The following is a 142,029-nucleotide window of genomic DNA, read 5'->3' as shown; positions in this document are numbered from 1 at the left end:
ACCCAGGAAAGTCCGCTCGGCATCATGGTAGCATCTAGAATCTGGTGGCAGAACTTACCAGTTTTGAAGCAGCCTCCTTGCAGAGCTCAAGCCATGTGTTGTCTCCAAGTCCCTCTCTTTCTTATTTATTTGAAAGAGAGAATGTGACACACACACAGAGACAGAGACCAGAGCCTTGCTCAACTTTGGTTGGTGGTGGTGCTGGAGATGTAACCTGGGACCTCAGAACCCGAACTGCCCCTGCGGCTACAAACAGACTATGACCCACATAGTCAACGACTGCCACCTCTCCAGATTCAAAGGAGGTCTTGAAACTTTACATCAGGCTCAACCTGACGCTGTTGACTGGCTACGGAAGAAGGGCAAACGCTAGAAGAAGAAGAAGATCCTCAGATTTGGAAGTTATCTGGGCTTTGTTTGTTTTTGCATAAGCATTATGCTGTCTCCCCAGTCCAAATATTTTATTGATTTATTCTAGTGAAACAAAGACAAAGGGAGGGAGAGAGACCAGAGTCATGCTCTGCTCTGGCTTATAGTGGTGCTGGGAATTGAATCTGGGATTTTGGAACCTCAGCCATGAGACTATGCTGTCTCCCTCACCTGAATAGATTTTATTTATTTATTTTAATTTTTTAATATGTATTTATTTCCTTTTCTTGCCCTTGTTGTTTTATTGTTGTAGTTATTGTCATTGATGTCATCATTTGATAGGACAGCGAGAAATGGAGAGAGGAGGGGAAGACAGAGAGGGGGAGAGAAAGATAGACACCTGCAGACCTGCTTCACTTGTGAAGCGACTCCCCTGCAGGTGGGGAGCTGGGGTTCAAACTAGAATCCTTATGCCAGTCCTTGCGCTTCATGCCATGTGCACTTAACCAGCTGTGCTACCGCTCGACTCCCTCATTCACTCTTTTATTTATTTATTTTCATTTATGTTGCCCTTGTTTTTTTTATTGTTGTTGTAGTTATTGTTGTTGTTGTTATTGATGTCATCAGGACAGAGAGAAATGGAGAGAGGAGGAGAAGACAGAGAGGGGGAGAGAAAGATAGACACCTGCAGGTCTGCTTCACCACTTGTGAAGCGACTCCCCTGCAGGTGGGGAGCCGAGGGCTCAAACCAGGATCCTTAAGCCAGTCCTAGCATTTCACATCACCTGCGCTTAATCCACTGCGCTACCACCCAACTCCTTCATTTTTTCAAAAAAATAAATTTTAAGATTTTTTTTAAGTTAATGAGAAAGATGAGGAGAGAAAGAACTAGTCATTACTGTAGCACATGTGTGCCAGAGATTGAAGTCAGGACCTCACACTTAAGAGTCCAGTACTTTATCTGCTGGGCCACCTCCCAGAAGAGCCCAAACTGCTAAATCATTAGGTGTTAACACCACCCCCAGGATACTCCAGGCCTCCTAGTAGATTTCCCCCTTCTTGTTTTCCACCTCCTAGTGTTCCATCCCTCCCCAAGAAGCTTCAGGGGCTCCAGGAGACTTCCTGGCATATGCAAGTCCCTGGCTGTGTTTTTGAGCCAGTGAAGTGAGTGCTTTTCCTAGCTGAATCCTGGGGTCCTCCCACAACCCCATATAAATAAAATCTATCGCAGGGGGTGGGGGGAGTAGGTGGTGGCAACACATGGTGAGGTGCACGTTATACACTGTGAGCACAAGGACCCAGGGTCAAGCCCCTGGTCCCCACCTGCAGGGCAACAAAAGGGAAAATAAATAAATAAATATTAAAAAGAAACTAGATCCTAATTATTTTTTTTAACTTTTTTTTTACTTTTATTTATTCCTTTTTGTTACACTTGTTTTATTGTTGTTGTTATTGATGTCATTGTTGTTGGATAGGACAGAGAGAAATGGAGAGAGGAGGGGAAGACAGAGGGGGAGAGAAAGACAGACACCTGCAGACCTGCTTCACCGCCTGTGAAGTGACTCCCCTGCAGGTGAGAAGCCAGGGGCTTGAACTGGGATCCTTATGCCGGTCCTTGTGCTTAACCCATTGTGCTACCACCGCCAAACTCCCTAGATCCTAATTCTTTTTCTCTTTTGCCTCCAGGGTTATTGCTGGGGCTCGGTGCCTGCACCATGAATCTACTGATCCTGGAGGCTGTTTATTTCCCTTTTTGTTGCCCTGGTTGTTTTATCATTGTTGTAGTTATTATTATTGTTTTTATTGCTGTAGTTGTTGTTGGATAAGACAGAAATGAAGAGAGGAGGGGAAGACAGAGAGGGGGAGAAAAAGACACCTGCAGACCTGCTTCACCACCTGTGAAGCGACTCCCCTGCAGGTGGGGAGCCGGGGGCTCAAAGCAGGGAGATCCTAATTCTTTACTAAAAAAAACCCGAAGGGCCAGGTGGTGGCACACCCATTTAAGCACACATATTACAGTGCTCAAGGACCTGGGTTCAAGCCCCCCTGGTCCTCACCTACAGGGGGAATGCCACATGAGTGGTGAAGCAGGGCTGCAGCTGTCTCTGTTAAAGTCTTGGGAAAAAAACTTAAGCAAGCAAGCAAGCAAACAAAAAGCCTCACAAATACAGGGAAACATCTACTGGATGGAAAAAATGAATGAATGAATGAATGAATGAATGAATGGGATGAATGCATGAGTCCAAGATAATACAATTTCCCCCTTTGGCTGCTGTCTGCTCCAGCTGGCACCAATTCTCACACCCCTCCCTTCATGCCCCCCATTTCTCTCTGTCTCTCTCTCTCACACAAACACACACCTATTTCTCATCCAAGCTGGGGACTGAATCCATGAGCCCTTTTCCCTATGTCCTGTCCCAAAGGCTGATGGGACCTTTTTGACAAAAGCTCTTGGGGGGTTTAGAAGCACAGCTGTGCTTTTCATTTATTTTTAAATTTTTTGCCTCCAGGGTTATCACTGGGGCTTGATGCCTGCACTACAAATCCACTGTTCCTGGAGGCCATCGCCTTCCCCACCCCCATTTTGTTGCCCTGTATTGCTGCTGCTGTTGGATAGGACAGAGAGAAATGGAGAGAGGAGGGGAAGACAGAGGGGGAGAGAAAGATAGACACCTGCAGACCTGCTTCACCGCCTGTGAAGTGACCCCCTGCAGGTGGGGAGCCAGGGCTTGAACCGGGATCTTTATGCAGGTCCTTGCGCTTTGTGCCACGTGCACTTAACCTGCTGCCCTAACACCCAGCCCCCTGCTTTTCATTTATTATAAAAATCTGGCTGGTAAGGTTGGGGAGGCAGCATGTGGTTCTGCAAAAAGACTGTCCAGCCTGTGGCTCTGATGTCCCAGGTTCAATCCCTAGCAACCCCATCAGCCAGAGCTGAGCAGAGCTCTGGTGGGAAAAAAGTAACAGTAAAAATAAAACATCTGGGGAGTCAGGCGGTGGCGCAGTGGGTTAAGTGCAGGTGGCGCAAAGCACAAGGACCAGCATAAGGATCCTTGTTCGAGCCCCCAGCTCCCCACCTGCAGGGGAGTCGCTTCACAAGCAGTGAAGCAGGTCTGCAGGTGTCTGTCTTTCTCTCCCCCTCTCTGTCTTCCCCTCCTCTCTCCATTTCTCTCTGTCCTATCCAACAACAACATCAATAACAACAATAATAACTACAACAATAAAACAAGGGCAACAAAAGGGAATAAATATTTTTAAATATATATTTATAAATAAATAAAATAAAATAAATAATCTGGCCGGAGGATAGTTAGCATAATGTTTATGCAAACAGACTCTCATGCCTGAGGCTCCAAAGTCCCAGGTTCAAGCCCCTGCACCACCACCAGAGCTAAACAATGCTTTGTTAAATAAATACAAATAAATAAATAAAATAAAACATCTAGTTAGTCTGATGCAGGCACTGCTGGCTTTTTTTTTTTTTTTTTTTTGCTAGAACTTGAATTTGGACCATGTGGCCACCATACAGCCAAGCAGCAGGGTCCTCTCCTCTCTTCTCTCTAACCCAAGCACCTCTGGGAACACCAAAACTATGCCGGAAGGCGAGAGCACTTTGCAAAATCTGTTACCACTGTGTCTTGTCCTTTTGTTTCTGAAGCTTGATTTCCTGCTCAGATTCTTCTTCATCCCCCCATCCCCCCCAGTCTCTCATTTCCTCTGTCTGCCTGCGACCTCTCAGGAAATATTGGAGAGAGCTCTGTCCCTGGAATGGAAAAAGGAGCTATTGGTTTCTTTATTTTGAATAAACCCAGAAACATTTTTTTTACTATTGATTTATTTTATTAGAGACTTATTTATGATTGGATAGAGATGGATGGAAATCCAATGGGAAGGGGAAGATGGACATAGAGATACCTGCAGCACTGCTTTACCTCTGCAGGTAGGGTTGAGGTGGGCTGCGGAGGGGGACTTGAACCAAGGTCCTTCCTTGCACAGTGGTAATGTGTGTGCTTTACTGGGTGCAGCACCACCTGCCACTAATTATTCTACTTCATGGAAGAGAGAGAGAAGGGGTAGAGGAGAAGCGCACGGGGTTAAGTGCACATAGTAGGAAGCGCAAGGACCAGTGCGAGGAGAGGACCGGGTTCAAGGCCCCGGCTCCCCACCTGCATGGGAGTTGCCTCACAGGTGGTGAAGCAGGTTGGCAGATGTTTATCTTTCTCTCTCCCTTTCTGTATCTCCATTCCCCTCTCAATTTCTGTTTGTCCTGTTCAATAAGAAAAAAAAATGGGGTGGGGGTGGGCAGTAGTGCAGAGGGTTAAGCGCACATGATGGGAAGCACAAGAACTGAATTAAGGATCCTGGTTCCAGCGCCCCACCTACAGATGTCTTGTCTTTCTCTCCTCTTCTCTTTCCCTCCTTTCTTGATTTCTATCTGTCCTATCCAACAACAATAACAATAATAAGGGCAAAAAAATGGGAAAAATATCCTCCAGGAGCAGTAAATTCATAGTAAAGGCATGTAGCCCCAGTGATAACCCTGGAGGCAAGGGGGGGGGGGGAATGGCCACCAGGAGCAGTGGATTCTTATTGCCAGCACCAAAAGAAAAAAAAATTAAATGGGAGAGAGAGAGGGAGGTCCAAGAGGTGGCACAGTGGATAAAGCATTAGACTCTCAACCATGAGGTCCTGAGTTCAATCCCTAGTAGCACAGATACCAGAGTGATGTCTGGTTCTTTCTTTCTCTCTCTCTCTTCCTATCTTTCTCATAAATAAATTTTAAAAAATCTTTAAAAAATTATTAGACTAGAGCAATGCTTGGTTCTGGTTTATGGTAGTGCTGGGGATTGAACCTGGACCTCAGAGCCTCAGGCAGGAAAACCTTTAGCAGAACAATTATGCTGTCTCCCCAGTTCCCACCACAACTTATTTGTTTGTTTGTTTTTATTATCCTTATTTATTGGATAGAGACAGTCAAGAGGGTATGGGGAGCTAGAAAGGGAGAGAGGGGGAGTCAGGCGGTAGCGCAGCAGGTTAAGCGCACGTGGCGCAAATTGCAAGGACCGGCATAAGGATCCCAGTTCAAGCCCCCGGTTCCCCACCTCTAGGGGAGTCACTTCACAGGCGGTGAAGCAGGTCTGCAGGTGTCTATCTTTCTCTCCCCCTCTCTGTCTTCCCCTCCTCTCTCCATTTCTCTCTGTCCTATCCAACAGCAGCAGCAATACAGGGCAACAAAATGGGGGTGGGGGAGGCAATGGCCTCCAGGAGCAGTGGATTTGTAGTGCAGGCATCAAGCCCCAGTGATAACCCTGGAAGCAAAAAATTTAAAAATAAATGAAAAGCACAGCTGTGCCTCTAAACCCCCCAAGAGCTTTTGTCAAAAAGGTCCCATCAAGGAGTAAGATCTTGGAAAAAAAAAAAAAAAAAGGTCCCATCAGCCTTTGGGACAGGACATAGGGAAAAGGGCTCATGGATTCAGTCCCCAGCTTGGATGAGAAGTAGGTGTGTGTGTGTGTGTGTGTGTGTGTGTGTGTGTGTGTGTGTGTCAGAGACAGAGAGACAAAGAGAAATGGGAGGGCATGAAAGGAGGGGTGTGAGGGTTGGTGCCAGCTGGAGCAGACAGCAGCCAAAGGGGGAAATTGTATTATCTTGGACTCATTCATTCATCTCATTCATTCATTCATTCATTCAGTATTTGTGAGGGTTTTTGTTTGTTTGCTTATTTAAGTTTTTTTTTCTTTTTTGCCTCCAGGGTTATTGCTGGGGCTCGGTGCCTGCATTATGAATCCACTGCTCCTGGAGAAATTGAGAGGGAGAGAAACAGAGAGACACATGTAGCACTGCTTCACCAGTTCGTGAAGCTTTCCTTCTGCAGTTGGGGACCAGGGGCTTGAACCCAGGAACCCAGGTCCTTTTGCGTGATGATATGTGCACTTAAACAGGTGCGCCACCCCCTGGCCCCTGTTTTGTTTAGTTGTATTTTAAGATTTTATTTATGGATTTGGGCAGGCAACATAATGGCTCTGCAAATGACTTTCATGCCTGAGGCTCTGAGGTCCCAGGTTCAATCCCCAGGCCCATCATAAACTAAAACTAAGCTGTGCTCTGGTAAAAGAGAGCAAGTATTTGTTTGTTTGTTGTTGTTTTTAAATGAGATAGGTACAGAGAGAAAGACACAGAAATACCAGAGACCTGATCATCTCTGGCTGATGGTGATGCTGGAAATTGAACCTGGGATCTTGGAGTCGTAGGCATGAAAGTTCTTTGCAGACCCATTATGCTGTCCAAGCTCCCCAGCTCAAGATTTTATGTATGTATTATTGAGAAAGATGGGAGGAGAAAGAGAGGGAAAGAGACAGGGAGAGAGAGAGAACACGAACCAGACATCACGCTGGTACATGCGCTGCCAGGGATTGAACTCAGGACTTGGACTTGGGAGTCCAACACTTTATTCACTGTGCCACCTCCTGAACCATGGTTTGTGAGTTTGTTTTTTTTCCTGAGTTTCCTGAAGGCTGGGACTGAGCTTTGTTATTTATTATTAATACTATTATTATTATTATTTTAATAAATTTCCTATTATTTATTTATTTACTATTGGACAGAGACAGAGTGAAACTGAAAGGAAGAGGGAGATAGAGAGGGAAAGAGACAGAGATACCTGCAGCCCTGCTTCACCACTCATGAAGCTTTCCCTCTGCAGGTGAGGACCGGGGGGGGGGGGGGGGGCTTGAACCCAGGTCCTTGTGCACTGTAATATGTGTGCTTAAATGGGTGTGCCACCACCTGGCCCTCCCAGGGGGTATTTTTTCTTTTCTTTCTTTATTTGATAGGAAAGAGAGAAATTGAGAGGGGCAGGGTTAGATAGCATAACGGTTATGCAAACAGACTCTGGCCTGAGGCTTCAAAGTCGCAGATTCAACCCCCTGCACCACCAACAGCCAAAGTGAGAAAGAGAGTAATTGAGAGGGGAGGGGGAGATAGAGAGGGAGAGAGACAGAGACACCTGCAGCCCTGCTTCACCACTCCTGAAGCCCCTGCTTTCCACCTACAGGGGGGAAGCTTTGGGAGTGGTGAAGCAGGGCTATAGGTCTCTCTCTCTGTCTCTCTCTATCTCCCTTTCCATGGTGATTTATCTCTGCTTCTACCCAACAACAATAAATAAGCAAATTGCCTAGTGGCCATCCCAGGCTCATTTGTTTGATATATTTTAGTGGTGCAGGGAGGACTCTGGCCACAGACTTGAGGGAAGCAGCCTGGTCAGTGCAGAGTGACCAAAGCAGGGGATCAAGGGACACCAGGCCACCTAGAACTTTCCCAGACAAGAAGACACTGGCCCTGAAGGCCCAGGTGAGGAGGGGCCTAGAGCACAGCCCACAGCAGGTGAGACCTCTGTCTGGGGGTTGGGGGTGGGGGTGTCACAGGAGGCCCTGTGTGCCACCTCATCTGGCAGGACCTGCTGGCTGGGATGCCTGTCATTCCTGCCTGCTGGAGTGGGGTGGTAAAGTCTTTCCTCGGGGAGCCAGGCTAAGGAGCCTACAAAGAAAAAAAAGAGAGAGAGAGAGAGAGAGAGAGAGAGGCACCTTTAGTACTTGACTCATAGGGAATCAGGCTTTGTAGTATAAAAAATAATAATTTTTTTTTTTTAATCAAGGAGACAGAGCCATTGTCAAGAAGCTTCCTGTCCGTCCTGGGGCACCTATGCTCAGGTTTCTCCAGCCAGCCTTGACCCTGGGCCAAGTTGGCACAGAAGTCCTAGATACCCTTGCAGGGGCCGACCTGCAGAACCAGCTGGTCTTTTGTGTGTCTCCCTGTCAGCCCCAGCCTCTGGCTCTGTCCACACCCACCACCCCCACCCCCAGCCTGTTGCCCTCCCTGGCTTCTTTCATATGGGCTCAGCCTCAGCTTGGAGCAGAGAGTCACTCTCTGCAGGCCCATTCTTGCCAAACTTGAAGGCCCTTGACCCTTCCTGGCAGCTGGGAATACACACACACCTTTCTTCTCTGGGAAGCACCTGGAGCTGGGGATTCAAGAACCAGTCCTGCTGGGGCCCCAGAGACTTTGTCCCAGAAACTGTGTGAGGGTCTGCCCACGCATACTCAGAAGTTTCAGTTTCTTTCCTTCTTTCTCTTTCTTTTTTAATATTTGTATTTATTCATTTTAAATTTTTAAAAATATTTTTAAAATATTTTTTATTTATTTATGAGAAAGATAGGAGGAGAGAGAAAGAACCAGACATCACTCTGGCACATGTGCTGCCTGGGATTGAACTCGGGACCTCATGCTTGAGAGTCCAAAGCTTTATCACTGCTCCACCTCCTGAACCACTCGTTTAAATTTTTTAGTAGTATTTATTTATTTACTGGGTAGAGACAGCCAGAAATCAAGAAGGAAGGGGGTGACAGAGAGGGAGAGAGTCAGAGAGACACTTGCAACACTGCTTCACCACACATGAAGCTTTCCCCATGCAGGTAGGGGCCGGGGGCTCGAACCTGGGTCCTTGTGTATTGTAATGTATGTGCTTAACCAGGTGTACCACTGCTTGAACCCCTCTTTTTAATTTTTTTTTAATCTATTTGATGGAAACAGTGGGAGGGAAGGGGGAGATAGAGATGAAGAGAGACAAACACCTGAAAACCTGTTACATCAACCGTGAAACTTCCCCTCTACAGGCCCGGGACCAGGGGCTTGAACTTGCGTCCTTGTGTACTGTAATGTGTGCACTTAACCAGGTGCACATGACAGAGCAGCATACTATCCAGGTGAGCTATTTCGCCAGGCCCTTTTAGGGAAGGGATGGGGGAGACAGAGAGGGTTGGAGTATCGCCTGCCAGCTGTCCTGGTGCCTTAGGTCATTTGGGCGTGAATTTTAGGAGTGTCCTTGTAATTACATAAAATGAAAGATCTCTCAAATTACAAGCCACAGAGCATCATGAGGACTAATTGTCTGAGGGCCTGTCTCAGGGGGTGGTAAAGGGGTCTGCCAGTAGGCTGGGTGGGCCCAGGGGTCAGCTAGTGATGGGAGAGGGTGACTTTCTCATATGATGGCAGCACAGTGGATTAGGGGTTGGACTCTCAGGCACAAGGTCCTGAGTTTGATCCCTGGAATCATCAATGTGCCAGAGTAAATCTCTGCTTCTCTGTATGTTTCTCTCTCTCTCATGCTCGCAAATAAATCTTTTTCTTTTTTTTATATTTATTCCCTTTTTGTTGCCCCTGTTGTTTTATTGTTGTAGTTATTATTTGTTGTCTATCTTCGTTGTTGGATAGGACAGAGAGAAATGGAGAGAGGAAGGGAAGACAGAGAGGGGAGAGAAAGACACCTGCAGACCTGCTTCACCACCTGTAAAGCGATGCCCCTGCAGGTGGGGAGCTGGGGCTCGAACCGGGATCCTTTGCGCCACATGCACTTAACCCGCTGCACTACCGCCCGACTCCCCTTGTCTTTTTTCTTTTAACCAGAACACTGCTCAACTTTGGTTTATATTGGGGTTTGGGAGATTGAACATGGAACTTCAGCGCCTCAGGCATGAGAGTCTCTTTGCATAACCATTATGCTATCTACCCCTGCCCCTCATACATAAATATTTAAGAATAAGAGGAAGTTTCCAAATTAAAAAAAAAAAAAAAGAGGAAGAGACCTTGGAGGTGGCACAGTGAATAAGGTATTGGGGATTCCCAAGCTCCATCTTTGACATTAATATGTGCCAGTTGAATCTCTTTCTTTCTCTTTTTAAATTATTATTAGTATTACTAATTTATTATTATTATTTTTTACCAGAGCCCTGCTCAGCTCTGGCTTATTGTGGTGCGGGGGATTGAATCTGAGACTTTGGAGCCTCAGGGAAGAGAGTCTCTTTGCACAACCATTATGCTGTCTACCCTGTGAGTTGCTTTTTCAAAAAAATTTCTTAAATTTCATTATATTTATTTATTTATTGGATAGAAACATCCAGAAATTGAGAGGAGAGGAAAATAGAGAGGGAGAGAGACAGAGAGACACCTGCATCACTGCTTCACCATTCACAAAGCTTTCCCCATGCAGGTGGGGACTAAGGGCTCGAACCTGGGTCCTTGTGCATTGTAACATGTGCACTCAACCAGGTATGCCACCACTGGGACCCCTGTGAGGGTTAAAAATGGGTACATGTGGGAGCTGGGTGGTAGCGCAGTGGGTTAAACACACATTGCGCAAAGCCCAAGGACTGGCATAAGGATCCCGGTTCGAGCCCCTGGCTCCCCACCTGCAGCGGGGGTCGCTTCACAAGCGGTGAAGCAGGTCTGCAGGTGTCTATCTTTCTCTTCCCCTCTCTGTCTTCCCCTGCTCTCTCGATTTCTCTCTGTCCTATCCAAAACAATGATAACAACGATAAACAACAAGGGCAACAAAAGGGAAAAAATAGCCTCCAGGAGCAGTGGATTTGTGGCGCAGGCACCAAGTCCCAGTAATAACCCTGGAGGCCAAAAACAACAACAAAAAAAGATGGGTACCAATATAATCAAGAAATTATTAGCATAGTTCAGAGACCAGCCCAGATTGTAGTCAGGCACCAGAACAAATGGTTAAAAATGTACCAGACCTAGATTAGGAATGATGCTAACTTTCTGCTTCTGTAAACCCTGCTGCTTTCAGTAAGGTAGGACATTTGTTTCTGGGAAAACAAGATGTTTTTGTACCAAGATGTGGTGCAAGCCTAAAAGCCCCCCAGTCATTAGATTTCAGGTAAATGAGCCAAGTCCTGGAACCTGTGCAAAATATTGTATGTAGCCAATGCTGGCATATGCTGCGAACAGTATAAAAAGATGCTTGTGACTGTGCTTAGGCATTCAGTCCTTGGGTAGCTCCTGCGTGAGTCTTTCCTGGGCTTGACCCTCAGCTGAGTAGGCTTAAATAAAATTCATACTCAACTACCTTACTTGGTGTGGAGTATTGTGATTTCTGTGCGGAGAATTCTATCCCATTACACTTTCGCTTTATCTTTATTTATCTATTGGATACAGCCAGCCAGAAATCGAGAGGGAAGGGGAAGATAGGGAGAGAGACAGAGAGACACCTGCAGCCCTGCCTTACCACTCTCAAAGCTCCCCGCCCACCTACCCCCCGACAGGTGGGGACCAGAGGCGGCTCAAACCTGGGTCCTTGCGCACTGTAACATGTGTGCTCAACCAGGTGTGCCACCACCTGGACCTTCTAGGTCTCTCTCTCTTCTTCCTACTCTTCCTTCCTTCCTTCCTTTCTTTCTCTTTCTCTCTCTCTCTCTGTCTCTCCTCTCTCTCTCTTTGTTTCTTTCTTTTCTCTTTACCAGAGCACAAAACAGCTCTGGTTTATAGTGGTGCAGGGAACTGAACCTGGGGCTTTAGAGCCTCAGGCATGAGAGTCTTTTGCATAACCATTATGCTATGTACCCCCCACTTAATCTCATAATTAAAGGGAAGGGAGTTGGGCAGTAGCACAGTGGAATAAGTGCTGTGGCATGAAGCACAAGGACCAGCTTAAGGATCCCGGTTTGAGCCCCCAGCTCCCCACCTGCAGGGGAGTCGCTTAACAGGCAGTAAAGCAGGTCAGCAAGTGTCTTATCTTTCTCTCCCCCTCTCTGTCTTCCCCTCCTCTCTCCATTTCTTTCTGTCCTGTCAAACAATGATGACATCAGTAACAACAACAATAATAACTACAACAATAAAAGGGGGAGGAAACAAAAGGGAAAATAAAGAAATAAATTTAAAGGAAAAGAAAGAGAAAAAAGCTGCTTCCAATCCACATTCCACCCTAGACAACAGGGACAACTATCCTGGGAAAGTGGGGAGTTAAGGTCCCCTGGAGACTTAATCTGGTAGGAGGCCCAGGCCTCCTGGTGGAGGAGAGGCTAAGGGCTTTGATTGGTCTGGTAAGAAAAAAGACAGTGAGTGGTCCAGGAGGTGGGGCAGTGGATTCTCAAGCATGAGGTCCCAAGTTCGATCCCCGGCAGCACATGTCCCGGGAGTGATGTCTGGTTCTTTCTCTTTCTCCTCCTATCTTTCTCATTAATAAATAAATAAATAATTTTAAAAAAAGAAGAAGAAGAAAAAAGACAGTGGGTAAAAGTAATTGGGTGACTTTGGACCTGGGAATAAGCATTAATGATTCTGTTAAAGACTTTAATCTGGGGGCCCAAGGGTGGAGAAAAAAACCTGTGCTTCCAGTCCTGGCTCCCCACCTGCAGGGAGTCAGCTTTGTTATCTCCATCTCCTCTCTCAATTTCTCTCTTTTCCATCCAGTAAAATGGCTGCCAGGAGCAGTGGGTTTGTAGTGGATTTGTAGTGCAGGAGTCAGGTGGTAGCACAGCGGGTTAAGCGCAGGTGTCGCAAAGCACAAGGACGGGCGTAAGGATCCTGGTTCGAGTCACCAGCCCCCCACCTGCAGGGGAGTCGCTTCACAGGAAGTGAAGCAGGTCTGCAGGTGTCTGTCTTTCTCTCTCTGTCTTCCCCTCCTCTCTCCATTTCTCTCTGTCCTATCCTACAACGACATCAACAACAATAACAATAACTACAAAAATTAAAAAAAGGGCAACAAAAGGGAATAAATAAATATTTAAAAAAGAAAGAAAGAAAAAGGAGAGAAAGAAAGAAATGGCAAGGAAGGAAAATAAAAAGAAAGAAAAAGTAAGACAGAGAGAAGGAGAAAATAATTTGTTTTTTCTTAGTAACTTCTCACCTTGGCACTGCCCCCTCCTTCCGGGTAACTGGATATTACAGTCATTTTTGTGGTTTAGAGTTTGCAGGTAAGGGGTGGAACCAGAGCTCAGACCTGCCTAATTCCATTGCCTCTTTGATCCCCCTTCTTTTAATTTTATTATTTATTTATTATTTTGTATCATATTTATTTTTTATTGTATTGGATAGAGACAGAAGGAGATTGAGTTTTCTTTTTTTTTCCTTTTTTTTTTTTTTTACTAGAGCACTGCTTAGCTCTGGCTTGATCGCACTCTGTCATTTCACGAACATCTCATAAAAACTGCAGCAAAGGTGGGCGCGAGGAATAACATCATTGCAAGACTGGCCAGCTCCTCATGGGGCGTGAGCGCTTCCACACTACGATCATCATCTCTGGCATTATGCTATTCCACAGCAGAATACTGTGCCCCAGTATAGTTCCGTAGCCCCCATGTCCACTTGGTCGATTCCAAATTATATTCCTCCATGAGGATAATTTCTGGAACCATCTGTTCCACCCCAGTTCCATGGCTGCCAGTTCTTAGCAACATCGCCCCGCCAGATATTCGTCGGGATGCGGCATCATCTAAGTTCATTTCCCACGTCTACGCTCGACCGGACCTGCCAATATACGCAGATATCTTCGCCCACCTTGTTCAACGCTGGACGTCTCGTCACCCAATCTGGTCCCCTACGCCTACACTGAACTTCTCTGTTCCAGTCTCTTGGAAACAGAGTTGGCAGTCAGCTGAGGTAAAGAACAAACACCTCATCACAGACCCCTGCAAGCGTCAACCCGGCTTTGACCTAGCACGTTATGATTGGGCCCTCCTCAATCGCTATCAAACAGGCCATGGCCGGTGCGCCGCTATGTTCCATCGCTGGGGAGCCAGAGACGACCCGAACTGCCCCTGCGGCTACAGACAGACTATGACCCACATAGTCAACGACTGCCACCTCTCCAGATTCAAAGGAGGTCTCGAAACTTTACATCAGGCTCAACCTGACGCTGCTGACTAGCTACGGAAGAAGGGCAAACGCTAGAAGAAGAAGAAGTGCAGGGGATTGAACCTGGGACTTTAGAGCCTCAGGCATGAAAGTCTCTTTGCATAACCATTATGCTATCTACCCCTGCCCCAGAAAGAGATTGAGAAGGGAGGAAGAGATAGACAGAGAGAGAGAGGGAGACAGAGAGACACCTATAGCCTGGCTTCACCACTCATGAAGCTTTCTTCCTGCAGATGGGGACCAGGGGCTGGAACCTGGGTCCTTGCATGCTGTAATGTGTGTGCTTAACCAGGTGTGTCACTACCTGCCCTCTCCATCCTCCACTTTTTTTTTTTGCCATCAGGGTTCTCTCTGGGGCTTGGTCACCACACAAAGATTTTACCACTTTTTTTTTTCTTTTTTCTTTTTCCCAGAGCACTGCTCAGCTCTGATTTATAGTGGTGCTGGGGTCTCTTTGCAGAATCATTATATCATTATTCTGTTCCCCCATTTCCTTCTTTCTTTTTTAAAGATTTTTAAAATATTTATTCCCTTTTGTTGCCCTTGTTTTATTGTTGTAGTTATTATTGTTGTTGTTATTGATGTCGTCGTTCTTGGATAGGTCAGAGAGAAATGGAGAGGGGAGGGGAAGACAGAGGGGGAGAGAAAGATAGACACTGGGGGCTTGAACCTGGATCTTTGTACACTGTAATGTGTGCACTTAACCACGTGTTGCAAATGGTTTCAACAGGTAGAGCACTGGATTTCTTTCTTTCTTTTTTTTTTTTTGAGTAGAGTTTTTTTTTAAATTTATTGAGGAATTAATGTTTTACATTCAACAGTAAATACAATAGTTTGTACATGTATAACATTTCCCAGTTTTGAGTAGTTTTATTTATTTTTAAAATGTTTTTATTTATTCCCTTTTGTTGCCCTTGTTGTTTTATTGCTATAGTTATTGATGTTGTTGTTGTTGGATAGGACAGAGAGAAATGGAGAGAGGAGGGGAAGACAGAGAGGGGGAGAGAAAGACAGACACCTGCAGACCTGCTTCACTGCCTGTGAAGCGACTCCCCTGCAGGTGGGGAGCTGGGAGCTTGAACCGGGATCCTTACGCCGGTCCTTGGCTTTGTACTGCCTGCACTTAATCCTCTGCGCTACCGCCCGACTCCTGAGTTTTATTTTTTTAAAGATTTTTTCCACTTTTTAAAAAAATATTTATTTATTTGATAGAGACAGCTAGAACTTGAGAAGAAGGGGGAGACAGATGGAGAAGGAGACAGAAAGACACCTGCAGCACTGCTTCACCACTTGTGAAACTTTCCCCCTGCAGGTGGGGACCAGGGGCTCAAACCTGCACTCAATCAGGTGTACCACCACCCAGCCCCAAGCACTGGATTTTCATGCCTGAGGTTCCTGGTTCCATCCCTGGCAACATGTGCTGTGGTGGTTCTGGCTCTTCTCTCTCCCCCTCATATGTAATAAAACAAATGAAAGGCAGGTGATAGTATAATGGTCATGCAAAATGACTTTCATGACTAAGGCTTCCAGTCCCAGGTTCAATCCCCAGAACCACCATAAACCAGAGCTGAGCAGGGTTCTGGTTAAAATAATGGTAATACAGAGTGGGGCAGTAGTCTCCACACTGTTCTCCATAGTGACCACACTAATTTCCATTCCCACCACAGAACACACACAAGACCTCCCTTTTATCTTCTTCTTGTGGCTTATCTTTGTTGATAATGGCCATTCCTGACAGCTGTCAGATAAGAGCTCTGTGGTTTCCCAATGGTTCCCTGTCTCCCTGGTGACAGTGGGGGGTGGGGCTGCACCTGTGGGCCATCTGTCTGCATTGCCAAAATCTCCATTCAGTCTCTCTGCATCCCCCCCCCCCGTTTTTTATTTTTCAGTTTGATTTATTTATGAAAGCAAGAAAACTAGAGAATCATTCCTGAACATATGATCTCTGCATCAAATACATGGTTTTAAAAAAAATTTTATTTATAAAATGGAAACACCAACAAGACCATAGGATAAGAGGGGTACAGTTCCCACCACCAGAACTCCATATCCCATCCCATCCTGATAGCTTTCCTATTCTTTTTTTTTTTTTTAAGATTTTATTTATTTATTAATGAGAAACATAGAAGAGAGAAAGAACCAGGCATCACCCTGGTACATGTGCTGCCAGGGATTGAACTCAGGACCTCATGCTTGAGAGTCAGATGCTTTATCCACTGCACCATCTCCAGGACCACTGCTTTCCTATTCTTTATCCCTCCAGGAGTATGGACCCAGGGTCATTATGGGGTGCAGAAGGTGGAAGGAAGGTCTGGCTTCTGTAACTGCTACCCTACTGAACGTGGGCGTTGGCAGGTCGATCCATACTCCCAGCCTGTCTCTCTCTTTTCCTAGTGGGGCAGGGCTCTGGGGAAGCAGGGCTCTAGGACTCATTGGTGGGGTCATCACCCCAGGGAAGTCTGATTGGCATCATGGTACCATCCGGAACCTCGTGACTGAGTAATGATGCTGAAGGGTTGACATAAATTCATGTTTTCTAAGTCTAATGCTTGAGCCATTGTGCCACATGAAGTCCCAAGGGCCAGGCAGTGGTGAACCCGGTAGAGCACACACATTACCAAACACAAGGACCTGGGTTCAAGTCCCTGGTCCTCACTTGCAGGGGAAAACTTCACAAGCAGTGAAACAGTGCTGCAAGTCTCTCTCTCTCTCCCTCTCTCTCTCTCTCCTTTTCTACCTCTGCCTTCTCTCTCCTCTCAGTTTCTCTCTGTACTATCAAATACTAACTAATAATAAAAAAAAATTAAAATGAGAATATATACAGACCGGGGAGACAGCATAATGGTGATGCAAAGAGCCTTCTGTGTCTGAGGTTCTGAGGTCTGAGTTTCAATCCCCAGCACCACCATCAAACAGAGATGAACAGTGCTGTGGTAAATAAAAATAAAAGAGGGGCCGGGTGGTGGCTCACCTGATTGAGTGCACGTGTTACAATAAAAATAAAAGATTAGTCGTCTGGAAGGTGGCGCACCAGGTTAAGTGGTGCACATAGTACAAAGCGCAAGGATCCCGGTTCATTGAGCCCCTGGCTTCCCACCTGCAGAGGTGTCACTTCACAAGCAGTGAAGCAGGTCTGTAGGCGTCTGTCTGTCTCTCCCCCTCTCTGTCTTCCCTTCCTTTCTCAATTTCTCTCTGTCCTACCCAACAAACAACAGCAGCAACAATAGCAATGAAAAAAGATGGCCAGGAGCAGTGAATTCACAGTGCAGGCACCAAGCCCCAGCGATAACTCTGGAGGATAATAAGAATAAGAATAATAAACGACCAGGATGTGGCACAGTGGTTAAAAACATTGAATTCTCAGCCATAGTCCTGAGTTCAGTTCCTGACACTGCAAATGCCAAAGTCATCTAGTTCTAGGTCTCCTCCTTCTCTTCCTTTCTTCTGAGTTCAATCCCTGGCATCACGTGTACAAGAGTAAGGCTCTGGTTCTCTCTGTCTGAAATAAATTAATTAAAAAACATACATGCAAAAAAAAAAAAGTGTGGTCCAGGAGGTGGCACAGTGGATAAAGCATTAGACTCTCAAGCATGAGGTCCTGAGTTCAATCCCCAGCAGTACATGTACCAGAGTGATATCTGTTTCCTTCTCTCTCTCTCTCTCCATTTCTCTCTCTCTCATTTTTCTCATTAATACATAACTAAATTTTTTTCTTTCTTTTTTTTTAATATTTATTTTATTTATTTATTCCCTTTTGTTGCCCTTGTTGTTTTATTGTTGTAGTTATTATTGTTGTTGTCGTTGTTGGATAGGACAGAGAGAAATGGAGAGAGGAGGGGAAGACAGAGAGGAGGAGAGAAAGATAGACACCTGCAGACCTGCTTCACCGCCTGTGAAGGGACTCCCCTGCAGGTGGGGAGCTGGGGTTCGAACTGGGATCCTTATGCCGGTCCTTGTGCTTTGCGCGACCTGTGCTTAACCCGCTGCGCTACAGCCCGACTCCCCATAACTAAAATTTTAAAAAACTTTAAAAAAGAGAAAGAAAAGTCCAGTGAAACAACTTTCCTTTTTTCTTTTTGTAAAATATTTCCTTATTTATTTATGTATCTCCCCTTTTGTTTTCTTTGTTTTTTATTGTTGTAGTTATTGTTGTTGTTATTGCTGTCATTGTTGTTGGATAGGACAGAGAGAAATGGTGTCTCTCTGTCTCCCTCCCTATTACCCCTTCCCTCTTGATTTTTGGATGTCCTTATCCAATAAATAAAGATGATTTAAAAAAATCATTAAGATATTTTTAAAAAATAAGTAAGTCAATATATAAAATATATGAGACACTGAATTGAATCCCTAGAGAATACAGATTTTTTATGAATTATTTTTATTATTTTTATTTATTTATTGGATAGGGCCAGAGAAATTCAGAGGGAAGGGGGAGACAGAGAAGTTGAGAGACAGAGAGATACCTGCACACCGCTTCACCACTTTTGAAGCCTTTCTCCTGCAGATGGCGACCGGAAACTTGAACCAGGTCCTTGTACAATGTAACATGTGTGCTCAACCAGGTGTGTGATGTGATTTTATTTTACTTCATTTTATTTTTGGTGCTAAGGCCTTGGGGTCTCTTACATGTGGAATGCCACTACCGTTGGGCAAAAAAGGATAGACTTCCCCTCTTTCATTTTAATTTTATTTTTAAATTCTATTTATTTATTTATTTGATAGAGACAGAGAGAAATGGAGAGAGGAGGGGAAGACAGAGAGGGAGAGAGAAAGACAGACACCTGCAGACTTGCTTCAGGGCCTGTGAAGCGACTCCCCTGCAGGTGGGGAGGTGGGGCTCAAACTGGAATCCTTACACTTGTCCTTGTGCTTTGTACCATGTGCGCTTAACCTGCTGCACTACCACCGGACTCCCCCAACCATAAAATACACACACACACACACACACACACACACATATATATATATTTATTTATTTATTATCTTTTGTTGCCCTTGTTATATTATTGTAGTTATTATTGTTGTCATCGTTGTTGGGTAGGAAAGAGAGAAATGGGGAGAGAAGGGGTAGAAAGAGAGGGGGGAGAGAAAGACAGACACCTGCAGACCTGCTTCACCGTCTGTGAAGCGACTCCCCTGCAGGTGGGGAGCTGGAGGCTCAAACAGGGATCCTTACTTGCTCGGGTCCTTGCGCTTTGCGCCACCTGAGCTTAACCCGCTGGGCTACCTCCTGACTCCCAGAATATTTTTTAAAAAATGATTTCACCAGCAGGAGTGAAATCGCACCCGTGCAATGTCTCAGTGTGAAATCCTGAAGAAAAAAAATAAATAAAAAGCAGCTCAGGACATAGCACAGGGGGTAAAGTGTTGGACTCTCTCTTTTTCATTTTTAAATATATTTTTAAAGATTTTATTTATTTATGAGAAAGATAGAGAGAATGAACCAGACATCACTCTGGCACATGTGCTGCCGGGGATCGAACTCGTGACCTCATGCTTGAGAGTCCAAAGCTTTACCACTGCGCCACCTCCCGGACCAGTATTTTAAAATATTTTTATTTATATATTAGATAGAGACAGAAATTCAGAGGGAATGAGGAGGAAGAGAGGGAAAGAGACAGAGAGGCACCTGCAGGCCTGCTTAACCACTCATGAAGCCTACCCCTGGCTAGTGAGGATCAGGGGCTTGATAGCCACTGCTTGGCCCTAAGAGTTGAACTCTCAAGCATGAGGCCTTTTCCAGTTGAGCACCTGGCTCCCCACCCGCAGGGGGAAAGCTTTGCAAGTGGTGAAGTAGGTCTTTGTCTGTCTTTCTCGCGCCCTCTCTGTCTTTCCCTCATCTCTCAATTTCTCTCTGTCTTGTCCAACAAAAAACAACAGTGGAAACAAAGATGGCCTCCAGGAGCAATGGATTCATAGTGCAAGCACTACACCCCAGCGATAACCCTGAAGGCAAAATAATAATAAGAAGAACAATAGCAAAAGAAGTGATGGGGGAGTCGGGCGGTGGTGCAGTGGATTAAGTGCAGATGGCGCAAAGCGCAAGGACTGGAGTAAGGATCCGGATTCGAGGCCATGGCTCCCCACCTTCATGGGCGGTGAAGCAGGTCTGCAGGTGTCTGTCTTTCTCTCCCCCTCTCTGTCTTCCCCTCCTCTCTCCATTTCTCTCTGTCTTATCCAATAACAACATCCATAACCACAACAATGTTAAACAACAAGGGCAACAAAAAAGGGAAAATAAATTAATAAATATTAAAAAATAAAAGAAGTGATCCAGAAGGTGGCACAGTGGATAAAGCAGTGGGTTCTCAAGCATTAAGGCTTGAGTTCAATCCCCAGCTCCACATGTACCAGAGTGGTATCTGGATCTCTCTCTCTCTCTCATCTTTCTCATGAATAAGTAAATAAAATCTTTAAAAAAAATTGAAAAAATAAGGCCTTGGGGAGTTGGGCGATAGCGCAGCGGGTTAAGCGCACGTGGTGCAAAGCACAAGGACCAGCGTAAGGATCCCGGTTTGAGCCCATGGCTTCCCACCTGCAGGGGAGTTGCTTCATAAGCGGTGAAGCAGGTCTGCAGGTGTCTGTCTTTCTCTCCCCCTCTGTCTTCCCCTCCTCTCTCCATTTCTTTCTGTCCTATCCAACAACAACAAACAGCAATGACAACAACAATAATCACAACATCAATAAACAACAAGGGAAAAATAGCCTCCAGGAGCAGTGGATTCGTAGTGCAGTTACTGAGCCCCAGCAATAACCCTGGAGGCAAAAAAAAAAAAAAAAAAAAAGAAAGAAAGAAAGAGAAATGGCCGACTTCCAGAGCAGGAGGGATATATGTCCAAAAAAAGCCATAGTCTGAGGCCTGGCAGATTAGAGAGAAGAAAAGCACATTCTTTTTCCTGGCAAGAGTTTGCTAATTTCCAGGGAACAATGGCCCATTGTGGTGAGTGAGTGCATTGGCTTCCCTTGGGGCCTGGCTGCCCAGAGAGGCCACCTCTGCTGGATGCTAAGAGACAGAGGAGAGAGGAAGAGGAGAAGGGGAAGGGTCAGCTGAGCAAAAGCCTGGGAAGATGTTCTAGAATCTGAGAGCATTGGTCAGAGCCAAATGCACACTGGGTGCTATGAGCTAGGGGTTGGGCTGCAGACAGGGCTGGGTGGGGCTTGGAAGCTGGGGTGAGCATGGCTCTCACTGAACTGCTTCATTTTTTTCTAGAGTTTTTTTTTTTTTTTTTTTTTTTTTGCCTTTAAGGTTATTGCTGGGGCTCACTGTCTGCAATGCAAATCCACTGTTCCTGGAGGTCATTCCCCTCCCCCCCCCTTTTTTTTTTTGTTGTTGTTGGATAAGACAGAGAGAAATTGAGAGAGGAGGAGAGATAACATAGATACCTGCAGACCTGCTTCACTGCTTGTGAAGTGACCCTCCTTGCAGGTGGGGAGCTGGGCGCTTGAACCTGGAACCTTGAGCCAGTGTGCTTTGCATTATGTGCGTTTAACCCAGAGCACCACCACCTGGCCACCTTATTCCCAGATTTTATTTATTTATCAGTGAGAAAAATAGGAGGAGAGGAAGAGTCAGACATCACTCTGGTACATGTGCTGCCAGGAATTGAACTCGGGACCTCATGCTTGAGAGTCCAATGCTATAGTAACTGTGCCACCTCCCAGGCAACCCAGATGCCAATTCTTTACAGCACTGTGCTGTCGCTGAGATGGTGGGTTCAAAATGAAAAGTTGTTTTGCAACAAAGGAGGTTAGTACAGTGGATAAAACCTTGGGCTTTCAGGCATGAGGTTCTGAGTTTGATCCCTGGCATCACATGTTGCCAGAGTGATACTCTGGTTCTCTCTCATTAGTAAATAATTTGTTTATGGGAGTCGGGTGGGTAGCACAGCGGGTTAAGCGCACATGGCACCAAGTGCAAGCACCAGCGTAAGGATCCCGGTTTGAATCACCGGCTCCCCACCTGCAGTGGAGTCGCTTCACAGGCAGTGAAGCAGGTCTGCAGGTGTCTGTCTTTCTCTCCCCCTCTCCGTCTTCCCCTCCTCTCTCCATTTCTCTCTGTCCTATCCAACAGTGATGACATCAATAACAACAACAATAACTACAATAATAAAACAACAAGGGCAATTATCTCCATCAAGACCCCAACCATATTGTTTAGGAGAAGAGAACAAATGCTACAAATGTTTATCTGGAATCAGAAAAGACCTAGAATTGCCAAAACAATCTTGAGAAAAAAGAACAGAACCAGAGGCATCACACTCCCAGATCTCAAATTGTATTATAGGGCCATCGTCATCAAAACTGCTTGGTACCGAAACATGAATAGACACACTGACCAGTAGTGTGAATTGAGAGCCCAGAAGTGAGCCCCCCACACCTATGGACATCTAATCTTTGACAAAGGTGCCCAGACTATTAAATGGGGAAAGCAGAGTCTCTTCAACAAATGGTGTTGAAAAAATGAGTTGAAACATGCAGAAGAATGAAACTGAACCACTATATTTCACCAAATACAAAAGTAAATTCCAAGTGGATCAAGGACTTGGATGTTATACCACAAACTATTAGATACTTAGAGGAAAATATTGGCAAAACTCTTCCACATAAATTTTAAAGACATCTTCAATGAAACGAATCCAATTACAAAGAAGACTAAGACAAGCATAAACCTATAGGACTACATAAAATTAAAAAGCTTCTGCACAGCTAAAGAAACTACTACCCAAACCAAGAGATCCCTCACAGAATGGGAGAAGATTTTTACATGCCACACATCAGACAAGAGGCTAATAACCAGAATATATAAAGAACGTGCAAATCTCAACAACAAGACAACAAATAACCCCATCCAAATATGGGGAGAAGACATGGACAGAATATTCACCACAGAAGAGATCCAAAAGGCTGAGAAACACATGGAAAAATGCTCCAAGTCTCTGATTGTCAGAGAAATGCAAATCAAGACAACAATGAGATACCACTTCACTCCTGTGAGAATGTCATACATCAGAAAAGGTAACAGCAGCAAATGCTGGAGAGGCTGTAGGGTCAAAGGAACCCTCCTACACTGCTGGTGGGAATGTAAATTGTGTCCAACCTCTGTGGAGAACAGTCTGGAGAACTCTCAGAAGGCTAGAAATGGACCTACCCTATGATCCTGTAATTCCTCTCCTGGGGATATATCCTAAGGAACCCAAAACATCCATCCAAAAAGATCTGTGTACACGTATGTTCTTGGAAGCACAAGTGTAATAGCCAAAACCTGGAAGCAACCCAGATGTTTAACAACACATGAGTGGCTGAGCAAGTTGTGGTATATATACACAATGGAATACTACTCAGCTGTAAAAAATGGTGACTTCACCGTTTTCAGCCGATCTTGGATGGACCTTGAAAAATTCATGTTAAGTGAAATAAGTCAGAAACAGAAGGATGAATATGGGATGATCTCACTCTCAGGCAGAAGTTGAAAAACAAGATCAGAAAAGAAAACAGAAGTAGAACCTGAACTGGAATTGGTGTATTGCACCAAAGTAAAAGACTCTGGGGTGGGTGGGTGGGTGGAGAGAATACAGGTCCAAGAAGGATGACAGAGGACCTAGTGGGGGTTGTATTGTTATGTGGAAAACTGGGAAATGTTATGCATGTACAAACTATTGTATTTACTGTTGAATGTAAAGCATTAATTCACCAATAAAGAAGTTAAAAAAAAAACAAGGGCAACAAAAGGGAATAAATAAGTAAATATAATAATTTGTTTATAATTTTATTTATTTATCTTAATTTTTTCTTCCACCCTGCTCAGCTCTGGCTGATGGTGGTGCTGGGAAATGAACCTGGGAACTCAAGAGCCTCAGGCATGAAAGTAAATTTGCATAACCATTATGCTGTCTCCCCAGCTCTTAACTTTCTTTCTTATTATTGTTTTTAAGTGATTCTTTTAAAAATATTTATTCCCTTTGGTCGCCCTTGTTTTACTGTTGTAGTTATTATTGTCGTTATTGATGTCATCGTTGTTGGACAGGAAAGAGAGAAATGGAGAGAGGAGGGGAAGACAGAGCGGGGGAGAGAAAGACAGACACCTGCATACCTGCTTCACCGCCTGTGAAGCGACTCTCCTGCAAGTGGGGAGTCGGAGGCTCTAACGGGGATCCTTACAATGGTCCTTGAGCTTTGCACCACGTGCACTTAACCTGCTGCACTACCACCCGACTCCCTATAATTACTTTTTAAGTAGTGTGTTGTGGCCTGGGAGGAGCCACAGTGGGCAAAGCGCTTTGTTGGACTCCCAAGCATGAGGTCTGGAGTTCAAGCCTTGGCATAGTGTATGCTGGCTTTCAGTCTCTTAGTGTGTAATAAATAAATGAACTATGTTGATGGTGTGTCTGGTTGAGTGCACATTACCACATACAAGGACCCAGGTTGAAGCCCCTAATCCCCACCTGTAGGGTGAAAGGTTCAGGAGTGGTGAAGCAGGGCTGCAGGTGTTTCTATCCCTCTCCCTCTCCTTTCAATTTCTTTCTGTCTTATCAAGTAAAAAATTAAAAAGGGCATGTGGTGCAAAGTGCAAGCCCCCAGCTCCCCACCTGCAGGGGAGTCCCTTCACAGATGGTGAAGCAGGTCTGCAGGTGTCTATCTTTCTCTCCCCCTCTGTCTTCCCCTCCTCTCTCCATTTCTCTCTGTCCTATCCAACAACGTCAACATCAGTAGCAACGACATTAATAACTATAACAATAAAACAACAAGGGCAACAAAAGAGAATAAATAAATATAAAAAAAATTGAGCATATGTTACAATGCCTAAGGACGCAGGTCCAAGCCCCTGGTCCCCACCTGCTGGGGGAAAGTTTTGTGAGTGGGGAAGCCGTGTTCTTGCTTGTGTCTCTCCCTCTCTATCTCCCCCACCACTCCTGATTTCTCAATGTCTCTATGCAACAAAATAAAGATAATAAAAAAACCACACCTGGGAGTCAGGCGGTAGTGCAGCCGGTTAAGCGCAGGTTAAGGACCGGTGTAAGGATCCTGATTTGAGCCCCTGCTCCCCACCTGCAGGGGAGTCGCTTCACAAGCTGTGAAGCAGGTCTGCAGGTGTCTATCTTTCTCTCCACCTCTCTGTCTTCCCCTCCTCTCTCCATTTCTCTCTGTCCAATCCAATAACGACATCGATAATAACTACAACAATAAAACAACAAGGACAACAAAAGGGGATAAATAAATATAAAAAATTTTTTAAAAAACCACACCTATCTGGTTAAATGCTCACATTACAATGCACAAAAATGCAGGTTCAAGCCCCTGGTCCCCACTTGCAGAGGGAAGCTTCACAAGTGGTGAAGTAGAGCTACAGGTGTCTATCTTTCTCCCTATTTTCCCCTTCCCTCTCTCTGTCTGCCTCTATCTAACAATAACTAAAAAACCCACACCTGGTCACACTAAAACAAACACACAAAATAAATTTATTTATTAAATGGGAGAGCATCACTCTGGGTCAAACTTGGAGCCTCAGGCTTTGGGGTCCAGTGATTTACCCAGGGTGGCATCTCCATAATTGTTCAATTTTTCTTTTATTATTAATTTTTTTGTCTTGAGGGTTATTGTTGGAGCTCGGCGCCTGCACTACAAATCCACTGCTCCTGGAGGCCATTTCCCCCATTTTGTTACCCTTGTTGTTATTGTTGCCATTGCAGAGAGAAATGGAGAGAGGAGGGGAAGACAGAGAGGGGAGAGAAAGATAGACACCTGCAGACTTGCTTCACTGCTTGTGAGGTGACCTCTTTGCAGGTGGGGAGTCGAGGGCTTGAACCGGGATCTTTATGCTGGTCCTTGTGTTTTGTACCACGTGAGCTTAATCCGCTGAGCTACTACCTGGCCCCCAATAAATCTTTAAAAAAATATTTATTTATTTATTTATTCCCGTTTGTTGGCCTTGTTTTATTGTTGTAGTTATTGTTGTTGTTATTGATGTCATCATTGTTGGATAGGACAAAGAGAAATGGAGAGAGGAGGGAAAGACAGAGGGGGGAGAGTATTTGCTGATCTGCTTCACTGCCTATGAAGCAACTCCCCTGCAGATGGGGAGCTGGGGGCTTGAACCGGGATCCTTACACTGGTCCTTGTGCTTTGCTTTTACCACATGTGCTTAACCCTCTGTGCCACCGCCCAAGTCCCTTTCTTTTTTTCATGCGGCTACAGACAGACTATGACCCACATAGTCAACGACTGCCACCTCTCCAGATTCAAAGGAGGTCTCGAAACTTTACATCAGGCTCAACCTGACGCTGTTGACTGGCTACGGAAGAAGGGCAAACGCTAGAAGAAGAAGAATGAGTTCTTTTTATTTAATATTTATTTAATTTATTCTCTTTTGTTGCCCTTGTTGCCTTTCTTTTTCTTTAAAGAGAGATTGGCCTGGGTGGTGGCACACCTGGTTGAGTGCACATGTTACAATGCGTAAGGACCCTAGTTTGAGCTCCTGGTCCACACCCGCAAGGGGAAATCTTTACAAGCAGCTCTCTTTCTCCACCGTGCCACCTCCTTAGCCACTCCTCCCTCTTTATCTCCCCCTTCCTTCTCCATTTCTCTCTGTCCTATCAAATAAAATAATCAATCTTGGTAGTTGGGTGGTAGTGCAGCGGGTTAAGCACATGTTGGGCAAAGTGCAAGGACCGCCATACAGATCCTGGTTTGGCCCGGCTCCCCACCTGCAGGGGAGTCGCTTCACAGGCAGTGAAGCAGGTCTGCAGGTGTCTATCTTTCTCTTCCCCTTCTTTGCCTTCCCCTCCTCTCTCCATTTCTCTCTGTCCTATCCAACAACAAAGACAGCAGTAGCAACAACAATAATAAAGAAACAACAATAAGAAATCAACAAGAGCAACAAAAGGGAAAATAAATAAATATAAAAAAATAAAAATAAATAAATCTTAGCTTGAGATCCACCCCAGGTTCAATCCTCAGCACCACCATAAACCAATGCTGAGCAGTGTTATGGTTTAAAAATAAAAAAATTCTTGACTGCAGACAGACAGATGTCCCAGCACTGTGCCACCATCCCTGGCGCAGAACTGCCCCCCCTGGAGCAGAGACATACACTCTCCCGGACAAGCTATCTTTCCACCCACTTGCTTCTCTCCAGTGATGAAGGGAGGCACCTGGGCGGGGTGGCTGCCCGATGGAGCAGGTGCATGTGAGCACCAGCCTCCCCAGCCCCCCGCCCTCCCACCCCTGCTTTGTCCCCCTTCGCTCCTGATTGCTTTATTACTGTTTTCAGTCAGCTGTAATTCCGACATTTTCTCCAATCTTGATCTTTTCATTGATAGCAGGTTTCCACACAAAGATTTGTATGCAGAATGATTACGTCCTCTCTCCCAGCCACCCTCCAGCAATTAGCTCGATAAGGAAGTAACCCCCCTCCCTCCCACAGCCTTTTATTATGTTCCAAAGTGTTTTGTGATTTTTTTTTTCCTTTCCCCTTCCCCTACTCGTTTTGCTGGGTGGGGTGGCAGGCTGTTTACACAGCCAGTAACAATCCTCATTCAGAGTTGCAAAACACGAAGCCATTTTCGACTCCCCGACAGATGGCAGCTAAATGAAGTTTAATGAAAGAATGAATGCTTTCAATTGGAGTGCTGTCAGAAAAAGGAAAAAGAATAAAGAGGGAGGGAGGGAAAGAAAGAGGAGAGAAAGAAAGGGAGCTTGGACAGGACAGGGAGATTTTCCAATGGGTAGTCAAACAGCAGCTGATTTCTTCTGCCCAAAGTAAGACCAAGGTAATGTCCATCCCCTGGTCATGCAGGTGGGGGTCTGGGGGGGGGCACAGTAAGGAGGTGGGGGGGCCCGCTGGTGCCACTCACATCCCTGTGGCCACAAAGAGCCCTGGGCAGCAGACAGGAGGTTGAAAGGATACAGCTAACCTCGTGTTCAAAGCTTTAGACTTGGGGGGGTAGAAAGTCACTCTTTTTAAAAATATATTTTAAAAATATTTATTATCTTTTGTTGCCCTTATTGTTTTATTGTTGTAGTTATTACTGTTGCCATCATTGTTGGGTAGGACAGAGAGAAATGGAGAGAGGAGGGGAAGACAGAAAGGGGGAGAGAAAGACATCTGCATACCTGCTTCACTGCCTGTGAAGCGACTCCCCCGCAGGTGGGGAGCTCAAACTGGGATCCTTACTTGGGTCCTTGCGCTTTGCACCACCTGCACTTAACCCGCTGCGCTAATGCCCAAGTCCCTAAAAATATTTTTTTATTAATTTTATTATTGGATAGAGACAGAGAAATTAAGAGAGGAGATGGAGAGATAGAGACAGAGAGATATGGGAACAGGGTGGAGTGCACATGTGATCAAGCCCAAGGACACAGGTTCAAGCCCCTGGTCCCCACTTGCAAGGGGAAAGCTTCAGGAGTGGTGAAGCAGGGCTGCAGGTCTGTCTCCCTCTCTATCTCTCCCTCCCCTCTAGATTTCACTGTCTTTATCCAATAAGTAAACAAATAAATAAAAAATTAAAAAACAAACAAAAAGTGTTTCTTTTTTTAAAGAAACAGAGAGACACCTGCAGCCCTGCTTCACCACTCGTGGAGCTTTCCCCCTGCAGGTGGGGACCAGGGACTTTAAAAACAAAATAAAACAGGTCCTGGTCAGCTCTGGCTTCAAACTCAGGACCTCAGGCTTGAGAGTCCAAAGCTGTATCTACTTTGCCACCTCCTGGACCACTTTTTTAAAAATAAATTTACTTATTGTGGTCCAGGAGGTAGTGCAGTAGATAATGCACTAGATTCTCAAGCATGATGTCCTGGTTTCAAGTCTGGCAGCATATGGTTCAGAGTGATGTCTGGTTCTCCTCCTATCTTTCTCATTAATAAATAAATATCTTTTTTAAAAAAGATTTTATTTACTTACGAGAAAGATAGGAAGAGAAAGAACCAGACATCACTCTGGCACATGTGCTGCCGGGGATCAAACTTGGGACCTCATGCTTGAGAGTCCAAAGCTTGTGCCACCTCCTCGACCACAGTAAATAAAATCTTTAAAAATATCTTAGTTGATTTTATTTATTGAATATACACAAATTGAGAGGGAAAGGGAAAGTGGAGGGAGGGAGGGAGAGAGTGAAAGAGAGAGACAGTACTGCTTCACCACTTGTGAAGCTTCCCCCCTGCATTTAGGGACTGGGGGCTCAAACCTGGGTCCTTGAGTTCAACCAGGTGCACCACCAACTGGTCCCTTGGAACATTTAAATTTCTTTCCTTTTTAAAATTTTATTTATTTATTTACTGAATAAGAGATATATATAGATACAGAGATGGAGAGACCAGAGCCCTGTTCAGCTCTGGCTGATGGCGGTGCTGGGGATTGATTCTGGGACCTCAGCGCCTCAGACTTAACCATTGTGCTATGTTACCCATCCCCGAAGGCTCATTCAGTGCAGTGGGGCCAGGCTCGAACAGGTCACACACATGGCAAAGCATTGCACTGTCCAGGTGAGCTATTCTGCCAGCCCCTTGAAAGGTTTTTGGATTCAAAACTACAGACAGGAAGTGGTGGCATCAGCAGAGGACCCATTTTGTGGGGGGGGGGGTCCAGCCTTCTTTCCACAAAGGGGCCTAGTTACCCCACAGGCAGAAGGCTCTCATGGTTTTGGTGATCCCTCGGTGGTCCTGGCCCCCCAACACCTCAGCCAGGCCATCCATTTGACCTCCTGGTGTTGTCAGCCTCCTCATGGCTGCCAGAAGCCTTTCGGGAGTCAGGCAGTAGTGCAGCGGGTTAAGCGCAGTTGGCGCAAAGTGCAAGGACCGGCATAAGGATCCCAGTTCGAGGCCCCAGCTCCCCACCTGCAGGGGAGTCGCTTCACAGGTGGTGAAGCAAGTCTGCAGGTGTCTATCTTTCTCTCCTCCTCTCTGTCCTATCCCACAAAGACGACATCAATAACAACAATAATAACTACAACAATAAAACAAGGGCAACAAAAGGAAGTAAGTAAATATTAAAATTTTTTTTTTCATTTATTTATTTGATAGAGACAGCCAGAAGTCAAGAGGGAGGTAAAGAAGGAAAGAGACAGCGACACCTGCAGCCCTGCTCTACCACTCGTAAAACTTTCCCCCTGTAGGTGGGGGCTGGGGGCTTGAACCTGGGCCCTTGTGCACAGTAATGTAAGCGCTCAAGCAGGTGTGTCACCGCCTGGCCCTGCCAGAAGCTTTCTCACGCAGAGCAGAGCTGCTGAGTCTCTGCCTAGTCCAGCCTCCAGGCTTGTGTGCTGGGGCTCTCTTCCTTCTAGGGCAGCATCTCTCTGGCACACAGGGCATGAGGCCTGGAAGGCTGGAGGTCTCTGATGGGGCTGGGAGTGGAGCTTGATAAATCAGGCTGAACGTGATGCTCAGGATGCTGCCAGGAACGAATGGGTTCCACTGAATTTGGGAGACTCAAATGAGCAGCAGTGTAGTGGATAAAGCGTTGGATTTTCAAGCGTGAGGTCTGGTGTTCAATCCCTCGGCCTCACACGTGCTCCCTTTCCCATGAACAGACAACTTTAAAAAAAAAATTATTTATTTGTTCCCTTTTGTTACCCTTGTTGCTTTATTGCTGTAGTTATTACTGTTGCCGTCATTGTTGGATAGGACAGAGAGAAATGGAGAGAGGAGCGGAAGACAGAGAGGGGGAGAAAAAGACAGACACCTGCAGATCTGCTTCACTGCTTGTGAAGCGACTCTCCTGCAGGGAGCTGGGGGCTCAAACCAGGATCCTTAAGCCAGTCTTTGCATTTTGCACCACCTGTACTTAACCCGCTACACTACCGCCTGACTTCCACAGCTGTTCTTTTAATTAATTAATAATTAATTAATACATCCAGGGTTATCGCTGGGGCTCGGTATTAGCACTACAAATTCACTGCTCCTGTGGCCTTTTTTTTTTTTTTTTTTCCCAGTTAGGACAGAGAGAAATTGATTGAGAGAGGAGGGGGAGATAAAGAGGGAGAGGGTTGGAGGTTATGCAAAGAGACTCTCATGCCTGAGGCTCCAAGGTTCAGTCCCCATGCACCACCATAAGCCAGAGCTGAGCAGTGCTCTGGTCTCTAATAAAATAAAATGTTAAAAGAGAGGGAGAGAAAGGCACCTGGCAGACCTGCTTCACAAGTTGTGAACTGAAATTGGGGATGGGGGAGAGGGAAAAAGAGAGACACCTGGAGACCCTGGTCCCCACACGGGGGGGGGGGGGGGGGGGGCTTCACGAGTGGTGAAATAGGGCTGCAGGTGTCTCTCTCCTCTTGATTTCTGCTGTCTGTATCCAATAAAGATAATGTAAAAAATTTAAAAAAGGGAGTCGATTGGTAGCTTAGCGGGTTAAGCACGTGGCTTGAAGTACAAGGAATAGCTAAGGATCCCTGTTAAAGATCCCGGTTTGAGCTCTGGCTCCTCACCGTCACAAGCAGTGAAGCAGGTCTGCAGGTGTCTGCCTTTCTCTGCCCCTCCTCTCCATTTCTCTCTGTCCTATCCAATAATGACAACATCAACAACAACAACTACAACAACAATAAAAACAACAAGGGCAACAACAACAACAAAAAAGAATATATACTTACTGGGCCGGCAAAGCAGCCCACTTGGGTAGTGAGTTGTTTTGTCCTATGTGTGAACCAGGTTCAAGTCCGGCTCACACTGCATTGTGGGAAGCTTCTGTGTTGTGGTCTCCTCCACCTCCTCTCTCTCTCTTTCTGCCTCACTGTTTTTTTTTTTGTTTTTTTTTTAAAGTGGGAGTCAGGCGGTAACTCAGCACACATGGCGCAAAACGCAAGGACCGGCGCAAGGACCAGCGTGAGGATCCCGGTTCCAGCCCCCAGCTCCCCACCTACCTGCAGGGGAGTTGCCTCACAGGCAGTGAAGCAGGTCTGCAGATGTCTCTCTCTCTCCTCTTCTCTGTTTTCCCCTCCTCTCTTCTGTCCTATCTAACAACAACATCAACTACAACAATAACTACAACAACAATAAAAAAAAAAAAAGGGCAAAAAAAAGGGGAAAAAAAAGTGTGTGGTGGTCCGGGAGGTGGTGCAGTAGATAAAGAACTGGAGTCTCAAGCATAAGGTCCTAAGTTCAATCCGCAGCAGCACATGTGCCAGAGTAATATCTGGTTCTTTCTCTCCTCCTCTCTTTCTCGTGAATAAATAAAATATTTAAAATATATATTAAAAAGGGTGGGGCTGGGAGGTGGCACACTTGGTTAAGTGCACGTATCACCACGGGCAAGGACCCAGGTTCGAGCCCTTGCTCTCATCTGTAGGGGGTACACTCTGTGATCGGTGAAGCAGGTCAGTTGGTTTCTCTTCCTTTACCCCTCTCTATCTCTCTCTCTCCCCTCTCAATTTCTCTCTGTCCTGTCAAATAAAGATAGAAATAAACAGGGTTACTACAACAATAAAACAACAAGGGCAACAAAAGAATAAATAATAAATAAATATTTAGAAAAAAAAGAAAGCAACAGGGTTGAGGGGGAGGAGAAGGAAGAGGGGGAGGAAGAGGAGAAAGAAGGGGAGAAGGAAGAAGGGGAGGAAGACGAAGAGGGGGAGGAGGAGAAGTAGTAGGAGAGTAAGAGAAAGAGGAAGAAGGAATAAAACAAAGAAAAATGTTGTCCCTTCAGCTTTGGAAGGTCCACACTTGCTCACCAACCTCGATGTTTCTTTGCTTATTATTATTTATTTTCCCTTTTGTTGCCCTCGTTTTATTGTTGTTGTTGATGTTGTCGTTGTTAGACAGGACAGAGAGAAATGGAGAGAGGAAGGCAAGACAGAGGAGGAGAGAAAGACAGACACCTGCAGACCTGCTTCACCTCCTGTGAAGCGACTCCCCTGCAGGTGGGGAGCCGGGGCTCGAACCAGGATTCTTACGCCGGTCCCTGTGCTTTGCGCGACATGCACTTAACCCACTGCATTATCGCCCCACTCCCCATTTTTTTTTTTATTTTAAAACTTTTTTTTTTGCCTCCAGTATTATTGCTGGGACTTGATGCCTGCACTACAAATCCACTGCTCCTACAGGCCATTTTCCCCATCTTGTTGCTGCCCTTGTTGTTGTTATTGTTGTTATAGCTGTTGTTGTTGGATAGGACAGAGAAATGGAGAGAGGAGGCGAAGATAGAGAGGGAGAGAGAAAGAAAGACACCTGCAGACCTGCTTCACGGCTTGTGAAGTGACCCCACTGCAGGTAAGGAGCTGTGGGCTCAAACCGGGATCCTTACACTGGTCCTTGCGCTTTGCTCTGTGCACGCTTAGCCCTCTGCGCCACTACCCAGCCCCTTAGTATTATTACTCCACCAGAGTTTGGGACCAGCAAGATAGCTCACCCAGACAGTGAGCTGCTCTGCCATTGCTCACCCCAAGTTCAAGCCTGGTCCGCTTTACACTGAAGAAAGCTCAGTCCTGGGGTGGCTTTCTCCCAGGGGGTCTCCTGGCCTCTTTCTTTGAACCCACGCAGCTGAGTAACAAGTGCAATGTATCCCCAGGTCCCAGGAAAGGGAAGTCTCTGCCAGGTGGGGGCTGGGCAGGACAAATGCCCCAGCAGGGTCAGAGCAAAAGAGGCGACACTTTCTTAGTTTGGTTTTTTTTTTTCTCTTTTTTCTTTTACTTATTCAAAAAAGGCCATGACGGCAGGAATATAGTGTAAAAATCATTGGAAAAACTAAAAGGCATCGATACATATCCGAATATACACTTTGTACATAAATTACAGTTCCTGGGGTCTTGCTGAGTGAGGTCCGTCAGCGGGGGCAGGGTGGGCGAGGCTAGTAGTTCAGGGGTCCGGGCAGCTGCACGTTCAGGCCAGTGTAGTCCACCATGTACATGGGCCACTGCTGGGGGGACAGGGGACAGAGGGCACAGTTAGGATGTGCCTGCTGGAGGGTGCATAGCCTATTCTTTAATTATTCTTATTATTATTCCAGGGTTATTGCTGGGGCTCGGTGCCTGCACTACAAATCCACTGCTTCTGTGGCCTTTTTTTCTTTTCATTTTTTTGGATAGGACAGAGAGAAATTGAGAGAGTAGGGGAAGACAGAGGGAGAGAGAGAGGGAGAGAGAAAGACACCTGCAGACCTGCTTCACTGCTTGTGAAGTGACCCCCCTGAAGGTGGGGAGTTGAGGGCTTGAACCAGGATCCTTGCACTTAACCTGGTGTGCCACTGCCTGGCCCTCCTTGATTTTTCTTTTTGAGGCGGAGGGAGAGGGAGAGGGAGAGGGAGGGAGGGAGGGAGGGAGAGAGGGAGAGAGAGAGAGAACAGCACCAAAGCTTCCTTCAATGCTATGGGGCCAGGCCCAAACCTGGGTCCTGTACACGGCAGACCAGTGTACAATCCAGGTGAGCTACTTTGTAGGCCCATGACCACACAGTGCACCGATGGTCAGACCCTTCTGGAACTTTCTGACCTGTTTTCCACCTGTGTCTCCAGGGCTAATCTTGTGTCCCAGATACACGAGGCTGCATAAACTGAAGAGTCTGCCTTGCTGCTCTGTGACAGGGAGGGGCCAAGCACCGAGGTGAGGAGACAGGGGGTCCTGGACTTCTAGGCTCCCCAGGAAGGCGTCCAAAGCAACAGGGTCAAGGGATAAAGAACTCCCAGGGGTGACCCACAGTGGGTCTAATGAATAAAGCATTAGACTCTTAACACATGAGGTCCTGAGTTCCATCCCCAGCATCACATGCCAGACTGATGCTCTAGTTCTCTTCTCTCTCTCCCTTTTTAAATTTTTATATTTATATATTTACTGGATAGAGATAGCCAGAAATTGAGAGGGAGGGGAAAGCTAGAGAGGGAAAGAGACAGAGAGACACCTACAACCCTGCTTCACCACTTACAAAGCTTTCCCCCTGTAGGTGGGGACCAGGGACTCGAATCTGGGGCCTTGCACATTGTAACAAGTGTGCTCAACCAGATGCACCACCACCGGGTCCCTGGTTCTCTTTACTTTCTATCTCTCTCTCTAATTTTCTATCTCATACATGAATGAACTCCTAAAAAAAAATTAAGTTCATTGCTTTATTTATCCAGTTTTCTATCCTATCCTATCCTATCCTATCCTATCCTATCCTATCCTATCCTATCCTATCCTACCCTACCCTACCCTACCCTACCCTACCCTACCCTACCCTACCCTACCCTACCCTACCCATTGAAATAGACAAGAACACTGCTCAATTCTAGCTGGTGGTGATGATGCTGGGGATTGAACTTGGGACCCCTGAGCCTCAGGCATGAAAGTCTTTTGCAGAATCATTATGCTATTTCCCCAGCCCTACTTATTCATTTTTTTCTTTTCTGTTCTTTTTACTCGATATAGCAGAGAGAACTGGGGGGGTGGTGAGAAAGAGAGATAAGAGAGATACCTGTAGCACTGCCTTACCTCTCATGAAGCTTCTTCCCTACAGGTGGGGACCAGAGACTTATAACTGGGTCCTTGCACATGGTAACATGCACAGTCAAACCAAGTGTGCTACCACCTGGCCCCAGTACATGAATTCTTAAAAAAATAAATCATTATAAAGATAGTCTAAGGGCTGGGAGATAGTTCACCCAGAGCACTTATGTTGCCATCTGTAAGGACCAGGCTTCCAGCTCTCAGTCATCATATGGGGGTATCCTGCATGGCACAGGAAGGCCCCATGAATGCTGGGGCAATGTGACACTGTTTTTCCTCTCTCTTTCTCTCTCTCTCTCTCTGTCTCTATTTGAAATGAGAAGAAAAAGAAAGACCAGCAGTGAAGCAGGTCTGCAGGCATTTCTATCTCTCTTCCCTCTCAATTTCTCTCTGTCCTATCAAATAAACAAATAAATATAAGAAAGAAAGGAAAGAAGGAAGGAAGGGAAATAAACCCCAGGAGCTGGGAGTTAAGCTGGTCGAGCTTTACCATGCATGAGGATCCGGGTTTGAGCCCCGGGCCACCACATAGGTGCACCTGCATGGGGGAAGCTTCATAATCAGTGCAGCGGTGCTGTGGGGTTCTCCCCTCTCTCCATCTTTGTCTCTCCCTTTCTATCTTAAAGAGAAAAAGAAAAGGAATATAGAGCAGTCTAAAACCACTCATATATGAGGTTCCATCCCTGCAAAAGAAAAATAAGTCACAAAGTCATTTTCTTCCTGTTTAGAGTTTCAGGATTTCAAAAAAAAAAAAACACCATTTTAGGGGGGGAAACCCACCCATCTAGCTTTCTTTCTATCCTTTTCCCCTCCCTTCCTTCTTACTTTTCTTTCTTTCTTCCCTCCACTAGGTTTATTTATTGTCTACACAAAGAATCCATTGCTTCTGGCATTTGTTTCTCCTCTCCCTCTCCTTTTCCCTCTCTCTCTTCTTTCCTCTCCTTTGATAGGACAGAGAGAAATTGAGAGAGGGAGATAACAGAGAAACACCTGTAAACCTGCTTCTCCACTTGTGAAGCTTCCCTTCTGCAGGTGGGGACCAAGAACTTGAGCCTGGGTGCTTACACACAGTAACCGTGTGCTCAGCCGGGGGCCACCATTTGGCCCCCGAGGAAAAATTTTTACAAAGAGTTGTTGAGTCATTCATGAGAGAGAGGAGGAGAAAGAGAACCAGAGCATCAGCCTGGCACACGTGATGCTGGGGATGGAGCTCAGGACCTCATGCTAGAGAGTCCAACGCTTTATTCATTGCACCCGCTCCGGGCTGTTCATTAGTGTGTCTGATCCAGGTTCCAGCCCAGCCTGGCCCCCACCACACTGAAGGAAGCTTTCCTGAGCTCCCCCATCTGCTGAGCACCTCAGGGAGGCCCAGAGCTACAAGCCTCTGATCCCCGCTTTCCGCCCACACACTATGGGGGGGGGAGCTCACACCAGGAGAGAGGAGCCACTTGGAGCTCTGGAAGTGGAGTGACTCCCCCCGCCCTTGGGGATAATGAGGGAGTGGGAGGCTGGGTCCCAGTGGGTGTGACTTTACCACGAGGGAGAGCTGGTTGGTGGAGGCCACAGACTCTGGGTTGGAGGATGAGGATGAGGAAGATGAGGACGAGGAGGACACAGAGTTCCCTTCCGACACCCGCTTCCTCTTGCGCTTGGGGACGCTGCTGTCTTTGGCTGGAGGGAGGAGTGCATGCTGTGACCCAGGGGCTCTGTGCCCCAACACTGTACTCAGTCCCCATCCCCAAGATTCCCAGAGACCCCAGGACCTTAAGCCACAGGTGTCATGTGATACTTCAATGGGAACAAGATTCTGAAGAGCTGCTTAGGGTGTGTGCGTGTGTGCGTGTGTGCGAGTGTGTGCGCATGTGTGTGGCGCGTGTTCCTAGGGGGCTGGGAGGTTGCTCAGTGGTTAGAACACATGACTAACTGTGCATGGCAGCACCATGGACAGCAACCAGGGAGCCTCATGGATGGTGGAGCAGGGCTGTGGGGTCTCTCCTCTCCTAGCACCATGGACAACATCAAGTGAAAGAACTCCATGGGTGGTGGAGTAAGGTTATGTTGTGTTTCCTATTTCTTTCTTTCTTGCTAAGGAGATAGAAGGAAAAATTTGGACTAGGAGGAGCTGGGTGGTGGCTCATTCAGTAGAGCACATACATTACCATGTGCGAAGACTTTACAAGCAGCGGAACAGAGCTGCAGGTGTCTAGCTCCCTCTGTTTCTCCCCCTTTTCAATTAAAAATAAAAATAAAATAGCCATCAAAAATGATGGAGCGGGGGCCAGGCATCTGTGCAGCAGGTTAAGCACACATGGAGCAAAGCACAGGGACTGGTGTAAAGATCCTGGTTCCAGGCCCCGGCTCCCCACCTGCAGGGGGGTTGCTTCACAGGCGGTGAAGCAGGTCTGCAGGTGTCTCTCTTTTTCTCCTCCCCCCCCCCCCCCCCCGTCTTCCCCTTCTCTCTCGATTTCTCTCTGTCCTATCCAATGACAACAATAATAATAACAATAAACAACAAAGGCAACAAAAGGGGAAAAACAGCCTCCAGGAGCAGTGGATTTTTAGTGCAGGCACCGAGTCCCAGCAATAACCCTGGAGGTAAAAAAAATGATGGAGCCAGGCCAGCACTGGGGTCCCAGCAATCACCTTGGTCGTAAAACAAACAAGCAGTGCCCCCAAGCCAAAAAAACAAGCAAAACTGGGTCAGGGAGGCCACTCAGCCATCTCGTGTATGGCTCTTGACCGGCTGCTGCTCTAAAAACAGAACAAGACCAGATAGGTGTCAACATGGTGAGACCACTGGACATAAAGACATGAGGTCTCCAGGTCCATCCAGGCATCACAGAAGCAGAGTGCTGCTCCAGCTTTCACTCTCACTCTCATAGCCACAAACATAAATGAATCTTTTGCCAGCAGGGTTATCACTGGGGCTTGGTGCCAGCACTATGAATCCACTGTTCCTGGCAGCCATTTTTTCCCATTTTATTGGGTAGGACAGAGAGAAATTGAGAGAGGAGTGGGAGATAAGAGAGGGAGAGAGAGAAAAACAGACACCTGCAGGGGGCTGGGAGGCAGCGCAGTGGCCTAAGCACAAGGATCAGTGTAAGGTTGGAGCCCCTGGCTCCCCACAAGTGGGGGTCACTTCACAAGGGGTGAGGCAGGACTGCAGGTGTCTTTCTCTCCCCCCTCTTCCTTTTCTCCCTGTCTATCCAACAACAACAGCAATAACAACAACAATAATAACAAACAACAAGGGCAACAAAAGGGAAAAAAATAGCCCCCCAGGATAGTGGATTAGTAGTGCAGGCACTGAGCCCCAGCGATAACCCTGGAGGCAAAAACAAACAAACAAACAAAAAAAACATGCAGACCTGTTTCACTGTTTGTGAAGTGTACCCTCTGCAGGTGAGGAGGCTGATCTTGAACCCAGATCTTTGTATGGATCCTTGCATTTAGTACTGTTTGTGCTTAGCCTGGTGCACCACCATCCCCCACCCATGTAAATGAATCTTCAAAAAAAAGGGGGGGCAAAGGTAGGTTGTAGCATAATGATTTTACAAAAAGATTCGTGGCTGAGGCTCCAAAGATCCAGATTCAATCCCCTGCACCACTATCAGCCAGATCTGAGCAGGACTCTGGTTAAAAAAAAAAAAAAGTGGTTCGGGAGGTGGTGCAGTGGATAAAGCACTGGACCCTCAAGTGTGAGGTCCTGAGTTCAGTCCCCAGCAGCACATGTACCAGAGTGATGTCTGGTTATTTCTCTCACTCTCCTCCTCTTTATCATGAAGAAATAAATAAAATATTTTTTAAAAAATTAAAAATATTGTGGCCGAGTGGATAAAGTGTTGGAGTCTTAAATATAAGTCTTGAGTTTGAGTCCCAGCATCACATGTACCAGAGTGGTACTCTGGTTCTCTTTCTCTCTCCTCTCACTTGTTAATTAACAAATCTGCCTTTTTAACTTTTCTTTAATTTAATTAATTTATTTATTTTTCACCTCCAGGGTTATTGCTTGGGCTCAGTGCTTGAACTACAAATCCACTGGTCCTGGAGGCTATTTTTTCCCTTTTGTTGCCCTTGTTGTTTATCACTGTTGTAGTTATTGTGGTGAAGACAAGGTGACAACAATAATATAAGAAAGAGCGAGAGCAAGAGAGAGAGAGACACTACAGCACCACTCTAGCATCCATGGAGCTTCCTTTTGATGCCATGACTTTGCTCTGTGTGGTGCTGGGGATTGAGCCTGGGACTTTGGAGCCTCAGACCTGAGAGACTCTTTGCATCACCATTATGCTATCTACCCCCATCCATAATCTTAACAAAAAAATTGTAGATTTACTTTGATTTAGTAATGAAAGATAGAGAAGCAGAGCAACACTGGCACACTTGCTGCCAGGGATCGAACTCAAGACCTCACATTGAGAACCCAAGGTTTTATCCACTACACCACCCTTAGAGGGCCACTGGGGTTCCTGTGCCACCCGGCCCAGAGCTGTCTGCCCACAGACTTCCCCCACCCCACAGAGCAGAAAGGGGAGGGGTCCTGTTCAGCCTCCAACTCACCTGGCACCTTGGAGTCACTGCAGATTTCTGCAAAAGGCCTGCGAGAGAGAGAAGACAGACACCTGCAGACCTACTCCACTGCTTGTGAAGCAACGCCCCCTGCAGGGGGGAGCCGGGGGATCAAACGGGGATCCTTAAGCTGGTCCTTGCACTTTGCGCCATGTGTGCTTAACCTGCTGTGCTACTGCCCGGCCCCTATTTTTATTTATTTTTATTTTTGAATAGAGACAGAGAAATTGAGAGGGGAAGAGGATACAGGGAGAGAGGAACAAAGACACCTGCATCCCTGCTTTACCGCTTCTGAAGGTGGGGGGCAGGGTCTTGAACCCAGGTCCTCCCACACTATAATCTGTATGCTCAGCCAGGTGCTTCACCTCCTGGCCCTTGGTCCTGTATGTAATTTATATGATGCGTGTGTGTGTGTGTGTGTGTGTGTGTGTGTGTGTGTGTGTGATTTCACTGGTCCAGAGCTGCTTTTTCATTCAGAGAGTGACAGAGAGAAACAGAGACAGAGATAAGGAGATAAGAGATAGAGAGACTCTCATGAGGTTCTAGGGTTTGAAGGTGGGCCCACAGCACAGCTAGGCAGGCGCCCTCCCCTGTGAGGTATCGCCCTGCCCACAACTCCGCCCCTTCCAGATGGGAGCGCTAGGCTCCCGCCCCCTCCACGGGCCGCGCCCACAGCCAGGACTCACTGGAGCTGGTTGATAATGACCATGCGCACGTGCTCCCGGGCCTTAAGGATCTTCTCCAGCCGGTGGATGTCATAGGTGTTGGGATTCCGGAAGGGGATGTCATCGGGTAGGCCTGTCACCTCCACGGCGTTGGGGCTATCCCGGATCAGCTTGTAGGGAACCAGCACGGGGCGGTTCAGGCCCAGGGCCTCACCTGGGGGGTGGGGGGCAGGTGACCCAGCAGAGCCATTCAGGACCCGGGCTTGGGGGGGGGAAGGGGTGTATTCTGTATTCTCCCTTTCTCTCTCTCCCCCTTCCCAGAGTTCTTCTCAGATCTGACTTCTGCTGGTGCTGGGGATTGAACCTGGGACCTTGCATCCTCAAATATGTAAATCTTTTTTGCATGTCAGTTCCCCAGCCCTCTTTTCATTTATGTATTTTTTTCTCACATGTGAAGTCAGGTTTATGTCTTATTACTTTTTAAAAATTATTTATTTATTTATTATTGGATAGCGATAGAGAGAAATTGAGAGAGGAGTGATCTGGGAGTGGCACAGTGAATAAAAGCACTGGACTCTCGACCATGAGAAATTGAGAGGGGAGGAGGTGATAGAGAGGGAGAGAGACGGAGACACCTGCAGGCCTGCTTCACCACTGCTTTCCCCCTGCAGGTGGGGGACAAGAGGCTTGAACCCAGGTCCTTGCGCACTTTAATGTGAGCGCTTAACCAAGTGTGCCACTGCATGACCCAATTTTTTTTTCTTTGCCTCTAGGATTATTGCTGGGTCTCAGTGCTGGCACTACAAACCCACTGCTCCTGGTGGTCTTCCCCCCCCATTTTATTGGATAGGACAGAGAGAAATTGAGAGGGGGAGGGAGATAGAAAGAGAAGCAGACACCAGCAGACTTGCTTCATTGCTTATGAAGTGACCCCCCCCCCCCCACCCCGCAGTTGAGCAGCTGGGGGCTCAAACTGGGATCCTTGCCCAGGTCCTTGTGCTTCATAAGTGCGCTTAACTTGGTGAGTCATTGCCCAGCCCCTGCCTTTTAAATTTTTGAAAATACTTTTTTATTTTTATTTATTTGATAGACACAGGCAGAAATTGACAGGGGAGGGGGAGGTAAAGACAGACACCTGCAGACCTGCTTCACTGCTCATGAAGCTTCTCCCTGACCAGTGGGGACCAGGGCTGGAACCCCGGGTCCCTGTGCATGGTAACTAACGTGTGTGCTCTACCAAGTGCATCCCCACCGGCCCATATTCTTCCTGTCCTGTCTTGGGTGCTGCACAGTGGGCCTGCAGCTCATCTGCTCCACCATGCCTAGATCCCTCCTCACCCCAAGCTCCTCGCTGGCATGTGAGCCCCCTGATCCCACAGTCTGGGAGTAAATGGGCAGACAGGCACCCAAGGACCAGAATTTGGCTGTCATCGTGTGATTACGGCCAAGGGGTCTGTCTAGCTCCTCAGACATGGACAAGCAGCACAGGGAGACGGCCACCAGAGTCTCAGGCAGGGTCTCTGTGATCCCCCCCTTCACCGCCTGCCCCCGGGCACTGACCGTATTTCTCGTTGAAGAGCTCCTTAACCTGCTCCCGCAGAATCACCTTCTCCCCCAGCCTGTTGGCATCGTCTTCGTCTGTAAGAAGCAGGACGGGCAGGTGAGGATGGCAGGGACGTGAACCCTCAACTGCTGGCATGGTGTTCTCAGGTCCTGTCATTTCTGGCCTCAGTTGTCTAATTCATCTGTCCATCTACCCATCCAATCATCTCTCTCTTTTTTAAAAAATGAATTTTTTTTTGACTCCATGGTTATTGCTGAGGCTCGGTGCCTACACTATGAATCCACTGCTCCTGGATGCCATTTTTTCCCATTTTGTTGCTGCCCTTGTTGTTATTGCTGTTGTTGGATAGGACAGAGAAATGGAGAGAGTAGAGGAAGACAGAGAGGGGGAGAGAAAGATAGACACCTGCAGACCTGCTTCACTGCCTGTGAAGTGACTCCCCTGCAGGTGGGGAGCTGGGGGCTCGAACCGGAATCTTTACGCCAGTCCTTACGCTTCGTGCCACATGCGCTTAACCCGCTGCACTACCGCCCAACTCCCTATTATTTATTTTTTTATTAGTGAGAAAGATAGGAGGAGAGAGGGAGAAAGAAACAGTCTGGCACATGTGCTGCCAGGGATTGAACTCAGGTCCTCATGCTTGAGAGTCCAGTGCTTCATCCATCAATCTCCCCATCTATCCATATCCATCCATCCATCCACTAACTCCCATCTACCTGCTGTGTGTCCATCCCACCAGCTTGCATTCATCTACCCTTGCATTGGTCCTCATCTATTTAAAAAAATCCTAAAACTTTTAATTTTATTTTTAATATTTTATTTATTTATTCATGAGAAAGATAGGTGGAGAGAGAAAGAACCAGACATCACTCTGGTACATGTCCTGCTGGGGATTGAACTCGGAACCTCATGCTTGAGAGTCCAGTGCTTTTTTTTTTTTTTGATATTTATTTCCTTTTTGTTGCCCTTTTTTAATTGTTGTTGTAGTTATTGTTGTTGATGTCGTCATTGTTGGATAGGACAGAGAGAAATTGAGAGAGGTGGGGAAGACACAGGGGGGAGAGAAAGAGAGATACCTGCAGACCTGCTTCACTGTCTGTGAAGCGGCTCCCTTGCAGGTGGGGAGCCAGGGGCTCGAACCAGGATCCTTACGTCGCCGGTTCTTGCGCTTTGTACCATATGCGCTTAACCCGCTGTGCTACTGCCCGACTCCCAAGAGTCCAGTACTTTATCCTCTGCGCCACCTCCCAGACCACATATTTTATTTTATGTATTTACATATGGCCACCCAGAGCGCAACGGGTGACAGGTTGTATGCCCACCCCATGGTGGTATGTCCCCACCTCTCCAATCTGCCCTGCCAAGCTAAATGCAGACAGACAGATGGTGTGGGAAGGAGTCTGGAGCCTTCAGAGAATGTGGGTCCTTACTTGGTCTGAGGCTGAGCCCTTGAGAGCAGGGGAGCTTGGGGGTCCCTGGAAGGCAGGTCAGGGCTGGGATGGAGGGGGTGGAGGTGGAAGCAGACAGCCAACATAAAGTCATGGCCTGGTGTCTGGGAGGGGTTCAAGGGGGAATTGAAAACAAGCAACATCGGAGCTGGGGTATCAGGGACAGAGCCTGGCCACTTCTGCTGCTCTGCACCCCAAGTCTGAAGACCTGTCCTGTGATGTGTATGGGGGGCTGCCTGAGCTCCCCTGAAGCTGGCTCTCTGAAAACACTCAGACTGTTCTGTTTGGCAGCATCCAGAAGGGCTCAGTGGGAAAGAGAGAGAGAGGGAGAGAGAGAAAGAAAAAGAAAGGATAAAGGATGCCCCTCCCCTGCACAGAGCTTCCTCCAATGCTGTGTGCCAAACCTGGGCTGTGAGGTGAATCATCTTGCTAACTGGACCGGAAGGACTTAACTATTTTGTAAAAGATTTATTTATTGGACAGAGATAGCCATAAATCAAGATGGAAGGGGAGATAAAGAGGGAAGGAGACAGAAAGAGACCTGCAGACCAGCTTCACCACTCTGGAAGCTTCCTCCCTGCAGGTGGGTACTGGGAGCTTGAACCTGTGTCCTGGCATATTCTAACATGTGTGCTCAACCAGGTGCATCACCACCTGGCCCCCAGACATGGGCTTATTTTTTATTCTCCCAGACTCCTGCTCAGCTTTGGCTGATGGCAGTGCAGGGAAATGAACCTGGGATTTAGGAGCCTCATGCATCACCATTACACTGTCTCCTTGTCCCCCCCCCCCTTTTGCCTCCAGAGTTATTGCTGGGGCCTGGTGCCTGCATTAAGAATTCACTGCTGCTGGAGGCCCCTGCAGGTGGGGAAACTGGGGGCTCAAACCGGGATCCTTGAGCTGATACTTGCGCCTCGTACTGTGTGACTATGGGAACTTAACCTGATATGTTACTGCACAACCCGTCTTTTTTTTTTTTTTTTTTTTTTAACCAGAGCACTGCTCAGCTTTGCCTTATGGTGGTGCAGCTGACTGAACCAGGGACTTCAGAGTTCCAGGCATGACAGTTATGCAAAGTAAAAGTAACCATTATGCTATCTACTCCTGCTCCTTTTTTTTTTTTAAATAAGATTTATCATTGTCAGCACGAGAGAAAAGCAGAGCATAAATCTGGTGCATGTGATGCTGGGGATTGAATCTTACTGCACAACTGAGAGTCCAGCACTATCCACTGAAGCATCTCTTGTCTGGCTGCTCTTTGAAGACTTCCTTTTTCAGTTTTTTTTTTATTTATATTCCTTCTTGTTATCCTTGTTGTACTGGGTTCCTTACGCCAGTTCTTGCGCTTTGCGGTACCTGCGCTTAACCCTCTGCACTACTGCTCGACTCCCTTTTTCAATTTTTTATTGCCTCTAAGGTTCAATCCCCCACACCACCATAAGCCAGAGCTGAGTAGTGCTCTGGTTAAAAAAATAATAAATAAAATTTTTATTGCCACCAATGTTAAGACTGGGGTTCAGTGCTTGCACAATGAATCCACTGCTCCTGGAGGCCGTTTTATTCTTTTTTTTTTCCTTTTCTTTTTACTTGACAGGACAAAGAGAAATTGAGAAGGGAGGGGGACACAGAATGGGAAAGAGGAGAGGAGAGACACCCACAGCCCTGCTTCACTGCTTGTGAAGCTCCCCATTATAGGTGGCAAGTGGGAACTTGAACTCAGGTCCTTGCGCCTGGGGACGCTTGTGCTCAACCAGGTGCGCCATTGCCCAGGCCCTGCATGCATACTGTTGGCGCCTCCACCCCCCTGCTCAGTCTGCTTGTTATTCTCTCCGCTTGCCTCTGGTCTGTTCTCAGGGAGCTGGAGGATTAACTGAACTCTGCCCAAGGGAAACAAAGCCGCTGAGCTTATTAAACCACCACCCTGCTCAGCACCTGATCTTAACCCAGCTTGGCTCATGTTACAGTGTTTGCCTGTTCCCCAGACAAAGTGGAAAAGCCCAACAGTATTGGCCTTTCCCCAATGAGGGGGGCTGTGGCTTGTGCTGCTTTGCCATGTGGGCAACCCAGGTTCAAGCCTGGCCCCCACTGCATTGAAGGAAGCTGTGGTCTCTCTCTCTCCCTCTCCCTCTCTTGGTTTGAAAAATTATCCCGGAGTGAGGATGCCTTGGTGATGACAAAAAAAAAAAAAAAAAGGCCTTGGATTCTCAAGTATGAGGTCCTCCTGGGTTCCATCCCCAGCATCGCATGTACCAGAGTGATGTCTGGTTCTCTTTCCCTCTCTCATCAACAAATTACAATAGGCTGGGGAGACAGCATAATGGTTATGCAAACGACTTTCCTGCCTGAGGTGTTCCAGGTTCAACCACCATCATCTCCATTAGCCAGAGATGAGCAGGGCTCTGGTGTAAAAATAAATAAAGAAGGGGGCTTGGGAATTGGGCAATAGTGCCGCTGGTTAAGTGCAGGTGGCGCGAAGCGCAAGGACCAGCATAAGGATCCCAGTTCGAGCCTCTGGCTCCCCACCTGCAGGGGAGTTGATTCACAGGTGGTGAAGCAGGTCTGCAGGTGTCTGTCTTTCTCTCCCCGTCTTCTCCTCTCTCCATTTCTCTCTGTCCTAGCCAACAACAATGGTATCAATAACAACAACAATAATAACTACAACAATATAACAAGGGCAACAAAAGGGAATGAATATAAAAGAGAAAGAGAAGGAGGCTGGGCAGTAGCGCATCAGGTTAAGCGCACAAAGTACTAAGTGCAAGGACCTGTGTAAGGATTTGGGTTCGAGGCCCTGGTTCCCCACCTGTGGAGGGGAACACCTCACAAATGATGAAGCGGTGTGCAGGTGTCTCTCTTTCCCTCTCCTCTCAATTTCTTTCAGTCTTCCCCAATAAGTTGGAAAAAATGGCCACCAGGAGCAGTAGATTCATAGTGCAGGCACCGAGCCCCAGTGATAGCCTGCCGTTTGGGTGCCAGATGCCAGGCTAGCTTTGCGGGCGGGAGAGAGATGACCAGGGACTCATGGCTGAGCTGGGAATGCAGTTCAGTCTTTATTGATGAGCAGGAATGCAGTGCAATCAATCTAATCTCTCTTCATTAGAAAATTCTGTCCTTTATATCTCCTGAGGCGGAAGTGTCAGATCGGAAGAAGAAGAAATACATAGGGGTGGGGAGAAGGAAAAAGCACGTGTATCAAGCTTGCATCTAACCAGTGGGGATTAAACCAATGCCCTGTAGGCAGGGTGGGTCTCAGGTAAAGCAGTGATTATGTAAATAGACCACAGCATTAAGCATTGCACCAGAAGGGGTCTTAGAAGCAGACCAACAATAGCCCTGGAGGGAAAAACTATGACCTAGACATCCTCCTCACCTACTTCCAATTTCATTTTCCTCAGTCACTCTAAGTGTAACCCTCTCAGATAAAGTAAGGACTACAAAAGCTGGATAAGGCTAGAGACTGGCACACTTAAATGATGGCTCTTTTTTTTTTTTTTTTGAAGTATTTATTTTTTAAATATTTATTTATTCCCTTTTGTTGCCTTTGCTTTATTGTTGGTTATTATTATTGTTGTTATTGATGTCGTCATTGTTGGATAGGACAGAGAGAAATGGAGAGAGGAGGGCAAGACAGAGAGGGGGACAGAAACATAGACACCTGCAGACCTGCTTCACCACCTGTAAGGTGACTCCCCTGCAGGTGGGGAGCCAGGGGCTCGAACTGGGATCCTTACGCCGGTCCTTGCGCTTCACAATGATGGCTCTTTTGGTCATTACCAGGTCAACCCATCTTCTGGGGTCCTAGTCAGGGAATCCTGGGATTCCCACACAGATATGATGGACCTAGACCCCTAACAGATCCCTCTCTCCACTGTCGCTGGTCATCTCCATCAGGAACAGCATCATGGACCCTCTTGTGGGTCCCTAAAGGACCTTGCCCTCAATGTGGAACAATAATGATAGAAACTGCCCCACTCTCCGAAGGGAGGCTGGGTCAACATATTCTGCCACTAAAGGAAGAGGGGTCCTGAATGAGTGCAGCCTAGAATGTTCCTAGCTATGATCACAGAATGCAAACTCAGACCTACAGCGATTACTCAGACCTAATGCAGAGATTACACAGGGTCCTGTGTTGAATGTGACTAGACATGGGCCCGAGATCAGATCAATAGGTATACAGTTAATAATATTTATATGCCTTTCCCATATTTTGGAACTACTCTCATCCCTGATCCAGCTTTCTAGTTCTATTTCCAATTATGACACCGTCTCCCCAGACAATACCTTAGGCCCACCTGCATGTTAGCTGTCGGGCTCAAGCAAAAATTAATAAAGTCATGGGCCCCTTAGAATATACCTATAATACTGTCCTATCCAACAACGACTGACGACATCACAACAAGTGCAACAAAAGTGAATAAGTAAATAAATATTTAAAAAAAAAACTCTTAAAAAAAAGACTATACCTATAATAGACCTACTAGCTTTTTCCTAAATGGAGACCCCAAATCTCATCTGCTATATTCTTACCTTTAGGTTCCTGATTATTAAACAGTTTGTTCTGCTTTCTATTTTAATGCCTTTCAGCCACCAAGTTGTAGATGCTACCATGATGCCAACCTGACTTCCCTGAGCAGAGGACCTCACCAATGTGCCCTGGAGCCTCACCTCCCCAGTGCTCTGCCCCACTAGGGAAAGATAGAAAAGGCTAGGGGTGTGAAGCAACCTGCCAACACCCATGTCCAGCGGAGAGGAAATTACAGAAGCCAGACCTTCCTTCCACCTTCTGCACCCCATAATGACCCTGGGTCCATACTCCCAGAGCGATAAAGGAAAACTTCCAATGGAGGGGGTGGGATACGGAGCTCTGGTGGTGGAAATAGTGTGGAATTGTACTCCTCTTATCCTACAGTCTTGCTGGTCATTATTAAATCAATAAAAAAGAAAGGGGGTGGGGTGGTAGCACAGTGGGTTAATCGCAAGTGGCATGAAGCACAAGGATCGGCGTAAGGATCCCGGTTCGAGCCCCCGGCTCCCCACCTGCAGGGGAGTCGCTTCACAGGCAGTGAAGCAGGTCTGCAGGTGTCTGTCTTTCTCTCCCCCTCTCTGTCTTCTCTCTCCATTTCTCTCTGTCCTAGCCAACAATTGCGTCAGTAACAACAACAATAACTACAACAATAATAAAAAAGGGAAAAAGGGAAAATAAATATAGAAAAGATATAATGCGGATTCGACTTCCGGAGGCGGAGCTACGAGCAGCAGATCGCTTTCTCTCCTCTCCTCTCCTCTCCCGGATCAACTAGGAATACCAAAGGAGACCACCCGGACCGAAACAAGACAGGACTAGAATGACCACAGAAACCCAGTAAATCACCCGTGAGTACAAACACGCGTGGCTGGTGACAGAGAGGAGAGAGGGGCCTAAGGAGAGATTAAGTGACTGCTAACAGTTCGACAGTCTGTCAGTGGAGACACCACCTCCAGTCTGCTCCACCAACAAGGGGACAGCTGAAGGGAGGAAAGGACTCCCCAGAGACTCACCAAGTACAACTCTGAGTCTCCATTGCTACTACCCTCAGAATCTGGAGCAGCAACAGGGAGGGACACCAGGGCACAGAGATCTAACCGGGAAACTCAGGAGAAGACCTATACCTCGGTGGCATAGCTGAAGGGCTGTGAAAGTCTCTTTGCATAACCACTGGATTATCTCTGCCACACCCTGCTTTATCTCTTAGTCAGGAGTCATTGATTAAGCCAAGAAGCCTATTGATAGTTTAAAAGCCCTCAGGCTACCATAGCCTACAGGGGAAAAAAAAAAGGCTTTTACACCACTGAACTCCAACTCAGGGATTGAAAAAACTGTTAACTTATATAAAATGGTTAAAACAACAAGAAAAAATAATGGAGACTCGAACCAGGACAAGAGTCCAGCTAAAAGTCCTCCAGAGGGCGAAGCACAAAACAACGAGTTCAACATCCAAACATTAGCTAAGGAAATAATAACAGGAGTGAGTAAAGAATTTGAAAAAATTGTAATCAGAACTGCAGGAACAACAAATGAGAATATGGAAGAAAATTCTAATTATCTCATGGTTATTAGAGAGCTGAAAGCTGAAATCGCTGAGCTAAGAAGGCAACTAGCTGAACAAGCTAAAACAGTATCAGAGCAGGGCAACAAAATAGATGAACTCCAGAAAGCAGTAGAGGGCAGAGAGAATAGAATCAATGAGGCTGAAGACAGAATTAGCAAGATTGAGGATGAATTAGAGACAACTAAAGAAGAAGTAAGAGATCTCAAAAAGAGATTAAGAGATGCTGAAAACAACAACAGAGTCCTATGGGATGACTTCAAAAGAAACAATATACACATTATTGGCTTACCAGAGGAAGAAAGAGAAGGGGAGGAAGAAAGCGTTCTCCAGGCCATAATAGCTGAAAATTTCTCTAGTCTAGACAACACCAAAGACATAAAGATTCAAGAAGCCCAGAGGGTCCCAAACAGAATTAACCCAGACCTAAAGACACCAAGACATGTCATACTTAGATTGGAAAGGAATAAGGATAAAGAAAGGATCCTCAAGGCTGCAAGAGAAAAACAAAGAGTCACCTACAAAGGAAAACCCATAAGATTAGCAGCAGACTTCTCCATACAAACACTACAGGCCAGAAGAGAATGGCAAGATATCTATCGAGTGCTCAATGAGAAAGGCTTTCAGCCAAGAATACTATATCCTGCTAGATTGTCATTCAGACTAGATGGAAGCATCAAAACCTTCTCAGACAAGCAACAGTTGAAGGAAGCAACCATCACCAAGCCTGCCTTGAAAGAAGTTCTGAAAGGTTTCCTATAAACAACCAGACCACCACAAATAGAACATATATCAAAACACTCTAAAACTCTACAAGAATGGCGTTAAAATATCTTCAATCTTTGATATCAATAAATGTGAATGGCCTGAATTCACCTAGTAAAAGACACAGAGTAGGAAGATGGATCAGAAAACACAACCCAACAATATGTTGTCTACAGGAAACTCACCTAACGCAACAAGACAAACACAGACTTAAAGTGAAAGGATGGAAAACTATCATACAAGCCAATGGCCCACAAAAAAGGGCAGGAACAGCTATTCTCATATCTGACATGATAGACTTTAAAATACATAAGATTAAAAAAGATAGGAATGGACACTACTTAATGCTCAGAGGATCAGTCAATCAAGAGGACTTAACAATTATTAATATCTATGCACCCAATGAGAAGCCATCTAAATACATCAAACTTCTACTGAAAGAGCTACAGCAATATATTAACAGTAACACAATCATAGTAGGGGACTTCAACACCCCACTATCTCAACTTGACAGATCATCCAGAAAGAAAATCAGTAAAGACATAAGGGAGCTAAATGAAGAGATAGATAAACTAGAACTATTGGACATTTTCAGAGTCATTCATCCCAAGAAACTGGAATACACATTTTACTCAAATCCACATGGATCATTCTCAAGGATAGACCATATGTTAGGCCACAAAGACAGCATCAGCCAATTCAAGAGCACTGAAATCATCCCAAGCATCTTCTCAGACCACAGTGGAATTAAACTAACACTTAACAATCAACAAAAGATTAGTAACAGTGCCAAAATGTGGAAGCTAAACAGTACACTTCTTAACAACTTCTGGGTCAAAGAGGAAATCAAGGAAGAAATCAAAATGTTTCGAGAGTTCAATGAAAATGAAGACACAAGCTATCAAAATATTTGGGACACAGCTAAAGCAGTCCTAAGAGGGAAGTTCATAGCTATACAAGCACACATTAGGAAACAAGAAAAGACACAAATAAACAGCCTGATTGCACATCTTAAAGACCTAGAAGAAGAACAACAAAGGAACCCTAAAGCAACCAGAAGGACAGAAATTACTAAAGTTAGGGCAGAAATAAATAACATTGAGAATAGGAAAACCATACAAAAGATCAATGAAAGTAAATGTTGGTTCTTTGAAAGAGTAAACAAAATCGACAAACCTTTAGCCAGACTCACAAAACAAAAAAGGGAGAAGACCCAAATAAATCGGATAGTAAATGAAAGAGGAGATATCACAACAGACACTGCAGAAATTCAACATATCATGCGAGGCTTCTATGAACAACTATATGCCACCAAGTTAGAGAACCTGGAAGAAATGAATGATTTCCTAGATACCTACCAACTTCCAAAACTAAGTAAAGAGGAAGTGGACAACATGAACAGGCCCATCACAGCTAATGAAATTGAAACAGTTATCAAAAATCTTCCCAAAAATAAAAGTCCTGGACCAGATGGTTTTACAAATGAATTCTACAAAACTTTCAAAGAAGAACTAATACCTCTACTTTTAAAAGTCTTCCAGAAGATTGAAGACACTGGAATACTCCCTGCCAGCTTCTATGAAGCCAACATCACCCTGATACCAAAAGCAGACAGGGACACAACCAAAAAAGAAAACTACAGACCAATATCTCTGATGAACATAGATGCGAAAATATTGAACAAAATTCTAGCCAACCGGATACAGCAGTATATCAAAAAGATTGTTCATCATGACCAAGTGGGGTTTATCCCAGGCATGCAAGGTTGGTTTAATATACGTAAATCAATCAATGTGATCCACCACATCAACAAAAGCAAGACCAAAAACCACATGGTCATATCAATAGATGCAGAGAAAGCCTTTGACAAAATACAACATCCCTTTATGATCAAAACACTACAAAAAATAGGAATAGATGGAAAATTCCTGAAGATAGTGGAGTCTATATATAGCAAACCTACAGCCAACATCATACTCAATGGTGAAAAACTGGAAGCATTTCCCCTCAGATCAGGTACTAGACAGGGCTGCCCACTATCACCATTACTATTCAACATAGTGTTGGAAGTTCTTGCCATAGCAATCAGGCAGGAGCAAGGAATTAAAGGAATACAGATTGGAAGAGAAGAAGTCAAACTCTCCTTATTTGCAGATGACATGATAGTATACATGGAAAAACCTAAGGAATCTAGCAAGAAGCTTTTGGAAATCATCAGGCAATACAGTAATGTGTCAGGCTATAAAATTAACATTCAAAAGTCAGTGGCATTCCTCTATGCAAACACTAAGTTAGAAGAAATTGAAATCCAGAAATCAGTTCCTTTTTCTATAGCAACAAAAACAATAAAATATCTAGGAATAAACCTAACCAAAGAAGTGAAAGACTTGTATACTGAAAATTATGAGTCACTACTCAAAGAAATTGAAAAAGACACAAAGAAGTGGAAAGATATTCCATGCTCATGGGTTGGAAGAATTAACATCATCAAAATGAATATATTACCCAGAGCCATCTACAAATTTAATGCTATCCCCATCAAGATACCAAGCACATTTTTTAGGAGAATAGATCAAATGCTACAAATGTTTATCTGGAACCAGAAAAGACCTAGAATTGCCAAAACAATCTTGAGAAAAAAGAACAGAACCGGAGGCATCACACTGCCAGATCTCAAACTGTATTATAGGGCCATTGTCATCAAAACTGCTTGGTACTGGAACATGAACAGACACACTGACCAGTGGAATAGAATTGAGAGCCCAGAAATGAGGCCCCACACCTATGGACATCTAATCTTTGACAAAGGGGCCCAGACTATTACATGGGGAAAGCAGAGTCTCTTCAACAAATGGTGTTGGAAACAATGGGTTGAAACATGCAGAAGAATGAAGCTGAATCACTGTATTTCACCAAATACAAAAGTAAATTCCAAGTGGATCAAGGACTTGGATGTTAGACCAGAAACTATCAGATACTTAGAGGAAAATATTGGAAGAACTTTTTTCTGCATAAATTTTAAAGACATTTTCAATGAAACGAATCCAATTACAAGGAAGACTAAGGCAAGTATAAACCTATGGGACTACATCAAGTTAAAAAGCTTCTTCACAGCAAAAGAAACCACTACCCAAATCAAGAGACCCCTCACAGAATGGGAGAAGATCTTTACATGCCATACATCAGATAAGAGTTTAATAACCAACATATATAAGGAGCTTACCAGACTCAACAACAAGACAACAAATAACCCCATCCAAAAATGGGGGGAGGAATTGGACAGAATATTCACCACAGAAGACATCCAAAAGGCCGAGAAACACATGAAAAAATGCTCCAAGTCTCTGATTGTCAGAGAAATGCAAATCAAGACAACAATGAGATATCACTTCACTCCTGTGAGAATGTCACACATCAGAAAAGGTAACAGCAGCAAATGCTGGAGAGGATGTGGGGTCAAAGGAACCCTCCTGCACTGCTGGTGGGAATGTCAATTGGTCCAACCTCTGTGGAGAACAGTCTGGAGAACTCTCAGAAGGCTAGAAATGGACCTACCCTATGACCCTGCAATTCCCCTCCTGGGGATATATCCTAAGGAACCCAACACATCCATCCAAAAAGATCTGTGTACACATATGTTCTTGGCAGCACAATTTGTAATAGCCAAAACCTGGAAGCAACCCAGGTGTCCAACAACAGATGAGTGGCTGACCAAGTTGTGGTATATATACACAATGGAATACTACTCAGCTGTAAAAAATGGTGACTTCACCGTTTTCAGCCGATCTTGGATGGACCTTGAAAAAATCATGTTGAGTGAAATAAGTCAGAAACAGAAGGATGAATATGGGATGATCTTACTCTCAGGCCGAAGTTGAAAAACAAGATTAGAAAAAAAAAAACACAAGTCGAACCTGAAATGGAATTGGAGTATTACACCAAAGCAAAAGACTCTGGGGTGGGTGGGTGGGTGGGGAGAATACAGGTCCATGAAAAATGATGAATTAAATAGTGGGGGTTGTAAAAAAAAAAAAAAAAAAAAAAAAAGATATAATGCAAAAGAATAAAAAATATTATAATCAAGCACAACAACAACTACAGACTGTAATAAATAGTGAATCAGCTGAGCAGCCTAGAGAGAGAGCTCACTGGGTAGGACATGTTCCTTCTGACATAAATGTAGCCCAGATGTAGTTCAAAACCTGGGCACCACCCTACGGGACTAGAGGAAGCTCTGGTGTGGTGGTGGCCTCTCTCCCTCTGGGAATGAAAGAGCCATCTGCGAGCAGCATCCTGTTAGGGGTGACCTTCTGTCCTGAGATATCCACCCTCCCCACCCTCCTCCCTGCCCAGATGACTTGGCCAAAAAGGCAGGACCCCCCCCCCCCCCCGCCCCCAGGTAAGACTCTAGGTCTTGAGCCGAGTCATTTGCGGTGACCTCACCTGTCAGGTTTTAAATGCCAACACCACGTTCAGGAGGCCTGAAATCACACCTCCAGCCTGGGCTGTCCCCTCCCGCCACCACCACCCCCTGGCTCCCCACTTGTGTTCCTGGGGCCCTGACCCATGACATCACACATCACACACAACAGCTCCAGCTCCTGCCCAGAACCACCTTGCACACCTGCTCAGTCACCAGGAATCCAGTCCTTGTGCTTTGCGCCATGTGAGCTTAACCCGCTATGCTACCGCCCTGTTTTTTTCCTTTTTGTTGCCCTTGTTTTACTGTTGTGGTTATTACTGATGTAGTTATTGTTGGAATGGACAGAGAGAAATGGAGAGAGGAGGGGAAGACAGAGAGGGGGAGAGAAAGAGACACCTGCAGACTCGCTTCACTGCCTGTGAAGTGACTCCCCTGCAGGTGGGGAGCCTGGGATCCTTAGGCCAGTCCTTGCACTTTGTACCACCTGCGCTTAACCCATTGTGCTACTGCCCGACCTCTGTTCCAGATTTTTTTTTTATTACCAGAGAACTGTTCAGCTCTGGCTTATGGTGGTGTGGGGGCTTGAACCTCAGACTTTGGAGCCTCAGGCATGAGAGTCTGTTTGCATAACCATTATGCTATCTACCTCCGCCCTCTAGAATATTCTTTTTTAAAAAATTTAATATTTATTTATTCCCTTTTGTTGCCCTTGTTGTTTTATTGTTGTAGTTATTATTGTTGTTGATGTCATTGCTGTTGGATAGGACAGAAAGAAATGGAGAGAGGAGGGGAAGACAAAAGGGGGAGAAAAAGAGACACCTGCAGAGAGAGAGAGACAGAGAGAGATCGCACACGTCAGTGCAGGCGATTCTCTGCTCAGCCAGCTCCCTAGTGGATAAGAAATCATTTATTGGGAGTCGGGCTGTAGCGCAGCGGGTTAAGCGCAGGTGGCGCAAAGCACAAGGACCGGCATAAGGATCCCGGTTCGAACCCCGGCTCCCCACCTGCAGGGGAGTCGCTTCACAGGTGATGAAGCAGGTCTGCAGGTGTCTATCTTTCTCTCCTCCTCTCTGTCTTCCCCATCTCTCTCCATTTCTCTCTGTCCTATCCAACAACAACAATAATAACTACAACAATAAAACAAGGGCAACAAAAGGGAATAAATAAAAAAAAATAAAATAAAAATTAAAAAAAATCATTTATTAAAACAGAGTGAGGGACTGGGCAGTGGGGCACCCAGTAGAGCAAACATACATAACCATGTGCAAGGACCCAGGTTCAAGCCCCGCTCCCCACCTGCAGGAGGGAAGCTTCACATGGGGTGGAGCAGGTCTGCGGGTCTGTCTTTTTCTCTCCCTCTCTATCTCCATCTCCACTCTCAATTCCTCATTGTCCTATTAAATAAAATATAAAGAAAAAAAAAAGGTCATCAGGAGTGGTGGATTCAGAGTGCTGGCACTGAGCCTAGCAATAACCCTGGCAGCAATAAAAATAATAATAAAGGGTCATAATAATGGTTATATAAAGAGATTCTCATGTCTGAGGCTACAAAAGTCCCAGCTGATCAGTGCTCTAATAAAAATAAAAAGTGACCTGGTAGGGGGCTCAGTGGTTAGAGCACTGGACTCAAGCATGAGGTTATGGGTTTGATCCCTGGCATCACATGTGCCAAAGTGATGCTCTGGTTCTCTCTCTCATAAATAAAAATAAAACCAAAAAAACTAGGGTCTGGGTTTTTTGCACTAGCTTAAGCGCACATAGTATTAAGTGCAAGGACATGTGCGAGGATCCAAGTTTGAGCCCCTGCTCCCCACCTTCAGGGAAGCATGTCTTCAGGTTTCTATCTTTCTCCCTCTCTCTCTCCTCCTCCTCTCAATTTCCTTCTGTCCTGTCCAATAAAATGGAAAAAATGGCTGCCAGGAGCAGTGGGTTTGTAGTGGCAGCACCAACTCCCAGTGATAACCCCAGAGTGAGGAAAAAAAAAGCCCTGATGCTTATAGATAGCTAGTAGCTTGTTTCCCTGAGCCCCCAGGCCTTGAACTCCTCCCACCCACATCTGGGCACCTCAGTGGACATGGGGCCTTCTTTTTTTAAAAATGTATTTATTTCCTTTTGTTGCCTTTGTTTTATTGCTGTAGTTATTGATGTTATTATTGTTGGATAGGACAGAGAGAAATGGAGAGAGAAGGGGAAGACAGAGAGGGAGAGAGAAAGACAGGCACCTGCAGACCTATTTCACCACCTGTGAAGTGACGCCCCTGCAGGTGGGGGAGCCAGGGGCTCGAACTGGGAACCTTATGCCAGTCCTTGCGCTTTGCGCTGCCTGCGCTTCTTCTTCTAGCGTTTGCCGCTGCCTGCGCTTAACCCTCTGCACTACCGCCCGACTCCCAGGGGCCTTCTTTTTAAGAAGTTGGGGAGAAGGAACCCCTGCACACATCTTTATACACAGAAGGCAGTGATCAGTGACTCCCCCCATTCCTGTCTCAAAGGGGGGGGTCGGGACCTTTAGTTCTGTGCTTGGAGGGGGGTCACTGACCCCCCCCCTGTGGTGAAACTCATTTCAGCTCAAATAAAGGCCTGTGCTCATCCTGCCAGGCTGGGTGGTACCAGGCCAAGAATTCCGGAATGTCACAGAAGAGTCTGAAGGTCCCAGCCCCCTTCTGTGGCTTGCTCTCTCCCCCCACCTGCTGGGGAACCTTGGGGTCCTCTCCTCCACATGTAGGGGCGGGCAGGAGTGGGGACAGAGGAGTCAGGACCAGGCAGCTACTCCCTGCCCAGCCTGGAGGGGATAATGGAGGCACCGGGCCAAGTCTGCCCAAGGAGACGCCCAGCCCCGCCCAGAGATGCCCAGCCCTCCTGGGCAGGCAGAAATCATTACTGAGGCCTAATTAACAGAGAAAAAGCAGAGATAATGAAGTGGGGAAACATGTGGCTGGAAAGAGGTATCTTTAGAAGCGTGAGAAAGACAGGTTTTATTCTGAGCTCTGGGGCAGGGAGAGTGAGAAAGGGGGAGGAGGGCAGGAGAAGGGGGCTGGGACTTGAGGATGGAGGGGGCCTTGGGTTCACAGGAGGGAGGGGGACAGGGAAGGGGGTTCTGCTTCCTGGGATGGGGAGGAAGCAGAGACTTGGAGGTGAAATCACAATGAATTTATCCAGGGTCACAGAACTTCTTCTTTTTAAATTTTTGTAATTATCTTTATTTATTTTTTAAAATACTGTATTTATTAATGAGAAAGATAGGAAAGAGAGAAAGAACTAGACATCATTCTGACCTCATGCTGGAGAGTCCAATGCTTTATCCACTGTGCCACCGCCCGGAACACAATTATCTTTTTTTCCTTTAAAATATGTATTTATTCCCTTTTGTTGCCTTGTTTTATTGTTGTAGTTATTATTGTTGCTGTTATTGATGTCATCATTGTTGGGTAGGACAGAGAGAAATGGAGAGAGGAGGGGAAGACAGAGAGGGGGAGAGAAAGATAGACACCTACAGACCTGCTTTACTGCCTGTGAAGTGACTCCCCTGCAGGTGGGGAGCCAGGGGCTCGAACTGGGATCCTTACACTGGTCCTTGTACTTGGCGCCACCTGCGCTTAACCCGCTGCACTACTGCCCAACTCCCCACAATTATCTTTATTTATTGGATAGAGACAGTCAGAAATCAACAGGGAAGTGGGTGATAGAGGGAGAGAGACACCTGTAGCCCTGCTTCCCCACTCACAAAGCTTTCCCCCTGCAGGTGGGGACCAGACGCTCGAACCTAGGCCCTTGTGCATTGTAACATGTGTTCTTCACTAGGTGCGCCACCACCTGGCCCCATTTATTATTATTATTATTTAAAAAATTTTTTTGCCTCCAGGGTTATTGCTGGGGCTCGGTGCCTGCACCACCAATCCACTGATCCTGGAGGCTATTTTTTCTCCTTTTGTTGCCCTTGTTGTTTTTATTGTTGTTGTGGTTATTATTATTATTGGTGTCGTTGTTGGAGAGGACAGAGAGAAATGGAGAGAGCAGGGGAAGACACAGCGGGGGAGAGAAAGATAAGACACCTGCAGACCTGCTTCACCACTTGTGAAGTGAGCCCCCTGCAGATGGGGAGCCGGGGGCTTGAACTGGGATCCTTACGCCGGTCCTTGCGCTTTGCGCCAGGTGTGCTTAACGCATTGCACTATCGCCCAACCCCCATTATTATTTAAAAAGTTAAAATTATCTTTATTTATTGGATAGAGACATCCAGAAATAGAGAGGGAGAGAGACAGATAGACACCTGCAGCGCTGCTTCACCACTTGCAAAGCTTTCCCTCTGCCTATTTTTTTTTTTTTAACCAGAGCCCTGCTCAGCTCCGGCTGATGGTACTGGGGACTGACTCTGGAATTTAGTCTCACACATGAGTTTTACTTTTTTGTTTTGTTTTAGCAGAACCACTATACTATCTCGCTGGCCTCATCTTTTCTTTTATCCTTTTAAAATTGGAAGTGGATTTTAGTAAGTACTTTATTTCCTTGATCCTGTTGAGTTTGCCCTCAAAGACAGCTCTCTCCTCCCGGATTTGCAAATGGCTGGCTGACTCAGCTCTTCTGGCCAATCCTACCTGCCAGCACCTTCCCCTCAAGGTGACACCCACACCCAGACCCTTTCAGCCAGTGCCAGGACCACACCCAAGGCCCCCACACGCAGGCACCACCACAACCCTTCTGGAACCATCCAGCTGCCTTCCCCCTTCCCTCCTCATGCCCGCACACCCTCCATCCTCCCCATTCCACTGCTCCACTTTTGGTCTGGGCTCCTCCCCTGTGGGTGGCAGCACGGTCACCATGGCAACCAGCAGCCCCTGTGCCCAGAGCCTTTCATCTCCTGGAAGAAGCCTCCCACAGCCATGGTGTGTGTGTGTGTGTGTGTGTGTGTGTGTGTGTGTGTGTATGTGTGTGTGTGATGAAGTTCCAGCTTCTAGGTCAACCCCCTTCCACACACCCACATGCCCTGGGCACAGTGGCACTGCAGTGGCCTCACTGTGCCCTGCTGGAGAACGGGCACGGCCTGGTGGACCACACCAGCTTGGACTCAGTCATCTGCCACTCCTTCTTCTGGGGGCAGATGGAAGGCCCCAGGAAGGCACTGGGGACTCAGGGAATCTGGCCCCTGTCCCACTTCCTGGGCACCAAGCTTAGAGCAGACAGGTCTCAAACCCATCTCCCTCCAGAGTATAAGCCTTTTTGTTTCTTGGTCATCTCTGGGACTTCACTGCTATAGACAAACTTGCTTAGAGAAAGAGAGGTTAAGAGAGACAACATCAGTGAAGCATCCTTCAATGTGCTGGGGGCCAGGCTCGAACCCGGGACACACACAAGCAAAGCAGCACACTGTCTGGGTGAGCTATTTTGCCAGCCCTAAAAAAACAAATGCCCTTGGGGGTTGGGGGGTAGCACAGCGGATTGAGCGCACATGGTGCAAAGCACAAGGACTGGCGTAAGGATCCCAGTTTGAGCCCTGGCTCCCTACCTGCAGGGGAGTCGTTCACAGGCGGTGAAGCAGGTCTGCAGGTGTCTGTCTTTCTCTCCTCCTCTCTGTCTTCCCCTCCTCTCTCCATTTCTCTCTGTCCTATACAACAATGCCGACATCAATAGTAGCAATAATAACTACAACAACAGTAAAAAGGGCAACAAAAGGGAAAATAAATATTTATTCTATCTTTCTTTTCTGTTTTGCTTGTCACAGGGGTGTCACCACTCCAAAATGATTCATTCAGGTAGAAAGAAGGACAGAGATACAGGGAGAGATACCACAGCATCCGGGTTTTCCCTCACTGCTGTGGCGTTCCCATGTGGTGCCAGAGGCTTGAACCTGGGTCACACATTTGGCAGAGCAGGTGCCCTCTTCATCTGGGATCCTGGAGTCCACAGTTCTGTGCCCCCCACCCCCAACTGCCTTCACTCTCTGTCCCTGACAATGGACAGTGTTTGACTGGTCGTGCACACGACCTGGGTTTGAGCATGATCCCTGGTGCACTGGGGGAAGAGCTTCAGGGCTGTGATGTCTTTCCCTTTCTGTTTTTTTTTCTATTATTATTATTATTATTATTATTATTATTATATTAGATTTGGCTCAGAGCAGCCAGGCAGGTGGCTCACAGGTTAAATCGCTGGATTTTCAGGCAAGAGGTCCTGAGTTCAAGTCCTGGCATCACAACTGCCAGAGTGATGCTCTTATTCTCTACTTCCCCCTCTCTTCCTTCCTTCTCTCATCAATCAAGAAATCATTAGAAAAAAAACCCAAAACCCCATAAGAGGTCAGGTGGTGGTGTACCTAGTTGAGCGCACACAATATCATGCACAAGGACCTGGGTTCAAGACCCTGGTCCCCACCTGCATGGGGAAGCTTCACATGTGGTGAAACAGTGTTGCAGGTGTGTGTGTGTCTTTCTCTCTCCCCCTCTACCTCCCTCTTCCCTGCCAATCTTTGTCTCAATCCAATAAATAAGTAAATAGATAATACTGAATACCGAAAGATAAACATAGACATCAGTACAATAAAAGCCAGCCCCTGCCTTCCTATGGGAAGGGTCCCTATGCCTCCCCATGCCACCCACCCTCTCCTGGGTCCCCGTCCCTGTGGGGTCTGTCCCTCTCCTCTCCTCTCCTGAGCCCACCACCACCACCACTGGACCCCAGCCCTCCTGGAAGCTGCTAGCCACAGCCCACAGTGAGATCACCCTGGCAGTTCCTTGAGTGGCCTTGAGGACATTACGCCCCCTCAACTGTCCCAACTTTCCTCCAGAGAATGGCCCAGCCCCCTATCTCCAGTGTCTCTCTGCCTGCACCTGCCACTCTGAGCCTGTCCTGGGACAAAGCCCGTAGCCCGCTGGCCTTGTGTGCACAATATGCCCGTGGCCCCAGGGTCTTTGCACAGGCTGCCTCCTTGCCTGTTGGCCCCTTTACCCAGATTTCTCGCCTCTGGAATACAACATCCTCCCTCTGTCTGGGATACAACATCCTCCCTCTGTGTCAGCAGCCAGCATGGGGCAGCAGAGAGCCACGCAGCCTGCAGAAGAGAGCCAGCAAGTCACTGGGAGACAGCACAGTGTTTCTGCAAATGACTTTCCTGCCTGAGGCTCCAGGGTGCAAGGTTTAATCCCAGGCACTCTGACTGGAAAAAAAATTAAGATAATATGAATTAATAAAATTTTTTAAAAAGATTTAAAAAAATCAAAGAAACAGTTGGACAGAAGGAAGAAGACAGAACTATTAGTGGAGGTAGAGGAGGGTGGGAGGCAAGGGAACAGCAAGCCCTGGGTTCAAATACCCTCACAGTATGCCCATGCTACGTGACCTTGCACAAGGTCCTTAACCTCTCTGAGCCTGAGTTTCAGAAAGAAAGAAAGAAGGAGAGGGAGAGAGAGAGAGGGAGAGAGAGAGAGAGAACATGAACCAGAACATCACTCTGGCATATGTGATCCTAGAAGTCCAAACATCTAGCCACTGCACCACCTCTTGGGTCCCTGTTTTTTCTTTCTTTAATATTTGTTGCCCTTGTTTTATTGTTGTAGTTATTATTGTTGTCATGGTTGTTGGATAGGACAGAGAGAAATGGAGAGAGGAGGAGAAGACAGGGGGAGAGAAAGACAGACACCTGCAGACCTGCTTTACTGCTTGTGAAGCGACATCCCTGCAGGTGGGGAGCTGGGGGCTTAAGCCTGTCCTTACGTTTGCACCACATGCACTTAATCTGCTGTGCTACCGCCCGACTCCCTCTTTCTTTCTTTAAAGATTTTATTTATTCATGAGAAATGACAGGAGAGAGAAAGAACCAGACACCATTCTGGTTACATGTGCTGCCGGGAATTGAACTGAGGACCTCATGCTTGAGAATCCAAAGTCACTGTGCCATCTCCTGAGCCACCCTGGTTTTCTTTTTTTAATAATATTATTATTTTTTTGTCAGAGCACTGCTCAACTCTGGTGTATGGTGGCAGAGAGATTTGAACCCGGGACCTTGGAGCCTCAGACATGAAAGTCTCTTTGCATAATCATTATGCTGTCTACCCCTGCCCTATTTTATTATTTATTCAATAGAGAGCCAGAAATTGAGAGAGAAAAGGTAGGTAGAGGGACAGAGACAAAGAGACACCTGCATCCCTACTTTATCACTTGCAAAGCTATCCCCTGTAGGTGGGGAAAGGAGGCTCGAACCTGTACTTGAACTGTAACATGTGTGCTCAACCGGTACACCACCACCTAGCTCCTATTTATTTTATTTTCCCCAGAGCCCTGCTCAGCTCTGGCTGATGGTGTGCTGGGGATTGAACCTGGTCCCTCAGAGTCTCAGGTAGGAAAGTCTTTTTCACAGAACCATTATGCTGTCTTCCATATGCAAGGACTAGGCTTTGCCAGCTGAATTATTTCCCCCTGACCTGATTTACTATTATGAAAGAAAAAGAACTGAGTATTAATTGCAAATAAAAAAAATTAAATTAAAAAAATGTAGGGAGTTGGGCAGTAGCACAGCTGCTTAAGCACATATGGCACAAAGCGCAATGACCCGCAGAAGGATCCTGGTTTGAGCCCCCGGCTCCCCCACATGCAGGGGAGTCACTTCACAAGTGGTGAAGTAGGTCTGCAGGTGTCTATCTCTCCTCCTCTCTCCATTTCTCTCTGTCCTATCCAACAACAAAGATAGACAACAATAATAATTACAACAATAAAGCAAGAAGGGCAAAAAAAGGGGATAAAAAAATAAATTTTAAAAAATGTAAAGGATGGGTACTCAATAAATCTTGGTGGAAATAAATACAAGTCATCTGAGGCTATAACAAATAAAGGAGAGAGAGAGAGAGAGAGAGAGAGGGAGAGGGAGAGGGAGAGGGAGAGGGAGAGGGAGAGGGAGAGGGAGAGGGAGAGGGAGAGGGAGAGGCACTGAGACTCCATAGCACTGCTCGGTTTTGGCATATGAAGGTGCTGGGGATTGAACCTGAGGCCTGTGTCCTGTGCTTTGCTGTTTCCCTAGCCCAAGCCCATGCTGCAGATGAGAGAGGAAGCTTAGAGACAGACAGCAAATGAGCCCAGAGTCACAGGGCTCCAACAAGGGGAGCTGGGATTTGAACTTGGGTCTGACTGTGTCCCAGACCCATGACTGTCTGCCACCAGGGCTCCTGTCAACGTACATTATCCTCCTCACTGCCCACCCAGAGACCCCAGGACCCGTGTGCCAGGCTGCTCAGATGCCCATGTCTGGGGGAGATGCAGTACACATGGCCTCTGACCTGCCCTTTGGGGCCCCAAGGGCCTGGACACCGTGCCAGCTAGTGAGACAAGTGGCAGGAGGAAGCAGGTTCTGGAGCCAATGCTTGGAAAGACTCTGGCATGTCTCCCTGGGAGCAGGCTGTGCTGCCTCCTCCAGGCAGTCTGCCATCCACCCTCAGGGCTCTCTTAGGCTCTATGACTGGGGAACAAGGGACAGTGGCTCTGGTGACAAGAATTCCTCCACCACGTTTGTGTGGGGGGTCAAACAGTATCTCAAAGTCCCCCACGTTTCAGTTTCCCCATGTGTAAAGCAAGGACCACACAAATGGCCTTCCCACAGTGAGAATCCCAGTCATTCAGGGCTCAGAAGGACCAGACACACAGCCCACAAGAGACCTGGGTTGGGGAGAGCAGGGCCTGGGGTCTGGAACCCATGCCTCACCAAACCCTGTCCCCCAGTACTGGTGACAGCTGCCCACCCCCCAGCCCCAGCCAGCACATCTTACCAGGCTTTGGGATGAGTCCTTGGAAAGGCCTGGAAGAAAAACAGAAACATCCAGGGGTCAGGGAGGGGCCTAGGAGGTGGTGTTTGGGGGTGCTCTCAGGATGTACCCCCTCAGAACCGGCATATATGTAGAAACACAGACACACACACAATGTCACTGTTCTGAGTAGATTTTTCTTTTTATTATTATTATTTTTAAAATCATCTTTATTTATTTATTGGATAGAGACAGCCAGAAATTGAGAGGAGGGGAGATGGAGAGGGAGACAGACACCTGCAGACACCTTCACCATTCGCAAAACTTTCCCCTGCAGGTGGGGACCAGGGGCTTGAACCCGGGTCCTTGTGCACTGTAACATGTGTGCTCAACCAGGTGCACCACCACCCGGCCCCCGAGTAGATTTTTCAGTCAGCTAGAGTGAAAGTGAGCTGGGGAGACAGCATAATGGTTCTGCAAAAGTCTTTCATGCCTGAGGCTCTGAGGTCCCAGGTTCAATACCCAGCACCACCATTAGCCAGAGCTGAGCTGGGCTCTGGTCTCTCTCTATTTCTCCCATTATAAATAAATAAAATAGGGGCCCGGTGGTGATGCACTCAGTGAAATGCACATAGTACTAAGCTCAAGGACCCGCGCAAGGATACTGGTTTGAGGCCCCGGCTCCCCACCTGCAGGGCGGTTGCTTCACAAGCGGTGAAGCACGTCTGTAGGCACCTCTTTCTCTCTCCCTCTCTATCTCTCCCTCCTCTCTCAATTTCTCTGTCTTATCCAATACAAATGAAAACGGCTGTCAGGAGTAGTGGATTTACAGTGCTTGAACCGAGCCCCAGCAGTAACCCTAGAGGCAAAATCAATAATCAATAATAATAATAAGTAAATAAAACACTGAGACTATAGTATCAGCGCTTCTTCTTCTAATGCCATGGCTCCTCCCACATGGTGCCTGGGCTAACACAGGACAAGGCAGGTGTGCCACCCAGTGAGTTCTTTCTGCTTCTGGGTTTCCAGATTCTGCTCAGTAAGAGGCCCCACCCTCCGGCTGGCCTGAAGCCCCAAGGCCCTGCCCCTGACCTGGTAACAGTGAACTTGATCTTGTCTGCCACTGCCAGGATGCGCTCGAGGTTCTGGGAGCCGAAGGTGCAGGGCTTGCGGAAAGGGATCCCGGGGGGAAGCCCCTCAATGAGGACTGAGCCGGGGTTGCTCTTGATGCGCTTGTAAGGTACTTGCACCGGGTACTTGATGCCCAGGGCCTCCCCTGTGGGTGACAGGGACAGTGCTCAGGGGTGGGAACACAGGGTGCGGGAGTCAGTGGGGGTTGGGGGAACACGAGGCTTCTGCACAGAGAAGAGGGGCCAGTGCTCAGCACCATGGCCCAAACAACACAATGCCCACCTGCAGGAGGGCACCCCCAGGGCACAGCTGAGCACCACCCTGTTCAGCCTCACCCTGGCCCAGGAGTGAACTGATGTGAAGGGATATGTAAATTAATTTTTTTAAAAAATACTTCCTTCTTATTTTATTTTTAAAAGACTTTGATTATTACCATTTATTTATTGAATAGAGACAGAAACTGAGAGAGATGGGGGAGATAGAGAGGAAGAGACACATAAAGACCAGCTTCACTGCTTGTGAAGCTTCCCTCTTGAAGGTGGGGACTGGGGGCGGTCCTTACACAATCAGGGGGACCACCGCCCTCACCCTTTTTTGAAATTTGAAAACAATTAATTTTGATAGGAGGGAAATTGAGAGAGAAAAGAAAAACAGATCCACAGCCCTGCTCCACCATCCATGGGTCTCCCTGGGTTCTGTCCATGGTGCTGAGAGAGGAGAGACCCCACAGCCCTGCTCCACCATCCATAGGGCTCCCTGGGTGCTGTCCATGGTGCTGAGAGAGGAGAGACCCCACAGCCCTGGCCCATCATCCATGGGGCTTCCTAGGTGCTGTCCATGGTGCTGAGAGGAGAGACCCCCCCACATCCCTGCCCCACCACCCATGGGGCTCTCTGGGTGCTGTCCACGGTGCTGAGAGAGGAGAGACCCCCCCATAGCCCTGTCATGAGGCTCAGTCTCAGGGGTTATGAATGGAAGAAACACACTCCAGTGTGTGAGCTATCTCCCTGCTCCTTGTCCAGTGCCCCTCTCTCACTTCTCCTTTTGATTAACACACTCTCCTCTGTGTCTCCCTTCCTCCCTCCTCCTAATTATATATATAGTTATATGTACATCATATATATAAATATATATATAGTTATATATACGTCACACACACACACACATATATATATATATAGTTATTTTTAAATATTCTGCCACCAGGGTTACAATTGGGATTCCCACATTATACACTCACATAGTTCCTCTGCTCCCAGGAGGCAGGTTCTTTTTCTTTCTTTCTTTCTTTCTTTCTTTCTTTCTTTCTTTCTTTCTTTCTTTCGCTCTCTGTTTCTTTCTTTCTTCCTTTCTTATTTTTTTCCAGAGCACTGCTCAGCTCCGGCTTATGGTGGTGCAGGAGATTGAACCCGGGACACCAGAGCATCAGGTATGAGAGTCTCTTTGCAGAACCATTATGCTATCTAACCCCACCTGTTTCTTTCATTTAAATTTTTTAAAAATTATCTTTACTTATTGGATAGAGACATCCAGAAATCGAGGGTAGGGTTAGGGTTAGGGTTAGGAAGAGACGCCTGCAGCCCTGCTTCATCACTCACAAAGCTTTCCCCCTGCAGGTGGGACCTTGGAGCTCAAACCTGTGTCTTTGTGTATTGTAACATGTGCACTCAACCAGGTGCACCACCACCCAGCCCCTCTCTTTCTTTCTAGATAGAAGGTAAGGGCTGGGTAGACAGCATAATGGTTCTGCAAAAGTCTTTCATGACTGAGGCTCTGAGGTCTCGGGTTCAATTCCCAGCACCACCATCAGCTGGAGCTGAGTAGTGCTCTGGTCTCTCTCTGTGTCATTAAAATAGATAAAACATTTTTTAAAACATATTTATTTATTTATTTTCCCTTTTGTTGCCCTTGATTTTTATTGTTGTACTTATTATTGTTGTCATCGTTGTTGGATAGGATGGAGAGAAATGGAGAGAGGAGGGGAAGACAGAGAAAGGAGAGAGAAAGACAGACACCTACAGACCTGCTTCACTGCCTGTGAAGCAACTCCCCTGCAGGTGGGGAGCCGGGGGCTAGAACTGGGATCCTTACACCGGTCCTTGCGCTTGGCGCCACGTACGATTAACCCGCTGGATAAAACATTTTTTAAAAGAAAGTCTTAAAATGAGAAAGAGAGAGATGGGCCAAGCAGTGGTGCACCTGGTTAAACACTCACAGTACAGTGCACAAGGATCCCAGTTCAAGCACCTGGACCCCACCGGCAGGGGGAAAGCTTCATGAGTGGCAAAGCAGTGCTGCAGGTGTCTCTCTCCCTCTCTGTCTTCCCTTTCTTTCTCAATTAAATAAAGAGAGAGGAAAAAAAAGGGGGGTGGGTAGACAGCATAGTGGTCATGCAAAGAGGCTCTCATGCATGAAGCTCCAAAGTCCCAGGTTCAGTGGTCCAGGAGGTGGCACAGTGATAAAGCTTTGGACTCTCAAGCATGAGGTCCCGAGTTCGATCCCTGGCAGTACATGTGCCCGAGTGATGTCTGGTTCTCTCTCTCCTCCTATCTTTCTCATAAATAAAGAAAATCTTAAAAAAAAAAAAAAAAAGTCCCAGGTTCAGTCCCCCACACCACCATAAGCCAAAACTGAGCAGTGCTCTGATAAACAAACAAACAAAAAAGGTGAAAGGGTGACAGGGAGAGAGAGTGAGAGAGAGAGAGAAAGGAGGACAGACACCAAAATATTGCTGGGGAAGCTTGCTCTGTGCAGGTCGCCCCATGTGTTGGCTGAGCGCTTGAACCCGGGTCCTCCTGCCTGAGAAAGTGTGTGCTCCATTGGGTGGCCTCCCCTCATCACCCAGGGCTTAACTGACTCTGACCTTTCCCAGGCCTCCACTAAGGCCAGACTCTGACCAAGTCCATCCTTTTCCTGCATAGCTAGGTGACAGCTCTCCCCACCCACCTTCCTTGCTGCCTGGCCTCCAGTGTCTATGGCTGAGGGGGGCTGGGTGGTTCTGAGGTCCCCCACCCCACCCTGAGCTCACCGTATTTCTTATTGAACAAGTCCTGCACCTGCTCCCGCAACGTGTTGGCGATGTCAATCCTCGACAGCCTGGCATCATAACTCTCTGCAAAGCGGCAGAAGAAACCCATTAGGGAACCAGGGCACCCGTTGACTTTCAAGGCGGTTATTTCCAAATTGTGGGGAGTTCCTTCTAGGGGAGTTGAGGAGAAGGGAGGCAGCACTGAGTCCTTCAGAGCAGGGACCTGACGAGTGGTGCTAGTGGCTTTTCTGGGAACTGTGGTGACAACCACCTGGAGCTGGGGATGCAGTTAATGGTGACATCTGTCAAGGAGCGCCACAGGGAGGAGGCGTCTCCCAGGAATGGGCGTGGCCCGGAAAAGGGTGTGACCCTGAAAGGGGCGGGGACAGGGCTGTCTGTGGAAAGGGTGTGGCCCGGGAAGGGGCGAGGCCTTGAAGATGGTGGGTGAGGGCCAGCCGTGTCAATTTCATGCCAGTTACATGTCAAGGGTAAGCCAGCAGCAGAGGTGATGGGACCCCAGGTCACCCCCAGGGAGGCAGGGCACTCCCAGAGGTTACCAGCTCATAGGGTGGGAGTAAGGACAGCCCACATGGGGAGCCCAGGACGACGCCCAAGATGAAAGCCTGATAATGCTCTTGGGAATTTGGAGGGGGTACAGGTCCCTGGGGTGTGGTGAACCCCTCCTCCCCCTATTCTACAAAGGAAGAGAGGTACCAGGAACCCAGAGTGAGGGAGACATGCCCTCTCTCCCCTCCCCTGCTGTCGATCAGAGAAAGGTCCAGCCAGTGGGGGAGGGGTGTGAGTCTGGGCAGTGAGCAGCCCCTCCTCTGGTCTCTGGGTCCAATCTTGGGGATCTCCCATTCCAGGAGCTGGCCCTTCCTGACACAGGGCCCTCTCTGGGTTTCTCCTTGGGAGTCAGTTGTAGTAGTCCTCCCTACCCCCACCCTCACCCTGCAAAAAAAAAAAAAAAAAACAGAGTGGCTGCTCTGAGCCTCCATTCCAAAGACTCCAGCCCAATACCGGCCCCCCCTCCCCCCCGCCCCTGCCAAGGTCCGGGTGTGGGGACAACGGGCATCGGCTTGAGCTGCACCCTTACCTTGAAGACCCTGTCTCTTCACGCTCTCGTCCACAAGGGGGTCCCCGGATTCCCTCTCTGGGAGTCGGGGCAGGGAAGCAGGGGTGGGGGGGTGAGGTTGGGGGGAGGGGGAGAGAAGCCAGGGTGAGCCATGGCTCCAGGGAACCAGGGGACAGAGCGTCCCCAGTGGGGACATTCCCAATGGGGAGGGAGCAGGATTGAGGAAGCAGGAAGGGGTGGGGCAGAAGTCTGGGGTCCCCCCTCCCTGGGCCTGTGATCCAAAGCAGAGTACCTTGGCTGTCGGTGACAGGTTCCTTGACTCCCTCCGTGAGCAGCTCTGGCCTGGAAAACATGGAATGAGGGGGGTGGTTACGGGGGCCCCTCAAGGCTTCTCACATCGCCTTAGTCTACACAGCTGTGTGATGGGGTCTCAGGCCAGGTCTGGGAGTCCCTGCTCCCCCTACTAGGGCCCAGGGTAGCTGACTCACGTCTGGGAGGAGGGGGTGATTTCGGTCTGTGGCGTCACATGTGCAGGAATGATGCTCTGTTGTGTTCTCTCTCTCTCTCTCTTCCCCCCTCAATCTCTCTACCTCTCATTAACAATTAAACCAGGCCGGGAAGACAGCATAATGGTAATGCAAAAAGATCTTAGTGCCCCAGGCTCTGGTATCCCAGGTTCAGTCCCCAGCACCATCACAAACCAGAGCCGAGAAGGGCTCTGGAAAAAACGAAACAAAAACAAACAAACAAAAAACCCAAGGCCTGGCAGTGGTATACCTGGTTGAGCACACATGTAACCATGCACAAGGACCCAGGTTCAAGCCTCCAGTCCTCACCTGTCTATTTCTTTCCCTCCCCTCTCAATGTCTCTCTGTCCTATCAAATAAAAATAAATAAAATCTGGCTGCTGGGAGTGGTGGTGGGTTCATTATGTAGGCTCCAAGTCTAGTGGGAAGGAAAAAAAAAAAGAAAGTTGGGCGGTAGCACAGCGGGTTAAGTGCAGGTGGCGCAAAGTGTAAGGACTGGCACAGGATCCCGGTTCTAGCCCCCGGCTCCCCACCTGCAGAGGAGTCGCTTCACAAGCAGTGAAGCAGGTCTGCAGGTGTCTCTCTTTCTCTCCCCCCTCTGTCTTCCCCTCCTCTCTCCATTTCTCTGTCCTATGCAACAACAATGACATCAATAACAGCAACAATAATAACTACAAAAATACAAGAAAAAAAGAAAAGGCTGGAATGAAAAGTCTGGACTGGGAAGGGTACATGTTGGTACCACCAATGTGTGAGGCTCTTGGCTCATTCTTGGTCCACGTACAAAATCCGGTTGAGTCCACACACGACAGTGCGCAAGGACCTGGGTTCAAGGCCCTGGTGCCCACTTGCTGGGGGAAAAGCTTTGCAAGTGGTGAATCAGAGCTGGTGTCTCTCTGTTGCTTTCCCTCTCTAGCTCCCCTGCCCCCCTTGATTTCTGGCTATCTCTATTGAATAAAAGATAATAATAAATACAGTGTAGCCTCAGAAGCAGAATAACAGTAGACCTCTCATCTTCTAAACTTGAAGTCCTAGGTTCAAACCCTGGCAGTGCCCCTGAGTTTTTGTTTGTTTGTTGTTGTTGCTGCCTTTTTTTTTTTTTGTAGTTATTGTTGTTAGTGATGTCATCGTTGTTAGATAGGATAGAGAGAAATGGAGAGAGGAAGGGAAGACAGAGGGAGGAAAGAGAGACACCTGCAGATCTGCTTCACCACTTGTGAAGCGACTCCCCTGCAAGTGGGGAGCTAGGGGCTCGAACCGGGATTCTTACGCCGGTCCTTGCTCTTCACACCACGTACGCTTAGCCTGTTGCGTTACTGCCCAACCCCCTTTATTTTTAAAATTTTTTTTTCCAGAGCACTGCTCAGCTCTAGCTTATGGTGGTATGGGAGATTGAACCTGGGATTTTGGAGCCTCAGGCATGAGAATCTCTTTGCATAACCATTACGCTATCTACCCTCACTCCTGCACCTGAATTTAATGCCTGGCATTGCATGTGCCAGAGTGATGCTCTGGTAAAATAAAACAGGAAAGAAAAAGAGAGGGAGAAGGCAAGTAAGTTTTTCAGGATTAAAAAAAAAATGAGGGGGAGGTCAGAAAGATAGCTCACTGGGAGGGCCTTAGCCCCAGCACCACATGGGAGATCCTATGACACCAGAGGAAGCTCCTTCTTTCTCTCTCTCCTAGATCAAAATCAGGCATGCATATGGCCCTGGGTTCATTCCCTCAAGCCCCATAGAAGACAAGTCTGAAGAGGAAGCTGGTGACTGGAGGCTGTTGTTGGGTGGGCCCCTCATCCCCCCACCACACCCAGGGGAGCCAGCCTTACCTCTTGATGACAAACTGGATACTGTTGCTGGCCTCCAGGATCTTGCGGAGCTTGGCAATGCCAAAGCAGTTGGGTCTTCGCAGGGAGATGCCCTCGGGCAGCCCCACCACGAACAGCTCCTCAGGGTGCATGAGGAACTTGGAGTAGGGGACCTTGACAGGCTCTGAGGTGCCGATGGCCTTGGCTGCGGGGACACAGAGGCTCAGGGACCTAGCTTTGGGGGCGGGGGAGGGTCACGGGCCTCCAGCCCAGCACCCCACGTCTGCAGGGAACCGGCTCTCGGCCCAGCCCTGCCTGGCTGGGAGGGAAAAGGTCTCCCCTCCCCTAATTTGCAGTGACAATCTGGGGCCCCCAGAGCAGGCAGGGCTTCACAGCAGTGCCTCAGTTTCCCTCATGTGGTCCCCGCTCACCGTATCTCGTGTTGAAGAGCAGCTCCACTTGCTTCCTCAGGGGCCGGATCATGTCGCCGTGGCTGTCTGGAAGGCAAAAGGCAGTCAGGTGGGTCTCCCTGGAGGTGGTGGCATCCTGCAGATCAGCTCAGAGCCCAGCTGGGCAGGCACCAAGGGAGACCCCTGCTCAGGGGCTTGGAATGAGTGACAGGCCAGCATCTTGCTCTGAATCAGCTCCCTCTGGACCTCCGTAGGTCCAAACACCTGCTTGTGAAATCAGCTGGACCAAGGAGTTTAAGCCAGAGGGCTGAAATCCTGCAAGCTCTGGAAAACCGAGCTCAGACCCTATCCAGCCTGCCCAGAAAGAAGGAGGGAGTGTATAAAAACCAGTGGAGGACCCAGGTTCGAGCCCCAGCCCACAACTGCAGGGTGGGGGGAAGCTTCACGAGTGGTGGAGCAAGGCTGCAAGTGTCTCCGTCTCCCTCCTCAACTTCCCCCTTCTTATCAACTTCTCTCTGTCAAAAAGGAAAAAAAAGGCCACCAGCAGGTCTACAGGTATCTGTCTTTCTCTCTCGTTGTCTCCCCCTCTCTTCTCAATTTCTTTTTGTCCTATCAAACAACACCAAAAGCAAGCAACAACAACAAAATAAAAATAAATGGAAAACATAGCCACCAGGTGCTGCAGGCACTGAGCCCCAGTGATAACACTGGTGAAAGAAAGAAAAGAGAACAAACAAACAAAAAACACACAAAGGGAGTTAGTTGGACGGTGGCGCAGCGGGTTAAGCGCAGGTGGTGTGAAGCGCAAGGACCGGTGTAAGGATCCAAGTTCGAGCCCCCGGCTCCCCACCTGCAGGGGAGTCACTTCCCAGGCGGTGAAGCAGGTCTGCAGGTGTCTGTCTTTCTCTCCCTCTCTGTCTTCCCCTCCTCTCTCCATTTCTCTCTGTCCTATCTAACAACGATGACATCAATAACAACAATAACTACAACAACATTAAAAAAAGAAAAACAAGGGTGACAAAAGGGAAAACAAACAAACAAACAAACAAACACACTAAAAACAATTGTCATCTTGAGTTCCCCACACTTGGGAAGAGCTGGTTGTCCCTACACTGGAGACCTTGGGTGTGTGGGGGGTGGGGGTTTTTCTTTCCCCATTCTAGAAAACACATCTTTATCTTATTCCCACCTCAAAAGGCCCCAAGCCCCTCCCCCTTGAGCTGTGTCTTGGGCAGGGCAAAGAAAGGAGGCAGAAGCACTATCCTCACCCTCTGGGGGCCTCTCCTCCGGCCGTGGGTCCTCGCTGGGGACTTTGTCTGCAAGAGAACAGAGCATGGTGGGTGGGAATCACAGCAGCTCCTGTCAACCTTGTGTCCATTTGCCCCGTGCTCACCTCCACACAAGGAGGGCAGGCTCAGAGGTCACACACCCCGTGACACCAGGCAGGACCTGTCCCCAGCCCCGTATACTCTGTCTTTTCCTTCTGCACTTGCTAGCTTGTTCCAGGCCCCAGCCCAGGCTCTGTAGCTTCAGAAGGACAACACCAGGTGAGTGTGTCACAGTGCATGAACACTTAGCCTGCAGGTTGAGCCCGCCGCCACCAGGGGGACGGTGCAATTTGGCCAATACTTGCTGGGTCCCAGCCCTGAGGCTGGTGATGTCCTCCAGAGTGATGGCCTGGTCCTCTCTCTCTCTCTCCCTCTTTCTCATAAATAGTTAAGAAAGAGGGAGAAACAGAGCATCAGTCTGGCACATGCAACACTCAGGACCTCATGCTTGAAAGTCCAACTCTGCATCCACTGTGTCCACTTCCGGGCTGCAATAAGTATGTCTCAAAGATACTAGATCGGGGGTTGGGCAGTGGCACAGCTGGTTGAGTGTACACGTTACTATGGGCAAGGGCCTGGGTTTGAGGCCTGTTCTCCACCTGTAAGGGGGAAGCTTCATGAGAGGTGAAACAGGGCTACAGGTATCTCTTTCCCTCTCTCTCTCTATCTCCCCTCTACAATTTCTCTCTGTCCTATCACATAAAATAGAAAGGGAAAAAAAAGGGGGGGGAAGCAGTGGATTTGTAGTGCTGGCACCAAGCCCCAGTGATAACCCTGCTGGGGGAAAAAAAAAAAACTACCACAAGGACCCAGGTTCAAGCCCCAGGTCCCCACCTGCAGGGAAGAAGCTTCATAAGCAGTGAAGCAGGTCTGCAGGCATCTCTCTGTCTCTTTCCCTATCTTCCCCTCTCAATTTCTCTCTGTCTCTATCCAACAATAAATAAATAGAAATATTTTTTTAAATAGTGAATTTTCTTTTTTTAATATTTATTTATTCCCTTTTGTTGCCCTTGTTGTTTTTTATTGTTATAGTTATTGTTGTTATTGATGTCATTGTTGTTGGAAAGGACAGAGAGAAATGGAGAGAGGAGGGGAAGTAAAAGAGGGGGAGAGAAAGATAGACACTTGCAGACCTGCTTCACCGCCTGTGAAGCGACTCCCCTGCAGGTTGGGAGCCGGGGGCTCGAACCAGGATCCTTAACCGGTCCTTGCACTTTGCACCATGTGTGCTTAACCTGCTGTGCTACCGCCCAACTCCCATAAATAGAAATATTTTTTAAAAAAATTAAAAAGGGGCCAGGCAGTGGCACACCAGTTACAATGCACAAGGCCCTGTTCTCAGCCCATCTCATACCAGTCAGAATCTCCATCCCATAACCGGAATCTTCTGAGGGCAGGTGCCCCGTCACGGAGTCTGTCATCTCCTCGGTGGCTGGCGATGGGTCTGGGGACAGAGCCTCAAATGACAAGGGTGCCCTCTGTCTGTCCCACCCATCCCAGCGCCCAGACAGGAAGGACCCAACTGGACGAAGCTGGATTCCACCACAAGGCAGAGCCCAGGCGGCCGAGGAAGGAGGGGTAAGGAGTGGGGAGGAGGGATCTCAGCGGCCAAGGCCACCCCCTACTCCACAGAGCTGGAGACAGAGACCCTGGGCTGGGAACCTGGACTCACACTCTGCTAGTTCTTATCCCACTGTCTTTCCTCCAGCTTCTTTTGTTGTTGTTACTGTTGCAAAAGGGAAAGGCTTGGGGACAGGCGGTGGCTCAACTGGTTATGTTCCCATATTACAGTGCATTAAGGACCCAGATTCAAGATCCTGGTCCCCACCTGCAGGGGGAAAGCTTCACAAGTGGTGAAGCAAGGCTGCAGGTGTCTGTCTTTCTCTCCTCCCTCTGTTTTCCTGTCCTCTTGATTTCTCTCTGTCCTATAAAACAATAAACAAGGGCAAAAAAAAAAAAAAAAAAGGAAAAAAATAGCCTCCAGGAGCAGTGGATTCATAGTGCAGGCACCAAGCCCCAGTGATAACTCTGGAGGCAAAATAAATAAATAAATAATTAAAAAATTAAAATAAAGGGAAAGGCTTTTTTTTTTTTCTTTCCTCCAGGGTTATTGCTGGGCTCGGTGCCTGCACCATGAATCCACCGCTCCTGGAGGCCATCTTTCCCCCTCTTTGTTGCCCTAGTTGTTGCAGCCTCGTTGCGGTTATTATTGCCATTATTGACGTTGCTTTGTTGTTGGATAGGACAGAGAGAAATGGAGAGAGGAGGGGAAGACAGAGAGAGAGGGGAGAGAAAGATAGATACCTGCAGACCTGCTTCACCACCCGTGAAGCGACTCCCCTGCAGGTGGGGAGCTGGGGGCTCGAACTGGGATCCTTACGCCGGTCCCTGCGCTTTGCACCACGTGCACTTAACCCACTGTGCCACCGCCCGACTCCCAGGAAAGGCTTTCTTTCTGCTTTATTAGTGATTTAATAATGATTGACAAGGTTGTTGGATAAGAGGGGTACAATTCCACACAGTTCCCAACACCAGAGTTCCATGTCCCATTCCCTCCATTGGAAGCTTTCCTATTTTTTGTTTTTTTGCCTCCAGGGTTATCGCTGGGACTCAGTGCCTGCACTATGAATCCACTGCTCCACAAGGTTATTTTTTTCCCTTTTGTTGCCCTTGTTGTTTATGAAGCTTCCCTATTCTTTATCCCTCTGGGAGCATGGACCCAGGATCATTATGGGGTACAGAAGGTGGGAGGTCTGGCTTCTGTAATTGCTTCTGCACTGGACATGGGCTTCGGCAGGTCGATCTATACCCCCAGCCTGTTTCTGTTTTTCCCTAGTCAGGTAGGGCTCTGGAGAGGTGAGGTTCTAGGACTCATTGGTGAAGTCATAAGGCTTTATTTCTTGCACTCTGCCTTTGTCTCTTACCTGGGATGGTCACCTGGATGATGTCCAGATCCTCGGGCTCCATTTTGATAGGCCTCAAGCCACCCAGCTCCCCGGAGGTCCCTGAAGGGGAGGAAACAAGGGATCTGGTCAGGATGAATCCTTCTAGAATATTCTCCAGCTGTGACTTGGGAGTGAGCTGGTTCAGGGAGATTCAGGTCTACCTCCAGGTTCCTATCCAGACCTGGGGAGGTGGGGGAGCCGTCCAACTGAGACCTGGCTGACAGGGGATCCCCCAGAGTGAATATGGGGGCACAAGGAAGCTAGCCGCCCCCCCCCCTCCTCACCTGGTCCACAGTCGTCCAAGAGGCTGCTTTTGTCTGACCTGCAGGGAGGAAGTGGAGAGGTGACACAGGCAGGAAGAGGCTCTACACACCCCCAGGACCCCCAATTCCTGTCTCCCTGGACACCAGTCACCTGGCTTCCCTTGACTGTTAAGAGAAAGGAGGTGAGCTGAGTGGATCCCCACTGGTGGGAGTGCCTAGATCGGCCCAGTCTGCAACTGTCACGTAGCAGGGGAGCGGGGAGGGTGATCCAGTGTCTGTGGAGGAGCTCCAGAGCTGCAGGGGCCACTGGCCTGAAAGGGGGTCTAGCAGTCTGGGAAGGGGTTTGGGGGCAAAGGCATAGGGGTGCTTAGTTCCATGAATGCGTAGGCTAGCTCTCCCCACCCCCCAACCTCGCTCCTTTGGACCTATGGGCTGAACGTGAGGGCTCTGGTGTGAATAGACCCAAGCGGGCAGGCTTGGTGATGGGGGATAGTCCACAGGCTGAGGGCTGGGCCTAAGGGCAGAGGCTTAAGAGAGAAGCCAGAACCACACCCCCCGCCCCAATCAGCTCCCTTCCCTGCCAACCAAGACCCCAAGAGGGAAGGGGAAGAGCCTCTATTCTCCTAGTCCTGCCTCTCTTTGAAAAATGATCTTGTTTTTTCATGCTTCAATTTCCTTTCTCAGACAGAGAAAATGGCAGACAGAGAGAGAGAGAGAGAGAGACACCACAGCACTAAATCTCCCTTCAATGCAGTGGTGGCCAGATTCAAACTTGGGTTGCTTACATGGCAAAGCAGTAGCATTATCCAGGAGAGCTATTTTGCCAGCCCTGATTTAATGGATTTTTTAAATTGTTGATTGATTGATTTATTTTTAAATATTTTATTTATTTATTTTCTCTTTTGTTGTCCTTCATTGTTGTTGTGGTTATTATTGTTATTGATGTTGTCGTTGTTAGATGGGACAGAGAGAAATGGAGAGAGGAGGGGAAGACAGAGAGGGGCAGAAAAACATAGACACCTGCAGACCTGCTTCACCACTTGTGAAGCGACTACCCTGCAGGTGGGGAGCCGGGGGCTTGAAACGGGATCCTTATGCCGACCTTGTGCTTTGCGCCACCTGCGCTTAACCCGCTGAGCTACAGCCCGACTCCCTGTTGATTTATTTTGAGAGAGAATAACTGGTCCACCCAGTTAAGCACTCAGATTACCATGTGCAAGAAGCCAGGTTCAACCCCCACTCCCCACCTGCAGATGGGGAAGATTCATGAGAGGTGAAATAGTGATGCAAATGTGTGTGTGTGTGTGTCTGTCTCTCTCTTTCTCAATATTTGCACATTCCATCTCAGTTTCTGTCTCTATGAAGAAGAGAGAAATAAAAGATAACATACAGAAAGGAGAGGAGAGACCCCACAGCCCTGCCCCACCATCCATGGGACTCTCTGGGTGCTGTCCGTGGTGCTGAGAGAGAACTCACAGCCCTGCTCCACCATCCATGGGACTCTCTGGGTGCTGTCCGTGGTGCTGAGAGAGAACTCACAGCCCTGCTCCACCCTCCATGGAGCTCCCTGGGTGCTGTCCATGGTGCTGAGAGAGAAGAGACCCCACAGCCCTGCTCCACCCTCCATGGAGCTCCCAGGGTGCCATCCATGGTGCTGAGAGAGGAGAGACGACCCCTCCACACACAGTCCTGCTCCACCATCCATGGGGCTCCCAGGGTGCTGTGCCTTGCTACAACCTTGTCCTGCCATCCATGGAACTCTTTCCCCCTGCCACCCAGTGCTTCCATGTTCTGCATGAACTGTCTCTTGGCCCCTCTATTCTCTGTCTCTGTCCCCTGGATTACCCCAGACCCAGGAGGGCAAGTGCTCAGGGAGGGCCCTGGGTGAGGCTGTCAGTGTAGGGAATTGTGTGAGGGGAACTCACCGGGCAGGCACCCCCAGCTCCAGGGTGGCACGTGAGCCCTCAGCAGAGGTGTCCTCAGGCGGGCTGGCAGGCTCCAGCTTTGTGGGATCTTTGGTAAATTTGTTCCCTGGGTGGAGAGTTTTTTTTTTTTTTTTGTGTGTGTGTGTATGTGTGTGTGTGGAGGGCAGTCAAGGTAATGCCTCCCAGACTTCCATCTGGGGAGTCCCCCTCCCCACAGCTCAGGAAGATACTGGACTCAGGATGCAGCTCCCATAGCCTCTGCCTCCTGGAACTTACCTGCTACTTATAGCCTGGACTGTGGGCCCCCCATTGGGGTCTTCAGCCAGGGCCCAGGGTTCCCAGGCCCAGGTTCAAGGTGAGAGCAGAACCCACTTCCCTAGAGAGCTGCACCAACACGGAACTTGGCACCTATTACTACCCAGCACAGAGCCTTTCAGGGGACCCCCCCCATCCTGAAAGGCTATCTCAGTGACTCATAGTCTTGGGGTACAGAAGGTCCCCTGGGGGGGGCTAGGTTCCAGAGAACAGGGGTCTGTGGTGGCAGCTTGGGGATTGAGAATTCACACGCACCTGTGAAAATCCGTTCATCAAACATCCTGGGGAGAAAGGAGATGGGGTGAGAGGTGAGCATGGAGGTCAGCCTGGGGGCTCCCCCACCCCTGGGGCTCAGGGAGCCAGCCTGCAGGTCTCCTCTGTGACTCACTGGTCACTTCAGTCCCAGCTGCACTGCTGCCCAAGGTCCCTAAAGCAGTCTGTCACCCTACACCCCATGGGTCATCAGTGATGGCACAAGTACTGTGTCCCCATGTCCCAGCCATGCAGGGTGGCGTGTGGGAACCCCACCGTGTGTTGCAGATGCCAATGGGGGTCTGAGGAGACTCCACAGAACCAGAGTCATTTTGGGAGATCAGGACCACAGATGACAGAACAAAGAAGTTGTGTGAGAACCAATAGAACACTATTGGGGGGGGGGTGGCAGGCGGTGGTACACCTGGTTAAGCACAGATAGTATGAAGCATAAGGACCCATGCAAGGATCCTGGTTTGATCCCCCAGCTCCCCACCTGCGGGGGGGGGGTGTCGCTTCACAAGCAGTGAAGCAGGTCTGCAAGTGTCTATCTTTCTCTCTTCCTTTTTTTTTTATAAATTTTTAAAAAATATTTATTTTATTTATTTATTCCCTTTTGTTGCCCTTGTTGTTTTATTGTTGTAGTTATTATTGTTGTTGTCGTCGTTGTTGGATAGGACAGAGAGAAATGGAGAGAGGAAGGGAAGACAGAGAGGAGGAGAGAAAGATAGACACCTGCAGACCTGCTTCACCGCCTGTGAAGCGACTCCCCTGCAGGTGGGGAGCCGGGGGCTCGAACCGGGATCCTTATGCCGACCTTGTGCTTTGCGCCACCTGCGCTTAACCCGCTGCGCTACAGCCCGACTCCCCCTCTTCCTTTCTATCTCCTCCTCCCCACTTTTTTTCTGTCATATCCAATAAAATGGGGGGGGGGGGAAAGGCCATCAGGAGCAGTGGATTCACAGTGACTACATAGAGCCCCAGTGATAACCCTGGAGGCAATGGAAAAAAAGACTACTACTCAGTCATGAAAAAAGATGCCACCAGGCAGCTCAGGATGAGACAGACAGAACTAGAGGCGATGCTGCTTGTGAAGTCAGCTCGGGAGCACAAGCGAAGTACGGGATAGCTTCTCTCACAGGTAGATGGCAAGTTAACAGATGAACGAGCCAGTATAAAGAGATGATAAAGAAACAAGCCAATCTGACTCCATGCAAACCAGGGCACTTGTCAGAGGAGACAGGGCAGAGTTGGGGCAAGAGGGAGGATGCCAGTCGGCATGACTGTGCAGGGATCTTGGTGACAGGTGAGCTGAGTCCCTTGAACTTGGGTCCTTGCACACTGTACAGTGTGCATGCTTAACAAGGAGTGCCACTGCCTAGCCCCTAAATATTTTTTAATTTCTACCAGAGTTGCTGGGGCTTGATGTTGGCACTACAATTCCACTGTTCTTGGCAACCATTTTTTCCCTTCTTTATTTTTTTATATTTATCTATTTACTTATTCTCTTTTGTTGCCCTTGTTGTTTTATTGTAGTTATTGTTGTTATCGATGTCGTTGTTGTTGAATAGAACAGAGAGAAATGGAGAGAGGAGGGAAAGACAAAGAGGGGGAGAGAAAGATAGACACCTGCAGACCTGCTTCATCGATTGTGAAGCGACTCCTCTGCAGGTGGGGAGCCAGGGGCTCGAACTGGGATCCTTACGCCGGTCCTTGCACTTTACGCCACGTGTGCTTAACCCACTGTGCTACCACCCGATTCCCTCTTTTTCTATTTTTATTAGATGGGACAGAGAGAAATTAAGAGGGAAAGAGAGATAGAGAGGCAAAAGGACAGAGAGATACCTGCAGCTCTGCTTCACCACTCAGGAAACCTCCCCCCTGTAGGTGGGGACCAAGGGCTTTGAATACAGGCCCTTATGCACGGTAATGTGTGTGCTTAACCAAGTGTGCCACTGCCCACCCCTCTAATAACATATTTAAAAAATATTTTTGTTTATTCTCTATTGGATAGAGGCAGAGAAATTGAGAGGAGGGGGAGGGACAGAGAGACACCTGCAGCCCTGCTTCACTACTTGTGAAGCTTCCTCCCTGCAGGTGGAGACCAGGGACTTGAACTTGGGTCCTTGTGCACTGTAATGTGTGCCCTTAATCAGATGCGCCACTGCCTAGCCTCTTTAGAAAATTTTTTTTTCTTAATGTTAAGGTTGATATTCCACACCTGCTGAACCACCTCTCTGGTCCCCTCTCTCACTCTCTCTCATTTACAAAATAAAATTGCTTTGCTTATATTTCAAAGGACAGACAGAATTTGAGAGAGGTGGAGGAGATAGACAACTGTAGCCATGCTCCACCGCTCATGAAGCTTCCCTTCCTGCAGATGGGGACTGGAGGCTTGCACCTGAGTCCTTGCACACTGTAATGTAATGTGTATGCTCTACCAGGCCCTCCTTTCCTCCATGGGCACAAAACGGCTCTCAGCCTACCTCTTGATGATGAAGTGGATGGCGTGACGTTCCTCCAGGATCCGCTTCAGCTTGGGGACCCCGTAGGTGCAGGGCCGCTTGAAGGGAATCTTGTCCGGGATGCCCACGATCTCCACAGCCTCGGGGTCACAGGCGATCTTCCGGTAGGGCACAGGGACCATGTGGTCCAGGCCCAGGGCCTCCGCTGTGAAAGCCCCAGGAGGGCTGAGCACCAGGGGGCTGTGGCCCCCACTACAGCCTGATGCAACCTGCCCCAGGGCCTTTGAACCTGCGCTCTCTACACAAAAGCTGCTACTTCTCCTTCCAAATCCCTCCCTCCTCAAGTCTTCACTCAAATGCTCCATCGTCAGTCTAACTCCTCCCCGGCCTCCCTGCTATTTCTTCTTTTATATAAGTGTGTTTATGGGTGGGGAGACAGCAAAGTGGTTCTGCAAAAGACTATCCTGCCTGAGGCTCTAAGATCCCAGGTTCAATCCCTGGCATCGGTCACCATCAAGCAGAACTGAGCAGGGCTCTGGACTCTGTCGCTGTATCTCTCTCATTAAAAGAAAATGAGAACCGGGCAGTGGTGCACCTGGTTGAGTGCACATGTCACAATGCTCAAGAACCTGGGTTCGAGCCCCTGATCCCCACCTGCAAGGGGAAAGCTCTTCGAGTGGTAGAGCAGGGCTGCAGGTGTCTCTGTCTCCCTCTCTATCACCCCCTTCCTTCCCAATTTCTGGCTGTCTCTATCCAATAAAAAAATAATAAAGATAAAATTTAGAAAAGCAAATAAAATGTTTTTAAAAAACTTATTTACTGGGCGAGGGTAGATAGCATAATGGTTCTTCAAAGAGACTCTCATGCCAGAGGCTCCAAAATCCAAGGTTCAGTCCCCTGAACCACCATAAGCCAAATCAGTGCAGTGCTCTGGTTTAAAAAAACAAACAAAAACACTATTTACTTAATTGAATGAGAACAAGAGAGAGAGAGAGACTCAACTCTGGCTTAAACGTAAGACTCACACATAACACCATGTGCTCTCCACTGGGTGAATTCTCTCTCATTCATCTCTGCTGAATGGCAGAGTTAGAGATTGAACCTGGGACCTCAGAGCCTCAGGCTTAAAATGTCCTGGGCTCTAAAACTAAGCTACCATTGCAGTTCAGTGATGTCACTATTTTTAGAACAAAAGAGACAGAGAGGAGATACACCAGCACACCGCTGCCTGGAGGTCAGATGTGATGCCAGTAATCAAACCCACAGCCTTGGGTGTGGTCATGTGAGCTGTATCTCCTAGTGTTCTGTCTCCTTTTTTTTAAAAAAAAATATTTATTTGATAGGACAGAGAGAAATAAGAGGTGAGGAGGAGATAGGGAGAGAGATTCCTGCAGACCGGCTTCACCACTTGTGAAACCGTCCCCCTTACAGGTGGGGAGTGGGGCTGGAACCTGGATCCTTGGTGACACGTGTTCTCTACTGGACGCATCCCCGCATGGCTCTCTCCTGATGCATTTTCAATCAGCTCTTGCCCCAGCACCTGTGAAAGGCTCAGGACAAGGTGGCTCTCGGGGTCCTCAACCTCTTCCCTATGCTGAGGATTCCTGTGGGGCAGCTGGGTGGGCTGGCCTTGAACCCCAGCTCTCTCCAGGCCCCCGCACCACTAGGAGACACCGTTGATGTTGTTTTCCCTTAGATGCAGCCCCATGGGTGTGGGTGGCTCTGGCAGCCAGCTGGGCTGTGAATTCACACTTCGCTGGTTGTCACATTAGACCCTCGGAATCTCAGCAGCTGTCACAGCATCCCCCCACACTCAGTACCCCTCTGCACCACCGGGGCTGTAAATCTGGGTCCCCTCCAATCCAGCCGCTGAGGGAATGGGCACAGAGGGGCCTGTGTGACTGTCCCGTCCCGTACTTGGTCCCTCCTCCCTCCTCAACCTCTTCCCAGGTCCCCAAGGAAACCCCCAAAGCTGGATGTCCCTCATTTCTTTTTTGTTAAAAAAAATGGTAGGGCGGGGAGTCGGGCGGTAGCGCAGTGGGTTAAGTGCACGTGGCGCAAAGGGCAAGGACCTGTGTAAGAATCCTAGTTTGAGCCTCCGGCTCCCCACCTGCAGGGGAGTCACTTCACAGGCAGTGAAGCTGGTCTACAGGTGTCTTTCTCTCCCTCTGTCTTCCTCTCCTCTCTATTTCTCTCTGTCCTATCCAACAACAACGACATCAATAACAACAACCACAACAATAAAAAAGGGCAACAAAAGGGAAAATAAATAAATATTTAAAAAAATTTTAATGGGGGGGCAGGTGGTGGCACACCTGGTTGAGCGGACACGTTCTAATGCACAAGGACCCAGATTCGAGCCTGCAGGGGGAAGCTCTGCGAGTGGTAAAGCAGGGCTTCAGGCGTCTTTCTGTCTCTCTTCATCTTTATCTCACCTTTCCCCCTCGATTTCTGATGGTCTTTATCCAATAAATAAATAAAGATAAAAAAACCCTGAAAATAAAATGTACCCGGTGGAGGCGCACCCAGTAGAGCTCACACATTACCATGCACAAGGACCTGGGCTCAAGCCCCTGTTCCCCGCCTGCGGGGGGAGGGGGGGAAGCTTCAGCCCAAGGAAGGGGGCCCCAGATGCAGGGCTTAGTAGAGAGGGGACCACAGAGCACTCGAGAAGATAGACTTCAGGGTGGAAGGCAGGTGGGGTGCCCTGTACCAACTCCCATGGTAGGAGCTGTAAAATCACTGGAGATTGCAGGGTGTCTGTCATCTGCTGTTCTGTCATTCGCAGAGGATGAGCCTGGTACAGGTATGATTTCACAGCTCGAGGCCCTTTCACATTAAGGAGAGACAGAGAGACAGAGAAAGGGAGAGATACCACAGTGTTGGAGCTTCTCATGATACCACAGCACCTTGTCATGGTGCTGCCAGGGCTTGAACTTCGGCTAAATGAGCCAGTTAAAGCACTCAGCTCCTTGATGAGCTAAGTTCTCTAGTGTCATCATCTCTTTATTTATAACAGGTCTTTCTTTCTTTCTCTTATTTATTTTTTTAAAAAATTTATTTATTTATTCCCTTTTGTTGCTCTTGTAGTTTTTTGTTGTAGTTATTGTTGATGTTGTTGTTGTTGTATAGGACAGAGAGAAATTTAGAGAGGAGGGGAAGACAGAGAGGAGGAGAGAAAGATAAGACACCTGCAGACCTGCTTGTGAAGCGACTCCCCTGCAGGTGGGGAGCCGGGGGGTCGAACTGGGATCCTTAGGCCAGTCCTGGTGCTTCGCGGCAGGTGTGCTTAACCCGCTGTGCTACCACCGGACTCCCAGGTCTTTCTTTCTTTCTTTCTTTCTTTTTGCCACTAGAGTTACCATTGGGTCTTGGTTCCTGTACAATGAATCCACTGCTCCCAGCAGCATTTTTTTTTTTCCTGTTTATATATTTAAATTTTGGTAGGATAGAGAAAAATTGAGAGGGGAAATATACAGAGAGAAAGAAAGACACCTGCAGCCCTGCTTCACCACTTGTGAAGCTTTCCCCCTGCAGGTGGGGGCCAGGGGCTTGAACCTAGGTCCTTGCACATAGTAATGTGTGCATTCTACCAGGTGAACAACTGCCCATATCTCCCTCTCTCTCTTTCCCCAGAGCACAGCTCTGGCTGATGGTGGTGCTGGGGATTGAATCTGGGACCATGGAACTTTAGGTAGGAGAGTTTGTTTGCAGAACCATTGTGCTGTCTCCCGGCCCACACAGGTTCTTCTTTTCTTTTCTTTCATTTATTATTTTTTTTTACCAGAGCACTGATCAGCTCTGGCTTGGGTGGCGCGGGGGGCGGGGGGGGGGGGCGGGGGGGGGGGGAATAGAACCTGAGACTTTGGCGCCTCAGGCAAGAGAGTCTGTTTGGTTATGCATAACCATTATGCTATCTACCTCTGCCCCACACAGGCCCATTTCAAGCACACAAAAGACTTGACAGAACTTTCAGGATAGAGGCAGGTCCTCAGTCCCTCCCTTCCTGATATACCCTTCCAACCCCCATCTTCCACAATTAGCTTTTGAGGGGAAGCCTGCCCAAAGGGAGGAACCCCTCTGGCCCCCACTACCCCCTGCCCCAGGTCTGAGTCCAGTGTGGGTCAGAAGGAAACTCTTGGGTCTTAGGGGGCCTTGAGGGGGAGGGCAGGGGGAACCAGACTGAGGGCAAGCCTCGACATGCAGATTCACCCCCAAAGAGCAGAGAAGGGGGATCCCGGTGGAGGGCACCCAGGGGCAGATGGGGTTCGGTGTGGAGTCTCAGGGGGCTCCCCTGCACACAAACCACTTTTATGGGGCTCCTAGCTGCCCCCCCCAGCTCTCCACACACCCTGGGGTACAGAACAGGGACAGTGTGTGTGTGTGTGTGTGTGTGACGCTGCCAGCATCCCCATGCAGTGGGACGTGAGGGGGCACATGGCGGTGTGGTGATTCGGGGGAGCAAGGTGTCAGCGCCCCCTCACCATATCTGCTGTTGAAGAGAATCTGCACGCACTCCCGCAGCGTGTTGATGTCCTCGGTCTCCTTGATGAAGGCGTCCCACTTCTCTATTAGCACACGGAGAGGGGGGTGAGTCCACGGCCCCCGTGCTCCCCAAGCTCCCAGGAGCTCCAGGCCCGCCCCGCCCACCCGGCCTAGCCCCTTCTGCCCCCCACACACACAGGCAGCTGGAGAGCTGGCTAGACCTTGACCCTGTGTCTCAGGCATCCAGAGTCCCACCTGACACACCCAGAAACACCAAAATCTCTACTTCCGGTTGCTGTTAGTGGGATGGGGGAAACAGCTCAGCATTAGAGCACAGGGCTTGCGTGCCTGAGGGCCCCGGCTCAGTCCCCCTGTGCATGTCCAAGGGGAGCAGTGCATTGGGCTCTTCCTCATCAACATTTTAACACAGGGGCCGGGTGGCGGTGCACCCAGTAGAGAACATATCCTACAAGGACCCAGGGCTCAAGCCCCCGGTCCCCACCTGCTGGGGGGAAGCTTCACAAGCGGTGAAGCAGGGCTGCAGGTGTCTGTCTGTCTCTCTCCCTCTCTGTCTCCCTTTTCCTCAAATTCTCTCTGCCCTAACAAACTAAATAATAAAAAATAAATAAGAATTATGGGTGGGGGTAGATAATGGTTATGCAAAGTGACTCTCCTGCTTGAGGCTCCAAAGTCCCAGGTTCAATCCCTCACACCACCATAATCCAGAGCTGAGCAGTGCTTTGGTAAAAATAATAATTAACTAATTAATTAAGTCAGTAAACAAAAAATTGTTATAAACAAAAAGAAAAAACATAGCCACCTGGGAGGTGGCGTAGTGGATAAAGTACTGGGCTCCCAAAGATAAGGTCCTGAGTGATGCTCTGGTATGTTATCTCTCTCTATATATATCTGTTTATTAATTTATTATTGGATAAAGACAGAGAGAAATTGAGATTAAGGAAGAGGAGGAGATAGAGTGGGAAAGAGACAGAGAGATACCTGCAGCCCTGCTTCTCCACTCGTGAAGTTTTCCCCCTGCAGGTGGGGACCGGGGACTCACACCCGGGCTCTTGTGCCCTATAACATGAGCACTTAACCAGGTGTGCCACTGCCTGGTCCTGGTATGTTCTATCTTCTCATTTATAAACAAAGCTTTAAAAAAAAAAAAAAAGATTTATGCCTGAGAGTCCAATGCATTCACCACTGAGCCACCTCTGGGCATACTCACTCTTTTCTTTCCTTTAAAAAATATATCCTCAGGGGCCAGGTGGTGGAGGCGCACCTGGTTGAGCGCACGTTACAGTGCACAAGGACCCAGGTTCGAGCCCGGCCCCCACCTGCAGGGGGAAAACTTCACAAGTGGTGAAGAGGGCTGCAGGTGTCACTCTGTCTCTCACCCCCTTCCCTCTTGATTTGTCTCTATCCAAATAAATAAATGAAGATAATTAAAAAAAAAAAAAAAAAAATATATATATATATATATATATATATATATATATATATCCTCACTGATTAGTCTGCCCCAAAAGAGAAGAGAGACAGAAATGGGGAGGGAGAAGTAGCACTGGGCCCTGATAGGTGGCTGATGGTGACACTGGCAGCTGACCCCCCACCCCCCAGGCCTCAGACATCTGGAAACCAGCTGCCGTCCTGGAGGAAGCTCAAGCAGCCATGAGAAGGCCACTGCAGGAAGCATCAGTCTACCGCCCCCAAGCCCCAGGCTAGCCTTCAGATGAGCACAGCCCAGCCAGCCCCAGCTGCCCTTGGAGCCAGAAACACCTGTGAAGTCACTCCTAACCTACCTGGCCCACAGAAAGCCCCTCTGGCTTTAGTCACAAGTGTGGTACACACAGCTGTTGCGCCCTGCTGTCACCAACACCCAGTAGGTGCAAGCCCCCCCCAACCCCTCGCCCGTACCCCGCACGGACCCAGCGGCCCTACCTGACTTGTCATGGACGATGGAGAAGAGGATGCGTTTGGAGGCGTGAACATTCTGAATGAGAGGCCCCCCAGGACCCGGGGGCTTCTGTCCTGGACAAGGGAGAGGCGAGGGATGGGTTCTGAGGGGGCAGATCTTCCAGCAGGGGGTCCCCAAATCTGGCCCCAGAACTGAGCCCAACGGGCAGACACTCAAACTTGACCAGGGCTTTGAGACATCCTATGGTGTCGGCTCTGAGTGGGGCATGGGAGAGGAGGGGGTCAGAGGGTCCCTTTTATAAGAGGGGACAGTGGTTTCTATCCCCTGCTAGGCCCATGCATTGTGGGGTGGGGGAGGGGTGGTTGTTGCCCTATTCTCTTCTCCCAATGACAATGCTGAGAATATCCTGCAAGCATGTATTATGAGCCAAGTGGTGGACTTGGTGCTTTCTTTTATTTTTGCCACCAGGGTTATCACTGGGGTTCAGTACCTACACAACTCCACCATTCCTGGGAACTTCTTTTTAAATTATTTTATTATCTTTATTTATTTATTGGATAGAGACAGCCAGAAATTGAGAGGAAGAGGGGGAGACTCCAGGTAGCCCATCTGGTTTCACACACACACACACACACACACACACACACACACTACAATGTAGGTTCAAAGCCCCTGGTCCCCACCTGCAGGGGGAAAGCTTCACAAGTGGTGAAGCAGGGCTGCAGGTGTCTCTCTATCTCTCTTCCTCTCTATCCCCCTCCCTCCCCTCTCAATTTCTGTCTCTATCCAACAGTAAAATAATTTGAGAGAGAGAGACCTGCAGCACTGCTTCACCACTTGTGAAACTTTCCTCTGTAGGTGGGGACTGGTGGCTTGAACCCAGGTCCTCGCACATTGTAGCACGTGCACTCAATCAGGTGTGCCACCACCCAGCCCTCCCACACACACTTTTTTTTTTCATAGTGGGTGAGAAACAGAGAGATAGAGAGGGAAAAAAGAGGCAGAGTGGGACCAGACAGTGGCACACCCAGTTAAGCACACACATTACCATGCACAAGGAACCAGGTTCAATCTCCTGCTCCCCACCTGCAGAAGGGATGTGTCACAAGCAGTAAAGGAGGTTGGCAGATGTCTCTCTATCTCCCCATCCTCTCAATTTCTCTCTGTCCTATCCAATAAAATAGAGGGGGGGGGGGATAAAAGGAAAAAATGGCCACCAGAAGCAGTGGATTCTTAGTACTGGCACCGACCCCCAATGATAGCCCTGGTGGTAATAAAGGCACACACACAAACACAGAGAGAGAGAGAGAGAGACAGAGAGAGAGACAGAGACAGAGATACAGAGAGAGAGAGAAAGCAAAGCAGACACTTGCAGTACTGCTCCATCACTTCTGAAGCCCCCCCTGCTGCAGGTGGGGACTGAAGGGCTTGAACCTAGGTCCTTAGGTCCTCACACACGTTCTGCCAAGTGTGTCTCAGCCTGGCCCCTTGGTGCTTGGTGCAGACTCCCCTCCTTGCTAATCTGTGTGTGTGTGTGTGTGTGTGTGAGAGAGAGAGAGAGAGAGAGGGAGAGAAACAGAGAAGGGGAGAGAAGAGAAACTCCACAGAACGGTACCACCACTTGAGAAGCTCCCCCACCCCCCATCTCTGTGCAAGCTCTCTCTTCCATGAGGTGCCTGGGGCTCGAACCCAGGTCCTGTGTTTGGGAAAGTGTGCACTCTAGTGGCTCTAATGGGTGAACCATCCCCAGACCCTGAATGGGGACATTTGTACAACAGTCCCCGACCTTGACACAGGGGAGAGACCTGGGGGCCTAGGGATGGAGACCTAACTCCCCCCCCCCCGCCCATGCCAGGGCCTGGTAATATGCATTTCTAGCAGGCACTGTCATCTCTACGGGGGGGGGGGGGGAGGCTCCGTGGAGCAGCAGTGATTCCAAACCCCCCAAGAAGGAGCCTAAGCTGCCTCATAGTAGGTGCTCAATAAACTGTGTTGATGGCTCCCTGCAGGGACCCTCTGGGGTCTGTCTGTCCCAGCTCCCCAAGCTGGATCTCAGGGTCCCAGAGGGTCCCAGCCAGGCTGCCCCACCTGAAAGATGTACCCTGCCCGACCCCCCACCACCACCCCCCAGATCGGAGCCCCCACAGCAGCCCCTTACCACAGCATTCAGGGAAGTCCTGGGCGGCGGGGGCCTTGGGCTCGGGCAGGGGACGGCCCAGCTCGCCGGGGGCTGGTGGGCAGGCAGGTGGCTCCTGTTTGAGCTCTCGGGCGGCCAGGCCCGGGCGCAGGAAGCCGGGCAGCGAGGTGGCGGTGGGTGGGGGCAGATCGGGGGGCACGCCTTTGGGGGGCTGGCCGTGTAGGCTGCAGTCCCGGGTGCCCTTGGGGGTCAGCGACAGGCCGTTGAGCTCCACCAGGGCCTTGGAGTCCCGAGCACTGTCCTCTGGAGGCCTGAGCAGGGGACAGGGGCATGAGGGCAGGACCTGTTACCTCGTGCTCCCCCCATTCCATCTCTACCCCAAGACCAGAGCAGGGTGAGGACGCAGGACCCTAGTTGACCACCTCCCAAAGGACCCCAGGCCTGTCCCTCTACCTTGTGTTCCCAAGTCCCTTTTTCCTTTCCTTTTCTTTTCTGGTTTTTTTCTTTTCTTTTCTTTTTTTTTTTTTTTTTTTGCCTCTAGGGTTATTGCTGGGACTCAGTGCCTGCAGGTAGGGAACCAGGGGCTCAAACTGGGATCCTTACGCTGGTCCTTGTGCTTTGCACCACGTGCGCTTAACCCGCTGCGCTACCGCCAGGCCCCTTCTTTTCTCTTTTCAATTCTGCAAACCAGGGCTATCATTGGGGCTCAGTGCCTGCACTGCTCTAGCCAAAATTTTCCCCGATTTCCTCTAGACAAGAAAGTGAGAGACAGACCAAGACTGAAGGTGGAAGATAGCATAGTGGTTCTGCGAAAAAGACTTACATGCCTGAGACTCCAAGGTCTCAGGTTCAACTCCCAGTGTTGCCATCAGCCTGAGTTGAGCATGGGGACTGAGGGCTTAAACCTGGGTCCTTGCACACTGTAATGTGTGCTCAATCAGCTGTGCCACCACCAGGCCCCTCCCATCCTCTTTCAACTTCTCTCTCTACCCACTAAATAAAGGTGAGCCACAGAGACAGAGAGTGAAGGAGAGACACCCACGTGGTAGTGAGGATGGGGGCTTGAACCTGTCCACTTGTACCACAACGTGTGTGTTCTCCCAGGTGGGTCACCTTTGTGGGGGGTAGGGTGGAGAGGCAGTTCCGTGTCCCTATGCCTGTCCGCTGTGGCTCAGCAACCCCTCCTCTCCTGAGGGCCAGAGCTAGAGGCCATTAAGTCTTCAACTGGCTTCCCGGGCCCCCCTGAAATCGGTCACCCCCACCCTGACCTCCCTGGACTATCCCCCAGCTCCTCTCCCCCCACACTAAGGGGCAACCCCGTTAGGGCACACATTGTGTGTGAAGGTCTCCCCCATGCTGTTTCCTGGACCAAGTCTCTGATGGGGCCCCCTCCCTCCCATGCAGGGGCACCCCAGTCACCTCTTGAGCCGGAAGCGGATGCGGTGGCTATGCTCCAGGATGGCCATGAGCGCAGGAGGGTCGTACTCGGCTGGGCGGCGGAAGGAAAGGCCTTCGGGGAGCCCCTGCACTGCCAGCAGCCCTGGCTCCTGCTGTAGCCGCTCATAGGGTAGCGGCACCACGCCTGCCCTGCCCAGCGCCTCGCCTAGGGGCGGAGTGGGGTGTCAGCCGGATGGCCTTGGGGTGGGGGTGGGGGGTACAGCTCGGGAGACACACCCCACACAGGGCCCCAAGGAGATCAGAACACACCACTCTGCAGGCTGGAGGGGGCGGTTTGCACAGAGCTGGAACCCACGCTGGGGAGTCCTGTGCACCCTGTACTCTCCAGCCCCAGCTGCCGGTGGGGGAGAGAGGGGAGAGCATGAGGTGGGAGGGACACTGTGGGGACCAGGATGGAGTAGATAGAAAGGAATGGGGGCAGATATGGAGCCCCCATTCTGAGATTCCCCCCCCTAAAAAGGTGGCCACCTCACCAACTCGAATTTTGCCAAAGGGGGTATAGGGGTAGGCTCTGGATTCAAACCCTGCTAGCTGGCTAAAGTGCCTGCAGCAGGCCCTCCAGAAGCCACCCAAGCACCACGTTGGAGGCACCACAGCACCAGAGGAAGCTCAGGTGCTGCCACTGTCTCTGAATGGAAAGGCAGCCTGGGGGCAGTGAAATCACACATGGATAAAGTTCTGGCTCCATCAGAATTTCAAAAGGGACCACAGTGGCTCAAACAGCCATACTGGACAAGTCCCCACTACATCCCCCTGGGCCCGAGCCCCCTGTCCCCTTGGACACTTAGACAACGGCAGGCACTTTCCTCACAGACCCCAAGGCACAGGGTACAAGGTGTGGGGCCTCACAGTGCTGGGCTGGGCTGGGGGAGGAGTCCTGAGCTGGGCAGGGTTGGAGAGCCCACCCACCGGGGCCCCCGAATGGAATGAGTGCAGATCTTACTATAAAGAACATCAAACACCTCCTCTACCATCTTCCGCAGCAAGTAGACGTCTGAGCCGTGCTCCAGGGAGGACCGTGGAATGTTCCGGATGCCGCCCTCACCCCGTGGCATCTTCTTGGGGTGCTCTGTCTCCGGCTCCTTCCACGGGGGCCCTCCTGCCGGGCACAGAACACCTGGTGTGAGCTGGGGGTGTTCTTGCCCTATGCTGAGGCTCAGGAGCACACACAAGTGAATGAATGAATGAATGAATGAATGAATGAATGAATGAGCAACCCATGTCCAATCACCTGCCTGGAGTTCTCAGCACTGGGCCTGGGGGTCATCCCTGACACCTCTAATTTGCTGAGTGACTCAGCTTAGAACTGGGGTTCAGTGGGTCTGCTCCAGGTACCCCCCCCACACACACATACACACTTCTGGGTTCAGATGCAAACACTTGCCCTTAACCAGCCCAGCCTCAGTTCTCTGCTCTGCTCACTTGGTGCTGCAAGGAGGCAGGGTCAGGCCAAGACAGGTCAAGAAGGCACCAGAGCACCCACTGGGGTCCCCAAGAACAGTCTAGAAAATGTACCAGGAAAGGAGAGGAAGGGGTGGGGGAGTAGCTGGAGGCCTCTTTGCCAGGCACTCTTGGTGCTCCGGGAAGCTAGGAGGCTTGAAATAAACCAGTTCCCAGATCTACAAATAGCATCCCAGCCTCACCCCCCCATAGCCCGTAGGGGGGAGGGGTGTATCAGGTTGAAAACTGGGGTGCTGGCACCCTGGCACAGCCCAGGTGAGCGTTGGGGACTATGGAGGAAGAGAATGCAGCAGTGGGCAGTGTCCGCAAGCAGGTCTTTTCTGGGAGTGACCAGAGGTTGTTCCCAGGCAGGAAAACCCCAGGGATCCGTGGGGACATGCTGCCCCTCGAATGTGAAGGGGGGTCACAGAAAAGAGCACAAGCTTCAGAGCCGGAGACCTAGCCTTGAACCCAACCTCTTGTCATTGTCGTTCCTTGTGTGTCGTGCCTCAGTTTCCTCTTTGAGCACGGTGGTGGCTGTTTTATATGCCCATCCAACCCAGCCCTAGGGTCCCTGAGGACACTGCCACAAAATGGAACCTGGCACAAGCCCACCCATGTGTCCTCCAGATACAGGGGGACCCACCCCTCGCCCCGATTCCAGAGCCCTAGGGTACTCACGGCAGAACCTGAGGAAGTCGGACTGGAGCTCCTTGCGGGCGTTGAGGAACATTCTGCCCTTATCCGTGCCCACCACAAAGGCACTCTCTTCGTGCACCGCCACACAGGCCACCTCTGCGTTCAGCTTGGAAAGCGCAGAGCACTAAGGGTAGGGAGGAAGGGGGGTGAGCCAGGGAGGACCCCCAGCTCTGCCTCATCCTCCCTTCTGTTCATTCACCTGGTCTGGAGTGTGTTTCCTGTCTTAGGCCTAACCCAGGGTCCTGGGGACAATTGGGAGGGTGGGGGCGTGTGGAAAAGGCCCAGGAGGGACAAGCTCAAGCTGACCCAGGCTTCAGCACCACATCTGCCATTTCCTGTGCCCTCTCCCTACTCTCTGGATCCCAGTTTGCAAATTCACAGAATGGTATCAGGTTCCCGGGATCCCAAGCATCGTGTGTGGGAAAGTCTTCCCAAAGCTGAGGCTGGTACACTCACTGCACAGAATGGAAAGGGTTTTCCACCAGGAACATCAGCACTCATGAAAGCACATTAAAAAACAGTAGTAAGGGTCGGGCAGTGACGCAGTGGGTTAAGCGCACGTGGTGCAAAGCGCAGGGACCAGCGTAAGGATCCCGGTTCGAGCCCCCGGCTCCCCACCAGCAGGGGAGTCACTTCACAGGTGGTGAAGCAGGTCTGCAGGTGTCTATCTTTCTCTCCCCTCTCTCTCTGTCTTCCCCTCCTCTCTCCATTTCTCTCTGTCCTATCCAACAAAGCAACGTCAACAATGGCAATAATAATCGCAATGAGGCTGCAACAACTAGGGCAACAAAAAAAGGGAAAAATGGCCTCCAGGAGCGGTGGATTCATGTTGCAGGCACCGAGCCCAGCAATAACCCTGGAGGGAAAAAAAAAAACAGTAGTAATAAAAATAAATAGATCAATAAATAAAACTCATCTGTAGGGAGAAGTTTCAAGAGAGGGGAGTTGAGCGGTAGCGCAGCAGGTTAAGCACAGGTGGCACAAAGCACAAGGACTGGCGGAAGGATCCCAGTTCGAGCCCCTGGCTCCCCACTTGTAGGGGAGTCACTTCACAAGCATTGAAGCAGGTGTGCAGGTAGACACTTTCTCTCCCCCTGTCTTCCCCTCTTCTCTCCATTTCTCTCTGTCCTATCCAACGACAATATCAACAACAATAACTACAACAGTAAAACAACAAGGGCAACAAAAAGGAATAAATTAATATTAAAAGAAAGTTTCAAGAGAGGTGAAGCAGGTCTGCAGGTGTCTCTCTGTCTCTCTCCCTATCTACCTCTTCCCTCTCAATTTCTCTCTGTCCTATTCAATAAAATAGAAAAAAAAAAAAAAAGGAAAAGAAATGGCTGCTGTTATCGGTGGATTTATAATGTTGGCATCAAGCTCCAGCAATAGCCCTGGGGGCAACAGAATAAATAAATCTGGGGGGCTAGATAATGGCACACCCCATTGAGTGCAGACATTTCCTTGCACAAAAATCTGGGTTTGAGCTCCTGATCCCCATCTGCAGGGGGTTGGGGGTAGCTTAACAAGTGGTGAAGCAGGGCTGCAGTTGTCTCTATCCTGTCAAACTAAAAAACAAGTAAATAAAACTAATAAAATAAAATTAAAATAAGTAAATAAAAAAGCTGGGGGCTCGAACCAGGATCCTTACACCGGTCCTTGCGCTTAGCACCACTTGCGTTTAACCCACTGCGCTACCGCCCAACTCCCAAAATTCATTTTATTTACTTATTTAAAAATCTGACTTAGGGGTTCATCTCAGCTGATGGGAAGAGGTGGTCCTGCTGCTGTGTGACTCAGGGCAGGTGTCTCGACCTCTCTGGGTCACAGACTCAGGCCTCCTGTGCCATCTCCAGCTGGGGGTCACTCTCGGGTCTCCTAAGGGCAGAATATGGTTTCCCCACTTCCCAGTTGACAACACAAACGTCCATAGACTAAAGTAACAGAGAAGTTTGTTTCCATTTGTTTCAGGCATCAAGGCCAGAACAGGCCCCTTCATTGCTAAAGCGCAGGCGCAGGCAGGGAATCAGCCCCGCCCCCAATACATAGAGTGGGGGCTTGAGACTGGGGTGGGGAGTACTTTAGCCCTGCAGAGATCTAAGGAGCCCTGGCCCAGCTTCTGAGAAGATGCAGGAATTGTCACTACCAAGCACTATCACCTAAAAGGTGACCTATGGAAGCCCTAAGGGGGCCCTGGGATGGGGAGGGGGGTCTTGTTCTTGCCGCAGGGTACTGAGGCATCCTTGGAGAGGGAGCAGCCGAGGATGAGCTGTGGCAATGGAAACTGCTCTATTTCTGATTTCTACACGGAACCACGGGCACATCTGGCGCCAGCGCTTGGAGCCAAGTTCAGCAACAGAATGGTCATTCTGTTCCATTTTAGCTCAATTAAAAAAAAAAAAAGGAGTTGGGCGGAGTTGGGCGGAGTTGGGCGGTAGCACAGCCGGTTAAGCACAGAGGGTTAAGCCCAAGTGTGCAAAGCGCAGGTACCGGCATAAGGATCCCAGTTGGAGCCTCCGGCTCCCCACCTGCAATGGAGTCGCTTCACAGGTGGTGAAGCAGGTCTGCAGGTGTCTGTCTTTCTCTCCCCCTCTGTCTTCCCCTCCTCTCTCCATTTCTCTTTGTCCTATCCAACAACAATGAAATCAATAATAATGACAACAATAAAACAACAAGGGCAACAAAAGGGAATAAATAAATAAAGCCTAAAAAAATTTTTTTTAAAGAGGGAGTCGGGCACAGCAGGTTAAGCGCAGGTGGTGCAAAGCGCAAGGACCTGTGCAAGGATCTCGGTTCAAGCCCCCAACTCCCCACGTGCAGGGGGGTCGCTTCACAAGCAGTGAAGCAGGTCTGCAGGTGTCTGTCTTTCTCTCCCCCTCTCTGTCTTCCCCTTCTGTCTCCACTTCTCTCTGTCCTATCCAACAATGATGACATCAATAACAATAATAACTACAACAATAAAAACAACAAGGGCAGCAAAAAGGAAATAAATAAATATGGAAAAAAACATTTTTAAAAAAAGGAAAAGAAAAAGAAAACAACTGCCACCAAGCTTATCACTGAGGTTCTCTGTCTGCTCCACTGGGTGTAATACTGCCCAGACCCTTGTCATTATTTTAGTTAATTTTTTTGTTGTTGTTGCCTCCAGGGTTATTACAGGGGCTCGGTGCCTGCACTATGAATCCACTGCTCCTGGAAGCCATTTTTTCTCTTTTTGTTGCCCTTGTTGTGTATCATTGTTGTTACTGTTATTGTTATTGCTGTCATTGTTGGATAGGACAGAGAGAAATTGAGAGATATGGGGAAGACAGAGAGGAGAAGAGAAAGATAGACACCTGCAGACCTGCTTCACCTCTCACGAAGTAAGCCCCCTGCAGGTGGGGAACAAGGGGCTCAAACCAGGATCCTTATAGCGGTCCCTGCGCTTCACACTATGTATGCTTAACTTGCTGCGCTACCACCTGGCCCCTAATTTAGTTAATTTAGTTTATTATACCAGCTTATTTTGTTCAGCTCTGGCTCATGGTGGTGCCAGGGATTGAACCTGGAACCTGGGAGTTTCAGACACAAAAGCTTTTTGCAAAACCACTATGCTGTCTCCCCAGCTCCTAAGTCATTTTGAAACCATCTATAATGGCTTCACAGAATGTGCTGTGCTCCCTCCTTGAAGAGGGAGTAGTCTTGTTCAGACAGACTACCCAGGACCTCCCCTCACCCTCCCCCACACACACACTTGGCACCACCTACCTGGCACCCTTAAGCCAGAACAACCTAGAAGGAGGCCCTGCATTATGAGGGATCTGAGCCTTGGCACCTAGGAATCCATGTTAAAGACCTGCTGTGCTGTGTGATTTTGAGCAAAAATTCCGCCCTCTCTGAATGTCCACTGTGCTTGGATGGTGAGAGAGGACAAAATGACAAGGTGGGACAAGGGGACAAGAGATGAGGGACAGAGATGATTTCTGTCCCTGAGGCTGGGGTTTGAGCTGGGCCCTTGCTTTGCCACCACTGCCCGAGGGGTCCCAGCTCACCATGGAGTCTAAGGCAGACACCAGGCTGGTGATGATTTCGTCCTTGCGGCCGAAGGGGGCAGTCCAGCGGTCAGGCCCGCAGCCGTTGGGGGGGACGTCACACCGCTTGCCCAAAAGGGCCATGGTCACCTGAGGGGGAGGCGGGGGAAAGGAGCTGGAGGGACGGAAGCCAGAGCAGGAAGGGCCTCCCTCCCTCACACACCTTCCATGGCTCTCACTGCCCACGTGGTTCCTCAGCCTGGAGCCCCGACACCTCCTGGCAGGTCCTTACACGACAAACCTTGTCCCTTTGTCAAGGGGCCCATGGGACAGAGTGGGGTCCGCCCGCCCTTGGAGTGATCAGCCTGCTGCCTCCTCCTCATTGCAGGAAGCCCCTGCAACCTGCCCACTGCTGGCCTGGACTCTAAGGCCAGCTGCCTGGGCTTCCTCCTGCCCCCACCTTCTCTTCCCTTCTATCCTACCCCTGGGGCCTACTGCAGGCTCCCCAGGTCCAGAGCCTTCCACTGAGGCTCTTCCTGCCTGGCCCCCAGCGCCAGAGACCGTGAGGGCAGAGGTGAAAGGGTGCGTGCTCAGTTTCCCCCATGACAAAGCCCCTCTAGTGCTGAATGCATAGTCCTAGGCTCCCTGGTGCTAAATGCATAGTCCCAGCCCCCTTAGTGCTGAATACAGAGTCCCAGGTCTCTTAGTACTGAATTCAGAGTCCCAGCTCCTCTAGTGCTGAATTCATAGTCCCAGCCCCTTAATACTGAGTGTACAATCCCAGGTGTGGTGCCCATGGGCAGGCCAGCTGAGGGCCTTGGCCACGGAGGGAGGCCTTTGCTCTAGGCACAAGGGGTGAGGGGCCTGAGCAGGACTGGGGGCCCTTGGGGACACTGGCAGGGGGCACAGCTCCCGTCCCCAGCAACCTTTTCTTTTTGATAGAGGGTGGGAGGCAGAGATGGAGCAGGAGGGAGACAGAGAGACCCTTGCAGCCCTGCTTCATCACTCATGAAGCATTCCCCCTGCAGGTGGGGACTGGGGGCTCAAGCCCAGGTCCTCGCACACAGTGACATGTGCACCCTGCAGTTGTGTGGCAGTGCCCACCCCCAGAACGTCTTCAGTCACTACAGCTGCCCCTCCCTCAGCTGCCCTCCCAGGGCTGGAGCCAAGGTGGCATGACCCGCCCCCCAGCTGTCCCTGACAGCCCGCCAGCTGCCAGGTCCCAAATCAAATCATGGAGGAGGCAGCGGCAGCCAGCCTGGGTGAGCCCCTCCACTCCCCATGGCTCCTTCCTCCCAAGGCCCTAATCCACTTAGGACCAGGGACCAAGGACAGAGGGGACTTGGCAGAGGTGGGTGCAGGGGGCGGCCAGGGGCTCCCAGGACCCTCAGGGCAGGGTGGAGGGGTGTCTGAACTGCTGTGTGCTGGGCTCTTGGGGGACTTCCCTGGCTGAGCTCAGAATACCCTGTGACCCGGGAACACCCCCTACCCCTCTGAACAGCTTTGGGGGGGGGGACAGGGCCAGCACCCAGGGGGTGTTGGGATTACAGGGGGGCACCCATGGGAGATGGCATCCAGGCCACCTTGGGGAGGGACAGCTGTGCTCAGAAGCCTCAGAAGGTGGGGGAGTGTGGGGGATCCCAGGGGTCCCTCCCCACTCCACTTCCTGTCTGCCAGACTCGGTCATGGTAGTCTCAGAGTCAGTCCATGGTGACAGCACTGTCACCTAACACCCAGGACCCATGGCAGGGTCCTGAAATAACGACAACAACAATAATAACAACAGGTAATAGCTCAGCTCTGGCTGATGGTGGTGCCTGTGACACCACTTGGGACCTCAGAGCCTCAGGCATGCAAGTCTATTGCAGAAACCACTGAGCTGTCTCCCTGGCCTCCCTAAACTGTCCACCCATGGAGCTCCTCCAGATTCATCACAGAGCTCAATATAGTGCTAGGGCTTGAACCCAGAGCCCTATACAAGGCCAGGTGTAGCATCAACTGGGTGAGCGCTCACTGCTGGACCCCTCAGTGTGGTTATATTTATTTTGTAAGATCTATTAATGAGGGGCCAGGCAGTGGTTAACCTGGTTAAACACAAAACATTACAGTGCACAAGGATGCAAGTTCAAGCCCCTGGTCTCCACTTGAAGGGGGGAAAATTCACACGTGGTGAAGCAGGGCTGCAGGTTTCTCTCTGTCTCCTCTCCCTCTCTATCTCCCTCTCCCCTCTTGATTCCTGGTTGCCCCTAGCCAATAAGTAAATAAAGATTAAAAAAAAAAAAATTAAAGGGAGCCAGGCAGTAGCACACCAAGTTAAGTATACATGGTGTGTAGCACAAGGACCCATGCGAGGATCCCGGTCCCCAGGTCTCCCCCTCTCTGTCTCCCCCTCCTCTCTGGACTTCTCTCTGTCCTATGCAACAACAACAGCAATGGCAACAATATCAATAACAACAGAAAGGGAAAAAAATAGCCTCCAGGAGCAGTGGATTCGCAGTGCAGGCACCGAGCCCCAGACATAACTCTGGAGGCAAAAAAACTAAAGAAAAGGATCTATCAATGAGAAAGAGAGAGAGAATCAGAGTGCCCCTCTGGCACATGCGGTGCCATCCCCTCCCAGGGTTGGTCGTTTAAAGGTACCAGTCTCGGACAGACCTGTTGCAGCACCCGGGCGGGGGGGTATCACCCCCACACCAGGGACAAGCCCCAGTCTGACCCCCCAGCCGCAGCGTCTGCAGAGCCCAGGCCTGGCTGGGCTGGAAGTTTCTCCAGCCCCCTCCAGGGTGGTTCTAAACACCACCCCCAGCTCCCTGCCCCGGGTACCAGCTGGGCACCGCGGCCGGTGACAAAAAGCACAGGCGGCCAGCAGAAGGCAGAGGCGACAGCACACAGCACCCAAACACGGCCCCCGCACCAGCCGCTGCCATATGCTTGTTTCTGGAAAAAGACACCAGAGAGCAAACAGAGAAAAAAACCTCTCCCCTCCCAGGGTGGCCGGTGGGAATCCCTCCTCTGCAGAGGCCCCAGCACCCACTGGGGGAGCCATACCTTGCCCTGGGAGGCTTCCCAAGGGGCTGGGCTGCTCAGGCCAGCTCTGGGGAAAGGGGAAGGTATGCAGACTTAGGCTCCAAGGCCTGAACCCCACTCCCACTGCCTCTGACCCCAAACCATTGCTAACGGGCTCCCATCCACCCTATGACCCAGAGAGCAAGAGACAGTGGATCTCAGTTTGTAAGAAAAACTATTTATCTGGTAATTAACCCCAGAGAGAAGGAAGGTGGTCTCTCTGGCACATTCGAGCCTGGGGATCGGACGGACCCAGGACCTCCTGCCTGAGAGTCCAGCACATTATCCACTGTGCCCCCTCTGGATCCGAGGCCACACATGCCCAGCAGTGACACCAGACAGCCCATAAGCCTGTGGGGGCTGGTACTGGATGGAGTAAGAGGCAGTGACTAGTCTTGGGGAGGTGGGAGGGTCTGGGAGGGCGACTCCGGGCTGTTCATAGTAGGGCAGTCCAGGAAGGCTCCCTAGAGAAGGTCACACACACACCAGGGCTGTCACCACTAGGCAGCTGCCCACATGAGGCTGCAGGGCTGGGGGGGGGGGGGTGACAGGGGGTGGGGAGTGGATGATGAAGAGACAGTGGCCATAGGGTGCAGAGAGGGACACAGGGAGGTCATGACTTAGGGGACAGAGACCCCAACAGGTGTGGAGTGGGACAACAAAATGGGGTGAAGGAAGACGTCTCGGCCAAGACCTGCCACGCACACACCAGGCCCCCAGCCCCTGACAGCTGTGGGCACGTCCTCACCCACCCAGAGGGCCCCACCCCAGTCTGAGCACCCCCAAACCCCAGGCAGTTCATGGGTGCCTGGGGGCTGGGTGTTGGGAAAGTGGGGAGAAAAGAGCCCCCACCCCCAGGGTGGGGCAGAGACCCCTCCAGCAGACATGCCATCTCAGAAGTGGGGGCGGGTGCAGGGAGACTGGCTGGTGGAGAATCAGATCCCAAGAGGGGCTGGCAGGCGCGGGGGGGGGGGGGGGGGGGCTGCTTTCTCCTCCCCCTTCTTGCTGACCCTACCAGCCGGGCACCCCAAACTCTGAGCCAGTACAATGAGAGGGGCTGACTGCCCAAGGAACCCTGAGTTTCCCCAGCTTGGAACTGCAGAGCTATAGCTACAATTTCTAGGGGTGGGAAGCTGGGACCCTCAGCCCCAGAAGGGAGGACAAACACCAGGCTGAGACCCCCTGAGTTCTCAGCCTTGAGCCCTGTTTCTGCAGAGCTTAGGGCTGTCCCGTGCTCTGGCTTCTCTCATTAATTTCCTTCTTTTTTAAAATATTTATTTATTTTCCCTTTTGTTGTCCTTGTTTTTTATTGTTGTTGTAGTTACTATTGATGTCACTGTTAGATAGGACAGAGAGAAATGGAGAGAGGAAGGGAAGACAGAGAGGGGGAGAGAAAGACAGACACCTGCAGACCTGCCTCACCGTCTGTGAAGAGACTCCTCTGCAGGTGGGGAGCCTGGGTCTCGAACCAGGATCCTTACGCCGGTCCTTGCTCTTTGTGCCACATGCACTTAACCCGCTGTGCTACCTCCAACTCCCTCTCGTTAACTTTCTTCTCATTTTTTTCTTTCTTTTTCTTTTCTTGCCACCAGTGTAGTAAGACCCCCATGGTATTCCACAAATGGGTACGAGGTCTGGAATTAAGGGACGCCCCCTCTCCATTGGTGTGGGAGTGCAGGAGGCCTGGTCCCTGCCTGGAGTCTGTTCTTCCGGCTGGGGACTCTGGGTTTTCTTGAAACGCTAAACATGAAATTACCCCCCAACCCACACGAAGACCCCTAGTTTCATTTGCCCTATTCTCCCCTTTGGTGAACAACTTGCTTTATATCTTATTGCCTTTCTGCCACCAAGTTGCAGACGCTACTATGATTCCATCCTGGCCTCTCTGGGCAGACAACTTCACCTAGAACCTCACCTCCCCAGAGCTCTGTCCCCCTAGGGAAAGACAGAGACAGGCTGGGGATATGGATCCACCTGCTAACATCCATGTCCTGCGGAGAAGCAATTACAGAAGCCAGAACTCCCACCTCTTGCACCCCATAAAGAATTTGGTCCAGGGGCCAGGTGACAGTGCACTGGGTTAAGCATGTGAAGCACTGGGACTAGTGCAAGGATCCCAGTTCGAGCCCCCGGCTCCTCACCTGCAGGGGGGTCGCTTCACAGGTGGTGAAACAGGTCTGCAGGTGTCTATCTTTCTCTCCCCATCTCTGTCTTCCCCTCCTCTCTCCATTTCTCTCTGTCCTATCCAACAACAACAAGAGCAATAACAACAAGGGCAAAAAATGGGGAAAATAATCTCCAGGAGCAGTGGATTCGTAGTGCAGGCACCGAGGCCCAGTGATAACCCTGGAAGCAAAAACAAAGAAAGGAAAGAAGGAAGGGAAGGAGGGAGGGAGGGAGGGAGGGAGGGAGGAAGGAAGGGAGAAAGAAAGAAAGAAAGAAAGAAAGAAAGAAAGAAAGAGAAAGAAATCAGACTATATAGACAACATAGTAATGATGCAAAACCTTTCATGCCCGAGACCCCAAAGGACCAAGGTTCAGTCCTTAGGAAACACCTCCCACCCCCCACAAGGCCAGAACTCAGCAATACTCTGGCAGAAAAGGGAGAGGACGTTTGAGGCAGACGACAACACAGGCAAACCTCAAAAACGTTCCGTTGAGGGGGCAGAAGGCACACCAGGGCTCTGCTATCTGAAATTGCCCAGAACGGACAAAGCTGCTCTTAGGGAAAGGAGATAAGGGCTTGGCAGGATGGGGGTGGGTGGTGGTGAAGAGGGGGTGGAGGAGGACTGCTAATGGGCTGGAGTTTCTGGTTTGTTTTCTTTTTAATTTTGATCTTTATTTATTACTGGATAGAGACAGAGGGAAATTGAGAAGGGGAACAGGAGACAGAGAGGGAAAGAGACAGAGAGACACCTGTAGCCCTGCTTCACCACTCGCAAAGCTTTCCCCCTGCAGGTGAGGACTAGGGGCTCGAACCCAGGTCCTTGTGCACTGTAATATGTGTGTTCACCCAGGTGTGCCACCACCCGGCCCCGTTGGGAGTTTCCTTTCTCCTCCTTTTCGTTAAGTTTTATTTATTTCTAAGAAAGAGAGAAGCAGAGCCTCACCCTAGCACGTGCAATGCTAGGGATCAAACTCGGGGCCTCACGTCTGAGAGTCCAAGCTTCCTCCACTGTGTCCCCCTTCCGGGCCACCTTTTAAAAAACATTTCTAGTGCAAGGCCTGGCGTAAGGATCCCAGTTCGAGCCCCTGGCTCCCCACCTGCAGGGAGGTCACTTCACAGGCGGTGAAGCAGGTCTGTAGGTGTCTATCTTTCTCTCCCCCGTCTTGCCCTCCTCTCTCCATCTCTCTCTGTCCTATCCAACAACGATATCAATAACAACAATAACTACAAAAACAACAAGGGCAGCAAAAGGGAAAAATTTTCTAAATTCACCACCATAATATCGAGGCTCAGAGGTCACCTCCACCCCACATCACTTTTTTTTCTCTCTTTCTTCAGAGAGAAATTGAGAGGGGAAAGTGAAATAGAGAGGGGGAGAGACAGAGAGACACCTGCAGCCCTGTTTCACAGCTGTGAAGCTTCCCCCCTACAGGTGGGGACTAGGGTCTTGAACTCGGGTCCTTGTATATGGTAACTGGGTGCACCGCTGCCCAACTGCCCCCTCCGCCCCATTCTTCTCTGTTAGAGAGAGATAGAGGGGGGAGAGACAGAGAGAGACCATGCAGGGTTCCACCATCCACCCAGAGCTCTGGCACTGTCCATGGTGCTGCCCTGTGGAAATACACATTATACTGGCTGGGGTGGGGGGGGGGGAGGGGGGAGGGAAGGGGGGGAGTATCTCCCAGCCCGAGTTTGGGAGTGGGGAGGGATGAAAAAACACTTTCCAATTAGTGTGATGGGGTCAGCGGAATAGCTCACTGGGATAGTGCACTGCTTTGCCCTGTACATGACCTGGGTTCGAGTTTGGTCCCCACCACACTGGAGGAAGCTCCAGGGCTGTAGTTTCTTTCACTCTCTGCCTTTCTGTCTCTAAAAATAAAATAAAAACAAATAAATAAAGGGGCTGGGCAGTGACACGCCTGGTTGAATGCATATTTTACCATGTGTAAGGATCAGGGTTCAACACCCCAGTCCCCACCTGCAGGGAGGAAGCTTCGCAAGCTGTGAGGCAGGTGTGCAGGTGTCTCTGTCTCTCTCCCTCTCCTTCCCCCCCCCAATTTCTCTCTGTCTCTACCCAATAAGTAAATAAAATATTAAAAACAAAAAAGGCTGATGAACACCCAGACAGTAAAATAGTGCGTCCTGGAGAAAATCAGTTTTACAACAAACAAACAAAAAACCCAATACGTTCGGGAAGAAAAGCAGTGGATGGCAGTGAGTGGTGGGCTCCGTCCTTTGACCAGTGCACCAGGAGGGCTGTGGCCCAGGCTGGTGGCCCTGGGTTCTGGGGACTGCCGGGTCCCTTTGGGGGAGGTGTCTCTTGGAAATGTTACTTATTCTCACAGACACATGGGGACGCACAAGCGTGTGTGTGTGTGTGTGTGTGTGTGTGTGTGTGTGTGTGTGTGTGTAAAAAGCTGGGGGAGGGGGGCCGGGTGGTAGCATACCTGGTTGAATGCACATGTTACAGTGCCCAAGGACCCGGGTTCAAGCCCCCAGCCCCCACCTACAGCGGGAAAGCTTCTCGAGTGGTGAAGCAGGGTAGCATGTGTCTCTCTGTTGCTCTCTCTCTCTCTCATCCACTTCCCTCTCAATTTCTAGCTGTCTCTATCCAATAAATAAAGATTAAGGACAACTAAAATAAATAAAAGCTAGGGGATGGGTCACCATTCTGAGAAGCTGGCCTTCATGGGGGGACAGGACTCCCCACCAGCACTCCCTACCCTCTCCATGCCCCCAAAGCCACAGCCAGGAAGATGGGGGACAACCAGAGGGAGGTGGTATCAACAGTGGAGAAAGAACCCCAGCATCTAATTTACTTCTCATTCCATCTTTCTTTTTCAGATGTAAAGAGCAGGCAGAGGTAAATACTGCAGCCTTACCATCCCAGGAGCTTCCCCTGGTGCTGTGATGCTCCCATGTGGTGCTGGGGCTCAAATCCAGGAGTTCATACAGGCAAGCTATCTCCCAACCCCTGATTCTTCTTATCCTCACCTTTATTTATTTATATATTTTTTTAATGATTTGTTTCTTTATTAATGAGAGACAAGGGGCAGGGGGACCAGAGCACCCCTCTAGCACATGTGATGCTGGGACTCAAACTTAGGATCTCATGCTTGAGAATCTACTGCACCACCTCCCTGGCCACCCCTGATTCTTCAAACTCACTGACAACTCTACTCTAGATGCCCACTCTGGTGGACAGGGATGGAGAGGGATGAGGGGCAAGCATTAGGGTAGCTGGACAGAAATTCAGAGGGTGCAGGGGCATGGAAGAGGGATATACCTCCAGGAGGGCTTCCTGGAGGAGGTGCCCTCAGAGCAGAGCCCTGCATGCAAGCAGCAACCCTGGTAAATGGCAAGGGGAGATGCAACAGCATGGAAGGTTCTAGAAGGCTGGATCCTGGGCCTGCCCCATGAAAGTGCTCAGATCACATGAGGAGAGGAGGGCAGGTGGGCACCAGCTACAGCCCCAGGGCAGGGCCAGGAAGGCCAGAAACTGCATCTCCTGGGCCTGGGTTCGAGTAGGGGGTGTGTAGAAAGCAAGGGGCCCTCTCCCCCCCTCCCGGGTTTCTCTGCCCCTCCCCACCCCCACCCACCTGGGAAGTGGCCACACCTGAAAAACCAGCTCAGGTACCAAGAGGAACCCGGCTGGGGGCCCAGACCACCCACAGAGGCGGTGGGGTGGAGGGAGGTGTTCTCGTTTGCTGAGGGGGACACCCTAGAGATCCCAGTGTATGTGTGTGGGGGGTGCTGTTTACAATATTAGGGTACAGGGGGTCCTGGCTTAGCATGGGAAATCGGTGACAGTCCCTCAGCCACAAAACTCCCCCGAATCTGAACACAGACAAGCCGCCGGGGTCCAGAGGACTCATCCCAGGGAGACTGACAAGACTGGGGGGGGGGGGGGAGCTTTTCCTAGCTGGGTAAACTGAGGCTTGGCCCTTCCAACTGTGCAAAGCCGCACACGCTCACACCCATTCCGGGGGTGACTCACCTGGGAGCCGCAGCAGCCCCGCACCCCCAAGGCTCTGGTCCCACTCACAAAGGACCAGGCCAAAGCACAGAGACGGGAAGTAACCTGCCCAAGATCACAGAGCTTCAGAACCATTTCCTTCCTTCCTTCCTTTTTTTGGTAATTTAATATTTGATTGATTGATAAAAGGATAGAGACAAATTGAGAAACTAAGAAGGAGGAAGGAGACACAGAGAGAGACACCTGCAGCCCTGCTTCACCACTTGTGAAGCTTCCCCCCCTGCAGGTGGGGACCAGGGGGGCTTGAACCCGGGGCCTTGCATGCGCACTGTAGTGTGTGCACTTAACCAGGTGTGCCACCGCTCGGCACTATTTCCCCCACTTCTGTCTCTATTTCTTTTCTTTCTCTCTGCCAGGATTCCCCCTGCACCCAGACAAAAGATTCTGTCTTTTGTCCAGAAACAGAATGAGAGACAGAGAGTGTGGGAAGGGGGCGGAGAGACACCACAGCATTGCTCTGCCACTCCCACACAGAGGCACAGGGGGCTCAAACCCGGGCCCTCAAGCCTAGCAAAGTATGTACTTTGCTGACTCCCCCCACACACCCCATGCTTTAATACCTCCTGGCTGGTAGGCAACCCAGGGAGCTGTCTGTCCACCCCCCAAGCTCCACAGCTGCAGGAGAGGGGCCCAGGGCCCTGCAGCCAGGGCCACCCAGACTGTCTGGGGGGCGGGGGAGCTGGCAGACACCCCAGGGAGTGGACCCGCCTCCTCCAGGAGGCCCATCTGCGTGGGCCCGGCAGGCAGGTGTAATTTCATCAGGATCCCCCTCCCCGAGCCCTGAGGGGTGAGTCACTAGAGACAAGATGAAATTCTAGCTTGTGGACTTGGGGTGCAGCTCTCCTGGCTCAGGCGAGCTCTGGGGGGGGCAGGAGGAGAATCAGGAGGCTCCTTCTCCTCAGAGTGGTGCCGGGCCCCCTCGGGGCTGGGCAGGCTGGGACACCAGGAGTCAGGGGGCTCACGGGGGGAACCCACAGACCCTCCCAGAAATTGGAGCCCAAGATGCTTCTATTCACTCACGTGGGAGGGGTGCAGAGGCTATAGCCCCCTCTCAGGCTGGAGGTCCCGAGTTCAATCCCCAGCATCGTGGGGATTAGTCTCCAGGTCTCCCCTAAATGATATTTTTTTAATGTATTATGAGTGTGAGAGACCAGAGCACTGCTCAAATCCAGCACTGGCAGTGCTGGGGATAGAACCTGGAAACTCAGAGATGCAGAGCCCATGTGCCACCAACTGGCACCCCCCTCACCCCCAATGTACATTAGTTGTGGGGGACAGACAAGTCATACCATTTGTGTGAGACCAGAAGAGGCAAAACACAAGAGACAGAACCCAGGGCTGGAGGGGACAGGGAGGGGCGGCTGCTGGAAGGTCTGTGTCTGTCTGTGCGCCTGTGTCTGTGCATCTGTCTGCACGGGGCAGACAGTGTGAGCCCTGTCAGAGAGGACCTGCCTCTTGCCAGCTGCCCCTAATGGCACAGCAGGGCTCAGAGGATCCAGAGCTGGAGGAAGGGATGGAGGGACAGAGGGATGGACAGGTGGATGGATGGATGGATGGATGGATGGATGGATGGATGGATGGATGACTGAATGAGTGGAGGAATAGAAGGAAGGAAAGAAGGAAGGAAGGAAGGAAGGAAGGAAGGAAGGAAGGATGGATAGAGGGATGAGTGGAAGGATAAATGGGTGGGTAGAGAGATAGAAGGTTGGATGGATGGGTAGATGGATGGGTGGTGGGTGAATGGACAGATAGGACAAAGGAAAGAGACTCCTTTGTTGGAGTTCTGCAATAGTAAAAGACATGCCTTGGACCCCCATACACACATGACCCCCAATCCCCAGACCCCAACCAGCAAACAGGCTGGCCTGGTCCAGGTCTCAAAGAGAGAAACTGCTCAAAGGTCTCCCCAGCTCGGATCCAGGAAGGACCCCAATCAGCCACACACCAACAGAGCCTGGGGCCAACAAGAGAGCTCACAGGGGCAGTGAGCTGCTTTGGCATGTGTGCGAGCGACTGTGGTTCAAGCCCAGACCCCACTGCCTCTCTCTGAAGAAAGTAAACATAAAAAATAAATAAAGAGGCTGAGGGTACCCCAGAGCTGCCCAGCACCCCAAGTTCTCAGTCTGGCCCTCTCTCCACTTGGAGAGCACCCAGCAAGCAAGTCTAAGCCTCCCCCCAAAACCACAGCACCACCCAGAGGATCAGGCGAACAGATGTAGGGGAACAGGGTCCCCAAGAAACCCCCAATCCCTAGACCCTCACTTTCTGGCCTCAGCTACTCCCTATTCCAAGGGCAGGGCCTGGGGGCGCTCTCTCAGATGAGGGGGGCATCCCTGCAAGGGAAGAGCCCCTTAAAACTGTAACCAGTCCACCGAGGACCCTCCCCTACTAGGGACCCAAGAAGGGGGAACTTCCTGTGTCCAGGGGGTTGGAGGTGAGGGTGTCAGAAAAATGCCCTCCAAGTCTGCAATTCCTAACCTGGGGGCTGAGATGTCAACCCATTCTGGGAGCCTCATTCTCCCTCCCTCCCTCCAGACCACCCCCAGAGCATCACAGGAGACCCAGTCCCCCACTCCAGGCCCACCCTGCTCCCTAGTTCTGTCCCCAAGTCTCCCCTGTACAAAGGCCATGGCCACAAGACCCTAAGAACACGCTTGGTGTCACCAGGTCCCCACATCGCCTGATCTGGGCACAAGCTCGGCTCCAAATTTAACCATCTCTGTCTTTTCAGGGCTAAATCTGGCCTGAGGAGCAGGTGGTCCTGAAGGAGGGTGACAGGTGGGGACTCCGACAGATCAGGGTCACAGCCAGGCCCAGCTTGGGGCCCCAGTGGCACGCAATGCCTCAGACCCCTTCCCTACCCCATAGACAAAGCCCAGTCCCACCTGGCTTTGGGGGGGGTAGGGGGAGTGACCTCTCTCTGCTGTCATTGGAACTGGAGCCCAGTGGGGGGGGGGGCAGGGTCACTGTCACTCTCCCTCACCAGCACAGTGTCCCCAGCCCTGGGTCCCAGCACTGCTGTGGGTGGATGAACCCCAAGTGTTTTTTCCTGAGGTACCCTCAGGGGTCTGTAGCAGGTCCCCTGGAGCTAGGCACACTCTTGGGTAGAGCAAGGGGGGGACCTTGCCCCCAGGGGGATGGGGGTCAGGAGGTTCAGCCCTGTGGCCCCAGGGGACCCAAAGCTGGGGGGCCACTGTCCCTGCTTTATCCCCAGGGACACTGGGGACAGACTCTGGCATGGTCAATGCCAGGGGGGAAAAGCCACAGACAGGGGACAGAGAATCATGGGGACACACAAGTGGCTCCCACCCCATGGACACCACAGGCCAGGTGGTCAAAGAAGTGGCACAATAAGTAGAGTGTTGGATTCTCAAGTGTGAGGTCCTGAGTTCGAACCCCAGCATCACATGTGCCAGAGGGATGCTCTGCTCCCCCCTCCTCCTTATTAATAAAGAAATATATATGTATGTATGTATATATATATATATATATATATTTTTTTTTTTTTTTTTCTTTAAGGCACAAATTCTATCGTTTCTTCCCCACAGCTGAGCCAGGCAAGGAACCTCTAGGGAGCCCCCACCCCACTCAGGACTCATGGAAAGTCAGCTGTCAGAGACCAGACAGAATGAGCCGGCAGGGGCCAGTGAGACAGCTAGACCCTGGCACACCAAACAAGAGCCCCACAGCACTGGGAGGGAAGCCCGAGCCGTGATGTCTCTCCCTCCTGTTCCTCCTCTCTGTCTCTTTAAAGAATGCCTGAGCAGAGGGGGTCAAGGCCCCCAAGGTCAAGCTTAGGACAAGGTGTCCCAAGCTGTCGCCATGCCACCCAGGAGACCCTCACCTGAGGCCCCTGACAGCTATACAGACAACCCTTCTGTCTGCCTTTCCTGCTAAGTCCAACCACCCAGTACTAAGTAACCAGCACCACCTGGATGAACAAGAAGACAAGCACCTGTGTTTGGTACATGGCAAATCAATGACCCTTCCTCCAGCAGCCCTCAAACTGGACCCCCCTCCAGCCTGGGGGGGGGGGGGTCAGAGCCACCTTCAGGACACATCTCCAATTCTGGGACCAATTCTCCCAGCTCTGGGAAGAGCAAGCAGTGAGCAGCCTGAGTCCCAGCCTTGCTTGGTTTGCTTGGCTAGGGTCCACTGGGACCCTCTGAATCACTTTCTAGGTCACGCTCAAAGCAGGTGAGGGGAGAGGGGGGTGGGGCTTTTCATAGCCCCCAACAGGTTTGGGGGGGTCCCTGCCACATGCTGGCACTTTTGGGCCCCTGCTCTAAGGTCAGGGCTCCCCCTGCAACCTCTCCTGACCCAAATGAATAAATAAGTAATGTCTCCCCACTACCCCTGGGGTCCCCCCCCAGGAATGACAGTGCTAAAATCAAGCAGGCCATGGGGTCCCAGGGCCCCCAAACTCACCAACATGGGGAACAGGGGTGCAGCTATCCTGGCACCTCTTCCTTCCTCCGTGGGCACTAGGGAATCCCCAAAATGCCCGGTATCCCCCCTCTGAAGCAGCTGACTCTGCTTCCAGTCCTGCCACCAGCTGTGGCTGCCCCCCCCAATCACTGCCCCCCACATCACTGCCTCCACACTTCAGCCCAGGTTGCCCCCCACGTGCGGGGCAGGGGGACCCCCCACACGCCATGCCCCCTCACTTTACTAAATGAAGATACAGGAGTCCCACCTGCACCCCACGCCGGAGGCTCAGGGAACGGGTTCCCCCTCGAGTGGTGGCAAGTCTCCCCTGTCCCCTGCCCTGCAGAAGCGGGGTCCCTATTCCCCGTCCCTGGCGACAGGCAGAAACTGGGGCGACCGAGAAAAGGTGGCTATCACTTCTGAGAAGTCAGGGTATGGAGGGCCTTCAGCACCCCCCACCCGGCACCCCAACACCGCTTCTTGTTCTCAGGCAGGAACTCAAAGACCACCTCCACACTGGGGGGCCCGACTCAGCCCCCTGCCCCTCTGCGCCCCCTCCCTCTCCATCCTGTGAGTCTCCTCCCCCCAACGCTCAGCTCAGCCCCCTGGAGGGGGGGCGGGGGACCCCAACATGCTCCAGAGGCCCGGGGCAGCGCACTTCGGCCTGCAAATGGGGGAGGGTGGCCTGGCAGGAGTGCCCCCCAAGGGCTGACCTCACTGTCGCCGGTGGGGGGCCCAGAGTGACAGCAACCCCACTCACCCCACTCCCGCGCTCCCCTTCCCCCAGTCCGGATTGTAATCCCGGTCACGTGCCCCCGCCCCCCCACCCCCAGCCAGCCCCAGCGGGGGAAGGGCAGGGGCCCCCCGCAAAAGTTTGTCCTACCTCGGGGGATCCCCAAGCGCTCGGCCGGCGGCGCCCGGCCCGGCCGGCGATGGGGTGCGGGGCGCGGGCCCCTCCCGGGCTGCGGCGGAGGGCGGGGCGCGGGGCGCGGGAGGCTCTTTGTTCTGTAATCCCAGTAAGATTGCCAGCCATTCGCCCCGGCCCTAATCCCAGCCCCGCGCAACACCACCCTCCATTGGCTGCCATTTACATACGGGATTAGCCCGGCCCGCCCCCGCCCCGGCCGCCGCGGCCAGGGGGGCCTCCGGGCTGCGCCGGATTACGGGGTCAAGGTCACCCATGGGGCGCGCGGGAGCCCCGGGGCCTGGCCAGGCTGGGGGCTGGGGGGGCTGGGGGACTAGAGGGGAGGGCACCCAGGTGGCAGGCCCCGCTGACCCACGCCCTCCCACGCCTGTCCAGCCTCCTTTGCCCCTTCCCCGCCCCCCGGAGGGGCCTGCAGGAAGGAGGTGGCACTGCCCAAGGTCACCGGTGGGCGCTCTCCGGGGTCCCCAGATGCAGGATTGAGCCCCCGCGGGTGGGGGGGGGGCGACGAGGACCAGCGCATCCACCCAGAGCCCCTCTAGCCTCCCGCAGCCCCCTGGGAGCTGACCAGGAACCCCCCACACCCAGATTCACCCTACAGCCCCCCCACCCAGTACCGCACCCACAGCTGATGCAAATGGGAGCCTTAGAATGAGCTCACATTCCAGTTTTGGGGGGGTACCCCCAGTCCCCTCATGACCAGGAGACTTGAGGTCACCCTGCTGGACCCCCCCTTCACACACACACACACACACACACACACACACACACACACACAATGGCCCCAGACCTGGCGGCCTGGCTGAGAAGGAACAAGGGCCCTGAAGCCTGGCTGCATGGGTTCGAGGCCTGCCTCTCCTGTTGACAGCTGTGGGGACTCTCTGGCCCGGTTTTGTATAGGGGTGCAGGAACAACGCACGGGGGTGGGCGAGGGGGTGGGAGCCAGGCACAACTATCCAGCCGGGACCTCCCCAACTCTGTCTACACTCGCCCATGGGAGCCCGGCCTCTGCTGGCGGCTGGGAAACCTCGAACCCAGGGCTTTGGAGGAGCCCTGGGGAGGAGGAGAGGGCAAGAGGCTCAGGCCTGCCCTCTGCTGGCGGTCTCAAGTAGCTCAGGTGGGTGCTGGGTGGAAAGGGGTTCACCCTGGTAGTGGTGGTGGGTGGGAACCACTGGGCCACTCTCCTGGCCAGAGCAGCCAGCCTGTCTCCTCCCTCCTTGGGGCTGGCGGGAACAGCACAGCACCAGGGCCATCTTCTCAGCTCAGCTACTGCACCTCTTGAGCCTGCTGGGACCTCAGGAGCGGGCATGCCTGGCGTAGGCTCGGCGAGTGGTACCCAGGATCACCATGCTTGAGGCCCTGGGTTCAAGTCCCAGCACCGTGTCCTCTAGAGCAGAACAGTGTTCTGCTCTGAAAATAGTAATAATAATAATAGTTGTTATTATAAATATTGTTGTTATTATAATGAAGGCTGCAGCCAGGTGACACAGTGGAGGAGCTGTGGATTTATAAGCCTGAGGCCCAAAGTTTGATCCCCAGAACTGCATATGCAAGGGTAATGCCCTGCTTCCACCTCTCTCTCTCTCTCTCCAGCTCCAGAAAGAAAGAAAGGGAGGGAGAGAGAGATAGAGGCCAGGCAGTGGCGCACCTGGTTGAGCGCACACATTACAGTGCTCAAGGACCCGGGTTCGAGCCCACCTGCATGGGGAAGCGTCATAAGTAGTGGAGCAGGGCTGCAGGTCTCTCTCTCTCTCTCCCCTTTCTCTCAATTTCTTTCTGTCTCTATCCAATGATAAATAAGTAAATAATTTTTTTAAAGATAGAAAGAACTGGTATCTTAAATAAAATCAGGACTGGAAGATAGCTCCCCTAATAGGGCTCATGCCTGGCTTCACATGAGACCCTGGGTTCAAACCCCAGCACCACGGCAGCACTCAGGAAGCTCTGCATTGCACCACTCTGAGAAAAAAAAAAATTTTTTTAGACAGTATTGGAGTGATGACCTGATTCCTGTCTGAGTAGCCCACTGGACTGAGCTCATGGAGTGGCAGAAGGCTATTGGAGCAGGGGTGTCCCAGTGCACCTTGGGGTCCCCAGTACTCAGTCTTGTACATAGACTGGAGGATCCACCTGCTGGTTGTTTGCTGGATGGATGGATGGATGGATGGATGGATGGATGGGAGAAAATGACAGTCTACGTGCTGTCAGATGACATGGTCTCTATGGTCTTTTTTTCAAGATTTATTTATTTACTGATGAGAAAAGGGGGAGCAGAGCACCCCTCTGGAATATGTGCTGTCAGGGATCAAACTCAGGACCTCACACTTGAGAGTCCAATGCCTTATTCACTGTACCACCTCCCAGACCATGCCTGTGTTCTCTCTCTCTCTCTTAGGATGTTATTTCTTCTTCCTCTTCTTTTTTTTTCTTTTAGATTTTGTTTATTCATTAATGAAAAAGAAGGAGAGAGCGAGAAACATCATCACTCTGGTGCATGTGCTGCCAGGGATTGAACTCAGGACCTCATGCTTGAGAGTGCAGTGCCCCGTCCGCTGCGCACCTCCTGGACCTCTCTTTCTTGTTTTCTTTTTTTTTTTTTCCCTCTCTTTCTTTTTTCTTTCTTTCTTGCTTTTTTTCCCCTTTGTTATCTTTATTTATTTATTGGACGGAGACAGCCAGAAATTGAGTGGGAGGGGGAGATAGAGAGGGAGAGAAACAGAGAGACACCTGCAGCCCTGCTTCACCACTCGTGAAGCTCTCCCCCTGCAGGTGGGGCCTGGGGGCTTGATCCTGGGTCCTTGCACAGTGTAACATGTGCACTCAACCAGGTGCACCACCGCCCAGCCCCTCTTGCTCTCTTTTTCTCTCTCCTTGCCCCTTATTAGGACAGAATCTCCACACAGTCCTGGGGACACCATTACTCCCCAGACAACACCCGCAGGAGTTGGACTCCCAGGGCAGGACGATGGTGCGTTGGGTAAAAATATTCCCATGCACAAGTACCTGGGTTCAACCCCGTGGCCTTGAGACACCTGCAGTGTCTCTCTGTCACTCTCTCCTAGGGGTAAACACATAGAGAAGAGCTTTCAAACCCTCCTGTTCCAGAAACTTGGCCAGGGCCCTGGGGAGCCATGGGTCAAGAACACCAAGACCTGGGGCAGGCCCAGCTAAGTCCTGTCCTCTCCCCGGACAGAAGGGACCCAAGACGAGGGCTGGGGGCCCCGGGGCCCAGAAATCTACACTCCCTCACAGAAGCTTTTGCAGAAAGGGAAAGATGTGACCACAGCCCAGGACATGATGAAGGAAGAGAGACACCACAGCTACTATGTGGACTTCGGGGCTCGAACCCAGGTCCTTGTACCTTATATAGCCTGGCTTCTACATTTAAGAACAAAATCTTTGCAAAAAATGTTCCAGGGCTGGGGAGACAGCGTAGTGGTTCTGCAAAATGACTCTCCTGCCTGAGGCTCTGAGGTCCCAGGGTTTAATCCCTGGACCACCATCATATAGAGCTGAGCAGGGCTCTGGTTAAACATAACTGTTTGGGGGAGTTGGGCGGTAGTACAGCGGGTTAAGTGCACGTGGCTTGAAGCACAAGGACTGGCGGAAGGATCCCGGTTCCCCACCTGCAGTGGAGGTCGCTTCACAAGTGGTGAAGCAGGTCTGCAGATGTCACTCTCCCCGTCTTCCCCTCCTTTCTCCATTTCTCTCTATCCTATCCAACAACGACGGCATCAATAACAACAGCAATAATATCTACAACAACAAAAAAAAAACAATGAATAAATAAATATTAAAAAAAAAAACCTGGTTGGGGGCCGGCCAGTAGCACAGCAGGTTAAGTGCATATAGTACAAAGTACAAGGACTGGCGCAAGAATCTGGGTTCGAGTCCCCAGCTCCCCACCTGCAGGGGGATCGCTTCACAGGGGGTGAAGCAGGTCTTCAGATGTCTGTCTTTCTCTTCCCCTGTCTTCCCCTCCTTTCTTGATTTCTCTCTGTCCTATCTAATAAAATGGAGGGGGTGGCCTCCAGGAGCAGTGGATCTGTAGTGCAGACACTGAGCCCCTGCAATAACCCTGGAGGCAAAATAATAATAATAATAATAATAATAATAATAATAATAATAATAATGTAACTGTTTGGGGCAGGATGGTGGTGCACCTGATTGAGTACATGTTACCAAGCATAAGGACCTGGGTCCAAGCCCCCCAGTCCCCACCTGCAGGGGAAAGCTTCATAAGCAGTGAAGCAGGGCTGTAGGTATCTCTCTGTTTCTCCTTCTCTATCACCCCCTCTCCATTTCTAGCTGACTCTATCCAATAAATAAACATAATTAATTAAAAAAACAAAATATGGGGCCAGGCAGTCGCACACCAGGTTAAGTGCACATGGCGCTAAGTGCAAGGACTGGAGTTAGAATGCCAGTTCAAGCCCCCGGCTCCCCACCTGCAGGGGGGTCGCTTCACAAGCGGTGAAGTAGGTCTGCAGGTGTCTATCTTTCTCTCCCTCTCTCTGTCTTCCCCTCCTCTCTCCATTTCTCTCTGTCCGACCCAACAACAATGACAGCAATAACAACAATAATAATAACCACCATGATAAACAACAAGGGCAACAAAAGGGGAAAAAAAATGGCCTCCAGGAGCAGTGGACTTGTAGTAGAGTCACTGAGCCCCAGCGATAACCCTGGAGGCAAAAAGTATATATTTATATAGACCAGGGAGACAGTCCAGCAGTACAGCCCTGGGTTCAATTCTCCAGTGCCCCATAGAAATGGGGGGGGGGGTTGGCGGTAGCGCAGCGGGTTAAGTGCACGTGGCACAAGCTACAAGGACCGGCGTAAGGATCCCAGTGAGTCCCCCAGCTCCCCACCTGCAGGGGAGTCACTTCACAGGCAGTGAAGCAGGTCTGCAGGTGTCTATCTTTCTCTCCTCCTCTCTGTCTTCCCCTCCTCTCTCCATTTCTCTCTGTCCTATCCAACAACAACATCAATGGCAACAATAACAATAACAACAAGGGTAACAAAAATGGGAAAAAATAGCCTCCAGGAGCAGTGGATTCGTGGTGCAGACACTGAGCCCCAGCAATAACCCTGGAGGCAAAAAAAGAAACAAGAAAAGAAAAGAAAAGAAAGAAAGAAGAGAAATATGACAGAGGAGCCAGCCAAGTAGTTCGCTGAATAGTGTGCTACTTACCCTGTGTACATCCCAGGCTCGAACCTGGCCCCATCCTAATGGCAGTCAAGGCCACTGTCTCCTGCATGGTGTCACCAGGCCACTCTGCAGGGACCACAGGAGGGGACAGGTGGGGGAGATCCCCCCACCCTGGCCCACTGGGGTCTCCCTCCTCCTCATGGAGACTCTGTGACTCAGGCCTGAGTTCCTTGGAGGGGAGAGGACACCAGGGGGCCAGGTGTCACATCTGTGGTATGATTTTGCCAGGTCGTGCTCTCTCCTGCCTCAGTTTCCCCCCTGTGCTTGGAAGACTGGCCAGCTCATCTTGATCCTCTCTGGCTAATTAAGGGCACTGTCAAGACTGCGGAGACAGTACAGTGTGTCTGCAAAAGACTCTCCTGCCTGAGGCTCTGAGGTCCCAGGTTCAATCCCCAGCACTACCATCAGCCAGAGCTGATATAGTAATAATAATAAAAATCATAATAAATCACTGGCGCTGCTGTCATTTGTTTTCTGTGTAACCTAGGCAAGTGGCAAAGCCTCTCTGAGGGGCTGGGCAGTGGTGCACCCAGGCAAGCACACACATTACCATGCACAAGGGCCTGGGTTCAAGCGCCCCCCACCTGCATAGGGGAAGCTTCACAGGCTGTAAAGAAGGGCTGCAGGTATCTCTCTCTCTCTCTCATTCTTTCTGTTTTTTAAATCTTTTTTTAGAAATATTTATTTATTCCCTTTTGTCGCCCTTGTTTTATTGTTGTAGTTACTATTGTTGTTACTGCTGTCGTCATTGTTGGATAGGACAAAGAGAAATGGAGAGAGGAGGGGAAGACAGAGGGGGAGAGAAAGACAGACACCTGCAGACCTGCTTCACCACTTATGAAGTGACTCTCCTGCAGGTGGGGAGCTGGGAGCTTGAACCCGGATCCTTATGCTGGTCCTTGGGCTTTGCACCATGTATGCTTAACCCGCTGCTCTACCACTCGACTCCCCTCTCATTTTTTCTTTTTATTATTGATTTATGAAATTACATGTCAACAATCCCACACCACTCCCACCACCAAAGCTCTGAATCCCTAATCTCTCCATGGTAGAAGACAGCAGTTCTCCCAAGGTTGCAGATGGGGTTGACGATTATTTCTACAACCGTCTACATTTATACGTATTTGCCCTTTTTGTTTATTAAGGTCCCACCTTCTCTTCCTTTACAACCTACACATAACCCTATTACTACAACCAAATGTCCCTGTCTTTTTCCTCTTCTCTCTCTGGAGCTGGAGTTCAGAGCCCTCTTTTTCTTTTTTAGAGAGAGAGAAATGGAGAGAGGAGAGGAAGACAGAGAGGGGGAGAGAAAGAGAAACACCTGTAGACCTGCTTCACCACTTGTGAAGCGACCCGCCTGCAGGTAGGGAGCCAGGGGCTCAAACCTGGATCCTTCCGGGTCCTTGCGCTTTGCGCCACATGTGCTTAACCCGCTGCGCTACCACCGGACTCCCTCTCAGAGCCCTCTTATCCTCCTCCTCCTATCAATTCTCCCCTTTTGGGAGTATGGATCACAATTCTTTATGGGATGCAGAAGATGGATGGTCTGGATTCTGTAACTGCTTCTGCTCTGGACGTGGGCATCAACAGGTCAATCACACCCCCAGCCCGTTTCTAGCTTTCCCTGGTGGGGCAGGGCTCTAGGGACATGAGCTTCCAGGATTTCATTCTCTTTCTATCTTCCTCTACTCTCTCTCTCTCTCTCTCTCTCTCTTTTGTTTCTATCAAAAAAGAACACACACACATACAATCTCTCTGGGACCCCATGTCTTAAGCTGACACACAAGGATGGGAGCTGGAGGTGGCTGGGAGTTGGCAGGTGTCAGGAGGGCATCCTGGTGTCATGTTCCTCACCCATCATCCTCCCCAAGGTGGCCCCCGCCTCCAAACCCCCCTCAGGATATGAACACCCTCCTCTCTGCTTTACTGGAACAAAGCAGGACCTGGGCATCATGACTCGATTTTTAATTACCAGCCAGCTTCCTTCCCTCTTTTGGGGTGTCCCTGCCCCTCCCAGTGCCTCTGAGGACAACTCAGGATGGGGGACCCCTCCCCAACATGGCACAGGCCTAGTCATCCAGCTTCTGGGATGGGGTTGGGGAGAGGGAGCAGGTGTGTGCCGGGGTCCCAGCCTGTGGCACCCCAGACTTCTCCTGTGTGCGCAAGCCAGGAGCTCTAGCCAGCCCTGATGGGCCCAGCCTCAGCCCGCCCCACGGAAGCTTCTGGAATGTGAGGAAGAGAGAACAGAAGCAGAAATAGCTGGCAGGACTGGGAAGGTGCCTTTGAACTTGAGCCATGGTGGAGGGGCAGGGGGAGGGGAGGGGTGAGCAGACAGAAGTGCCCAGGAGTGGGGCTCAGTGTGTGTGTGTGGGGGGAGGTGGGACTCTAGGGGGGGTCTAGGGGTGGGGCAGGCAGGTCATCCTACTGGCCAGAGGCCCAGGGAGACACTGGGAGCCCAGACTGACTGACTCAGCAGCATGACCTTGAATGCTCAGAAACTGCATTGTCTGGCATGCATCTGGTGGCTTGTGTCACAGGTGGGAAAGAGAAAGCATTTCCCACTTTCTTCCCCAGTGTGCTGCACCTGTCAAGCTGACCCCCACCCCCAGCCAAGGACAGGTGAGTAAAACTGTTCCCACTTTCTTCCCCAGTGTGCTGCACCTGTCAAGCTGACCCCCACCCCCAGCCAAGGACAGGTGAGTAAAACTGTTCCCACTTTCTTCCCCAGTGTGCTGCACCTGTCAAGCTGACCCCCACCCCCAGCCAAGGACAGGTGAGTAAGACTGTTCCCACTTTCTTCCCCAGTGTGCTGCACCTGTCAAGCTGGCCCCCACCCCCAGCCAAGGACAGGTGAGTAAGACTGTTCCCACTTTCTTCCCCAGTGTGCTGCACCTGTCAAGCTGGCCCCCACCCCCAGCCAAGGACAGGTGAGTAAGACTGTTCCCACTTTCTTCCCCAGTGTGCTGCACCTGTCAAGCTGACCCCCACCCCCAGCCAAGGACAGGTGAGTAAGACTGTTCCCACTTTCTTCCCCAGTGTGCTGCACCTGTCAAGCTGACCCCCACCCCCAGCCAAGGACAGGTGAGTAAGACTGTTCCCACTTTCTTCCCCAGTGTGCTGCACCTGTCAAGCTGACCCCCACCCCCAGCCAAGGACAGGTGAGTAAAACTGTTCCCACTTTCTTCCCCAGTGTGCTGCACCTGTCAAGCTGACCCCCACCCCCAGCCAAGGACAGGTGAGTAAAACTGTTCCCACTTTCTTCCCCAGTGTGCTGCACCTGTCAAGCTGACCCCCACCCCCAGCCAAGGACAGGTGAGTAAGACTGTTCCCACTTTCTTCCCCAGAGTGCTGTACCTGTCAAGCTGACCCCCACCCCCAGCCAAGGACAGGTGAGTAAAACTGTTCCCACTTTCTTCCCCAGTGTGCTGCACCTGTCAAGCTGACCCCCACCCCCAGCCAAGGACAGGTGAGTAAAACTGTTCCGACTTTCTTCCCCAGTGTGCTGTACCTGTCAAGCTGATCCCCCCACCCCCAGCCAAGGACAAGTGAGTAAAACTGTTCCCTGGGCTCTTGGAGATGCTTCCTTCCTCATTGTCCTGGTTCTACCATCTAAAATAGATATGTGATGGTTGGAGCTCTGGCAACCACTTTGGACTTCGAGGCAAGCTCAGTCTGGCCCCAAACCTGCAGAAGTCACACAAGGAATACAGTTCAGTGGCAGAGCACATGCCTTGTACAGATGAAGCCCTGGGTTTGATCCCTAGCACCCAACTGAAGAAAGGATATATATACATATATGAAGCTGAATTCTTTTTAAAAAAATTTTTGTATATATTTTATTTATCAATAAGAAAGGAGGAGAGAGAGAAAGAATCAGACATCACTCTGGTACATGTGCTGCCAGGGATTGAACTCAAGACCTCATGCTTGAGAGTCCAGTGCTTTATCCACTGCACCATCTCCCAGACCACGGATTGGAAATCTTGATATGGCTGTAAATCAATCATAATGACATTTGGGGGTCTTGTTTGACTTTTGGTTTCCCTGGGACATGCTGGTACCTGGAGAGAAAGTGTCTATGGGTCTGTCCAGTGGGACGCACTGCCTTCTCCTACGTTTTCTGGTACACGATTCACAGCTTCTCTTTTTGCACGTCCTTCTGTAATTATCTGGAGTTGGTTTGGGTGCATGTGGGAGGTGGGAATCTAATTTTACTCTTTTTCCATATGGACAGCTATTGATAATTGTCCCAGCACCATTTGTTAGGCTGCCCCAAACACGACAGCAGGTACTCTGGGTACAGTGAGGTAAACTCACTCTGAACCGTCACGGCTTTCTTTGTAAACTAACTTAGAGACCTGCTTTATCTCCTCTTCCTTTTCCTAGGTAGAGACAGGGAGGCCGAGGGGGCCACGCGGTGGCTCACCTGGTTAGTCACTCACATTACAGTGTGCAAGGATCCAGGTTCAAGCCCCTAATCCCCACCTGCAGGTCCTTACCTGCTTCACAAGTGGTGAAACAGGTTTGCAGGTGTCTCTCTGTTTCTGTTTCTTTCTCTGTCTCCTCCTCCCCTCTTAATGTCCCTCTGTCTTTATCCAATAATAAGTAAGTAAATAAGTAAATAAATAAATAAATAAATAAAAGACAGAGAGGCAGAGAGACAGAGAGAGGGAAAAAGACCACAGCCCTTCAACAAACACGGTGGGGTCCAGACTCAAACCTGGGTCATGCACATGGCAAAGCAGCACACTGTCCAGGTGAGCTATTCACAGGCCTAAGTTTTTCTTTTTTTTTCCCCCTAGAGCCCTGCTCAGCTCTGGCTGATGGTGGTGCTGGGGATTGAACCTGGACTCTCAGAGCATCAGGCAGGAGAGTCTTTTTCACAGAACCATTATGCTGTCTCCCATATGCAAGACCTGGACCCTGCCAGCTGAGTTATCTTCCCTGGCCTGATGTACTATTAGGAAAGATAAAGAACTGAGTATTAATTGCAAATAAAAAAAATAAATTAAAAAAATGTAAAGAGAGAGGATGGGTACTCAATATATCTTGGTGGAAATAAATACAAGTCATCTGAGGCTATAAAAAAGAAAAGAGTGAGAGAGAGAGAGATACCACAGCACTGCTCAGTTCTGGCTGATGGTGGTGTGGGAGATTGAACCTGAGACTTTGGAGCCTCAGGCATGAGAGTCTTTTGCTGTCTCCCCCTGATCCCACCCTACCTTATTTCTTATCCTAAAAAGTTGTGCAGGTACGTGAGGAACTGTGGCCTCATGCAGGGGACAGTTTCACCACCCCTGAGACACTTTTCCTTCAGAGAGAGAGAAAGAGAGAGAGAGCTTCCTCCAGTCTCCTGGTGTTTCCATGTGGTGCTAGGGCTCAGCCCATCTCTCTGCTATGAGATGAGATTTTCTTTTAGATTCACTTTATTATTGAGAGGGAGTGAGGAAGAGAAGGAGGGAGATGGGGAGAGAGAGAGAGAGAGACCAGAGCCCTGCTGCACCACACTCTTCCTGGAACCAACCCCAGGTGCCTCACAGAAGCAGAGCACTGTGGAGACAGCATTTCTTTTCTTTTTTTTTTTTTTTAAACCTGCTTCCAAAACTCCACTGGGGCTCCATGCCTGCACAATTCCACTCCTCCAAACAGATTTTTTTTTCTGCATAAAAAGTGAAAATGAGGGGGCCAGGCTGTAGTACAGCGGGTTAAGCGCACATGGTGTGAAGCCCAAGGACCAGTGTTAAGGATCCCGGTTCCAGCTCCCAGCTCCCCACCTGTAGGGGGTTCGCTTCACAAGCGGTGAAGCAGGTCTGCAAGTGTCTCTTTTTCTTCCCTCTCTGTCTTCCTCTGCTCTCTCCATTTCTCTCTGTCCTGTCCAACAACAATAGCAACAACAACAAAATGGAAAAAAATGGCATCCAGGATGTAGTGCAGTCACCGAGCTCCAGTGATTACCCTGGAGGCAAAAAAGAGTGAAAAGGAGAGGGGAAGAGACATGAAGAGAGAGAGAGAGAGAGAGAAAGAAAGAGAGAGAGAAGGGTCGCATGGTAGCGCAGCCGGTTAAGCGCAGGTGGCGCAAAGCACAAGGACTGGCTTAAGGATCCTGGTTTGAGCCCCCGGCTCCCCACCTGCAGGGTCTGCAGGTGTCTATCTTTCTCTCCCTCTCTCTGTCTTCTCCTCCTCTCTCGATTTCTCTCTGTCCTATCCAGCAACAACAACAATGGAAACAATAACAACAAGAGCAACAAAATGAGAAAAAATGGCCTCAGGGAGCAGTGGATTCATAGTGCAGGCATCGAGTCCCAGTAATAACCCTGGAGGCAAAAAAAAAAAAAGAGAGAGAGAATGAGGAGAGGCACCACCACACAGTCACACATCTCATGGAGCTTTCCCTGTGCCTTGACGGTGCTCCCATGTGGTGTCTGGGGCTTGAACCCATGGTCCTCACACATGGGGAGGCTCTATTAAGTTTTTAATCCCTGAATAACTGGCCTGAAGTGGGGATGTGCATGTTGGGGGGGGAGGGGGTCTTTCTCCCTTGAATCTATCTGCAAACTCCTCATCGTTGTAATGGAATCCTGGATGTTTTGGAGATAGAATGAAGAGATAGAAAGAGAGGAGGGGGAGTCGGGGGCGGTAGTGCAGCGGGCTGAGCGCACGTGGCACAAGGCGCAAGGTGCAGCAGCATAAGGATCCCGGATAGAGCCCCCAGCTCCCCACCTACAGGGGAGTCGCTTCATAAGCGGCGCAGGTGTCTGTCTTTCTCTCCCCCTCTGTCTTCCCCTCCTCTCTCCATTTCTCTCTGTCCAATCTAACAATGACGACATCAACAACAAGAACAAAAATAACTACAACAACAATAAAAAAAACAAGGGTAACAAAAGGGAAAATAAATTTTAAAAAAAATTAAAAGAAAGAAACAGAGAAGAGAGCCAGGACCGACCGCAGACACAGCAGGCGGGAGGGCGGGTGGGTGGGCTGAAGGGGGCTCTCAGGTGGGGCACAGCTTCCCTTTGAATCCAGAGACAAACAAGAGCCAGAGGGGAACTCACCCTATCCCTCTCTCTCTCTCTCTGAAAGGTCGAGAGATAAAAGCTCCCTGCAGCTTTGCAAGCACAGCTGTTCTGTCTGGGGGTGGCAGTGGAGGGTTGGGGGTGGTGGTGAAGGAGCAGGGGCTCCTTGGGGAGGGGGCTGAGAAGATCCGAGAATGGCCCATGGTGGTCTGCACGGCGATATGGAGGCACAGCTGCCCTCTTGCACTGTGGCTGGGTGACCCCCAGGCCAGTGGTGAATCACACCTGAGAATCAAGAAGTAGGGGGGGGGAGACCCACCTCTCCACCCCGGGATCCAGGGGAAGGGGGGCCCCCTGGAACTCAGAGAGGTGGATCCCTGCCTGAGAGAGGGAGAAAGAGATTGAAAGAGAGAGGAAGAGAGAGAGGGAGAGAAAGAGAAAGAGAGAGGGAGAGAAAGAGAAAGAGAGAGAGAAGAGAGAGAGAAGAAAGAGAAAGGGGGAAGGAGAGAGAGAAAGAGAAAGAGGGGGAAGACAGAGAACGAGAAAGAGAGAGGAAGAGAGAATGAGAGAGAAAGAGAGGAGAGTGAAAAAGAGGGAGAAAGAGAAAGAGAGAGAGAAGACAGAGAAAGAGAAAGCAGGAGAAGAGAGAGGAAGAGAGAATGAGAAAGAGAAAGAGGGAGAGAGAAAGAAAGAGAAAGAGAGAGAGAATGAGAATAGTATCACTGTGGCACATGCAATACTGGGGATTGAGGGAGTCGGGTGGTAGCGCAGCGGGTTAAGCGCACGTGGTGCAAAGACCGGCATAAGGATCCCAGTTCGAGCCTCTGGCTCCCCACCTGCAGAGGAGTCACTTAACAATCGGTGAAGCAGGTCTGCAGGTGTCTATCTTTCTCTCCCCCTCTCTGTCTTCCCCTCCTCTCTCCATTTCTCTCTGTCCTATCCAACAACAATGACATCAATAACAACAATAACTACAACAATAAAACAAGGTAAACAAAAGGAAATAAATAAATAAATATTTTTAAAAAATAATGAGGGTCGAACTCAGGACCTAGTGCCTGAGAGTTCAATGCTTTAGTCACTGCAGCACCTGTTATCCTGTTTTTTTTATCTTTATTTATTTACTGGATAGAGAAAGCCAGAAATTAAGAGGGGAGGGGATGATAGAGAGAGAGAGAGACAGAGAGACACCTGCAGCCCTGCTTCACCACTGGTAAAGCTTTCCTCCTGCAGGTGGGGACCAAGGGCTTGAACCCTGGTCCTTGTGCACTGTAACATGTGCACTCAACCAGGTGCACCACCACCCAGCCCTTTTTTTTTTTTTACAGGAATTTCTTTTATTGAGGTATTATGTGCAGACAAGAAGCTGGGCTTGAAACATTCAATTTTAAAATTATAACACTTACAAGATGCCAGAACCCAAGTCAGGAAGTAGAGGTACAATTCTCAGGGATAGATAGCATAGTGGTTATGCAAAGAGACTTTCATGCATGAGACTCCAAGGTCCCAGGTTCAATCCCCTGCACCACCGTAAGCCAGAGCTGAGCAGTGCTCTAGTGAAAGAAAAAGAGAGAAAGAAAGAAAGAAAGAGAAGAAAAGAAAGGGAGGAAGGAAGGAAGGAAGGAAGAATTGATATAGCTTAACAAAAAGAAAAAAAAAAAAAGACACAATAATAAAGTGAGCCAAAGGGGCCAGGTGGTGGCACACCTGGTTGAGCGCACACATTACAGTGTGCAAGGACCCGGGTTCAAGCCCCAACTTCACACCTGCAGGGGGGAAGCTTCATGAATGGTGAAGCAGGGCTGCAGGTGTCTCTCTCCCCAACCCCTTCTACCTACCTCTCCCCTCTCAATTTCTCTGTCTGTATTCAATAAATGATAAATAAAAAAATTTTTTTAAAGTGGGCCAAAGGACTAAACAGTTTTCTTTTCTTTTTTAAAAGTTTTCTAAAGAAGAGATACACACAGCCCACAGACACATGAAGAAATGCTCCACTTCATTTAGTGTTAGGGAAATGCAAACTAAAACCACACTGAGATACCACTTCCCACTTGTGAGAAGGGCTTCCATCAACAAACCAGGAAATGACAGGTGTTGGAGAAATTGTGGAGAAAAAGGAACTCTGTTTCACAACTGGTGGGAATGCAAACTGGGGCAGTCCCTCTGGAAGACTGTGTGGACAGTCCTTAAACAAATTAAAATGGAATTACCTCGTGACCCAGCAATACCACTCTTAGGCATTTATCCAGTGGACACTCAAACACTTAACCAAAAGGACTCCTATGCTTATAGCAGCACTCTTCACAGTGGCTAAAGAGAAGCCTCAATGCCCATTGACAGATGACTGCCTAAAGAAATGATGGGATATATATTCCATGGAATATTACTCTGCCATCAAAAAGACAATATTGTGTCCTTTGGGACAAAATGGACGGAATTGGAGGTGCTGATGCTTAGTGAAATAAGCAAAGAAATGGAGAACAACTACCAGGTGCTTCACTCAGAAGTGGAACCTAGAGAACTGAGACAGAGGAAGAGGAAACTGGGGGGGAAAAAGCAAGCAAACAGTTTCTGAGGCCTGTGAGAACTCTGGTGGTAATCTTTGGAAGGTGGGAGGGTAGGAACACAGGATCTTGGTAGTGGGTGTGGTGTAGAACTATACCCTGTAACCCTAAGATGTTGTAACCCAATTGTTTTTTAAATAAAAAATAAAGTTCATGGAGTCAGGCGGTAGTGCTGCGGGTTAAGCGCACGTGGTGGCAAGGACCAGCTTAAGGATCCCGGTTCGAGCCCCCGGCTCCCCACCTGCAGGAGAGTCGCTTCACAGGCGGTGAAGCAGGTTTGCAGGTGTCTATCTTTCTCTCCCCCTCTCTGTCTTCCCCTCCTCTCTCCATTTCTCTCTGTCCTATCCAACAACAACGACATCAATAACAGCAACAATGACTACAACAACAATAAAAAACAACAAGGGCAACAAAAGGGAATAAATAAATAAATAAGTAAATATTTAAAAAGTTCTAACACATTTCAAAAAAATGAAGTTCACAGGGAGTTGGGCTGTAGCGCAGTGGGTTAAGTGCATGTGGCGCAAAGCACAAGGACTGGCGTAAAGATTCTGGTTCGAGCCCCCGCTCCCCACCTGCAGGGGAGTCGCTTCACAGGTGGTGAAGTAGGTCTGCAGGTGTCTGTCTTTCTCTCTCCCTCTCTGTCTTCCCCTCCTCTCTCCATTTCTCTCTGTCCTATCCAACAACAACATCAATAACAACAATAACAATAACTACAACAATAAAACAAGAGCAACAAAAGGGAATAAATAAATTAATTAATTAAATTAAATAAAAGAAAGGAAGAAAGAAGGAAAGGAAGAGAGAAAGAAAAAAAGAGGGGCCGGGTGGTGGCACCTGGTTGAGCGCACATGTCACACTGCACAAGGACCTGCGTCCTTACACACTGTAATGTGTGCATTTAACCAGGTGTGCCACTACCTGGCCCCTCATTTTATTTCTCTCTCTCTTTTTTAATTCCATTGCCTTGTTATATTTGTTTTTTTTTAAAGATTTTATTTATATATTAATGAGAAAGATAGGAGGAGAGAGAAAGAACCAGGCATCACTCTGGCACATGTGCTGCCAGGGATTGAACTTGGCACCTCACGCTTGAGAGTCCAATGCTTTATCCACTGCGCCATGAAATGAAGTTGTCTCCCAGACAACTTCATTTTATTTCTCTATTATTAAAATGGTAGGGGGGGGGGCTGGCAGCAGTGTGCTGGGTTAAGTGCACATGGCACGAAGCACAGGGACTAGAGTAAGGATCCAGGTTCGAGCCCCCAGCTCCCCACCTGCAGGGGAGTCACTTCACAAGCAGTGAAGCAGGTCTGCAGGTGTCTATCTTTCTCTCCCCCTCTCTGTCTTCCCCTCCTCTCTCCACTTCTCTCTGTCCTATCCAACAACAATGACATCAATGACAATAATAATAATAATCACAACAATAATAAAACAACAAGGGCAACAAAAGTGGAGGGGGAAAAAAAATTCACTCCTTACCTCAGGCCTGTACACCACCACGGCTTGGCCCAGCCCTCTTTCAACATTCCCAGCCACAGACACAAGCCTGGGTTTGAGCAAAGCATCTTACACAAAACCCATTTCTTTTCCTTTTTTGTTTCTTTTCCCTTTTTTTTAAAAACTTTATTGGGGAATTAATGGTTTACAGTGCAATATTATGATTACTATTATTAATTTTCCCTTTTATTGCCCTTGGTTTTTTAAAAATTGTTGTGTAGTTATTATTGTTGTTGATGTCGTCGTTGTTAGATAGGGCAAAGAGAAATGGAGAGAGGAGGGGAAGGCAGAGAGGGGGAGAGAAAGACAGACACCCTGCAGGTGGGGAGCCGGGGGCTTGAACCTGGATCCTTATTCCAGTCCTTGTGCTTTGTGCCACGTGCGCTTAACCCACTGTGCTACCGCCCGACTCCCCCCTTTTTTATTTTAAAATGTTTTATTTGTGAGGCTACGTGGTGGTGCACCTGGTTGAGCGCACAAGTTACCATGAGCAAGGACCCAGGCTTAAGCCCCTGCTCCCCACCTGCAAGGGGAAAGCTCCCCCATTCCCTCTCCATTCCTCTGTCTCTACCCAAAAGAAGGATTTCTTTTTTAATCTTTTAATTCATTTCATGGGAACCAGGAATTTGAACCTGGGTGCTTCCTCCTGGTAATACGTTTTCTTCAGGTGTTCCACTGCCTGGCCATGAAATACATTTTCTTTTTATTTATTTATTTATTTATTTATTTATTTATTTAAATAATTTATTTCTTTATTGGGGAATTAATGTTTTACATTCAACAGTAAATACAATAGTTTGTACATGCATAACATTTCCCAGATTCCCATTTAACAATACAACCCCCACTATGTCATTCATCATTTTCTTTTTAATATTTATTTATTATTAGCTAGAGACGGAGAGTGTTCAAGAGAGGAAGTGGAGGGAGTCGGGCTGTAGCGCAGCGGGTTAAGCGCAGGTGGCGGAAAGCACAAGAACCGGCATAAGGATCCCGGTTCGAGCCCCCGGCTCCCCACCTGCAGGGGAGTCGCTTCACAGGCGGTGAAGCAGGTCTGCAGGTGTCTGTCTTTCTCTCCCCCTCTCTGTCTTCCCCTCCTCTCTCCATTTCTCTCTGTCCTATCCAAGAACAACAATAATAACTACAACAATAAAACAACAAGGGCAACAAAAGGGAATAAATAAATAAAATAAATATGTATAAAAAAGGTAAAACCTTTAAAAGAAAAAGAGAGAGAGGAAGTGGAGACAGAGAAGGAGAAAGAGGGAGTCGGGTGGTAGCGCAGTGGGTTAAGCGCACGTGGCGCCAAGCACAAGGACCGGCTAAGGATCCCAGTTCGAGCCCCCAGCTCCCCACCTGCAGGGAAGCTGCTTCACAAGCAGTGAAGCAGGTCTGCAGGTGTCTATCTTTCTCTCCCCCTCTCTGTCTTCCCCTCCTCTCTCCATTTCTCTCTGTCCTATCCAACAATGATGACAACAATAACTACAACAATAAAACAACAAGGGCAACAAAAGGGGGAAAAGCAGCCTCCAGGAGCAATAACCCTGGAGGCAAAAAAGAGAGAGAGAAGAAGAGAGAGAGAGAGAAAGAGAAGGAAAGAGACATAACTGCAACCCTGCTTCACCACTTGTGAAGCTTCCCCCCACAGGTGGGGACTGGGGGCTTGAACCTGGGTCCTTGTGCATGGCAATGTGTGCTCTCTACCAAGTACACCTCTGTCTGGCCCTGAATCTTGTTTCCTAAAAATGTCTTGGGTGGGGTTGGGTTGAACACATACATTATCACACACAAGCACTCGGGTTCAAGTCCCCACTCCCCACCTGCAGGGGGGAAGCTTCATGAGCAGTGAAGCAGGGCTGCAGGTCTCTCTCTCTCTCCCCCTCCCTCTCTACTTCCCTCTCCTCTCTCAATTTCTCTCTATCCTATCAGATAAAATAGAAAGAAAAAAGAGGGAAAAAAAGGGGGAAGGCTGGCAGTGGTGCACCTGGCTAAGCACACATGCTACTATGCAGAAGGACCCATGCAAGGATCTGGGTTCGAACCCCTGCTCCCCACCTGCAGTGGGAATGCTTCACAAGTGGTGAAGCAGGGCTGCAGGTGTCTCTGCCTCTTTCCCTTCTATCTCCCTTTCCCCTCTTAATTTCTCTCTGTCTTATCAAATAAAATAAAAAGCAATAATAAGAAGGAAGAAAGAAGAAGCGGCAGATTCATAGTGCTGGTATTGAGCCCCAGTAATAATCCTGGAGTTGGGGCCAGGAGGTAGCTCACCCAGTAGAGTGCACACCTGCCCACGCATGAGGACCGAAGCTCCAGCCCTCGACCACCACACAGGAGCACCGTGCACAGGGAAAGCGTCACAGCTAGTGGAGCTGTGCTGTGGTGTCTCTCCTTCTCTCTCTGTCTCTCTCTTTTTCTATTTGAAAAAAAAAAGGGAGAGAAAAAGTTTTCCAGGAGCGGTGGAATCATGCAGGCGCCAAGCCACAGTGAAGCGTCAGTGAGGGGGGCGGGTGACAAAGGGCAGGGGAGACAGCAGTATGGTTCTGCAAAAGATGTTCCTGCCTGAGACTCTGAGGTCTCATGTTCAATTCCGAGTACCACCATCAGCGAGCTGAGTAGAGCTCTGGTCTCTGTCTCTGTCTCTCTGTCTCTCTATCTCTCATTACAACAAACAAATAGTGGCCAGGAAAACAGTCTTCTTCTTCTTCTAGCGTTTGCCCTTCTTCCGTAGCCAGTCAACAGCGTCAAGTTGAGCCTGATGTAAAGTTCGAGACCTCCTTTGAATCTGGAGAGGTGGCAGTCGTTGACTATGTGGGTCATAGTCTGTAGCCGCAGGGGCAGTTCGGGTCGTCTCTGGCTCCCCAGCGATGGAACATAGCGGCGCACCGGCCATGGCCTGTTCGATAGCGATTGAGGAGGGCCCAATCATAACTGAAAATAGTATAATGGTTCAGCAAAAGACTCTCCTGCCTGAGGCTCTGAAGTTTCATGTTCAGTCCTCAGCACCACCAGTAGCCAGAGCTGAGCAGGGCTCTGAAAAAAAAAAAAAAAGAGGAGAAGAAGACAGAAAGAAAGGAAAAAAAACCCAAAGATTTGCTTATTAGCAAGAGAGAAAACAAGCTGAGCATCCCTCTGCCGTGTGTGGAGCTGGGGCTTGAACTCTGAGCCTCACGGTTACAAACTCTACTCGCTTTGGGACTGCAAAACCAACCTCTTAAGACATTTTCTCAGATGTTCTTGGCAGGGGTAGGGGGTAGGGAGTTGAGGACAGAGATCTCTGTTGATGGGGGCGCTCTGCAGAGGGGTTCAGGCTGAGAACCTGACCAAGAACTGAGCGCCCCCCCAGCGATGAGGCGGCCGATGGTGACACCTGGTGGCTATTATCAGGAACTGCAGGTGAAGGCTGTGCGGAGGGGCGGGCGGGGGCCCAGCCCATCCCAATGGCGCTTGGTTTTCTCAAGAGGAGAAGCCAAGTCTTGAACTTAAAGACAAGCATTCAGATTCTCAGTCTGACATTTCCGTGCTCTCAAGTTCTTTTCAATTCTACAAAGTTCTTTCTTTTTTCTTCCTGCTAGCTTCAAATTATTTACTTATTTACTTGTTTCTTTTCTTTTTTTTTTTTTTTTTTCCCCTCCAGGGTTATTGCTGGGCTCGGTGCCTGCACCATGAATCCACCGCTCCTGGAGGCCATTTTTTTCCCCTTTTGTTGCCCTTGTTGTTGTAGCCTCGTTGTGGTTATTATTATTGCCATTGTTGATGTTGTTCGTTGTTGGATAGGACAGAGAGAAATGGAGACAGGAGGGGAAGACAGAGAGGGGGAGAGAAAGACAGACACCTGCAGACCTGCTTCACCGCCTGTGAAGCGACTCCCCTGCAGGTGGGGAGCCGGGGGCTCGAACCGGGATACTTATGCCGGTCCTTGCGCTTTGCACCCACTTCGCCACGGACCGACCCCCTATTTACTTGTTTCTATTTAAAATTTTTTTATTATCTTTATTTATTGGATAAATACAGTCAGAAATTGAGAGGGAAGATGGAAAGAGATAGCGTGAGAGAGAGACCTGCAGCCCTGCTTCACCACTTGTTAAGCTTTCCTCTGCATGTGGGATACTTATTTCTTTTCCTTTTTTTTTTTTTGCCACCAGGGTTATCTCTGGGGTTTGCTTGCACGGCTCCAATTCTCCTGGTAACCTTTTTTTTCTTTTTCTTCTCTCTCTTTCTTTCTTTTCTTCTTTCTTTTTCGGTGGACCCACTCCCCAACCGTGTAGAGGGAAACTTCCTGAGTGGTGAAGCAGTCTGCAGGTGTCTATCTTTCTCCACCTTTCTGACTTCCTCCCCTCTCAACTCCTCTTTGTCCTATGGAGTTAAAGAGAGAGAGAGAGAGAGAGAGGCCACCAGAAGTGATGGATTTATAGTGCTGGCACTGAGCCAGAGAGAGAGGGAGGAGAAAAATAGGGAAGAGAAGAGAGATACCTGCAACACCGTTCCACTGCTTGTGAGGCTTCCCCCTTGGAGGAACTAGGACTTGAACATGGATCCTTGCGCATGGTAACATTTGAGTCTCTGGTCACTGTGTGGGACCGCCTGCACAGGGGGAATCGGGACCCACCACCCAGTCCCTAGTTTGTCTATCACGTGTAAGATAGAGAGATTCAGGGGAACTGGGTGGTGGCTGAGTTCACATGTTGCCACGCACAAGGACTTGGGCTTCTTTTTTCTTTCTTTTAAATTTTATTTATTTATTCTCATCTGGTACATGTGCTGCTGGGGATTGAACCCAGGACCTCATGCATAAGAGTCCAGTGCTTTATCCACTGTGCCACCTCCCAGACCACATAAGGACTTGGGTTTAAGGCCCTGTTTTTCCCCTCCTGTGGGGGTGGGGGGCTTTAGAAGCAGTGAGGCAGGTCTGAAAGTGTATCTCTCTCCTTCTCTGACTCCTGCCCCCTCTCAACTTTTCTCTGTCCTGTCTAACAAGAAAGAAAGAAGGAAAGAAAGAAAGAAAGAAAGGGAGAGAAAGAAAGAAAGAAAGAAAGAAAGGGAAAGAAACGGAAAGAAAGTCCGAGAGGTGGCGCAGTGGATAAAGCATTGGACTCTCAAACATAAGGTCCTGAGTTCGGTCCCTGGAAGCACACGTACCAGAACGATGTCTGGTTCTTTCTTTCTCTCTCTCTCTCTCTCTCCCTCTCACTGATAAATAAAATTTTTAAAAAGAAAGAAAGGAAAAAGAGGGACCGGACAGTGGCACACCTGGCTGTGTGCTCACATTACAGTGCACAAGGACCTGGGTTTGAGTCCCCGGTCCCCACCTGCAGGGATGAAGCATCATGAGTGGTGAAGCAGGGCTGCAGGTGTCTCTCTGTCTCTCTTCCTCTCTATCTCCCCTCCCCTCTTGATTTCTGGCTGTCTCCAGCCAATAATAAAAGATAATTTTAAAATTCATAAAAAAAAAGAAAGAAGAAAGGGCAAATCAAAGGAAAATGGTTGCTGGGAGTGGTGAATTTGCAAACATTGAGCCCTAGCGATGACCCTGGTGGCAATGAAAGTAAATAAGTAAAATAAAAGGGAGAGCGAGAGAGAAAGAGAGAGAGACAGAGACAGAGAGAGAGAGAGAGAGAGATTTGAACAACACTCCAGAACGTGCAGTGAAAAGATTAAAGTTGGGAGCTGGGTGGTGGTGCAACTAACTGGTTGAGCACACATTTTACAAAGCACAAGGACCCAGGTTCAAGTCCCCAGTCCCCACCTGCAGTGGGAAAGCTTTGCGAGTGGTGAAGCAGGGCTGCAGTTGTCTCTCTGTCTCTTTCCCTCTCTACCTCCCCTTCCCACTCGATTTCTGGCTCTCTATCAAATAAATAAATCAATAAATCAATATTTTTAAAAAATCAAAAGAAAGAGGAAAGTGGGACCCTTCCTGTACTTAAACTAATCCTCAATTAAAAACAAAAGGGGTGGGAGTGGGGCTGTAGCACAGCGGATTAAGCACACGTAGTGTGAAACTTGAGGACTGGAGTAAGAATCCCGGTTCGAGGCCCCGGCTCCCCACCTGCAGGGGGCGTCGCTTCACAAGTGGTGAAGCAGGTCTGCAGGTGTCTTTCTCTCCCCCTGTCTTTCCCTCCTTTCTCTATTTCTCTCTGTCCTATTCGGCAACAACATCAATAACAACAATAATAATAACCACAGCAATGATAAAAACAACAAGGGCAACAACAACAACAAAAAAAGGGGTGGGGAAGGGGGGGTAGATAGCATAATAGTTATGCAAAGAGACTCTCATGACTGAGGCTCCGAAGTCCCAGGTTCAATCCCCTGCACCACCATAGACCAGAGCTGAGCAGTGCTCTGGTAATAAATAAATAAATAAATAAATAAATAAATAAATAAAAATTTTATAATGAAAGGGAAGAAATGAGGGGAGGGAGGTAGCTTAATTTATGCTTGAGGCTTGGCAGTTCAACCCTCACACTATTACAAGCGGAGCTGAGCAATGCTCTGGTCTCTGTCTCTCATGTTAATTATTATTATTTTTTCTTTATTGGGGAATTAATGTTTTACATTCAACAGTAAATACAATAGTTTATACATGCATAATATTCCCCAGTTTCCCATATAAAAATACAACCCCCACTACGTCCTCTGTCATCCTTCTTAGACCTGTATTTCCCCACCCACCCCAGAGTCTTTTACTTTGGTGAGATAAGCCAATTCCATTTCAGGTTCGACTTGTTTTTGTTTCCCCCGATCTTGTTTTTCAACTTCTGCCTGAGAGTGAGATCATCCCATATTCATCCTTCTGTTTCTGCCTTATTGCACTTAACATGAATTTCTCAAGGTCCATCAAAGATCATCTGAAAACGGTGAAGTCACCATTTTTTTTTTTTTTACAGCTGAGTAGTATTCCATTGTGTATATATACCACAACTTGCCCATCTGTTGTTGGACACCTGGGTTGCTTCCAAGTTCTCATGTTAATTAATTAGTCAATTAAAATGTGAATTTGGGAGTCGGGTGGTAGCAGCGGGTTAAGCCCACGTGGCACAAAGCGCAAGGACCAGCATAAGGATCCCGGTTCGAGCCCCCGGCTCCCCACCTACAGGGGAGTCGCTTCACAGGCAGTGAAGCAGGTCTGCAGGTGTCTGTCTTTCTCTCCCCCTCTGTCTTCCTCTCCTCTCTCCATTTCTCTCTGTCCTATCTAACTGTTGTTGTGGCGGTCTGGTGTCGGGCTGCACCGCGGAGAAGAGAGTGGTCGTCCAGAGCAAAGGGGTACACAAATCTTTATTATAGGATGGGGGGGGGTTGGTTCAGACCACGTGGGGCCAGCCGGCAATGGCCGTCCCCACTACCTGACCATGATGGGAGAGCAGGGGGCGAGATCTCAGAGAGGGAGAGCTAAGAGCCCAGAGGGGGGGGGGTGAGGGGGCTTTTTATTGGGCGACAACCAGGAGTGACATGTAGGGCCAGGATTGGTTGAAGGGGGCACTGCTAGGATTTGGCAGGGCGTAGTAAAACCTGGGGGCGGAGACGGCATCAGAATAATTCCTCAGCAACATCTAACAACGATGACAACAATAATACCTACAACAACAATAAAAACAACAAGGGGGACAAAAGGGAAAATAAATTAAAAAATTTTTTTTAAAAAGTTAATTGTTGGGGGTTGGGCGGTAGCGCAGTGGGTTAAGCGCACGTGGCACAAAGCTCAAGGACCGCGTAAGGATCCCGGTTCGAGCCTGCGGCTCCCCACCTGCAGGGGAGTCGCTTCACAGGCGGTGAAGCAGGTCTGCAGGTGTCTGTCTTTCTCTCCCCTCTCTCTCTGTCTTCCCCTCCTCTCTCCATTTCTCTCTGTCCTATCCAACAACGAATAGCGCCAACAAGGGCAATAATAATAACCACAACGAGGCTACAACAACAAGGGCAACAAAAGGGGGGAAAAATGGCCTCCAGGAGCGGTGGATTCATAGTGCAGGCACAGAGCCCAGCAATAACCCTGGAGGGAAAAAAAAAAAGTGAATTGTTGGGGCCGGCTACACATTACTAAAGGGTAAGTGCCTGGGTTCGTGCCCCCGGGTCCCCACCTGCAGGGAGGAAGCCTCAAAACCGGTGAAGCAGGTCTGCAGGTATCTCTTTCTCTCTCCCTCTCTATCTCCCTCTCCCCCTCAACCTGTCTCTGTCCTAAATAAATATGCATTAAAAAGAAATTTTTTCATCTCTTAAGTCCAGTGACGAAAGTTATCAAAAAGATAGTCTTCCGGGATGGCGGCGGCTTCCTGGGGACAAGCTGCTCCGCCCTGGGCTTCCTCCTGCCGCCTGGCTCAGGGTCCCAGGGCCCCAGGGCCCGCCCTCCAGGTCCAGAGTTTCTCTGCTGTAACAAGGGGCCAGGAGGTCACTGACTCGCTGACTGACTGACGTCCTCTCTCTCTTCTTCTGTCCTTTTTTCCTTTCTCTTTATTTCCTTTCTTTCCTTCCTTTGTTCCTTTCTTTCTCTTTATTGCCTTCCTTCACATCTTTCTTTCTTTTTAAATTTATTTATAAAATGAAAGTATTGACAAGACCATAGGATAAGAGGGGTACAATTCCAGACAGTTCCCACCACCAGAGTTATGCATCCATCCCCTCCATTGGAAGCTTTCCTATTCTTTATCCCTCTGGGAGTCTGGACCCAGGGTCATTATGGGGTGCAGTAGGTGGAAGGTCTGGCTTCTCTTTCTCTCTCTTTTTTTTTTTTTTTACCAGAGCACTGCTCAGCTTTGGCTTATGGTGGTGCAGGGGACTGACGTACAACAATTCACCCCCTGGCAATTCTTTGGTGGACATCTGCTTTGGACTTCTGTCGGACTCACTGGTACACCTCGGACACTTTGCACAAAACTAGCAGCTTCCCTTATGCTGCTGGGTTTCTCAAACACTGACTGCAGCCAGCTGCCTTGGAACTCTAGGCCTCCCCCTCCCCCCATGCTAGAAAATGCCCGTCGAGGCAAGTACGCCCCCCAGAGGCAGGAAATGTTTGTTTTTTTTTTAAGCTGATAAAGTTTTGCCCAGAGGCAAAAATGGCCCCCTCAGGCCTTCCCTTGGCAGCACACTGGTTCTTGTTACCTGCTTACATGTTTCTCCATGTTTGTGCCAGTTTCTTTTTTTTTGAAAATGCCTGTATGATAGAGGTTTCTGTTCACCCCACACCCCTGATACTGTGGTCATTTAGTTAAAAAGAAAAGGGGGAATATGTTGGGATTCTTCGTGTTGGTTTGGCCCCCTTCCCCCGACCTCTGAGAGAAATGGTTTGGCCCTTGCTAGTTTCGCCCCCTTTTTCTCCCCGCCCCGTATGCTAAGGACATGCAGAGTCCCAGCAGCAGCAGCAGAGGAAGAATGATGGGGGAAGCACATGGTGTGGTGATTTGCCCGTTCGTGAATAAAGATTAAACTGCAGCTTCTCAACCCAGCTGTGTGTCCTCGAGTCTCTCTCTACTGCCGCGATGCTAGCCTAGCCTGCTGGAACCCCCAAACTTTAACAACACAATAGTTTGCGCATGCATAACATTTCTGTTTCTCACATAACGATACAACCCCCACTAGGTACTCTCCCCCCTACCCACCCCAGTCTTTTACTTTGCTGTAATAATCGCCTTTTTCTTTTTTCTGATAAGATAGAGGGAAACTGAGAAGGGAGGGGGAGACAGAGAGAGAGAGACCTGCTTCTCTGCTCTTGAAACTTCCCCCTATAGATGGCAACTGGGGGCTTAAACCAGGGTCTTTGAGTATTTGCAGCGTGTGTGATCTGCCCCATCTGGCCACCAAATAACTAATTTTAGAGGGTGAGAGACACATAGAGAGGGGAACAGACAAGGAGAGACACTGAAGCTTCCCCTCTCTCCTTATCAACTAATCCTCTACTAAAAACGAAACAACCGGTAGTCGGGCGGTAGCGCAGCGGGTTAAGTGCAGGTGGCGCAAAGCACCAAGAACTGGTGTAAGGATCCTGGTTCGAGCCCCCGGCTCCCCACCTGCAGGGGAGTCGATTCACAGGCGGTGAAGCAGGTCTGCAGGTGTCTATCTTTCTCTCCCAGTCTCTGTCTTCCCCTTCTCTCTCCATTTCTCTGTCCTATCCAACAATGCCAATAATAACATCAATAAAACAATAAGGGCAACAAAAGAGAATAAGTAAATAAATAAATACAACCACAACATTTATCTATTTGTTTGTTTATTTGCCAGCAGGGTTATCACATACATACTGGGCTTTGCTCTTGTACCATTCTACCACTTCCAGCAGACTCTTAAACAATTTTCAAAACATTTTTATTATTGAGTAGAGACAGAGATAAATTGATAGGGCAGGGGGAGAAAGAGAGGGAGAGAGACAGAGAGACACCTGCAGCCCTGCTTCACCACTTGTGAAGCTCTCCCCCTGCAGGTGAGGACCCGGGGCTTGAACCTGGGTCCTTGTGCACTGTAACGTGTGTGCTTAACCAGGTGCACCATCGCTCGGCCCCCTTAAACAATTTTTGTATGTATTCATTTATTCACAAGAGCCCTGCTCAGCTCTGGCAATTGGTGGTTGAATTTGGGACCTCAGAGCTTCAGGCATGAAAAGCTTTTTTTTTTTTTTTTTAATTTTTAAGATTTTACATTTATTCAGAGAGAGAGAGAACCAGACATCACTCTGGTGCATGTGCTGATGGGGATTGAACTCGGGACCTCATGCTTGAGAGTCTAGTGCCTTATTCACTGTGCCACCTCCCAGACCACCAGACATTAAAATCTTTGCATAACTACAGTGCTATTTTCCCAGTCCCCCAACCCCAGAAAAAAACCTCCTTAAGCACTAAGGGAAAGATTGGTGGGGTGATGTCTTTCCTTCTCTCCCTCTTTCAGGATTCATTCATTCACAAGAGAGAGAAATAGACTGTCACTCAGGCACATGCGGTGCTGGGGGATGGAACTCAGGACCCCTTATGTCCAAGTCCAGCACTTTGTCCACTGCCCCCCTCCCAAACCACCCCACCCGAAAAAAGTTAGCCCAATAAGAGGCAGGCACACTTTAATGATGGCTCTTGGTTACTAACAAGCCACCCCATCACCTGGGGCCCTAGTCAGGGAGTCCTGGGATTCCCACAGAGACATGATGGGCCTAGACCTCCAACAGATCCCTCTCGCCACTGTCACTGGCACCTCCATCAGGAACAACATAATGGACCCCTTTGTGGGCCCCTACAGGATCTGGCCCTCAGTGTGGATCAGAAATGGTAGGGAATGTTCCATTCTCCGAAAGGAGGTTGGGCTACACACTCTACCTACCACTCAAGGAAGATGGGTCCTGAAATTAGTGCAGCCTGTTATGTTCCTAGCTGCGACCACAGAATTATATTATTAAATATAATAATATTTATATACTTTTCCCGTATCTGGGAGCTACTATCTTCCCTGTTCCAGCGTTCTAGTCCTATTCCCAACTCTGACACCATCTCCCCAGACAATACCTTTAACCCACCTGCATATTAACTGTTGGGATCAGGGAAAAATTAGTATAGTTGGGAGTTGGGCAGTAGCCCAGCGGGTTAAGCACAGGTGGTGCAAAGCGCAAGGACTGGCTCAAGGATCCTGGTTCGAGCCCCTGGCTCCCCACCTGCAGGGGAGTCGCTTCACAAGTGGTAAAGCAGGTCTGCAGGTGTCTTTCTCTCCCTCTCTGTCTTTCCCTCCTCTCTCCATTTCTCTCTGTCCTATGCAATAATGACATCAGTAACTACAACAATAAAACAACAAGGGCAAGAAAAGGGAATAAATATTTTAAAAAAGAGGTGGTTGCAGAAACAGCTTTTTTAAAAAAAAAATTAGTATAGCCCCTTGGAATATACCTAAAATAGACCTATTAGCTTTTTCCAAAATGGAGACCCCCAAATGTCATTTGCTATATTCTTGCCTTTAGGTTCCTGATTATTAAACAATCTGTTCAGCTTTATATCTTAATGCTTTTCAGCCATCAAGTTGCAGATGCTACCATGTTATCAACCTGACTTCCCTGAGCAGAAGACCTCACTAATGTGTCCTGGAGCTCCGCTTCCCCAGAGCCCTACCCCACTAGGAAAAGAGAGAGGCAGGCTGGGAGTATGGATCGAACTGCCAATGCCCATGTTCAGCGGAGAAGCAGTTACAGAAGCCAGACCTTCACCTTCTGCATCCCACAATGACCCAGGCTCCATATTCCCAGAGGGATAAAGAACAGGGAAGCTATCAGGGGAGGGGATGGGATAAGGAGTTCTGGTGGTGGGAACTGTAACCCTCTTATCCCATGGTCTTGTCAATATTTCCATTTTATAAATAACTTTTTTTAAGTTAGCCCAGAAAGGTAGAACCACAGCAATGGCAGAGATAATTTTTTTAAAATATATTTTTACTTATTTTCCCTTTTGTTGCCCTAGTTTTTTATTGCTGTTGTAGTTATTATTGTTGTTATTGATGTCTTCATTGTTGGATAGGACAGAGAGAAATGGAGAGAGGAGGGGCAGACAGAGAAAGACAGACACCTGCAGACCTGCTTCACCACTTGTGAAGCGACTCCCCTGCAGGTGGGGAGCTGGAGCTCGAACTGGGATCCTTAAGCTGGCCTTTGCGTTTCGTGCCACGTGCGCTTAACCCACTGTGCTACCGCCAGACTCCCTTTTATTTTTTTTAAATTAATTTTTTTTTTTTAAACCAGAGCTGTTCTCAGCTCTAGTTTACGGTGGTGCGGGGGACTGAACCTGGGACTTTGGAGCCTCAGGCATGAGGGTCTCTTTGCATAACCATTATGCTATTTACCCTCCAGCAGAAA

The 142,029-nt window shown here is 49.4% G+C and overlaps 1 protein-coding gene and 1 long non-coding RNA gene across 13 annotated transcripts; one reads left to right on the top strand and one right to left on the bottom strand.

Annotated features, from left to right (window-relative positions):
* Positions 1 to 33,652: 33,652 nt before the first annotated feature.
* GTF2IRD1 (GTF2I repeat domain containing 1) lies at positions 33,653 to 113,037 on the bottom strand. 12 transcript variants are annotated; one of them, XM_060173498.1, is made up of 28 exons: positions 112,900 to 113,037; positions 98,341 to 98,469; positions 94,295 to 94,436; positions 93,117 to 93,272; positions 92,135 to 92,318; positions 90,737 to 91,026; positions 88,602 to 88,691; positions 86,660 to 86,743; positions 82,197 to 82,380; positions 79,714 to 79,739; positions 79,144 to 79,249; positions 77,240 to 77,277; positions 76,935 to 77,015; positions 75,365 to 75,454; positions 73,951 to 73,998; positions 72,704 to 72,769; positions 72,294 to 72,477; positions 70,231 to 70,280; positions 69,960 to 70,016; positions 68,864 to 68,947; positions 65,797 to 65,980; positions 64,729 to 64,757; positions 42,260 to 42,337; positions 40,721 to 40,913; positions 40,026 to 40,063; positions 37,000 to 37,136; positions 35,956 to 36,084; positions 33,653 to 33,904 (listed from the first exon to the last, which is right to left on the bottom strand). In XM_060173498.1, exons 2-28 carry the CDS (start codon positions 98,461 to 98,463, stop codon positions 33,836 to 33,838), a joined length of 2,940 nt encoding a protein of 979 aa, XP_060029481.1. In that variant the 5' UTR covers positions 98,464 to 98,469; positions 112,900 to 113,037; the 3' UTR covers positions 33,653 to 33,835. The 12 variants fall into 12 exon arrangements, 11 of the variants coding, with proteins under 11 accessions (XP_060029481.1, XP_060029485.1, XP_060029490.1 ...); XM_060173502.1 differs by having other exon boundaries at positions 35,956 to 36,080; XM_060173507.1 differs by lacking the exon at positions 35,956 to 36,084 and having other exon boundaries at positions 33,653 to 33,901.
* Positions 89,485 to 89,916, top strand: LOC132533145 (uncharacterized). Its single transcript, XR_009545043.1, has 2 exons — positions 89,485 to 89,608; positions 89,799 to 89,916. It is a non-coding gene; the product is annotated as an uncharacterized LOC132533145 (long non-coding RNA).
* Positions 113,038 to 142,029: the final 28,992 nt, after the last annotated feature.

This window comes from Erinaceus europaeus, chromosome 15 (genome assembly GCF_950295315.1).
Source record: "Erinaceus europaeus chromosome 15, mEriEur2.1, whole genome shotgun sequence".
In the NCBI taxonomy this organism is placed as follows: domain Eukaryota; kingdom Metazoa; phylum Chordata; class Mammalia; order Eulipotyphla; family Erinaceidae; genus Erinaceus; species Erinaceus europaeus.
The sequence above is the reverse complement of the archived record's forward strand: the minus strand, read 5'-3'. Positions and strand labels throughout refer to the sequence as shown.

Excerpts from the sequence above, each read along its gene's own strand:
- GTF2IRD1 (XM_060173498.1), bottom strand. The coding sequence starts at position 98,463 with ATGGCCCTTTTGGGCAAGCGGTGTGACGTCCCCCCCAACGGCTGCGGG. Across the intron at positions 88,692-90,736 it reads GGACTTCCCTGAATGCTGTG|GACAGAAGCCCCCGGGTCCT; the intron begins GTAAGGGGCTGC and ends TCCCTTGTCCAG. Across the intron at positions 68,948-69,959 it reads GAAGAGACAGGGTCTTCAAG|AGAGTTATGATGCCAGGCTG; the intron begins GTAAGGGTGCAG and ends GCCGCTTTGCAG.